Below are 144,179 nucleotides of genomic sequence, written 5' to 3' on the forward strand. Positions count from 1 at the left end.
CATGTTCTTTATGACTCTTTAAATAGCGGTACCAGCCTTTCGCAAACGCGATAGCAAAAAAGTGAAGACAGACGCTCAATAAATGCTGTATGCATGCATTTCGAATGAATCATCTTTGACATTATTTTATCGGAAGAATCATGGGGGATTTGAACCTCTTCAAGGGGAAACCAAACATTTTCTTTAGGAAGACAACGAAGGATTAAGTGGGGCTGTTGATTTGCACATCCTAATTTTTCTTAGTACTTACTGGCGGAGGAAAATCCCTGTGAATCCCTACAGTAAATAGTCACCTTCGGACGGACGGAGCAGGTAAACTACAATTCCCAGAGTGCTCGGGGGGCGGGACCGGCGGCTGCGCAGAGGCGCGTACGCGGGAGGTCATGTGACTTCAGCATGGCGGTGTTTGCGGATTTGGATGTGCGGGCGGGTTCCGACCTGAAGGCTCTGCGCGGGGTAGTGGAGAACGCCGCTCACCGTGAGTCTCCCGGGTTTCCCAGACCGCGGGGCATTCCCAGTCTACTGCCCACCTCCCCCAGACCAACAGGCCACGCTTGGTAGGGAGCCGGCAGGGCCGGGCCTCGTTCAGGTCTCCTGGGGTCTCTGGGAGGTCCCTGGAAACTGATGCCCGCTGGTGATCCCAGGCCCATGGAACACGAAGGGACTGGAGGGAGTGTCACCCAGTTAAGCTCCTTCTTTTCTGCAGGTCTGGAAAAGTGAGGCCTAGAGCGAGCAAGAGATTTGCATAGGGCCCCACAGCTGATGGTTGGTCGAAGCTAGGGCTAGACTCCAAGTGTAGTCTCCCATGCTAGTGCTTTTAACACCACCCCTCCTTGCCTCTCACGACTGTGTCTGAGCAAATGCGGGAATCGAAGTCACAGACGGGGTGCTTTGGGGGTTCAGAGAAGGGGGAGAACATAGGAGTGCTTGTGTTTGGATACTGTTTTTTTGGAAGAGGGGAGATAGCTAGAGAAGGGGGCATACTAGGCGGGGGGCAGTATGGCCAAAATGTGAGAGTATTACTCCTATTTGAATCGAAGACAGGCGAAGGCCGTAAGAGATGAAACCCCCGTTTTAATTACTGGGGCTAAGCATGGCTTCTGTCTTCTTAGACTGTAAAGTGAGGGACTTAAAGAAGTTAGAAGAAGGAGATTCCTATAGTAAGACCCTTCCCTCAGAGAGAGTTCTCAGCTTGTTGTGAGAACTGATACTGATACTTATCAGAAGTGGTGCAGATAAATTCACTCCTTGGCAAAGTGAATCACACTGTTTCTTCATGCCCTCCTTTACAAAGCATCCATAAAGCTTTTCCCTTTCTTTGCAACCACAATCTAGTATTGTCCATCTGGGACCTACTTTCCTCATCGGTAGAAAGAGGGATTATGCATGATGATCTGGGCCCTTTAACCCATATTCTTTGATGGTTCTTTTCCTGAGTGTAACTCATCACAAGTGTTACTTGCTCAGTGAAGCTTTTCCTGATGCAATCCATTACTGAATACACCATGAGCTTCTTTAGAGAGGGGCCATGTCTTATTCTTCAATATACTTCCTGTGCACAACATGATTATTCAGCAGCACTGGTCCATAGCAGGTTCTCAGTTAATGCTTATGGAATAAACAGGCTGAATACCTTTTTAGAGATACAGAAGAGTTAAAATTGTTTAGCAAGTTGCTGGAATGTAAAATATATTTGATAGATATATGGTAAAGTATGGACATTGTTAGCCAATCTTTATTTCTTTATAATTATGTGGAATTCATGACAGAAAGTCTCCCTGCCTTATAAGTCAAAGGCAAAGGACTGTCATTTCGTGAGTGGAAAATTTCAGTATAGAAGGCAGACCCCCTGTTTTTGGATTGTGACGTGATAAGAAACCAGTGTTAAGCTTCAGAGATATGCTATCTAAATAATAATTACGCCAAAGACTACTTGGGGAAGTATTTCCAAGGTACCAGATGAGTCGGAAAAGTTTCGTGGAGAAACAGAATCTAGTTGAGATAGGGACATTGTTTGGTGGCCAAAAATAGAAAGGATACCCAATGGGTTATAACAAGAAAGGTTAGAGTAGACTTTGGAGTGGGTAGAGAAGAATAGTTAAGAAGTGGAGCAGGTTGATTTGACTGACTAGATGAAAGTGAAGGCCAAAGTACAGGCAAATTTCTCCTCCCCTCTGTTTTTTGCTTTTAAAGGTCATTTTCTCTGGGAGGCTTTTTCAGCATAGAGAGTCTTTAGTGTCTTGCTAATCACATTGGTCAAACAAAGCCATATCTGTTCTAAAGTACCTCAAATGTATTATCTCATTTAATTCTTATGAAAGTTGTATGAGGTAAGTCCTGCTATCACAATTTGACAGATGAAGAACTGAAAGTTGGAGCTGGGTTATTCTAAGTGCTGGCACTTGGATTTGAAACCAGACAGTCTGAGGCCAGAGTCTATACATCATCAGCCTCCTAGTCTTGACATCTAGAAACAGGATGGGCCTGTATGTACAAGAAGGAGATGTTATATTTAACAAGACTGTTTAATTTTTTTTTTCAGTTGGCTATTCAGTTGTTGCCATCAATCATGTTGTTGACTTTAAGGAAAAGAAACAGGTAAAATACAATTTCTGAACTTAATAAACAAGTATTTATAATTGCTTGTGCTTATATTGGTAATATGGAAGCTACAAATGAACATATTTCTTAAATGCAGTCTGTGTGCAGTATTCTCTTGTATGTTAACAGTTGCAAGTTGATACTTACTATACAAATGATAAAGACTTTTGTGAAGAACCACATGGTGTAAGGGTACCTAAAGTTGATTCAGAGTTAAATAAGTCACTTGGAGTAACATTTTAAAAGTATATCGTTGACTGGACTGTAATCACAATATTTAATCCTTTTTATTTTATTGTAGGAAATTGAAAAACCAGTAGCTGTTTCCGAACTCTTCACAACTTTGCCAATAGTACAGGTAGGTGTTCTAGTGTGTATGAAGCATAATACTTATTCATTTACTTCAGACATACCCAGTTCTGTGTGCTGTTCTCTGACCTGGACTGCCCCTTCCTTTGCCTAGCAGTCTTTCACCAGGCCTCAGCTCTTCCATGAAAGATTTTCTTACTGTCTCTGGTACATCTTTGATGACCTTCTCCCCTGATATCCCTCAACTTTCAGATTATCTCTGTTGTAGTTTAATGTACATACGTGTGCTTCTCTAGATATATGTACATACCTTGACGACAATGACTAGTTGTTTTTATTTTTTCTGTTTTTTTTTTTAATCTTCAGTGTCCCTTATAGCTGATACTTTTTAATGAATACTTTGTGATAATAAAGAGGAAAATCAATCAGTTGTATTTTGTGCCTTTTTTTTTTTTTTGATGGTCCATTTTTTGCTTATAGGGAAAATCAAGACCAATTAAAATTTTGACTAGACTGACTATTATTGTTACGGATCCATCTCACTGCAACGTTTTGGTAAGTTCATTATTTTTCCTTCTCTCTTCTTGACACTGTAAGTTGTATTGATAAATGTTGAGCAGTGTAGCTTTTCATTTCACCCCATTCTGACATCCTCCTCACCCCATCCCATGACACTGCCTGCTCTCCCTATCCTCAGATTTCTCTTAGTTCTACTCATGGCACATGTATCGCGATACCATGATCAAAGAATCCTTTGCAAGTCCTGTTCCTTCACCTCACATGTACCAGGCATAAGGCTGAGGGTTGGGGATAATGCTATGAATATTACATATACTCAGTCCTTAAACTTATAAAGCTAACAGTTTAATTGACAAGGCAAGCACTGAACAAATGATAATTACAAATATGAGTAATATTTAGAGGGAAGGGGTGGTAAATAAAAGATGCTCTGGGAGTGTGTAACAGGGTGGCCATCCTGGGGAAGTTGATATTCAAGCCAAGGCCTGAAGAATCATTGTTTCATAGTTGGCGTTGGGTAGGGAGTGTTCTCACGGACAGGAGGGATTGTGGAAAGGTCCTAAAACCAGAGGAACATGGTTTGTTCTGGGACATAAAACAAAGCCAGTTGGGCTGGCCTCGTGAACTGGCTAACCTGAGATGAGGTTAGAAAGGAAATTTGTGTGCGGATTCCAAGAGTTGTGGGAACCCCTGAAGGTTTTAACCAAGGAAGTAAAATTATGAGGTTTGCATTATAGAAAATGGATCAGAGGGATTTAAGGAGGGGATTTGAGAGGCATCCAGTGGGGAGGATTGATGGGATTTGGTGTTTGATTGGATATAAGTGTTAAGTGAGCACCCAGATAGGTAGACAATGGTACTATTTCCTGAGATAGGGCCCACAGAGCAGCAGTTTTGGGGACATTGCGTTTGGGACATGATGAGTAATTGTGAGAGTTCCTATGGAGCCTTCAAATGGGCGGTTGGAAATAAAGGCATAGCCCTTAGAAGAGTGATCCCAATTAAAGACACTGATTTGGAAGTGGTCACCCTATAGAGAGTAATTGAAATCGTGGAAGTGGATGAAACTCCTTGGTCAAAATGTGATGTAAGAAGAGTCGGGGACAGAGTCTTAAGGAACCTAGCATTTACTGGTGGAGTAGAGGAAGATGAGCTAGGATTGAAGATGAGGAGGGACTGCTGAGAAGTGGGAGAGAAACCAAGAAAGTGAGAAGGGAAAGGGAGGGAAAGTTAAGCAGCACCGAATGTGCTTGATTATATTAAGGAGGAAAAGGCTAAAAAATGTCTGTTGGACGGGGAAGTCATTGGTGGCCTTAGCAAAAAAATGCAAATAGTGTGTGTTCCTGACTTCGCCTGAGAAATTTGATTCTGTAGGAGGAGAGAGAGAATAGGGTGGTTGGTGAAGAAGAACCTGCTGTATAGTGATTTTGGTGGGCAAGACTTGAATATGTATGCCTGCTTATGGTGAGGACCCAGAAGGGGGAAGAGGAAAGTGAGATCCTTGAGAAGGTGAGCAGATATGCTTTTGGAGTATAAGTGGCTATTTTATCTTTCAGTAGAATGGATGTCTTTGTCATAGAACAGGAGTAATTAAAGAAATCTTGGAAAGACTTCACTATGAGCTAATCAGTGTCCCCTCGAGGCTGCTGAAAGAAAACCAATTTTTATACAGCTGCAAGGCAGTGTTCTGGTTCTCTGGGCCCAGATAGATACAAATGAGGCTGACTTTTGGTAGGTTGTAAAGATTTTCATTTTTCTTTTTATCATGAACATCCTGGTGGCCCTCTTTTGTCCCCTTCCCAAGTGAGAGTGGGCAGGGGGAGGGCATAGAATCCTGGATCTTGGCTTTTTCTAAGACCTGAAGCCTGCCCTGACAACAAAAGTCTGCCCAGCAGGCCCACTTCCCTACCTAAGCACAGCACCTGCTGCTTCTCTTAAATCTTCCACTTTCCTCCTCTAACTTTTATTACACTTGTTCTTTTCACAACTAAGAGGTTTATTATAGAAAACGCCAACCAGATAAGAAGAAATATCACACATCATCCAGTCGTTCAGAGGTTTTACATATTTTCCAGTCTTTTCACATACTTACACATACAACATAAGTTTGAGATTGTCTTTTTTTTTAAAACAATAATTCTTTATTTACCTTTATTGACCTTTAAGTGCATTCCTGTTCTGTCCTAGGACTCTCAGTTATTTCTTACACATCTAGCATTTTAATTTGTATTTATTATCATTGTGAACCTAATTGCATCACACTAAATTATGTATAGTTCATAGAACATGTCACATTTAATCATGTGTATTTTTGTCTCACAATAAAATGGTGGCTTTCATTGAGGGCAAACATATGCCTTAAATGATTTTGAGTCCCCAGTGCCCAACATGTAGTTGTTTTATTGTAGAATATAGCATATATACATAGAAGTGATAACTTTCCAAGTGCAGTTTAACAAGTAGAGAGCAAATTTCAAAGAATGTTATAGGTTACAGTTCTACTGTTTTTGTTATTTCCTTATTGTGAAATATAACATATATACAAAAAAGGTAGTATCTTTCAAAGTATGATTTAACAAGTGGTTATACAAGCAATTTCCAAAAATATTATGAGCTACTGTATCATGGCTTCAATTATTTCCTTATTGTGAAATATAGCATTTTTGTGTCTCAAATACAGAGAAAGCTTAACAAATATAAGAGGGAAGAAGGATGGTTGGTGGGGTGGGTGTTGGTATCTAAAGGTCTTTTCTGCCAACATACAAAGCAAAGGAAAAATGTTAGTAGCAGATTAGAAGTGTTCTGTGATTGAAATATTTATGTAGCTAGATCATTAGGCAGAATTGCACTTTATATTTTCAGAAGCTATGTAATAACACCCTTATTTTTATATTATTAGAGAGCAACTTCTTCAAGAGTCCGGCTATATGATATTGTTGCAGTTTTTCCAAAGACAGAAAAACTTTTTCATGTAAGTAACATGAAATTCTGAAATTTCACAGGGATATATTAAGGTGGCATGTGCTTTTTTATTCCTTTTGCTAGACATTTGATGGGCTCAGATTAAAGGAGCCCGTTAAGTTTTTTCCTAGTATTTCGTTGTCTATTTTTATTTATTTATTTATTTTAGAATTCTCTTAGATAAATGTTGGTTCATCTCTTTCTAGTTCCAAAGTCACTTCTATTTCTTTCCTTCTTAACTGGGAGGGAAAGAAGGGCTAAGTTTCTACTATGGCATAAAAGCTCCCACCTCTGCTTCACCTTTCTCCTTTCAGTGCTCTGGGCTGTAGCCTGCATGCCAGCATGGTCATGTCACCCTTTAATCTTCCAGAAATTCCTCAAAATCAACCATCTGTTGATACCATCTCCTCTCCCATCTGAGAGCCTTTATGAATTTAATTCCTTTTATACTTTTTAAATTGCCATTTCAGTGACTTCTCAGGAGGGAAGGGAGTGTAACATGTACACTCAGTTTATCAACTTGAGACAGAGCTCCCTGGGCACTTTAAATGATTACAGTAAGGGAAAAAAAATCAACTGTAATGCAGTTTTTCAGGAATATGTTTTGCTGTATAAAATGAGGTATAGCCACTTTTAAACACTTCTGAAAGTTCTTTGTCTAGGTTTAAAAAATACATATCCATTTGCCAAAAGGATATTGCAGAAGAGAAATGTAGTGGTCTTTGATTGTTTTAATTTTATGACCCAGCTCATTTTTTAAACAAAATCTGTTCTACAATTGTAGGAAGTTTCCCCAAGTTCTTCCAGTAGATGGAGCAATTGAGTAAGGAGGCTGATGTGTGATAAATTTAGTTTTGAAAGCATACTGTCAACTCTCAATTGTTTATATTAATGGGGAAAACAGCACAAATTATCCATGAATGCCTACCTTTTCATGGTGACTTCCTTTATAAAATACTCAGTTATAGTAGTTTTCGAGATTTCTATTTCAGAAAAAGATATGAATAGAAGCTATTGTTACTTAATCATCAGAGCCCTCTGGAATTTTAAAAATCAGGCGTATTTCAGCTCTCACAATTGTAGATTCTGATTCAGTATGTTTGGGTTTCAGTCTAGATATCTGGTTTTTCAAATTCTACGGGAGAATCTAACTCAGTGCTGAAACTGTTGATGAATATTATAAGAAGGACCATAGGCAATTAAAAATTTGTTAAATAGCAGACACTGCCATCATCTCCAGCAGCCTGGTATAGAGTGAGGGTAGTGGGGAGAGGGGAGGGGAACCGATAATAAAATAAAATAAAATTTGTTAACAATTTAATTTTGTCACTCAGTTATGATATAGACTGAAAATTGGTAATGTACTAGATTTTTTTATAGTACATTGATTTTTTGATTAATTTTGCAGAGCACACAATTTGCATTTCATAGCCCTTTACTGATGATAGCAAAAGAAACCAACCAAAAGTAACATTTTGCCTGAAAGTTGTATATTTATGTAATCTTCCAAAGACTTTTGCATATTTATTTATATAATCCTTACAATAGTCCTTTGGGATAATTGTGACAGATGTTTATTATTTATGTATGTGTATGCATATATGTATCATGTACATAAACAGATATACGTACATACATATATGCATATGTATATGCATATTTTTATGACTCACCTCAGAGACCTGAGTTTGTTTTAGAATATTGTATCCTAATAGGAATATCCATTAAAATTCTGGAAAATCGGCTTATAAACCAAATGAATAAAATCACTTATAGAATGCAAACTGTTAAGCAACAGACTGCTTACATTTGACATGAATCCAAACCATGATATACTTACAAAAGCTTTATGTTTAAAAGAGATGTATTGTTTGGGTTTTTGGTTTTGTTTTGTTTTGTTTATTTCTATAGAGAACAAGGAGAGCTTTAACTTCAACCGAGTCTTAAAAAAATGGATAAGGTTTGGACAGATAAGAGGAAGGACATGTTCTGGTTTTTAAAAACTGTTTTCATGTAACTTTTTTAGTGTATCTATATAGTTAATTCCAAACAAATAACTTTGTAGTGTTCTCCCCTCTTCCAGAATGTTTCTGACTACTCTATCCTCCATTATCAAGTATGTGTTCAGTGAATTCAAACTTCTGGATAGTCTGAGAAAAACAAGTAATAAGATAAATGCATAAAACTACTATGCAAAATTATAATGTATTCTGAAACCCAAAGGTCCTAGCTCTACTATATGCTGGCAGAGATAGAGCAAATCATTTAACCTGAGTCCCAATTTTCTCTTCTATCAAATTGAGCCTGTGTCACCAATATGTGTATGTTTATTTTCATATAAAGTATTTGTCTAATCCATTATATCAGAGTGATTTATAAAATAATACACACAAGACAAAACAGGGATTTTTAAAAGAGTGAGTTAAAAAGTGGAACTAGATATCCGTAACCAAAAGAATGAAAGAGGATCCCTGTCTCACACCCTGTAGAAAAATTAATTCAGAATGTATCAAATACCTCAGTATAAGAACCAGTACCATAAAACTCCTGGAAGAAAATGTAGGGAAACGTCTCTAAGACCTAGTGATAGGTAGTAGTTTCTTAGACTTTACACCCAAAGCATTACAACAAAAGAAAAAATAGATAAATGGGAACGCCTCAAAATTGAATACTTCAGTGCCTCAAAGGATTTTGTCAAAAGGGTGGAAAGGCAACCAAAACAATGGGAGAAAATATTTGGAAGCCACTTATCTGATAAGGGTTTAATATCCAGAATATGTAAAGAAATCCTACAACTCAACAATAAAAAGACAAACAGCCCAATTTAAAAATAGGCAAAAGATGTGAGTAGATGTTTTTCCAAAGAGAAGTACAGATGCCTAAAAAGCACATGAAAAGATGCTCAGCTTCACTAGCTTTTAGGGACATGCAAATCAAAACCACAATGAGATATCTCACACCCACTGGAATGGCCACTATTTAACAAACAGGAAACTATAAGTGTTGGAGAGGATGTGGAGAAATTGGAACACTTACTCACTGCCAGTGGGAATGTAAAATGGTGCAGCCACTGTGGAGGATGGTTTGTCAGTTCCTCAGGAAGCTAAGCATAGAGTTGCCTTAGATCCTGCTACTCGGGATATACTCAGAAGATCTGAAAGCAGGGACAAGAGCAGATATAAGATGGAAACAACCTAGGTGTCCATTAGTAGATGAATGGATAAACAAAATATGGTATATACATACGATTGAATATTATTCAGTGGTAGGAAAGAATGAAGTCCTGAAACATGTAACAACATGGATGAACCTTGAGGACATTATGTTAAGTGAAATAAGTCAGACACAAAAGGACAAATATTGTATGATCTCATTGATATGAACTAATTATATAATATGTAAACTCATAGACATATAATAGGTTACCAGGATATAGAATGAGGCTAAAGAATGGGGAGTTGCTTAATACATGCAGAATGTTTGACTAGGTTGAACTTACACATTTGGAAATGGACAGAGGTGACAGCACATGACTGTGAGAATAATTAACAGTGCTGAATGGAGTGTGAATATGGTGGAAAGGGGAAGTTTAGAATCATGTATGTCACCAGAAGGAAAGTTGGAAGTTAAAGCATGGGAATGTATAATACAGTGAACCTAGTGGTGGACAATGTCTGTGATTAACTGGACAAATATTAAAAAGTTTTTTCATGAACTAGATCAAATGTGTGACACTGTCACAAGGAGTTAATTATAGAGGGGTATATGGGAAAAAATTGTACCTATTTCAAACTATGTACTATAGTTAACAGTCATATTTTAATACTCTTTCATCAACAGTGACAAATGTGCTACACCAATACTATGGGTTAAAAAGGGGGGCGGCGGGAATAACAGGTATGGGAGGATTTGGGTTTTCTTTTTTGTTTTTATTTCTCTTCTGGAGTAACGAAAATGTTCTAATTGTATTCACAACCCTGTGATGATACTGTGAGCCTGTGATTGTATACTTCAGGTGTTTTGTATGGTGTGTGAATATATCTCAATAAAACTATATTGAAAAAAAAAAGTAAATGGAGATAGAAGTTCTGCTGTTTTCTTCCGGCTCCGGAAGTCCATGCCTTACCCTTTGAAGAGCACTGCTTTAGAGTTTACTACCAATACCTCAGACTCTTAAAGAAAGGGAGTTTCTTTAAAAGCAGTGTTTTTCAAGTGGGTCTGTCTCCACCTGCTTCAGAATTCCCTGAGGTATTTGTTAAAATGCAGGTTTCCAGGCCCTAATTACTAAATGAGTATTACTGGTGGTAGAGCCTGGTAAATCTCCATTTTTAACAAATTCTTCAGGGGAGTTTGTACACACCTAAGGTGAGAGCCATTGTTTATTGGCAACTGTCCTTTCCCTAAGCAAGACTGACTCTCCCTTGCATAATATTTATCTTAAAATACCAAGATGTGTTAATCACACCCACAAAGATGTTTCCAGGGAGTTGTAAGCCACTCCCCCCCACCCCCCTTCTGATCATAAATGCAGAGGGGTGTGTGTGTGTGTGTGTGTGTGTGTGTGTGTGTGTGTGTGTGTGCATTTTTCTGGGAACACATCTTCCTTAAGTCTTCCTAGGAGAACCTCACCAAAAACAGATTAAGGACATATGATATAAATTTATATGCAACCTTCCAATTTTCAGAGAAAACCACAAGAAGATTCTTAACAATAAAACAATATTGGACCTAATTTAATTTTTTTTCCAGTGATTTGGAGAGTATTTCTGTTAATACTGGCTCTTGTTTGATAGTTATCAATTGAACTTTTGATTAATAGAATGCTAAATAAAAATGAACTCAGTTTGTGACATTTAAGTTTTGAGGTGCCAGAAGGAGTCAAGTGGAACTGTCCTTTGTAACTCAAAGTTTATTATAATGCCTGTTCTCAGATCAACACACAGCGCATTTTTTAATTTGTCACTTTTATATAGGAGAGGGACAAAAGGAGCAATACATAAGTAAAAAGTAGCCTAATTTAGCTTTTTTTTTTTTTTTTTTTTTTTTGACTTTTATAAAAGGGAGTTTATTTGGTTACACAGGTACAGTCTTAAGGCCATGAAGTGTCCAAGGTAACGCATCAGCAGTCAGGTACCTTCACTGGAGGATGGCCAGTGGTGTCTGAAAAACCTCTGTTAGCTGGGAAGGCACGTGGCTGGCATCTGCTCCAGATTTCTGGTTTCAAAATGGCTTTCTCCCAGGACATTCCTCTCTAGGCTGCAGTTCCTCAAAAATATCACTCTCAGTTGCTCCTGGGGTGTTTGTCCTCTCTTAGCTTTTCCAGAGCGAAAGTCTGCTTTCAATGGCTGTCTTCAAACTGTCTCTCATTTGCAGCTCCTCTTCTCAGCTCCTGTGCATTCTTTTTTTTTTTTTTTCCTTAATTCAGTTTTATTGAAATACATTCACACATCATACAATCATCCATGATATGCAATCCACTGTCCACAGTATGATAACATAGTTATGCGTTCATCACCACAATCTATCTCTGAACATTTTCCTTACATCAGAAAGAACCAGAACAAGAATAAAAAATAAAAGTGAAAAAAAAAACACCCAAATCATCCCCCCATCCCACCCCATTTGTCCTTTAGTTTTAATCCCCATTCCTCCACTCATCCATACACTAGATAAAGGGGGTGTGATCCACAAGGTCTTCAAAATCACACTGTCACCCCTTGTAATCTACATTATTATATAATTGTCTTCAGGAGTCCAGGCTGCTGGGTTGGAGTTTGGTAGTGTCAGGTATTTACTTCTAGCTATTCCAATACATTAAAGCCTAAGAGGTGTTATCTATATAGTGCATAAGAATGTCCACCAGAGTGACCTCTCGACTCCATTTGGAATCTCTCAGCCACTGAAACCATTTTGTCTCATTTTGCATCCCCCTTTTGGTCAAGAAGATACTCTCAGTCCTACGATGCCGGGTCTACATTCATCCCCGGGAGTCATACTCTGCGTTGCCAGGGAGATTTACACCCCTGGGAGTTGGGTCCCACATAGTGGGGAGGGCAGCGAGTTCACCTGTCGAGATGGCTCAGTTAGAGAGAGAGAGGGCCACATCTGAGCAACAAAGAGGTACTCAGGGGGAGACTCTTAGGCACCATTACATACAACTTTAGACTCTCCTTTGTGGTAATGAGCTTCATAAGGGCAAGGTCCCATGCTCAAGGGCTCAGCACATCAAACCACCAGTCCCAATGTTTGTGACAACATACGCTAGGGGATCAGCATCTCAAAGTTTAGAGATAGGCCTTACACTTCAGGGATAGAGTTAACTGCTGTAAGAGCTTACAATCTAGGTACTATTACAATTATTGTGTCCACGTTAGGCTATGTTCTAAGATTCAATTCTGAGTTTACACATTGTAGTTAGTCCATATTGGTGAGGCATCATTGCTCTCACCATGTTTTCTCCAACACTTTTACTCCTATATATATATTTTCCTACAATTTTATAGACTTATATTCACATACCATACATTTATCCACAGTGTACAATCAGTTGTTCATGGTATCATCATAAAGTTGTATATTTATCACTACAATCAGCATTTGAACATACTGATTACTACAAGAAAAATTGTTTTTCTTTTTTTTTGTTTTTTTTTTTTTAGCAATAAGAAAAAAATGATAAAAAGAAAAATAACATGTCATACAATACAATATACTACTAAGGACAGCAAATAACACCACTACCAAGAATCCCATATTGCTCCCCTATATCCCTTTCTCATATACATTTAGCAATGGCATATTGCCTTTGTTACATTTAATGGAGGTATATTACAATGTTACTGTTGACCATAGACTCCAGTTTGCTTTGATTATGTTTTTTCCTGAATACCATCCCTTTTTCAAATTTCTACATGGTTGACATTCATTTGCTTTCCCACATGCAAAAACATTTTTATATTTGTATATTTAGTAACAGTCATTGGCCACTCCAGTTTTTGCCACGGTATACAGTCCCAGTCTTTATCATCTATCGTTACCTCTGGTGTCATACATTCTCCTATCCCACCTCTTTCAGCTTTACTCACAGACATCTTTGTTCAGTGTACTTACAATACCATGCTACCATCACACAGCATTATGCTATCTATTTCTGGATCTATGCGATCAATCCTAAACATTCTGTAGTCCTTCAGCATCAAATGGCTGATCTCTGCCCTCTTTGTATCTCCTGGTCACCTGTTTGTCAGCTTTTAACTCCCAAAGTTTGTTCATTAATATCTGTTCATATTAGTGAGACCATACAGAATCTGTCCTTTTGTTTCTGGCTAACTTCACTCAACATAATGTCCTCAAGGTTCAGCCACATTATTACATGATCCATGTCTTTGTTCTGTCTTACAGCTGCATAATATTCCATCATGTGTATATACCACAGTTATTATTTAAAAAAAGTTATTTAGCTTTATTCTGAAGATGAATGTTGAACAGACTTTAAAAAAAGTAATCAGCTTTTATTTAATGAAAACTAAATTATGTTCATGGTAATAAATTCAAACAGTACAGAAGGGTAGGGTATGCATTGAAAAGTATGCCTTCTTCCCACCTAAAACTTCCTCTTTTCTCTCCAGAGGCAACCACTGCTAACAGTTCTTGTGTGTATCTTTCCAGAAATATGGTTTACCTAGTCCTTCTTTCCTTCCCCCTTCCCTTACTCCCTCCTTCCTTTCTATCGCATGCCATGCTCCTTGCACCTAATAATATAATTTGAAGATTGTTCCATAGGTTACTTAGAAATCTACCTCATTTCCTTTAAGAAATAAGCATATTTCATTGTATAAAGGGACCATAATTTATGTAAAATTGAGGATGTTTAATTTCATCTAGTGTTTTGCAGTTTGTGTTATAGTGACTGTTTGCCCTAATAATCTTGAGCATTTGGGGCTGGGTATAGAATATCTTTCTAGGGTCTTTCTAAACACAGGCCTATAAGTGAAATTGCTGGGCCAAATGCTGTATGCATTTAAAGTTTTGATAGCCCTTGCCAGAGTGCTTTTTAAGACCCGGTACTGATTTAAAGACCCTGTGAGGGCCTGCTTACTCATTCCTGTGTCAGGAGTGTATTAGTGAGCTTTTTGATCTTTGCCTGTCTGATAGTTTAAAAATGAAGAACAGAAGCTGAGCTTGTTTTCGCTACTATTCCGAGCTTTTCTTCATCCATTCTTATCAAACATTTAACAATTACTGTAGAATTAGACAGCAGAGGCAGTTGGGATGGGGCAGATTCTTCATGAGCCAAGTGTTTTTGCCAAAGCAGCATTACTGCCCAGGCTTATTGAGTTACTGTGACTGTCTTAAAGCCAGACAGCTCTGACTAACTACTTGCTTTCTAAAGCCCTGGGGTGGTGGGCTGGGAGTGACCAAAATGGGGATTCTGAAGGAAAAGGGCAACGTGTGACATTCCTGCCACTGCTAAGACTGGAGCCAGTCCTGCAAGGCATTATTACCCCTTCACCCTTATTCCCTCCTCTGTTTTTACTTCTGTCCATGCCACTGGTCCAGGTTTGCTAGCCTGTACAGGCCAGCATTGTCAGTAAGGTTAATTTTAATGCAGTACAAAACAGCCAGTTCTTCTTATGATTGTAAATCAAACGATGGCAAAATCAGAGCCAGATTTGCATCTTTTAGCAGTGTTATCTGGCTTGCACTCACACTGCTAACCTTTCCCCAGCTTTACTTTTCTTCCCTGGTTTTCCATTTGCGCTGATATTCTTATCTGTATTTTTTTGTTAGCATTTTCAAATCTCTTTTGGAAGTAAATGCAGAATTTTGATTGACAAGTAGTAGCAAAATTTAGAACAAAGGAAAGGGAAATTTAAAATTGAAAAAAAGCATTCAGTATCATTTAATTTGTGACAACTCTACTTTGACCATTTATATAAACTGTTTCCATTAGTATTTGAACAAAGTGCCCTTGACAATGCCATGTTAATGTTTCTTCAACTACTCAGTAGACTGATAGGAGCCACAGGCCTGGGACAGTTCCTGGCGCAAAGGTGCTTGATAAATAACTTGTGGAATAAATGTATTATGCATACATTTCTTTTGGTTTATTTTTTCTTGGATTTCAAACAGTTTCCTCTTTCTGGCTCAATCTTAAGTAACAGTTCAGAAACCATGCCTCACTTGGTAGCCCATCCTTATGTAGCAGAACATCCGAATTAGAGGGTCTTGATACCCTGCCTGTTGAGAAGGTCTGTGGACATAGCGCTCTGCTTCAGCTGGCTTTCAGTTAAACCATTCAAACCAAACTTGTCGGAACAGCTAAATGGTTAACTTTGTAAAGGGTCAGCCATATTTCAACCCAGAACTAGCATAACATCTATGAAATGAACCATTTCTATTTATGTTTCTTTACTTCAGATTTGGCCCTATTTCGCAATCATACAGTTGCCAGTTTTCCTTCTGGCTTTACCTATTTTTTTTTTCTTCTCGATAGGTTGCTTGCACACATTTAGATGTGGATTTGGTCTGCATAACTGTAACAGAGAAACTACCATTTTACTTCAAAAGGCCCCCTATTAATGTGGTAAGTGTTACACTTTCCATTCTGCACTTGAATCTGTAGACACTTGCATTAACAAATTGGAAAAGGGGCAGAAGAGTTGATTAGTGTTCCTAGAGGGAAAAACAAAAGCTAGATAGTAGGAGGCAGTTTTAGAAAAGAGGCTTTTATTTTCTTAAAGTTGATTATTTGGAGAAAGAAAACTTTAAGTTAAAAAGATCCAGTAAATTTTAAAGGTGTTTTTGAAAAACCCGGGAAACTAAAATTTATGGAATATTTTTCTTGAGAGGGTAGCTAACAGTGATGGATACTTAAAACCTGAACATTGGATTGGAATGAGCAGTTAAGAAAGAAAGGGAAGGAAAAAAATATAGAGGGTTCTTAAGTCACCAGCGAGCTGAGAAAGGCATAGAAATCACCTAGGAGCATCCACGTAAAATTAAACTTTGCATTGAGTTATGCTGGTTCAGATAGAAACGCAGGGTTACTTCTAGAGTAACCTTAGAGAGTGACCATGTGTGCCGGGAACTTTTTCTTCTTCTCTCTGCTGCGTAGTTTTCTCTTATCCTTCATCTTCCATTTGTTGTACCTTCTTAGAAGTCTCAATCTCCTCCTGCTTCCTCATAATGGTGATAGTCATATCAATAACTATTTTGGTAGCTGTAAGGTCAGCACAGTTGTTAACTGTTTGTATCACCAGCCAGATCCTTGGAAGACTTAGGATGCTATTCCGTCTTCCTTTATCAAAAACTACTATCAAAAGAGAAAAGGGATTCTAACCAATGCAGTCCAAATTACATTCTCAGTCTTGTAAAAATTGGAAAATTAAAAATCTATACATTGTTTCAAAGTAGGTAACTCCCCCATTCTTTTAGAATCAAAACTTCTTCCATTTTGTTTCTTTGTCTTTGCTGCTAAAAAATTGGTTTGATGTTGAAAACTGGGGCAGACAGTGAAAGGGGAGAAAATTGATCTACATGGTGTAATTCAAATGATTCAAAAAGATTTTTAAAAATTGAGTCCATGGTAGAAAAGTTTAAGTTCACTTATGTTCTACTTCCAAAAATGTGTTACTGAAACAATGCTTGAAAAGTACCACAGATGTTAAGGTAGTATATTTAAAGAAAAAAAAAATATGAAACAGCTCTTTTCTGGTAAATATTGCAAGTACTAATGAATATATAACAATATTAGTTATACTCAAATCACTGTTTCCCACATTCTTGCCAGTACTCATAAATAAATAATCACTAAAAAATAAACAACAACAAAACCCAACCCAAATCATCACATTTCAGAATTTGAGATCTATGTTGAACAACAGCTTATTTATCAAATATGGGAAATTGAAGGCTAACAACGAAAAGCCATTCAGCTCTTCAGTCTCAGGACTGGAACATTTGTCATTGATTTCCTGTCAGATTTCTAATGTGCTTCAGATACCTATGCTTAAAGCCACAAACTAATACAATACCCAAGAAATGACAGTCTTGTTGGCCTCATGTATTGTTTCTCTCCAGAGGCAGCGATCTCTGTAAATGGCACCCCCTGGAGTTAAGCAGTGCAGCTACTCTGCAAATTGCTGTTAAACTTAGAACCTTTTTACCATTCTCTTCAGCTTAATGAAATAGGAAGGCCATTTTCTAGACAGCTTTGCCTGAATAAACCCACATTTGCTACTGTGTTCTTGATTGGGTAGAACTAGTAGCATATGATGTTAAGGACAAGTCCACAGAATAGGCAACAATGCACAACACATTATTCATGTCCCACGGCAATGGTAATATTTCCAGTGACTGTTTGGTGAGGACTTTCAGTTGGGTTTCTTATGAAGGTGTCTTACTGTTCAAACCATGTTGTGAGTTTCTGAAGAACACCATGTCATAGTCCTTTTTTGATTACCCCAATACCTTGCCTATTATGTGTCCTCCCTAAAAATTGTTAATTGAGTGAATGCGTCTTTCTTCACATATCATGATACAGCTTGGGGAGCCTGGCCAAACTCGGCTTACGGTTAGTCGCTTGCTGGTTGTCAGTGTTTGTCAGGAGGCATATGCAGTGAGGAAAGTAGGGCTCTCAGGCGGTATGATGAGGGGAACGGCACCTGAGACTAGCACTAGGACATCCCACCCCCTCAGTTCCATCTGTAAGTTCAGGAAAGATGCTGTTGTTTGATGGATATTTTTGGCTTAATTCCCTCGTTTTTCAAGTTAAGAATTCTGAAAAGGAAAAATTTGACAAGTGAGAGGGGTATGCAATATTTAGCATAATGTCTGCTTTTTTTTTCCTGGTGCGAACGTTTTACATATGTTGTTTAATAAAAACTAGGTGTTGAATGGGGGTAAGGCTGCACAAGAATATTTTTAGTCTTCGTCTAGTGTAGAAATAGGCTGTGGTGTGAATTGGTCAGGAAACATAAAAGTCCCTGTTCATTTATTCACCTGATATTCATTTAAGAGAGAAAGCTGGAAACATACAATTAAAGGTGTCCAGGGTAAGTAATAGTTGTTTTATAAGTATATGTGTGTTATTTGTTACATAACATCTAGTCTAAATATGAACCTCTAAGTTTAAAGTATGGAAATACAGTCACTGTGCTTGAAGTACAAAACATGTAGTGAATGTGAGTAACGGTTCACTTTTAATTCTTGGTCCTTGCAAGCTCCCTTGGCCTTGAGGATAAACTTGCCTTTGTTCATGAGAAGTTAATAGGTTAGCTTTACAAGGATCGCTTCATTGGGAAGCAATCAAGTATTTATATGAGAAAACAGCACAGAGAATTTTTTCCCTTCTCTTTTGTTGTGGTGAAAAGCAGGAGCATTAGGGTAGGTAATTCCGTATTCTTTATAGGCCAGAAGCCATGTGAGAATTTTTGCCTCAGAAGGTTGGAGGTATGAAGGAGGATCCAGGAGCTAGAACATATCCTATCACTTCAATTATATAATCTACAGCTCTCATCTCTTTTGTCATCTTCACCACATGCTTAGGACACCATAATTTTGATTACCTAATTCCCTCTACAATCTCCTACAAACCTCCTCTGGAGTCTAGGTAACTTGCATGGAAATCACAGCTTTATCATGTGATACATGTGTTTTTAAAAAGTTGGATGCACCCCCTCTTCTTAGATAATCAAATGATTTCTAATTATTTAGCACTTTGCTATTTAGTACTTTCACACCTGCTATAGTTCAGCAGCTTTAGGTGGTAGATGTTAATTACCTCTTTTATGCAGGTAAGGGAATTGAAACTCAATGTTTCTTTCAAAGGTTTGATTTGGGATTTGGATTCAAGCCCTCTGATTCCAAATCTACCATCATTTCCCACACTGAGAAATGCTATTTAAAGTTACTTTATGGCAGCATTCTTTGTTGAATACAGAATAATTTCACATTTTAAAACATGAGCTTTATGAATTCAGTTTTGAGAATAATTTTCTTAAAGTGGCATCCATATATTACCTTCCCTTTGTTTTTTTTTTTTCGATTGTTGTTGCCATTTAACAGTGACCCCAAATTTACTGAGTTATTTTCAGTGATCATATATGTTTTACACTTGGAAGTTTTCCACTCAGCACTTTCTTTAACCCTTAATCTATTTCTGTCTTCATGGCCCAATTATTCCCCACTGACAGATGTCCAAGTAAATAGTTTCTGAAGCAGTGAGTTAGTTCCAGGAATCATGCCATATATCCTTGCACTGGGTGTGAGTGCTCTGTAAACTTTATTTTTTGTCACATATATTGTGAACCTAAATGTAAGTACTCTGTCAATCCAGTGCTTGCACCGGTGCCAGCACACTTGCCAATATCAAAAATTTCTGCATGGTAAAACACACCAGGAACAAAGTTAAAAGACTAATGACAAAACTGGGGGAAATATCTTCACTCATATAGACAAAAAGCTGATCTCCTTAATATATAAAGAGCTCCTAGAAATCAATGTTCAAAGAAAGACAATCTAAAAAAAGGATTACGAGTATGAAAAGTGCATTTCAGAGGAAAGAAAATACAACTATCTTTTAAACATATGAAAAGATGCTTAAATTCAGTGTAATAAGAGAAATCTACATTAAAATCACCTGATTCGCAAAAACTCAGAAGTTTGATGATAACATTCTGTTCTAAGGCTGTGGGAAAGCAGGCATTCTCATACATTGCTTGTAAGACTGTGTTCTAGTTTGCTAATGCTGCCAGAATGCAAAACACCAGAAATGGATTGCCTTCTATAAAAGGGGGTTTATTTGGTTACACAGTTACAGTCTTAAGGCCATAAAGTGTCCAAGGTAACACATCAACAATCGGGTGCCTTCACTGGAAGATGGCCAGTGGCGTCCGGAAAACCTCTGTTAGCTGGGAAGGCATGTGGCCAGCGTCTGCTCCAAGTTCTGGTTTCAAAATGGCTTTCTCCCAGGATATTCCCCTCTAGGCTTCAGCTCCTCAAAAAGGTCACTCTTAGTTGCTCTTAGAGTGTTTGTCCTCTCTTAGCTTCTCTGGAGCAAAAATCTGCTTTCAAAGGCCATCTCCAAAATGTCTCTGTAAGCGGAAGCTCCTCTCTCAGTTCCAGTGCGTTCTTCAAAGTGTCCCTTGTGGCTGTAGCTTCTCTTCAAGATGTCACTCTCAGCTGCACTGAGTTCCTTCTGTTTGTCAGCTCATTTATGTGGCTCCAATGATTTAATTTAGACCTACCCTAAATGGGTGGGGTAACACCTCCATGGAAATTACCCAATCAGAGTCATCACCCACTGTTGGGTGGGACACATCTCCGCGGAAACACTCAAAGAATTACAATCTAATCAACACTGGTACCTCTGCCCACACGAGATTACATCAAAGATAGTGGCGTTTTGGGGGACATAATACATTCAAAACGACACAGACTGTAAGTTGAACAAATCCTTTGGAGGGTATTTTGGTAACAACTATCAAAGTTACAAGTGCATTTACCCTCTGATCCAGCAATCCTGTAGATATGCTGAAACAACCCAAAGTCTATCAGTAGGAGCCTGGTTAAATACATGGTACACCTGTAAAATGGAATACTCTGCAGCACTAAAACAGTCTGAGCGAGTTACGAGCTGACATGAAAAAACCTTCATGTTAGTTAGAACGAGAGTGTAGTAGACTATCTTTTAGGTAAGAAAGAGAAAAATAATACATATTCACATTTGCTTGTATTTGTATGAAGAAACTAGAAGATGCAAGAAATTAAAGATGATTATGGGAGGTGGGGGGGCAGATGGGGGCAGGGATACAAGTAAGACTTCATTGCTTTTTATGTTGCTTTGTGTGGATCATGTGAACAAATTACATGTTCAAAAAAGATACACCAAATGGGTATCATCCTTTTGAATTCAATAAAGAATCATTTTTTATGAAATTAATAGGAAATCCATTTATTGTTCCAATAATCAACTCTCCATTTGCTTCCTCTCTTTCTTTCTTTAAATCATTGCTTAGTTCTTGGAATTTTATTACCATGTCTCTTGATTCAAGTATCACACACCTGCTGTTGGTTTGTAACACTTTTATAACTGTTATTTCTCATTAGTAAAAAAAAAAAAAATCTGATTATGGGCCCATTTCAGAGCCTTTGGTCAGAGATTCAAACAAAAGCCAATCAGGCAGGCAGTGTCACTACTTATGAAGAGTCTATTAATGAACAATCATTTGATAAGCTTAAAGCAGTTTGCATTAAAATGGTCTTAGAGGCAGTAGTCTAGGTAATGAGTCTATATTTTATCCATCTAAAAATGTAAAATAAGGTATTATGAAAGAAATGTTCACAACCTTCAGCAGCACGTTATCTTTAATTTCTGTGTCCCAGTTTTCTTAGCAATTTTAAAGTGAACTTGATGAATGTACCACAGATCAAAATCATAACTTTTTTCTTAAGAAATAATTAAAATGATAAAATTTAAGGAGAGGGAAGGTTGGGGAATAGAAGAAAGGAAATCTGTGTTCACAATGCGAAGGGAGAGAGGACCTTCCAGCGACACTTGAATTAAATCAAAGTAGACTGCCAGTTCTAGAAGGCGGCAAGTTTTTCCATTCCTTCTAAAGGCTTACGAGTAGACCTCCAGTAATCACAGCTGGTCCTATCCCAGCTTGTCCTCCTCTGGGTAATAGAAATTCTTTTGCCAGGCAGACACTTGGACCATAATACCTGGTTCAATCAAAAGACCACTGCAACCTGAGTTACTTTTGCAGTACGAGTCTGATTATCACCTCCATGCTACAATCCTGCAGATGTTTCCCATTGCTATTACAATTAATCCTTGCTACCACCTCCTCTTGGACACTCCCCTCCATCTCTCTTCTCTAGCCTCTGGCCTTCTCTGTGTGCTACGCTCACCCCCTCGAACCACAGAGCCTTTCCAGAAGCTCTTCTCTCCATCTGAAAGTGCTCCTTCCCCTACCAATTCTTGCCTCACCCATCCCCCCAAACTTCTCCTTGATAGCATTTATCACAGTTGCAGTTTTCTATTTTTGTATGATTATGTTGGTCTCTCCCACTGAACTATAACCTCTTAGAAGGGAGGAACCATGTCACCTTCTGCTTACTATTCCGCCACATAGTGGGGCTTAAGACGGACCTGTTGTGAATGGGTGAACATATTGAGCCATTCATCAGGGAAGCTGAATAGTGGAGTAATCAGGGCCCACCCACCTGATTTTAATCCCGTTTCCACCTCTTCCAGAGTATGTTTTCTTAACCTGTGATGCCTACTTTGAAGAGTGCCTTAAATAAGAAAGAAACTTCTTTTTCTCCTTATAGGAGAATGCCAAGTTTTGTATTGTGAGCTGCGCAAAGTTGTCAAAGGCCCAGGCTTTTTCCATGTTTTTTGCTGGGCAGCCATGAGACTGGTTAAAAATCAGTGGCTCTACTTACAATTGTGCCTAAGAGTCTCCCCCTGAGTGCTTCTTTGTTGCTCAGATGTGGCCCTCTCTCTGTAGCTAAGTCACCTTGGCAGGTGATCTCACTGCCCTCCTCCCTACATGGGACCTGACTCCCAGGGGTGTAAATCTCCCTGGCAATGTGGGATATGACTCCCAGGGATGAATCTGGACCCGGCATCTTGGGATTGAGAACATCTTCTTGACTAAAAGGGGGATGTGAAATGAAACGAAATAAAGCTTCAGTGGCTGAGAGATTTCAAATGGAGTTGAGAGGTCACTCTGGTGGACATCCTTACGCACTATATAGATAAGACTTTTTAGGTTTTAATATATTGGAATAGCTAGAATTAAAACCTGAAACTACCAAACTCCGACCCAGTAGCCTTGACTCTTGAAGACAACTGTATAACAATGTAGATTACAAGGGGTGACGGCGTGATTGTGAAAACCTTGTGAATCACACTCCCTTTATCCTGTGTATGGATGGATGAGTAGATAAATGGGGACAAAAACTAAATGAAAAATAGAGTGGGATGGAGGGATGATTTGGGTGTTCTTTTTTATTATTATGTTTTATTCTTATTCTGATTCCTTCTGGTATAAGGAAAATGTTCAAAAATAGATTGGGATGATGAATGCACAACTAACTATATGATGGTACTGTGAACAGCTGATTGTACACCGTGGATGATTGTATGGTATGTGAATACATCTCAATAAAACTCAATTAAAAAAAAAAATCAGTGGCTCTATTACTAGAGAAAAAGAGGAGAACAGGCATCAGAGGCAATTAGCAGTCTCAGCCACAGTGTACCTGCCACATGGTCTCACTCACTCAATGGTGGCTGTTCTTGTTCCTTCATTCAACATGTGTAGGTAATATATGACTTACCTGAGAAGCCTTCCACAGCCTGATTCTTTGGACTTTTTTCAACTCTTCATTTGTTTGTTTCTCTTCATTCTTGGATCAAATTTCTTGAGTTACTATGCTTGCAGACATTTTAGACTAAGTGCAGAGAACAAGTCTCCATTTCCCTTTTGATAGTTCATGGCATAATAGCCCCTCTGCCATCCCACTGGGACTTTGCTCTCCTTAGCCTGTTCATAATTCCTGTTTATGTAAAGTCTGCTTCTCCACAGCTAAGATAAACTCCATTGATCAAATAGAGCCATGAATCTGTTTTCTTCTTGTGAATGGTGTCATTCGGGCATGAATCTGCCTTTTTTAAAGACTGTACCTTAACATGCAGGAGGTGGGTGGGTGGGACGGGGGTGAGCAGGGGAAATGTCAGTGAAAATAAAGTAGGACAGTGTGTGTTTATATTTGACAGTTTATTTTCTTTATTTCCTGTGAAGGCAATTGACCGAGGCTTGTGCTTTGAACTTGTCTATAGCCCAGCCATCAAAGACTCCACAATGAGAAGATACACAATTTCCAATGCCCTCAATTTGATGCAAGTTTGCAAAGGAAAGGTATGGTTCTGTAATTTCAGGATGATTTTCAGATTGAGCAGTTTATTATTATTAATACACTGTAATTTTCAAGCTTACTTTTCCTTAAAACAGAAAGTTCTCAAAGCACAGGAACAAATTCTCCATGTTGATAAGCTCTGCAAATTTTAAGGGAAAGAAAAATATTGAGGGAGGAATATTGTAAAGAGGAGAAAAGATGTGTTGCAAACCTTTCATCTTTCAATAAGGAATTTGCAGTTTACCTCCTGTGAAAAGAATAGTAAAAATTGTCTGTTGGCAGTGAGTTGAATTAAAGTAATAGGACTTTGTTGAGTAGTTTTTTAAACTAATTCATCTTTTCTAAGGTTTGTTGGGAAAGGCTATTCTAATTTCTTATTACAGGCTGCCCTTCAGTTTGATATGTGGTCTTTCATTCTTTGACTCTAATTGTTTGCCTTCTCTTTAAAATAGGTTGGTATTTGAACCTTAAATGTTAAAATGTGATTGCTGATTATTTGTATTAGAAGACTCTTGAATGTTTTTTCATATTATCAAAGGTTAATATTGATCGTTTTCTATTTTGTAGAATGTAATTATATCTAGTGCTGCAGAAAGGGTAAGTCTGACATTAAGTATTTATTTTTGCTTTTTACATTATAAAGTTTTGAAAAATTTTAAGGGCAGAAATTAAAATAGCAATGCAATAAATGTTTTTGCTTGTTTTCATTTTTACCTATACGTTTGCTCCTTGTAATTACCAAAGAGTAAAATCTATCCCTGTTCCTTTGGGGTTTCAACTTTTGTTTATGTAAGTAGTATTCATTTTACACTGTTTCAGAATGCTTTTTGGGGTCCTTTTATATTTTCAAAAAACTTAAGAAACCCATCAAAATTATAATGATTTAAATTTATGCAGTTCACTTCCTTATTTTTGGGTACTTAAGTATCCTGTCATTTTACTGCAAATGAAGTCACTGAAATGTTATGAATAACTTCTCTCATATCTATTTTTTGTTCCTTTTATTTTAGCCTTTAGAAATAAGAGGACCATATGACGTGGCAAACTTGTATCCTTTTCTGAGTTAAGGAGTTGAAATTTTCTTTTTAGTAAATTTGGAGTTTGAAGAGGTATTACAGTTTAACAAAATTTGTTTTCAACATTGTTCTGCAAGTTCACTGATTAATAGTTTCAAAACAGTTGCATCAGATATTAGAGAGCTTTATCCTTTTGTTTTGTTTTGATTATGGATGAAATAGAAAAAGGGGAAGAAGAGCTCTATCTTATGAAAGATTAGTTAAATGAGTCTCAGATGCATGTTGTTCTAAGAACTGCTATAGAAGTAAAGTCTCTCTCAAAATGTGGTCACATTGTGACCAGTGGGGTAGCATTTTCACTTATGTTTCTATTAGTCTCATGTCTTCGGTTGAGTCTGGGTTGAAATCTTTAATGACTCCATCAGAGGGTTGCTGTTTGGGCTGTCTGAAAGTGATGCCAAGGCTGCAGTATCCACCAACTGTAGAGCAGCACTTCTCCACGGGGGTAAGCAATGCCTTCCAATAATAACACCAGATGATCATGTTAGAAGCAAGTCATTTTTTATCATACAATTGAGCCATAGCTTCCTTTAATGTCCTGTCCTGCAGGGGTCCTTCTGGGTCATCTTTTCTCAGCTTCTTTTAACCATATCCCTTAATACTTTTTCACCATTTTAGGCTTTTGAGTTCTGGTTTGTGGAATGAATATAATTTGTATCACAGAAACAAGTACTGATTGTGTTCTTTCAAGCTATTTCATGTGTGCCCCTGCCCAAATTTTGATAGGCTTCTAATCTCCCTCCTCTCCAGAGGGGTATGCTTTCTCTATTGAAAATCACTGTCTTTGATAACTGAAATTGTTGAAAATATACATTAAGCCATTTATGGCAGGGGGAGCAGGGGGACAGTAAATATGTTTTTAAAAACACAGCTAACAACTCAGACTAACTTTTTGCACTTATTATAATTCATTGCTATTCTTTTATCATTTTTTTCTATTTGTATGTTCAAGGATGTGCAGGTTGTACATTTTACTCACATTTCATTTACATGTATCTACGTCTTCACCTTAATTCCACTATGGGAACCTGCTGAATAAAAATTGAACTATATGATTTTGATAATGCCAAGACTTTGGAAAATGAAAATGAAATTTTATGAAAGCAGAAAAACTTACCAATTTAATCTGCTGTTTTATTTCCATTCTCTTTGTAATTTTTATGACTATTGGTAAGAAGCGATTAGTTGATATCACCCACATGTATTTTAAACTTCAGATTCGGTTGCTGCATATAGACTATGTTATTTGGGACATGAATTGCTAGGTTTATCAGGGCTTGTGTGTTGTGTCTGGATTTTCATGATATAATTTCCATTTGGGAGAACTGCTTACTGTATTGACTTACCATAAATTAGATGATTTTCCTTTTATTTCAACATTTTTAGTTTGATGTTGCATTATATAGCCTAGACCCCATCAAATAAGCTCTGGGAATGACTCAAGTTAATTGAGATCTTTATCAAGAGTTTTTTGAAATTGGGGAATGGTGGGTTCATACTTTGGTAGTTCTGCCATTATTTTTATCTATTTTAAATTAATATAAGGAATCATCAGTATTTTGGAGAACATTTGGTATATTCCAAAGTAGAGTAAAACAAGTTTGGGAAAAGAAAAAAAAAAATGTAGTAGGGAAAAATATAAAGTTCTGCATTTGACTTAAAAAAGTCAACACAGGATATATGAAGTCAGGCTTTTAGAGAAGCCAAACTTGAAAAAATACTTACAGTTTTAGGTGGTATGCCCAGGACAGTCCTACTTTATGCCTGTTGTCCCTGCAAAATTATTAACACTTCTGTTCACTCAAAAACTGTCCCAGTTTAAATGCTAAATTATACAGTTACCTTGATTTTAGTTGACATTGGAATCAGTATGAGAAAGTATTAGCAATTCAGTCTTAGGTTACATTAGAAGAAATAAAGAATTCTGAGGCAAGGGGATTCAAGGTCTCATTTTTATACTCTGTCCTGATGAAGTCCCAATTGTATCACTGACTGCTACATAAGTGCACAGTGGCACTACCAGAAGATGGTTGATAGTTTCTTAAAGGGTCTGAAAACCTTATCATGAAAGCAATACAGGAATGGATACACGGAAAAAGAAGACTTGGGACACATAGTAATTGCTTTCAACATTGGAAGATTTGCCATATGCAGTCATAATTGAATGGGTTCTGTAGGGTTCCAGAAACCAGTGATTAGTGATTCTAAGGAGGTTTTAGGGGAAGAGGCAGAGGAAAGAGGTTCCAGATCAGAGACTCTGGCCTATGATTGATAAGGTCAGTGTCCTCAATCAGCCACTGGACCAAGATGGACCTATTGAGGACAGCTGTGTAGACTCCACATGAACAAAGTAGTGTATGCTTAAATAATTCCCTAAGAGGTAATAGCTGTAGATTTTCCTGGGCAGGATGATTAGGTGAAATACTATGTGAAATTACTTTGTAAAATAAAGCCCTACACAATTATAAACTTCTTGCTATTACCAAAAATAAGTGTTTTTAAAAAATACTTATTTATACTAAAAGAGTTTTACTTTATCTGATAATTATAAAAGTCATGGTTTTTCAGTTTATACTCTGTCATCTTAGATTAAGAAGTAAATGTTCATGTGATTAAAATAGGAGAACTTTTCTCAAATGGAACTAAATTAGTTTTGAACTGACACTTTTTGGTTTGTTAAAAAACTGGTTTTCACAATTTAGTTTCACAATTTAATTTTTCTGTTTTTTAGTCATTCAACTGATTTTTAGACTTTCTGACGAGTCATTATGATATGAATAAATGAAATAAATGCAATATTTGTCATTTACTGAAATGGAAATCATTGGCAATTTCCATTTATTTTGAAGTTCTCTGATTATGCTGGCATTTTAGTGACCTTAATAGCAGTTTTGCCCCTTTTATAAATTAAAGTGCTTTTAAATAACTGGAAAAGATTCAGGACAGTTGGTAAGTTGATCCTGATAAATGAGAAGGTAATGCTTAACTCTTTATAATTGACTTTACTTTTATTACTTGAAATAAATAATTCTTAACTAAATTCCTGTTCATCAAGTTCTTTGGATTCTACCACCTTCGTAGAAATTTATTAAATTTCTCCCCTTCTCCCTAGTCCCTTCCTATTTCCTAAGAACACAGTTTGAACCTGTCTTCCTGGTGCTTATGGCCCTTCACAATGCTTCCAGCCTCATTTCCCCTGAATTTTTTCACACTCTTTTCACACCAGCCATGTTGTCCCCTGTACATACTAGGTTCTTTTTACCTCTCTCATCATGCTCTTGCAAAGGAATATTTTCTTTCCCTTTTTTTCCTTCATTACTATTCCTGGTGTCACCCTTCTTATGATACTTCCTTGATTCATCCAGGCAAGGGCCTGGGTGTGGGGTCCTCCGATCCTGTGGTAGTTGCCCTTTATGCACTTACCCCAGAGTGTTGTAGAAGGAAGTTAGGCATCTTTATTCCCTCTGTATGACCCAGTGTCTGGTCCATTAGTGGGTTTTAGAGTTGGCTAGATTTAAATTGAACTCTGCTGCTAACATGACCTAAGCATCTAAATAATTCCCATTTTTCTTTATCCCTTGTCACCAGTGGATAAGGGATCAATAAATGTGTGAGTTTGAATTTAATCATTCACTAAGTATTTATTGAATACCTGTTGCATGCCAAGCATTGCTAAGTGTTGGCAATACAGTACAATTGATTCTTCAGAGGTAGATGAGAATACCTGGTGAAAGAGACAGATATGGTACATGCTGTGAGATGATGTAAGCACACACACCACCATGGGAGCAATAAATTGACTCTAGTACTTGTTCTCTTGATTCATCTGCCTTTCTGTCATACATAAAACATCTGCTGCAACGAACTGTGTGACTTGGGTTCTGGGTTATTAGAGATTACCTTGCCCTGCAGGCTTTTGCACTTTTTGTTTTGTTTTGTTTTTAAGTTTTTTGTTAGACAAGTTGTAGGTTTGTAGCAAAGTCATGCATAAAATAGAGTTCCCATATACCACCCTATTATTAACATCTTGCAATAGTGTAGATTTGTTGTACCTGATGAAACATTTTTTAACCTTTTTTTTTTTAAATCATACATGAAATACAGAGTTCCCATATACACCCTGTTATTAACATTTTGCATTAGTGTGGGACATTTGTTCCAGCTTATGAAAGAACATTTTTATATTTCTACTATTAATTATAGTCCATTGTTTACAATAGGATTTACTGTTTGTGTTGTTTGTGTTTGTGCTGTCACTGAAATACATATTTGAATGTGGAAATTTTAGTTTGTATATATGTTACTAGAATAAAAATTAAAAAAAAAACAACATGGGTGTACAACACATTATGTTCACAATGTTGCACTACCATCACCACCAACCATTACCAAAATTTTCCATCATCCCAGATAGAAACTGTATAATTTAAGCATTAACTCTATATTCCCTGCCCCCACTCTGGTTCCTGGTAACCTATAGTCTAGTTTCTGAATCTGTGAATTTTCTTATTCTAATTATTTCATATCAATGAGGTCATATGATATTTGTTCTTTTGTTTCTGACTTATTTCAGTCACCATGATGTCTTCAAAGTTTATTCAGGTTGTCACATGTATAAGAACTTCATTCCTTTTTACGGCTGGATAATATTCCATTTTGTGTATATACCAAATTTTGCTTTTCCATTACTCAGTTGATAGGCACTTGGTTGCTTCCATCTTTTGGCAGTTGTGAATAATGCCACTGAAATCAGTGTGCAAATATCTGTTCAAGTCCCTGCTTTCAGTTGTTTTGGGTATATACCTAGAAGTAGAATTGCTGAGTCATATGGTAATTCTTTTTTTTTTTTTTTTAATTTTTTTTAATTTTGAAATAAATTCAAAGTTATAGGAACAGTTGCAAAAACAATACTAACCCCATACACAGAATTCCATCATACCCTGACCCCTCTCCCCCAGTAGCCCAATCCACCAACTTTAACATGCTGTCACATTGCTATTTCTTTCCCTCCCTTCCTCCTTCCCTATCTATCATCCATCATCTATTGCTCTGTCTTCTGAACATATGAGAGCTAGCCTCTCACACCCTTAAACAAATACTGTACATAAACACTTCCTATGAATAAGAACATGCAATCCCATTAAGCACAGCTAAGAAGTACAAGCGATTCAACAATGATACAAAGCTTACATTCTATATTTCCTTTTCCTTATGTCTCAACTGTGACCCTTTGAGCCTCCTGTCCTCCGTCCTCCAATCCCATCCAGGTTCATCCGTGGCATTCAATTGTCATCTATTTAGACTGTCTTTTTTTTTTTTTTTTTTCAATTGTGGAAACATATATACAGCCTAAATCTTCCCATTCCACCCCCTCCCTAGCCTTCCATTAGTGGGATTAATCACATTTAGAATGTTGTAGTGCTCTTTCCCACCATCCATTACTAGAAATTTCCCTTCACCTCAAACAGCAACCCTATACTCATTTCTTAACTCCCCATTGCCCCTTCCCCCATTTCTCTTAACCCATACTCTACTTTTCATCTCTATGGTTGTATTCTCTAATAATTTCTTTGTGTTTACTGTGGGGCTTAAAATTAACCTCTTAAATCCATACCAATCTTGTTTTTCTTTGATACCACCTTCATTTCAATAGGACACATAAACTATGTTCCTATACTCCTCCATTCCCCCACCTTTATATAGTTGTCTAAAATTACATATTTTACATTGAGTTCAAAACCAGTGATTTGTCATTAGAGTTTGTGTATTTTATATCATGTAGGAAGTAAATAGTGGAGTTACAGTTCAAAAATTATTGACTTCTATTTGTAGTGCATTGTGTTTGGAGAATGTGCTTTGAGTATATTCAATTTTTTTTTTTTTAATTTCTTGAGGCTTGTTTTATATCCCGGCTTATGGTCCCTTCTGGAGAAAGATCCGTGATCACTAGAGAAAAATGAGTGTCCTGGTGATTTGGGATGTAAGGTACTATATATGTCTGTTAAAATTCTCTATATCTCTTTCTCCTTTCTTTGTTTCTCTGTTGGTAGGGCTTCCTTTAGAATCTGAAGTAGGGCAGGTCTTTTATTGGCAAAGTCTCTCAGCATTTGTTTGTCTGTGAAAATTTTAAGCTCTCCCTCAAATTTGAAGGAGAGTTTTGCTGGATAAAGTATTCTTGGTTGGAAATTTTTCTCTCTCAGAATTTTAAATACCTCATGCCACTGCCTTCTCGCCTCCATGGTGGCCGCTGAGTAGTCATTACTTAGTCTTACGTTGTTTCCTTTGTATGTGGTGAATTGCTTTTCTCTTGCTGCTTTCAGAACTTGCTCCTTCTCTTCAGTATTTGAGAGTCTGATCAGAATATGTCTTGGAGTGGGTTTATTTGGATTTATTCTATTTGGAGTTCGCTGGGCATTTATGCTTTGTGTATTTATATTGTGTAGAAGGTTGGGGAAATTTTCCCCAACAATTTCATCTATCGTATCCCTGAGATCCATTTCGATTTTTTCGATTTTTTTCTCCATTCTTTCTTTTGTTCTTTCATTTTCTGTTCTGTGGACTTCTAGGACACTGAGACGTTGTTCAACTTCCTCTAATCTTGTATTGTGAATATCCAGAGTCTTTTTAATTTGGCCAACAGTTTCTTTTATTTCCCTAAGATCTTCTATTTTTTTATTTACTCTTGCAATGTCTTCTTTATGCTCTTCTAGGGTCTTCTTTATGTAGCTTGTATCCTGGGCCATGGTCTTCTTGATGTCCTTTAAATCCTTTGCCATGTTTTCGTTTCTCGATTGTAGTTCTTTGATTAATTCTGCCAAGTACTGAGTCTCTTCCGATATCTTGATTTCTGTGTTTGGAGTTGGATTCTCCACATTATCTGGTTTTATCATATGCATTAAGACTTTCTGTTGTTTTTGGCCTCTTGGCATTTGTTTTGCTTGATAGGGTTCTTTCAAGTTGTAAAAAAAAAGGATATCGATCTAATTTTTCAGAAACACAGTTTGGTGACGTACACTTTTTCTAACTAACCAGCAGATGGTGTCTGTGAGTCACCTGTACCACTCAAGTCAGTTCTCAACCTTGTTCCCGCGGTGTGTGGGGAAATGATTCTTGTGGGGTTCAGTTGGAGAACTCAGTTTGGGTGTGTTGCTGGAGCCGTCCGCCCTGAATGTAGGGCATGTGTACGGGTGGCCAGGGAGGAAGGGCAGCTTTAATATTCAAATCCCTCCAGTTCCCGGAGATTCAAGGCCGCCACAGAGTCTTAAGCCTTCATTTCCGTTCAGCCCCAGACCCTCTCTCTCTCTGTCCCACAAACCACCGGACTTGGCGTAGTGTCCCTGGGTTCTCCGAGCAGGTCCCCCCTCTAGCCATGATCCTCCAGGAGCTCAGCTGAGGGAATGCCTTGCTACGTCACCAATGCATGCCGTCCCTCAAGGGAAGCCCCGGGCCATCGGGCCGTGCAGCAGCTCTCTCAGCCTGAAGCAAAAATGGCCGAACGGGGCATCTCAATCCGCCCCCCCCCATACAGTTCCTCCTTCCCAGCTCTGGGACAACTGGCTGGGCTCTGGGCTGTGGGCACGGCCCCAGGCAGGAGTTCATCCAGCCCTCTGGGGAGCCAGCTGCGAGCCGCAGGGTTGCTTTCAGCTTCCGGCTCTCCCCTCCGTTCCCCTGGCCCCGAGGGTATCTGCAGCGGACTATCCTCCAGGCCAGACACCGAGAGGCTGGCCCAGCCCCTTCTTGCTGTGTTTTACTGCATGGTTCCCACTCCCGCAACTGCAGCCGCTCCTAGGTTTTTCCCCCCTTTTTTTTTCTTTTAAAAGAGCCAGTCGGTCTCCAAATACCAAGCCCTGACTTTCCCACAACACCGCGCGGCTGCGGGTCTTCCAGCCAGCTTACTCACTCTTTTCAGAATGCAGACTCCTGGTTTCACCAAGTATATGGCCCCTGTGATACTAGCAGAACTCATCCATCTGGCACATCGCTGTAACTGGTATTCTGGATCACTTTCTGGTTTTTATCTAGTGTTTTTCACAGAGGTGTTTTTTTGCCCTGTCTCACCTAGCCGCCATCTTAGTTTCTCCCATATGGTAATTGTAAACTTAATTTTCTGAGGAACCGCTAAACTGTCTTCCATAGCAACTGCACATTTTATATTCTCACCAACAACGAATGAGTGTTCCTATTTCTCTGCATCCTCTCCAACACTTGTAATTTTTCATTTTTTTTTTAAAATAGCAGCCATTCTATTGGATATCTCATTGTGGTTTTGATTTGCATTTCCCTAATGGCTAACAATTCTGAGCATCTTTCCTGTGCTTTTTGACCAGTTATGTATCTTCTTTGGAGAAATGTTTATTCAAGTCTTTTGCCCGTTTTTAAATTGGGTTATTTGTCTTTTTGTTGTTGAGTTGTAATGTAACATTGCTTTATATTTTCTGGATCTTAAACCATTGTCAGATATGTGATTTCCAAATATTTTCTCCCATTGTGTAGCTTGTTGTTTTACTTTCATGACAAAAGCTGTGATATGCAAAAGTTTTTAAAGTTTGATGAGGTTCCATGTATCTATTTTTTCTTTTGTTGTATGTGCTTTGGGTGTAAAATCTAAGAAACCTTGCCTAAAACAGCGTCCTATATGCTTCCCTACATTTTCTTCTAGAAGTTTTATAGATCTGGTTCTTATATTTAGATCTATGAACCTTTTTGAGTTTGTTTTTATATATGGTGTGAGGGAAGGGTTCATCTTCATTCTTTCACATTTGGACATCCATTTGCTGAAGAAATTATTCTTTCCCAATTGAGTAGATTTGGTACCCTTGTCAAAATCAGTTGGCCATAAATGTGAGGGTAGATTTCTGAACTCTCAATTCAATTCCATTGGTCTTTATGTATGTCCTTGTGCCAATACCATGCTTTTTTTTTTTTATTACTTTGGCTCTGTAATCAGTTTTAAGATCAGGAAGTATAAGTCCTCCAACTTCATTCTTCTTTTTCAAGGTGACTTTGGCTATTCGTAGACCTTATCTTTCCAAATAAAATTTGTTGATAGATTGCCTTTTCCATTTCTACAAAGAAGGCTTTTGGAATCTTGATTAGGATTGCACTAAATTTGTAAATCATTTAGGGTAGAATTGACATCTTAATATTTGGGCTTCCAATCCATGAATTTGGAATGTCCTTCCTTTTATTTAGGTCTTTGATTTCTTTAAGCAATGTTTTGTAGTTTTCTATGTACAAGTCCTTTACATCCTTGGTTAGATTTACTTCTAGATATTTGATTCTTTTAGTTGCAATTGTCAATGGAATTTTTTTCTTGATATTCTCTTCAGATTGTTCATTCCACTCTGTTGTTAACGCTTTGTACCAGTGTCATACCTTAGAAGTATATCATGTCAACCCTTATTTATATTTTTGGTGCTAATCTGTGGATACATGCCTTTGAACAACCACTTTCGATCATGTTTGTCTTCAGTGTGGCGCTGATACTTATAATCCCATTAAAGAACAGTCCTCACCCCTGTCTATTCCCATAGTTTTAAGTTCACCATAATTATCATGTCTATACATATTAGGTTATTGTCATTTTCCCTTCACTAGATTCTGTATCTCTCTAGGTCCCCTATGTTGACCATTATAAGACTGTTATTTTACATTGTTCAGGGAATTCACATTAGTGGTAACATACAATATCTCTCCTTTTGTGTCTGGCTTATTTCACTCAGCATTATGTTCTCAGGGTTCATTCATGTTGCCATATGTTTCAGGACCTCGTTCCTTCTTACTGCTGCATAGTATTCCATTCTGTGTATATACCACATTTTGTTTATCCACTCATCTGTTGAAGGACACTTGGATTGTTTCCAACTCTTGGCAATTGTGAACAATGCTGCTGTGAATATCAGTGTGCAAATGTCTGTTTGTGTCACTGCTTTTAGATCTTCTGGATATTAACAGAGAACTAGAATTGCTAGATCATAGGGTAACCCCGATATCTAGTTTTCTGAGGAACTGCCAAACTGTCTTCCATAGCAGTTGTACCATTATTCATTCCCATCAGCAATGAATAAGAGTTGCAGTTTCTCCATATCCTCTCCAGAATTTCTGGTTTCCTGTTTGTTTAATTGCAGTCATTCTTGTTGGTGTGAGATGACATCTCATTGTGGTTTTGATTTGCATTTCCCTAATAGCTAGTGAAGATGAACATTTTTTTCATGTGTATGTTAGTCATTTGTATTTCCTTTTTGGAAAAATGTCTTTCATATCATTTGCCCATTTTATAAATGGGCTGTTTCTACTATTGCTGTTGAGTTGTAGGATTTCTTTATATGTGCAGGGTATCAGTCTCTTATCAGATACATGGTTTCCAAATATTTTCTTCCATTGCGTTTGCTGCCTCTTCACCTTTTTGAAAAATATCTTTGAGGTACAGACACTTCTGATTTTGAGGAGTTCCTATTTATCTGTTTTTTCTATCATTGCTTATGCTTTAGGTGTAAGGTCTAAGAAGCTACCTCCTATTACTAGGTCCCAGACAAAAGGGAATGTGATCCACATGGCTTTCCCAATCACATTGTCCCCCCTCATAAGCTACATTGTTATACAATTGTCTTCAAGATTCAAGGGTTCTGGGTTGTAGTTTGATAGTTTCAGGTATTTACTGCTAGCTATTCCAAGTCATTAGAACCTAAAAACAGTTATCTGTATTGTGCGTAAGAGTGCCCACCAGAGTGACCTCTCGGCTTCTTTTGGAATCTCTCAGCCACTGAAACTTATTTCATTTCATTTCACATCCCCCTCTTGGTCAAGAAGATGTTCTCCATCCCATGACGCCGGGTCTAGATTCCTTCCCGGGAGTCATATTCCACGTTGCCAGGGAGATTTACACCCCCGGGTATCAGATCCCATGTAGTGGGGAGGGCAGTGATTTCACCTGCTAAGTTGGTTTAGCTAGAGAGAGAGGGCCCTTCCAAATAAATTTGATAACTAGATTTTCCAAGTCTGCAAAGTAGATTGTTGGAATTTCGATTGGAATTGCATTGAATCTGTAGATCATTTTGGGTAGAATTGACATCTTAACTACATTTAGCCTTCCTATCCATGAACACTGACTATCTTTTCACCTCTCTAGGTTCCCTTTGATTTCTTTTAATGAAGTTTGTAATTTTCTTTGTAGAGGTCTTTTATCTCCTTGGTTAAGTTTATTCCTAGGTACTTGATTTTTTTAGTTGCTATTGTGAATGAAATTTTTTTCTTGCATGTTTCTTCATTTAGGTCATTTCTAGTGTATAGGAACATTACTGACTCTAATTTTGTATCCTACCACTTTGCTGAATTTGTTTATTAGTTCAAGTAGCTGTGTCGTCAATTTCTCAGGATTTTCCAAATATATAATCATATCATCTGCAAATAATGACAGTTTTACTTCCTTTCCTATTTGGATGTCTTTTATTTCTTTGTCTTGCTGGATTGCTCTGGCAAGAACTTGTAGCACAATACTGAATAATAGTGGTGACAGCAGGCATCTTTGTATCATTCCCGATCTTAGGGGGAATGCGTTCAGCCTCTCTCCATTGAGTACTATGCTGGCTTTGGGTTTTTCATATATGCCCTTTATCATATTTAGGAAGTTTCCTTCAATTCCTACCTTTGAAAGTGCTTTTATCAAAAAAGGATGCTGAATTTTGATGAATGCTTTTTCAGCATCTATTGAGATGATCATTTGATTTTTCCCTTTCAGTTTGTTAATGTGTTGTATTACATTGATTGATTTTCTTATACTGAATCACCCTTGCATGCCTGGAATGAACCCCACTTGGTAGTTGTGTATGATTCTTTTAATGTGTCTTTGGATTCAGTTTGCAAGTATTTTATTGAGTATTTTTGCATCTATATTCATTAGGGAGATTGGCCTGTAGTTTTCCTTTCTTGTAGTATCTTTATCTGGTTTTGGTATTAGAGTGATGCTAATTTCATAAAATGAATTAAGTAGTGTTCCTTTTTCTTCAATTTTTTGAAAGAGTTTGAGCAGGAATGGTGTCAGTTCTTTTTGGAAAGTTTGGTTAAATTTCCCTGTGAAGCCATCTGGCCTGGACTTTTATTTGTAGGAAGCTTTTTGTTGACTGATCAGATCTCTTTACTTGTGATTGGTTTGTTGAGGTCTTCTGTTTCTTCTTGGTCAGTCTAGGCTCTTCATGTGTTTCCAGGAAATTACCCATTTCCTCTGGATTGTCTAGTTTGTTGGCGTACAGTTGTTCATAGTATCTTCTTATGATTTTTTAAATTTCTTCAGGGTCCACAGTAATGTCCTCCCTCTCATTTCTGATTTTGTTTATTTGGGTCATCTCTCTTTTTTACTTTGTCAGTCTAGCTAAAGGGTTTGTCAATCTTGTTGATCTTCCCAAAGAACCAACTTTTGGTTTTATTAATGTTCTCTCTGTTGTTCTTTTGTTTTCCATGTCATTCTTTTACATTAAGTATGATGTTAGCTGTGGGTTTTTCATATATGCCCTTCATCATGTTGAAGAAGTTTCCATCTATTGTTAGTTTTCTAAGTGTTTTATCAGGAACAGGTGCTGGATTTTGGTATAACTGTCTACCCCAACTCTTTTTTGGTTACTATTGGCATGTTGTATGTTTTTTCAGCCTTTCACTTTCAACCTACTTGTGTGTTTACATCTAATGTGAATCTCTTGTAAGCAGCATATAGTTGGATCATGCTTTTTTATCCATTCTGCCAACTCTGTGTCATTTGATTGGGGAGTTGAACCATTAACGTTCAGTGTAATTACTTCAGCCATTTTATCCTTTGGTTTTTGTATGTCCTATCTTATTTTTGTCTCTCCTTTTACCCTTATACTTACCTTTACTGATAATCTTCATTTCTTCACACTACTTCAAGCCACTCTCCCCTGTCTTTTCCTTTCGGCCTGCAATAGTCCTTAGTATTTCTTGTAGGGTAGATCTCCTGTTGACAGACTTTCTCAGTTTTGGGTTATCTGTGAATATTTTAAACTCCCCTTCATTTTATTTATTTATTTATTTATTTATTTATTTATTTATTTATTGTGGGTTTTGTTGTTGTTGTTGTTGTTTTTCCTCTTCGTTTTTGAAGGACAGTTTTTCTGGATTAAGAATTCTTGGCTGGCAGTTTTCTCTTTTAGTACCTTAAATATATCATTCCACTGCCTTTTCACCTTCATGGTTTCTGATGAGAAATCACTTAGTCTTATTGTGGATCCTTTGTATGTGACAAATCACTTTTCTCTTGCTGCTTTCAGAATTCTCTCTTTATCTTTGGCATTTGACATTCTGATTAGTATGTGTCTTGGGCTAGGTCTGTTAGAGTGTATTCTGTTTGGAGTATGTTGGGCTTCTTGGACATGCGTATTTATATCTTACATAAGAGTTGGGATATTTTCAGCCCTTATTTCCTCAGATATTCTTTCTGCCCCCCTTTCCTTCTCTTTTCCTTCTTGGATACCCATGACATGTATGTTTCTGTGCTCCATGCTGTCATTCAAATCACTGAGACACTGCTTAATTTTTTTCTGTTCTTTTCTCTATTTGTTCTTCTGTCTGTAATATTTCAGTTGTCCTGTCTTGTTCACTGTTTCTTTCTTCTTCCTGTTCAAATATGCTGTTTTATGCCTCTAGTGTATTTTTAATTTCTTCTATTGTGCCTTCTATCCCCATAATTTTCTGTTTCTTTTTTTACTTTCAAATTCTTCTTTGTGCACATATATTGTCTTCTTAATATCCCTTTTCTCTTTAGCCATGTTTTCCTTTATCTCCTTAAATTGATGGAGGAGATTTGTTTGAGCATCTTTGATCAGTTTTTTCAAATTCTCTGTCTCCTCTGAAGTTTTAATTTGTTTCTTTGACTAGGCATATCTTGACTGAGCAATACCTTCCTGTTTCTTAGTGTGGCTTGTAATTTTTTGCTGATGTCTGGGCATGTAGTTACCTTGATGAGTTTACTCTGATGGTCAGTTTTCCTCTTTTGTCTCTAGTTTTATTGTTGATTGGCTTTGTGTTAAGGCTCTTTCTTGGACACTTAGTCTGCCTTATTCTGTAACTTTAGAATAGCCTGTGTTTAAGTGATCAGATTTTTTTTTGGCTCTTACATCTGATTCTTGCCCTGGATATGCAGTACAGTATTTAAGATTGCAATTTTTTGTTTAATTGTTTCACCTCCAAGAGAAAGCTTCCTTTGTTCTGTTCCTTCTTTGGGAATCTTGGTCTGTTCTGTTTGTTTTTGTTTTACCCCTGTATTTCTTCACTCTCTTTTCATTGTCTCTAGCTGCTTTTGCCTGGAGGACAAATTTTGGGAGGAGGATCACCCTGGAGAGGACTTTTCTAAGTATTTCCCATCCAAAACATGGTCAAGGACCTACGAAGGGCACTCAGACTAGCCTTAGAGTTTCTTGGGGAGGGGATCAGGAAAAGTACCAGAAGTCTCTCTGATGTCTCCCCAAATCTGTACTTTCCTGGGCTGCCCAGCAAATGCAGCCATTCAGCTAATCATCCCCCATAGCCCTCAGGAAGTGCTGCTGCACCTTTAAATCTCTACCATCCACCGGGGGTGAGGTTGAAATTATGGCTGCCACTGTCTTTGTCTTGGGTGGGTTGAAAGACTAGCTCAGATCTGGGACCTAGCTGTCTGAATTCGCTAATCAAAAGCCATGAGCAGTGATCCACCGTGCCTACCCCTGTTCTTGAGAAAGAAGATTTTTATGCCCCTTTCTGTCCCCAACAAGCTAGCCAGGGAAGGAACCCCAAGGCAGCCCTCCACAAGAGTGGGGGATGCATATTAGCAGCTACCACGTGGAGAAAGCAACTTACTTTTCTTTGCCATAGTTCATCAGCCTCTTTGTCCTGTTCTTCCCTGGATGCTGTACAGTGTTCTTCTGCCTCTGGAGCCCAGAACAGTTGTTTGAGACAATTCTTGCCTGTTTAGTTACTGTTTGGTGGAAGGACTGAGTCCTGGAGCTCCCTATTCCACCATCTCCCCAGAAGTTCACCTGTATATATTTTTCATATGTTTTCTTTGTGATTATCATGAAGTTAAAATTTAACATCCTAATTATATAATGATCATTTTTTATTTGATACCAACTTAACGTCAATAATGTACACTATTCCTGTACCCCTCCAGCCCACTTTTTTTTGTTTTTTTGTTTTTTACAAATTACACCTTTGTACATTGTATGTCCAGAACTATGGATTTATCATTACTTTTCATCAGCACCAGTAGAAATTAAGAAGTGGATTTATATTTCAAAAAATATAATTCAGTAGTACTGACATTTATAATGACCCAAATGGTTACCTTTACTGGAGGTCTTAGTTTTTTATGCCACTTTTGATCTTTTTGCTGCTTTCCTTTCAGTCTGAAGAATGCCCTTTAGCATTGCTTGTAGGACACCTCTAGTAGTAATGAACTCCCTCAGCTTTTGTTTACCTGGGAATGTCTTAATCTCTCCCTCATTTTTGAAGAAAAGTTTCTCCAGATATAAAATTCCCAGTTAGCAATTGTTTTCTTTGAGCATTTTAAGTATATTAGCCTACTTCCTCCTTGCCTCCGTGGTTTCTTTTTTTTTTTCCCCAACAATAATAATTAATTTAATATCTTTAAAACTAGAATGATTCCGTGAAAATAGAAATCAGTATATCCTGTTGGATACTACATTCTTAGAAACTAGTACAATGGCTGGTACATAGGAGCTTCTCATATATTAAATGAATTAATAAAATATAAGAAAAATAGGCAAAGGAAAACCATACACACACACACAAAATGGCAAAGAAGCATTTTGGAACTTAAATCTAAAGACACAAAACAAACAACTCTCATGCAATGTATAACACTGGCAAAGCTTAGCAAGTATAAACTGGTTCAACTTGTTTTGAGTGTGATTTTAACAATTCTCTTAAAATTTTAAGCATCAATAATCTTGCGCCAGCAGTTCCACTGCTAGGAATTTAACTTATAGAAATAATTGTATTCATTTGAAGAAATGATTTCACGGCACCACTGTTTAGAGAAGGAAGCAACTGAAGCAATACAAATGTCCATTAGTTGAGAATTAATTATACAAATTATGGACATCTACATAATACAGCAGTATAAAAGGCTTCAAGAAGAATGTCTAACTACTAAAAAGGAAATCCATGTGTGGAAGGCAAATAATAGGACTCTTCTAGAAACGATAAAGGACAGCAAGCGTGGGCTGGAAGTTGGGGGAAAATAAAGGAAGAATGCATACCAGAAAGGCAGACTGACGGCTGTTCATCACCCACTGGAGATGCTTTTTGACTATTCTTCCCACCTCCCACTTCATTTTCTAGTTTGAGTCCACTGCATATCAGGGAAGCCTCCAGTGGACTTTTACAGTAAGGGTGGTCCAGCAACTTAGAACTAAGAATGTTCTGCTTGAGAGATCCATCCTCCTCCATCTGGTATGAGCTTTCATTTTGAACAGTCTCTTCAGTCACAGGCCTGTCTACACTTCCCACAGAATTATCTGCCCCAGACACTGACAGTTTACTTCTTTCATCACTGACAGTACTTGTCTGATTTTGCTGACCCAGAGTCAAAATTTCCTTTCATTTTCCAAGAGGAACATTTTACTATAATGATGTTCTGGAAAGGGGATGTCATGAATCAGCTCTGTACACTCCACTTAGGAGAGGAACATAGTGACTTGGTCCCATGTGGTACTGCCATGCTGTTGGTCAGGGAATGCTTCACCTAAACTAAGCTCCTTGCCCAAGAAAGGACTTCCTGTAGGGTGACCATCAGGCATATGACAGTTCTTTCCCTTCACCACAGCCTTACTGTCCATATCTGGGAAGGACAATTAATGCTGACAAGAAGGGTCTTTAGGTTCTGGGGATGGGAATGGGCTGCAACTACCACCCTCACAGTTCTGCCTAAGGGTCTCTTCATGGTCTCCAGTGACCTTCTGCACCCAGCTTCTCTGGGCTTTTTTTAGCTTGCAAACTTTGCCTTTTTTTCTGAAGTGCTGGGATCTGAGAATTCTGTACTGAAATCTAATCATAGATAATTTCTCATACATCATAAGAGGAGATACTTATTCTTCTATGTTGGTTAAGTTGGAACGTTTTGGGAATGAGGTGTCCCCCATTTCTGTGGTACTCCAGTGCTTGGTAGCAGCCATAACAAAAGCACTTTCTTTTATGGTTGTTCAAGGTGACCACAGACATGCTGCTCCCACCTGGACTTGAGCTCTCCCCATTGAACTTCAGGGGAAAGTCAGAGGCTTGCAGTTTTGTCCTAGTCTGTGGCCACTGACCTGACCTAAAACACTATTTGCTGGTAAGACAGCAACTGCCCTCAACAGACTTTCCTCTCCAAAGTATTCATGGTCAGAATTCTTTGCTATTGATAGCACCTTTTCTGCTTGGAGCTTCACAAGAGTTCTTGAGGAGGAAATGAAGTGTTTACTGTCCTTTCTTTTCACTTTAGAGGGCAAAGTACTAACATTTTGAGCAGCGACGTTGGATTTGGTCTTAGCAAAAAGGGATTCATCCTGGGTCCATGTTTTCTGGATTTGAAGGGCCTTCTTTCTGCATTGGAAATACCTCAACAGCCTGCTTCAAGTAATTGGTGTTCCCAGCTTAGCTTTCAAAATGCACAAATATTGATGAAAGTAGAACTTCTTAAAGCCTCCAAACCCAGTATTCCATTTCTCAGAAAAGGCTAAGTGGATTCCTTTCCTCCATAGATTTTCCTGTTTTTTTGTTTTGTTTTTGTTTTTGTTTTCATTTTTCTGATGCATAATGGGATCTGGATTTAGCTGAGCCAGGTAGTCCAGGTTATCATCATCAATAATGAGACAAATGGATGTAATGTGCCTCCTGAAATGGCACCGCATCACTTCTGTGGTATTCTTGTAGAAAATGTACAATATACATTCCCCCTACTGGCACCTGCCCTGCCGCGGGTCAAGCCACTGCAGCAGCTTGGACTCTGGCCCTGCCCTCGCCAGCTCTAGGGGAAGCCGGTCACTGAGCAGGTGTCCAGCCTGCTCACCCAGCCCAGGGCCACCAAGCTTCCTTTCTAGCCGATGCTGCGATGTACCTCCATGGTTCTGAAGAGGAATTAGAACTTATCAAATTGTGACTCTTTTGTACATATGTTTTTCTCTTGCAGCTTCAAGTTTATCTTGTTTGGTGTTCAGTGGTCTACCTCGGTGTGCATATTCACATTTTTTCCAAATTTGGGAAGTTTTCTGTCATTCCTTTCAGTATCCCTTCTACTCCTTACTCCTCTTCCCCCTGGGACTCCCATAATATATTGGTATGCTTGAGGGTGGCCCTGAGGTCTCTTAGGCTATTTTCACTTTTTCTCATTTTTTTTTTCTTTCTGCTCTTCTGCCTGACTCATTTCAATAGTCTCGTCTGTGAGTTCACTGATTCTTTCTTCTGCCATCTCCAGTGTGCTGGTGAAACCCTCCTGGTTAATTTTTCATTTCAGTTATTGTGGTCTTCAACTCCAGTAGTTCTTCTTGGTTCCTTTTTAAAATTTCTATTTATTGGGATCCTCATATTGTTCAATTATTGTTTACCTGATATCCTTTAGTTCTTTCTCTGTATTTTCCTTCATCTCCTTGAGCGTATTGAAGATCACTTTTTAAAAGTCTTGGTCCACAAAGTCTGGTCTACTTTGTTGATGTTTTCTGGATTTTTATCCTCTTCCTTTGGATGGGCAATCATTTCCTGTTTGTTTGTTTGTTTGTTTTGTAATCTTTTGTGCAGGCTGTAGACTTTAGTATTTTTAAATGGCAACTTTTGAACTTTTGAGATTTAGTCCCTGAGTTAACCTGTTTCTTGAGTTTTATCTAGCTAATGATATATCATATATTTTCTTAAGTGCCAGGAGCTAACAAAACCAAACAAACCAATGCAAAAAACACCTTTCACAGCCTGCAGATTGCTTTGCTTTGTATGGTGCTCTCCTTCAGAGTTTGCCCATCCTATCAAGAAGGTCAGTCCAATGTGAAAGCAAGTACAGGGTCCTCCATGTCTTTTCTGGACCTATGTCTTGTTCTGGGCTTGTGCTTGCTAGTGGCTAATTCCTGTTTACAGGAATTAGGATGCCCATTCTCTTCCCCAGGAAACAGACCTTCTCTCTCTCTGGGGTGTTCCCACTCAGTCTTTCTTACACTGCTTTAACTCATTCAAGCTGCTCTTGGCTGGAGGCAAATTCTGGGAGTTGGGATGTGCCGGAGTGGAGTTTCTCAAGTCAGTCTTTCCCAGCCAGAACAAGGCCAGGGACCCACAAAGGGATCTCTGGCTAACTCCAGACTGACTTGGGTGAGGAGTAAGGGAAAGGCCAGGAAGGGTGCCAGGAGCTTCTACTATGGCTCTTTGAAGCTGTGTTTTCTTGATACAGCAGTTGCCCAGTAAGTGCAGCCCTTGAACTGTTTTCCATGGTTTTGAGGGAGTGTACCGTCTTTAAGTCTCCTCTGCTGCTTTTGCCCACGGCGGGCTGGAATAGTGGCCACTCTCAGATCCAGTCCCCCAGTGATCTGAAGTAGCTAATCAAAAACAGTGATCAGCAGTTGGAAAGCACACCCCTCAATCTTGGGGAACTAGATCTTTATGTCCTACGGTGGCACCAGCTTGCTGCACCGGGTAGGGTTTGAGTACATCACTGCTGCCACCCACTAAACTGGGAGATGGGTAACAGAAGCTGCTGTGTGGAAAGTGCAATTCACTGGTATTTACCATGATTTACCAGCCTCTTCCGCCCACTCTTCTCTGGATGCTGCACAGTGTTCTACTAAGATTCTAGACTTTCAAAATAGTTGATTTAGGCAGGTCCTGCTGGATTAATATTCTGGACCTTCCTACTACACCATCTTCACACAATCCTCCCTGCCCTGCAGTTTTATCCTTCAGTAATCCTTAGAAATAAATTAGATGGTAATAATATACTGATTTTGGTGTATGTTAGAAAAAATATTAATGACAGTAAATGGTATCACCACCCACAGCATTTGATCATGATTTTATCATTTACTGGTGCTGTAAGAAAGTAATATGGTGATACTTTAACCACCTGTTTTTAAATCACATCTTAACTTCAAGCACTGTGGTTTCCCTGTTTGTTTTATAGAAACTAGAAAAACTGCCTTTGGAATTATTTCCACAGTGAAGAAACCTCGGCTGTCAGAAGGGGATGATGATTCTCTTCCAGCTTGCAAGAAAGCCAAGTGTGAAGGCTGAAAAGAATCCCCTAGTCTCCTCCATTGGCACTCCCATCGGCCCTTCTGTAGTTCATCAGCCACAGCAAAAATAAAACCTCTGTATGATTTATTATGCATTTTACTATTTCCATTTGGAGCTATCAGTCAATACGGGCATGACTTGTTTTATTGCACTTAGATTTATTGTGCTTCACAGATACTGCATACTGCATTTTTTTGCAAATTGAAGATGTGTGGTAACCTGCGTCAAACAAGTCTTTTTGGCACCATTTTTCCAAGAGCGTGTGCTCACTTCTTGTCTCTGTATCATGTTTTAGTTAAGGTGTGTACATTTTTTTAGGCATAATACTATTGCAAAATTAATAGATGACAGTATCAGGTAAATAAAACTTTTATATGCACTGGGAAACCAAAAAATTCATGTGCATTGCTTATTGCAATATTTGCTTCATTGTGTTGGTCTGGAACCAGATGTGTAGTATCTCCAAGGTATGCCTGTAGTCTATAAAAATTATTTTTTATTTAAACCATTAAAATAACATGAAAACCAGGTGAAGCATCAAAAAAAAAAGGCTACTAGCTTAATGAATTTAGATACACTTTAGAGAAAAATAGAGTGGTTCCATTTATCCTTTGTGTAAATAAGTAAAGGCAGTTACAGTTGAATAAAGAAATAATTGCAGTTATAATTGAATAAGAAAACATTTTAATATTTCATATTATACATATTTTTAAATGTCTTGTTCCTTTAAAAACTGACACTTTTCTACTTTACTTGATATAGATGGTGTGCCAGTTTGGATAAATTATGTCCCCCCAAAAGCCATATTCTTTAATGTAGTCTTTTGGGGGCAGACTTAATCTTTTTGATAAGGGTGTGACCTCTTGATTGAATGTTTCCATGGAGATGTGGCCCCGCCCATTCAGCATGGGTCTTGATTAGTTTACTGGAGTCCATTAAAAGAGCTGGCCCAGACCGAGATGCTGATGCTTTGAGATGCTAGCCCAGAGTTTGCTCCAGAGAAACTAAGAGAGGACAAACACCCCTAGAGCAGCTGAGAGAGACTTTTGGAGAGATGCTTGGGAGCTGATAGAGATGTTGAGAGATGCTTGAAGACATCTGGAGATGCTAGCCTGGAGTTTGCCCCAGAGAAGCTAAGAGAGACCAAGAGACATTTTGGAGAATGCCATTTTGAGGCACAACTTGGGAGCAAAGAACCAGCTGATGCCAGCCATGTGCCTTCCCTGCTGACAGAGGTGTTCCGATGCCATTGGCCTTCCTTCACTGACGGTGTCCTCTTGTTGATGCCTTAGTTTGGATGCTTCTATGGCCTTGGAACTGTAACTTTGTAACTGAATAAATCTCCTTTATAAAAGCCGATCTATTTCTTTTATTTTGCATAACAGCATCATTAGCAAAAGAACAGATAGCTTAGTATTTTTTTATTCTTACTACTCAAGAAGTGGTTATTTTGAAGACTATTAAAACTTTTTTAAGGAGGTGACTTTTAGTTGATCTGTGCTCTTTCTAAGCTTGTACCTTGCTTTGCTGTTTCTTCCCTCCATGATATCCTTTAAATAGGATTCCTCCATTTTAGTTTGAAACCCTTAAAACTAATGTTTATTTTCCTAATAACTGTATTAAAAATTTCAAAGCATTTGACTCAACCAGCCTTAGAAATAACTTAAAAAAAAAAAAAAAAAAGCAAGATCATCAGGTTATGTAGAAGTAGCCTTTTTTGCAAATATCTGCACTTGGCTATATTGACATAAAGCTCCCAAAATATAGTAGAGTGGAGCAAGAGCTATAACTGAATAAGAAAACGTTTTAAATGAGAAAAAGAACACTGTTCTGAGAATCAGAAAAAAAGGATTTAAAAAGAGAAAGCAAGCTTTACACTATAATCTCAGTTATGAATGCAGATGCCTAAAGAAAATCCATTAAAACCATAATACGTCATGACCAAGTGAGATGTATTCTAGGAGTGTAAGGATATTTCAGTTCTTTTTTCATTTTATGTATATTTTTTTAATTAGAGAAGTTACAGGTTTACAGAAAAAAAAACATGCATAAAATACAGAGTTCCCATATACCACCCTATTATTGACATCTTGCATTAGTGGGGTACACTTGTAACACTTAATGAAAGAACATTTTTATAATTGAACTATTAACTATAGTCCATTATTTACAGTAGGATTCACTTGTGTTGTACAGTCCTATGTTTGTTTTAATTTTTATTGTAGTAATATTTATAAGCTAGAATTTCCCCTTTTAACCACATACAAATATATGTTTCAGTGCTGTTAATTACTTTCACAGTGTTGTGCTATCATCAGCACCATCCAATACCAAAACTTTTCCATCATCCCAAATAGAAACTCTGTATAATTTAACCATTAAGCCCCATTCCCAACCTCCACACTGGCTCATGGTAACCTGTTTTCTAGATGCTGACTGTGCCAGTTTGAATGTATTGTGTCCCCCAAACGCCATTATCTTTGATGTAATCTTGTGTGGGCAGATGTTATCAGTGTTGATTAGATTGTAATTCTTTGAGTGTTTCTTTGGAATGTGCCCCACCCTTCTGTGGGTGATGACTCTGATTGGATAATTTCCATTGAGGTGTTGCTCCACCCATTCAGGGTGGGTCTGAGTTGATCAGTGGAGCCATATACATGAGCTGACATAACAGAAGGAACTCAGTGCAGCTGTGAGTGATGATTTGAAGAGGAGCTACAGCCAAGAGGGACACTTTGAAGAAAGCACAGGAGCTGCAGATGAGAGACAGTTTGAAGACGGCCATTGAAAGCAGACTCTTGCTCCAGAGAAACTGAGAGAGGATAAATATCCCAAGTGCAACTAAGAGTGACACTTTTGAGGAACTGCAGCCTAGAGAGGAACGTCCTGGGAGAAAGCCATTTTGAAACCAGAACTTTGGAGCAGACACCAGCCACGTGCCTTCCCAGCTAACAGAGGTTTTCTGGACACCATTGGCCATCCTCCAGTGAAGGTACCCAATTGCTGATGTGTTACCTTGGACACTTTATGGCCTTAAGACTGTGACTGTGTAACCAAATAATCCCCCTTTATAAAAGCCAATCCATCTCTGGTGTTTTGAGTTCCGGCAGCATTAACAAACTAGAACACTGACTCTATGAGTTTGCTTTTTCTAATTATTTCATATCAGTATATTTGTCCTTTTGTGCCTGGCTTATTTCACTCAACATGATGTCTTCAGGGTTGTTGCATGTATCAGAACTTCATTCCTTTTTACAGCTGAATGATACTCCATTGTGTGTATATACCACATTTTATTTATTCATTCATCAGTTGGTGCACACTTGAGTTGCTTCCATCTTTTGGCAATTGTGAATAATTCTGCTGTGAACATCAGTGTATGCAAATACCTGTTCAAGCCCCTGCTTTCAGTTCTTTGGGATATATATCTAGTAGCAGAATTGCCAGATCATATGGTAATTCTAAACTTTCTGAGGACTGTCAAACTGTCTTCCACAGTGGCTGCACCATTTTACATTCTCACCAACAATGTATGAGTGTTCCTACTTCTCTGCATCCTTTCCAACACTTGTAATTTTTCATTTTTTTCATAGTGGCCTTTGGGAGTGAAATAGTATCTCATTGTGGTTTTGATTTTCATTTCCCTAATTGCTAGTGATGTTGAGCATCTTTTCATGTGCCTTTTGGCCATTTGTATATCTTTGGAGAAATGTCTATTCAAATCTTTTGCCCATTTAAAAATTGAGTTGATTGTCCTTTTATTGTTGAGTTGTAGGAATTCTTTATATATTCTGGATCTTAAACCCTTATTGGTTATGTGGGTTCCTATATTTTCTCCCTTCGAGTAGGCGGTTGTTTTACTTTCATAATAAAGTCCTTTGATGTGCTAAAGTTTTAAATTTTGATGAGGTCCCATATATATCTATTTTTTCTTTTGTTGTTTGTGCTTTGGGTATAAAAATCTTAGAAACCTAAGAAACTTGTCTAACACAAGTTCCTGGAAATGCTTCTGTACATTTTCTTCTAGGAGTTTTATAGTTCTGTTTCTTATATTTAGGTCTATTGTCTATTTTGAGTTGATTTTTGTATATGGTGTGAGGTTGGAGTCCAAGATGAATGTTGTTTTCATGCCTGCTAACACATCCATTCTGCAGCCCAGGATCAAGGAGTCTCAGACTTTCAGGTCTTACTATTTAAGAAATACATTTTGTAATGTTATAACTGCCATAGATAGTGATTCCTCTGATGGATCTGGGCAAAGTCAATTGAAAACCTGGAGAGGATTCACCATTCCAGATGCCATTAAGAACATTAAGAATATTCATGGGAGGAAGTCAAAATATCAATATTAACAGGATTTTGGAAGAAGTTGATTCCAACCCTCATGGTTGACTTTGAGGGATTCAAGACTTCAAGGGGGAAGTACTGCAGATGTGGCAGAAATAGCAAGAGAACTAAAATTAGAAGTGGAGTCTGAAGGTGTGGCTGAATTGCTGCAATCTCATGATAAAACGTTAACAGACGAGGAATTCTTATGGATGAGCAAAGAAAGTAGTTTCTTGAGATAGAATCTAATCCTGGTGAAGATGCTGTGAACATTGTTGAAATAACAACAAAGGATTTAGAATATTACATAAACTTAGTTGATATAGCATTGGCAAGGTTTGAGAGGATTGACTCCAATTTTGAAAGAAGTTCTGTGGGTAAAGTGCTATCAAACAACATTGCATGCCAAAGAGAAATCTTTCATGAAACAATCAATGCAGAAAACTTCATTGTTGTCTTATTTTAAGAAATTTGCCGCAGCCACCCAAACTTTCAGCAACAACCACCCTTATCAGTCAGCAGCCATCCACACCAAGGCAAGGCCCTCCAGCAACAAAATGATTATTACTCACTGGAGGCTCAAATGGTGGTTAGCATTTCTTAACCATAGAGTATTTTAAAATTAAGGTATATGCATTTTTTATTTTTTTTGGACATAATGCTATTGCACATTTAACAGACTACAATATAGTATGAACATACTTTAATATGCACTGGAAAACCAAAAAATTAGTGTGACTCACTTTATTGCAGTGGTCTTGAACTAAACTTGCAATATCTCCAAGGTGTGCCTGTATAAGAAGGAGGTAAAATTATTTTCATGTGTGACTGTCTTTTTGGGTTACCCAAGAGAAACAACTGAAGAAAAACTGGACATGCGGGTGTTTCTTAATTTATCCACATTTGCAGGGTATGTGTTTGTAGTCATGCTTGCTCTCTATGAATATATGCTTACTGGTCACCAGTGAATGGGAGCAGGCAGGTTTATTTCTAATGTTTACTTTTGTTGTAGCATGAGCCACTATTGATTTAGTTGCTACAAGATGACAGTACCTATAATATATGTTTGATGAGGTGGCCAGTTATAAAAATAAATATACAAGTCAATAGTTTTCCTTTAATTAACAATAACCTGCTATAAAACATAATTTTAAAAAATGATCCTATTCACAAAGACATCAATTACAGAAATGTTTAGGACTTCTGTGAAGAAAATTCTTAATGAAAACAATAAGAGAAATTAAAGGAGACTGAATACATGGAGAGAGGCATTATGTTTTCTTAGAAGAGGAGACAAATTGTAAATCCACTTCTCCCAAAATTAATCTCTGAATTTAACAAAATCCAAATCAAAATGCCTGCAGATATTTTTGTTTGCTTGTTTATATGTTTGGGTTTTTTTGAATTTAGTAAAATTAAAGTCCATTTGAAAGAACAAATATGAGAGTAGCTAAGAAATTTTAGGAAAGTATAATGAGAGGGACTTGTACTGTTGAATATTAGGGTATAACAAACTTTAATCATTAAACTGTATTGGTGCAGAAATTCAGAAAGATCAGTAAAACAAAGTAGGGAGTCCAGGACCAGGCTCCAGTTAGAAGAAGAAATGGTGAGTTATTCAGTAAGTGGTGTTGGGACAGCTGGTTACCTATTTGGAAGAGGAAGTAAGGCATGCCAGTAGTGCATAGGCAGAAGACAAACTACCTGCGTTAAAATCCTCATTATAGTTCTTTCTAGTGAATTATTTAACCACTCTGTGCCTCACTTCATCTGTTCTCCCTGCCTATGGGGATATGGTAAGAGTTAAGTAGCATAATATTTGTAGGAGGCTTAGAGCAGGGCCTGACATAGAATGGTGGTACCTACTAAGTATCAGCTTTTGTATTATTTGGGAAAAAAGTCGAGTTCCTGTTTCACACCCAATACACATCCACAGCGAATTCAGGTGGATTAAAGATTTAATTATTTTAAAAACTTGTGAAATCCTAGATGAAATGTAGATAAATATTTGTAATATAATCTTGTGTTGGGAGGGACCTTTCTAAGCATGATCATCAAAGTCAGGAAATATTTTTAAAAAATTGATTAGTTTGTCTCTATCAAAATGTTCTGTTGGCACGCCCCCTCCCTCAACTGAAGTGAGGGCTGGTCAGTGGTGAAGTACTTATCAACCAGGTTGGGCCCAGAGCTATGGGGTGTCGGTGGAGTGGAGTCGGGAAGGAGCCGGACCCCCCGGAGGAACCCGGCCTCGCGGGTCCCGCAGGCTCGGAATGCCCCGCTTCGGGCGGCGTAGAGAAAGCAGTGGAGGCCACGCAGGTGGTCACCTGGGGACACCGCGAACCCTGTACCGCGTGAGCGGTGGTGGTAGCCCAGCCTTGCAGCCTCCTGCCTTGCAGGATTGTGCTGTCTCCAGTTGGAGAAGGGGTCGAGGGCATCCTGAATTCCCAACCCCCTTCCGAGCCTTACTGAGAGGTGATTTCCTAAGCAGCTGGGAACCTGAGGCTGTGAAAGGAGCTGCAATTTAAAATCCAGAAGCAGAACTTGAAGGTTTAACCATTGCCCCATTTCATAGAATGTTTCATGCATTTGTGGATCAAAAGTTGAGGCTTTTTTTAATTTTAAAAAGATATCAATGATCTGATGCAAGGATAAGTATTCACTCGAGGAAGATGCATGGACTTGTCATTTGATTGGACTATTGGTCATTTCTGAGCATTTCTTCAACCCCAGTTTCCATTTAAATATTCAAGTGTCAAAGAATATTGAGTCCGGAATTGTATAATGATGTCTTTTGTTTGAGAACTTCAAATTTCATAGATACTTTACAGTTGGATTCCAGTTACATTCTCCAGTCAAAGTGATTTATGTCATTCAGTCCTTTGATAAAGTTAATTTTGAAGTTTTATATTTACAAATTGTCAAAAGATGGGAGGAAAAAAAAATGGCGATGCAGAATCTTTCTGGGTGGAGCTGGAAGATGATGGAAGAAGTAGGCTTTCTATTTGAACAAGTGCAAAATGTGCTGCAGTCCCCAAAACAAAAGATCAAAGATGAGCTTGACACAAATAAAGAATATATCCAAGCAATGATTTTGGTGAATGAAGCAACTATAAATAACAGATCAACACTGATAAAGGATGGTAGACCTGTGACCCAGAATGAGCAGGAAAGCAAATCAAATGCATTGCCCTCTACATCATTTAAGACTTCTTTCCGGAGACTACATTTCTAACAAAATGCACATCTTCAGCTGACAGCAAGAAATGTTGAGACTTGTCCCCTGTCAAGTAATAAAATAACCACTGACTATAAATATAAAAGACTACAGAGACAAATACCTACTGGCATTTATGAATGCATTCTGCTGTGCAAGTATAATCAATAAATGTGTCAGAGCTGAGTTGTCCAGCATGGTCCTTAAATGAGGCCACAGGTGTTCAAAACTGAGAAGGGATGGGGTGGGGGTGGAGGAATACTGCCTAGACAGACATTATTTGCAGATGTTTAGGAAAATTACTAAGCAGAGCTAACACTGAAAAACCTGATGCTTTTGATGAAAATGGGAAAGAGAATACGTGAAGATACATGATCAGATTGTGAAGTTGAAGTATCCCATTACAAGTGCTGAGGCTAAGTTTAATAGTGATTTAAAAGAGTCTATTATGAAAATGAAGTATGACAACATTTCAAAAATTCATCATCATTCAGTCATTAGAAGTCGTCAAACCAAGACAACATTTTTCAATGCATTGGGAAGAGAATGGATTTGCTTCCTTGTAGTCTGTCACCTCAGAAGATGTTAATAGATTTGAACCAACTCTAGTACATCTGAACTCTAAAGCAAGGGAAGCAAAAAAGGACTGAAACTCAGATCAAGATGAAAATGCTGGAGAACATCTGCTGATCAAATCAGATGTGATAGATATAACAAAATGTGGACAACAAACTCCACCACAGGATAGGTGTAACCAGTCTCCACAGTGAATAATCAGAGTAGTAGAAAGGAGTTTAAGGTTCAAATACAACAGTCCCAAGAGGAAAGAGTTCCAGTAGGTCAAAACCAGCAGGTCTTTAGTGGTGAAGAGTTGCTAAGTGAAACAAGAATAGTTCATCTCGTTCTCTGAAGAAGTTCAATAAAGGGAATGCATTTTTTTTACATGCCACAAGACAGTGCAATGTGGGCCACTTTCTTAATCATAGCAGTTGCCCAAATCTCTTGGTACTGAATATTTTTGTAGAAACACATGACAGGAATTTTCCACTGGTGGCATTCTTTTCCAACAGGTACGTTGAAGAAAGAACAGCATTAACATGGAATTATTGTTATGAGGTCGGAAGAATGCCTGAGAAAGAAATCCTCTGCCAATGTGGGGTTAATAATTGTAGGAAAAATATTATAAATATATAACTAATGCCCATTCATGACATTAGTTTATCAAGCTGACATTAGAGCCATTTTTAATTAGTTGTTTCAACTCCTGTATCTCATTTGAAGTTAAGTTTGTTCCTTTGACTGGGCAAATCTTCATTTTTTTTCTAGTGTAATTTGTAATTTTTTGTTGTCTAGACATCTGGTTTCCTTGATTACTGCAATCAGATTTCCCATACCAGATGTACCTGGGTCTCGGGAAGAGGGTGTAATCAGTATCAGGTTTCCCTGGGGATGAGACCCAGCAGGTTGTCAGTCTTTCCTGTGAGGCCTCTAGACACTGTGCTTTTCCTGTCCTTCCCAGCAGGTGCCGCTTGTCAGCCCACAGCTCCCCACTGGTGTAGAGGTGTGTTGCCTTTAATTCTCAGTAGACCCTGTCCCTGCCCAGAGGCTGAGAGTGTCAAAGCCAAGCTTAAGCTCTTTCTGTTTGTTTGTTTTTTCCCCAGGCCCTAGATCTGAGTTCTCTGAGGGAGGACAGCCACTTGAACTGGGCCCTGCCTCCCCCTTTCCTTAGGGAACATAAGCCCTTTAAGGATTTCTCTCCTATGCTTGACTTCTTTCTTCGATTTAGGACTATCTTAACCCCACCCTTGCCTGGGTCAGCACTGACAACTGAGAATGCCTGAGGCTTTCTCTAATGAGCTACTTAGAACAAGAGGAAAAAAAAAGGAAAAAAGAAAGAAATCTCCTTTTTAGAGCCAATCCCCAGGCCCCTGGTTACCAGTCAAGAACTAGAGTTGGTGCCTGTTTCTATGTGCCCCTTTTCTTGGAGCATGGCCTTTGTCCAGTATTCTAAGCTCAGCCAATTCCAAAAGCCTATGTTTTTATGTACTTACGTATTTTTTTCCATCAGTCCCACCTCCTCTCTGCTGGAAGAAACCTCTGGGTTCCTTTCCTGCTTGCTCCGGGTTTATCTGTGCTCATAGCTTGTATTCAGTAGTCCAATTCATTAATTAAAACTGCAGTTGGAGCTTGGTTGAACTACCTTCCCTTCCTCCTAGTACACTGCTTCTTTTGTCCATAGGGAAGTCTTCCAACTCAGCCTGCCATGCCTGTGGGGGAGGGGCGTAAGCTCTACAGTTTGGGGAGCTTTACTTACAGTTCTTATGCTGCAATCTCAGCCATTCCATCCATTCCAGACTGGTGTACAATGTTTGTCAGGTCACAGATATCCCCCAACAGTTGTTCCAGACTGTTTGCTCATTGTTCCTGGTTATATGTTAGTTGTTCCAGAGGACTAACTAAATTCTACTCTTCCTTATGCCCCTATGAAGGGTTTTAAAGACAAGAGTGACTTGATCAGATTTGCATTTTGGAAAAATCACTCTAGCTGCAACTTGAAGACAGACTGGAGGGAAGTAAACCAGGGGCAGGAGTCCAGTGAGGGCTGTTTGTGTAATCCAGGTAGAAGCCATGGTGGTCTGAACTAGCGGAGAGGTACACAGGATGGTGGAAAGTGGACAGTTTAAAGAGCTATTTTGTTAGTGTACTTGGTAAGAGGACCTGGTGGTTGATTGAAAGGGAGAGGTGAGGGGAAGAGAAGGATTCTCCACTGGCCACAGGGACATGCCCCTCATTGGGAGACAGAACCCAAGACAAGAGACAGTTTGTGGGCAAAGGGCTGTCTCAGGTGGGAAGACATGGAGCTTATACAAAGTGACCACCTCTGTCATGCAGACTCGGAATTTTTTTTTAATGCAATTTTGAAATATATTCACACACCGTATAATCCTTCCAAAGAATACAATCAGTGGCTCACAGTATCAGTATATAGTTGTACATTCACCACCACAATCGATTTTAGAACATTTTAATTACTCCAAAAAATAAAATAAAATAAAATGGAAAGAAATAAAAAAGAACACGCAAAACATCCCATACCCCTTACCCCCCCCCATTATTTATTTATTTATTTGTCTTTATTTTATTACTCATCTACCCATACTGGAAAAAAGTAGTGCCAGTCACAAAGTTTTCATAATCAAATGTTCACCCCATAAAAGCTACATAGTTACACAATCATCATCAGGAATCAAGGCTACTGGATTACAGTTCAACAGTTTCAGGTATTTCCTTATATCTATTCTAATACGCTCGAAACTAAAAAGGAATATCTATATAATGCATGTGAATAACCTCCAAAATGACCTCTTAAATCTATTTGAACTCTCTTAACCCTATTTGAACTCTCTTAACCACTGAAATTTATTTTGTTTCATTTCTTTTCCACCTTTTGGTTAAAAAGACATCCTCAATCCTGTGATGCCAGGGCCAGGCTCATCCCTGGGAATAATGTCCCACATTGCCAGGGAGACTTACACCGCTAGTGTTCTGGTTCGCTAATGCTGCCATTATGCAAAATACCAGAAATGGATTGACTTTTATAAAGAGCGTTTATTTGGTTACAAATTTACAGTCTGAAGGCCATGGAAATATCCAAATTAAGGCATTAACACGAGTGTACCTTCACCGAAGGAAGGCCAATGGGGTCTGAAAAACCTCTGTTTAGCTGGGAAGGCACGTGGCTGGTGCCTGCTGATCCCAAGTTGTGTTCCAGCTCCTCTTTCAGCTCCTGTGCGTTCTTCAAAGTGTTGCTCTTGGGGTGTTTTGTCCTCTTTTAGCTTCTCCAGAGCAAAGTGTCAGCAAAAGTCTGCTTTCAGTGGCCATCTCCAAAATGTTTCTCTTGCCTGTAGCACCAAGCTCCTTCTGTCTGAGCTCTGATAGGGCTCCAGTGATTTAATTAAGGCCCATGCTGAATGGGTAGGGCCACACCTCCATGGAAATAATCCAATCAGAGTTATCACCTACAGTTGGGTGGGTCACATCTCCATGGAAGCAACACAATCCAAAGGTTCCGACCTAATCAAGACTAAATATGTCTGCCCCGACAAGATTGCATCAAAGAACATGGATTTTGGGGGACATAATACATCCAAACCGGCACACCTGGGAATCATGTTCCATCTAGGGGGGAGGGTAGTGAGTTTATTTGCAGAGTTGGCTTAGAGAGAGAGGCCACATCTGAGCATCAAAGGAGGTTCTCTGGAGTTGACTCTTAGGCATAATTACAAGTAGGCTTAGCTTCTCCTTTGCAGGAATAAGTTTCATAAGGGCAAGCTCCAAGATTGAGGGTTTGGCTTATTAATGCTGAAGAGAATATCCAGAGTTCCCCAGGAGGGGAAGTTTAATATTTCCACGTTTTTACCTAGTCCCTCAAGGGGACTTTGCAAATACTTTTTTATTTTCTTTCCCAAATACTCCAGAATGTATGGGGGAAGTACATTAACCTGTACAGAATAACAGAATCTCATTCCCTACTCTAGGTTCCATTTAATTATGTTGTTTAAATAAACTGACCATACAGGTTAAATTAGACAGTGTGCTACAGAAAATTTAAATTTTGTATTGAATAAGCATCTCTTCCTTTGGTCTCACACAGAAGTTTTAAAATAGAGTCAGTATCATCCTTTATCCTGTATTCTGATTTACCCTAGTCATAACTAAGTCAGTTTCATTCATATCTCTAACTGAAGTCTGATATCTTTTTCAGCTTCTTTAGCAGTTGCTGTGTGGGGCAATGCTGACAATCAGAGCTGCAGAACTCTGTCACTGGGTCTCAGGTGTTACTCTTAGCAATCGTGAATAATGCTGCTATAAACGTCTGTGTGCAAATATCTGTTCGTGTTCCTGCTTTCAGTTCCTCTGTGTATATACCTAGTAATGGGATTGCTGGATTAGATGGCAATTCTATACTTAGCTTCCTGAAGAAGCTCTAAACTGTCTTCCATAGCAGTTGCACCATTCTACATTCCCACCACTAGTGAATAAGTGTACCTCTTTCTCTACATCCTCTGCAGCTCCTGTGATTGTCTGGGGTTTTTGATAATGACCTTTCTAATAGGTGTGAGATGATATCTTATTGTGATTTTGATTTGCATTTCCCTAATAGCTGGTGAGGTTGAGCATCTTTTCATATGTTTTTGAGCCATTTGTATTTCCTCTTTGGAAAAGTGTCTGTCCATGTCTTTTGCCCATTTTTAAATGGGTTGTTTGTCTTTTTGTTGTTGAGTTGTAGGATCTCTATATATTCTGAATATTAAACCCTTATTTGATATTTGGTTTCCAAATATTGTCTCCCATTGCATAGGCTGCCTTTTACTTTACTGACAAAGAAAGTCCTTTGATGTGGAAAAGTTTGAATTTTGAGGAGATCCCATTTATCTATTTCTTCTATCATTGCTTGCCCTTTGGGTGTAAGGTCTAGGAAACCACCTCCTATCACAAGAGTTTTAAGATATTTCCCTACATTTTCTTCTAAAAGTTTTATGGTCTTAGCACTAATGTTTAGGTCTTTGATCCATTTTGAATTAATTTTATATAAGGTGTGAGTAGTGGTCCTCTTTCATTCTTTTGGATATGAATATCCGGTTCTCAAATCACTGTTTGTTGAAGAGGCTGCTCTGTCCTAGTTGGGAAACTTGAAATTTTTGCCTGATGTGTTTTTCCTTTCCATTAGCAGAGATAACTGAGAATTGGCCTTATTCTAACGGGATTTATTCTCATGTCTCATGTTTTCTACTAATGTAAAAATTTACATGTGCCAACATGGGAGGTTTTTTTTAATCCCTCACTCCTGTCTTTCCTTTCCTGTTTACCTCATGTGGGAGGGAAACTTGAAGAAGACATCATAAGAACTTGGTCACATAATATAGCCAAGTTAGGCCATGGGAGACATCAGTACTAGAAGAGAAATGTTGCCTGTATTGTGGTGTGTTACTCTGAAGAAATTGAAGGACACTGAGCCTTAGATCTGACAAGCTAGAGCCAGGACCCTGCAGGGAGAGCAGAGGGGTGGCCAAAGGGGACTGGGAGGGAGGGAGATGATGGAGAGAATGAAATTTTCCATGGCTGGGGGGTGTGGTCTCTAGGAATTGACAGGAGACTAGATGGAAAAGGTATAAAATTATTTCAAACCATCCTCACAACTCCATATGTATCCATGACCCGCTGACAGACTTTCTTTCTGGTTATGGACTGTATCTATTTAACCTTCCCAAATGTGGGAGGCATATCTAAGACGTTGTGTATATGATCCTATTTGGAGTGAGTTTGGTGGGTGTACTGGTGCTGGGAATTCTGTGCTGCATGTTGGCCTTCATTTGCCTCATAGATTTCCTCAATTATCAAACTTTCCCAATCACCTTGCCCTTTCCTATGGTCTCCCTGCTGCCTGGCACACTCTGCTTGAATAGCTCTCACTTATCCTTCAGCCTTATCCTAAAGGTCACATCTCAGAGGTTTTAGTAGAAAACCCCTTCCCCATCAAGCTATGTGCCTCCATATCTTATTCTGATAGAAATCTGGATTTTTCCCTTTATCATACTTACTACAGATTATTATCAAATATTTATTTCCATAATTATTTGTTTAATACTCATCTATTCCAGGAGGCAGGGGCAGGCTGTTTTCTCACCACCTGCCTCAGCATCTGGCCTGCACCTGGCAACAAAACAGTTCCCCTTTGGAGGGTGAAAATCACTGACCAGGTGTGAGAGGCCTTTGACACTGCCAGCCGTGTCCATGCTAGTTGTTAAACCCCTGATTGATTGGTCTTGCCCTGGTGGGAATCTCAAGGAGCACTTGATTACTGTGCAGTAATCATCCCACCCACCAGGGGTCTCTTTCTCCACATCATTGGGACTGAAAGGACTTGAACTCCTTTGTTTCTTTACGGTTCTCACAGCCTTCCTGCTTAGAGTGGTGGCAGCGTGCCACAGCGTCCTCAGCCCCTGGTTGCTTCTTAGAAAAAGCAGCACCTCAGGCCCCACCCGAGACTGACTGGATCCGGAGCTACATTTCAACAAGATCTCCAGGTGAGATGTGTACACATTAAAGTTTCAGAACTGCATTCTAAGGACATTTTCTAGCCTAAAATTTTGGAAGACAATGAAAAACACCTGCCTAAATGACCTTTTTTTCTCACATGGTCCTTTCCCACCATACTTACAGAAGAACTTACAGATTTAGACTTTGTTTTTATTATGAATACAAAGTGTACGTACAACACAATATACATTTACACATTTACAGTTTGCATTTACTTTCACCTTTGCCTGAGCAAATTCAATTCTGTATGACCTAGTTGCCCGCTCCTTCCACTGCCCTGCGCTTACACTCAAGACATTCTCTTCACTTGGTACAGTGTGTGACTTGATTTAAAAAAAAAAAAAAAATGCCAGTCCCAGGGGTAAAATGGCTGGCTTTACTGCCCTTCTCAAGGAATCACTTCCGTTCTACTTTGTTTCCTTTCTGTCACTACATGCCTTCCATTTCGTCCATTCAAACTCAGGATTAAAAATTCAGGAGAAAGGAGGACTGCAATGATCACCTTCATCTTTTGCAAACACCTTGAAATATCTTCCATGACTAAGTTGATGCATAAGTAGGCACTTAGAGCATTGCTCATTAATTTGGTTTAAGAACTGTATATGGGAAAGCTTCAGAAATGTTATATACACTTAAGCTTTGCCCACCAAATGGATGACCATAAAGGATTTGATCAGTGGCATCAATGTAAATAAATAAATAAATGAATAAATTACAAATAGAGTATAACTAAACTTACGGAAATTAAAAATACTCAGAATCCTGTGCTTTCTCAAAGCTTCATTAGGCCCAGATTTATAACAGGTTGATAAACTGAAGCTGGATTGTATAGCTAGTTGTTCTTGTTTTGGGTTGTGCCTTCAAATGCCAGTGTACAGAAGTTGGTGAAAGAATCTGTCATTTCTCTTAGAATGTAGTTATGCGAGAGGTTTTGTAGGAGTTTTCTTTGAGGCTGTCGAATATTGCTTTGGTTCCATTCTGCCAGTGTAGTACTAAATCCATTGGGGTCTTCCCAGCCTGATCAAAACAGAGAGGACATTTGACTTCCAGGTAAAAGGCATCTCTAAATTCACATTCTCTTTCTCTGTATGTTTAATGGGATAATGCAAAGGTATATGTTATAGAGGTGTATGCTTTCTACTCTGTGTGATTTGCAGTTTATATTCAAACCAGCCTTTCACTGTTTCTCAAGGGGATGCTTTTGGCATTTGAGAGTTAGCATTGTCCCACCTGTGGAGCTATTCTAAATATTGGTAAAATCCCTGGTTCCTGGACACTAAATTGCATCAGCACCCCACAAGTCATTTGAAATCCAAAAAATGCCTCAGTCCATCTCCAATGCCCCATGAAAGGGGCATGGAGAGGTGTTGGTGTTCCTCTTTGTTGATAACCAGTTCCTATCAATTTGGAAAATGATTCTTTGATTGATAGGAACTGATGATAAATGAGCTGCTTCAACACCTTGGCTTAAGGGCTCAGCTATTGCTCAGATTTCTCACAACTTCTCAGAATTTACATGGGGCTCTCCCAGAAAATTTCTTTTTCTTACAGTTGATATCAATGGCATGTGAGCAAATAACTTCTCAAGACCAGATTTTTACTTCTCTTATTCATATGTCTCAGAATATTTACAAAAATTAAAACCATGTCAGCTCTCAATTCTTGTCTTTTGATTCAAAGAGTCCTAAATAATTCCCACTTCTATTCATTCAGAAGTATTTCCATCTCTTTAACTCTGAGGTTGCAAGCTGGCAGCTTGGAGATATAAATCAGTCTGTTTTCTTTGGCCCCAAAAAAGCTTAGATTTTTTGTTGTTGTTGTCTTGTGTTTTTTTTTCTTTTTTTAAGTTAGAATTGACAATATTTGGAAATCAAGAGATTTTCCAACAGGTTTTGTGACCTCTATGAAAAAATCAGAAGAGTTGGCAACATGGTAGCCATAGTTCCGCATAATAATAATGGACTTGGTTGGGGAAGGGACACCATCTTTAATAGGGTTATATGCATATATTAACCCAGAAGCCACCCATTTAACTTATTTATGTGATCTGCCTGGGCCCTGTGGGCATTTGAGTTAGTGGCCCTGTAACCTTCATTTGGGAACTTCCCTACCTCTGTCTTGTTTTTCTTGAGGAACACTCATCAGTAGACATGAAGAAAGAGATTTGGACAGGGATAGAATAATGTATTGTGTATTGTTTCCAGTCCCCTTCCAGATGGCATCCAAAATTTGACCTTTTTTTTGGAAACATCAATCCACTGAGTCAATGGAATTAGTAGTTCCAGGACCCTTTTTTGGGGTGGGGTGGGGGTTCAAGTTGACAATTCAGAGCCCTGAGTCCTATTTATATAGTTTGGGTTATTCTTCCATATATCCCTTGCACTCTCTCTATTAAAATTCGTCTCCTGATATTCTGCCCACTTGCATTCTCCCCGATTCTATATTCTATTTATTTCTGCTCTTAGTGTCTCAGTGCCTGAAAAACATAAATCTTCCTATTTTCTGCAGCTTTGGAGATTTCATTGAGTCTACTCTTTTTCAGATATATATATATATTAGATAAGTCCAGTCTTATATTAAGCATGATGGAACCCTGCTCTTAACACTCTCCTACCCACTAATAGTCTCCAATTATCATCATTCTTTGTTCCTGTCACCAAGCCAGCATTGTGGTAATGATAAAATATTCCTCTCAGTCTCATAGAAACACAAATAAGGGAAAAAAATTATTCACATTATTAGGATGACTTTTTTCCCCCTTCTTTGGAAAGTGATTCTCCAAAACTTCTTTCAATGATTTCTTCCATAATTTACACCTATTCCTCCAGGTGGCATTTTTAAGCTTATATTAGATGATGTTTGGCTGGGATTTGGATCCCTGAGGAAAAGTTGGTTATATTCTCTGCTTAGAGGTGAAATGAAATTAATAAATATTTGTTTAGGGACATAAAGCATTTTTGAGGCCTGAAGAAAGGAAATTATTTTGAGGGATGTGCAGATAAACCACAGTGGAAAATGGATACAAATTGTCTCCAAAATATAGGAAACAGCAAGTGACCCCTGGAAGAAAGTGGTCATGTTTCCTATTGTTGTAAGGAAGGGAGGACCATTCTGAATTACTCAGATTGGATATTGATGAATTTGAACTGCTTGGCCCTGGCTGCACTGACCACTCTAGAGTTTTAGACCATTTTAGGAAAGGTGGGAGTCTATATTCCTACTACCCTAGGCTGTGCTCAGCCAGGGATGGCCAAGGCAGATTGGAGTTTCCTGGCACAGGTGTTTGTGAAGGTAGACAGTTTTGGCTATCCTTTATTTTCAAGACCAACTTTTAAAAGAATTTTAGGCACTGACAGCAGTCACTAAGGTGTCCTCCATCTCTGACCAGGTGATCTGAATTCTTGCCAAGATTAACAGTGTCAGTGTCATTGTGGAGAGTTGACAGAGGCATTTAAAGCATCACAAGTCCCCTTCCAAAATACTACCATTATGGGAATATTTTCAAGTATTGAAGAAACACGTCTGTCAGTAAGTCAGAAAATAATGCACCTGGTTTCGAGTACTTACACAATTCTTGATGTTGAGGTCGGCGCCATACATAATCAGGAGTCTGATCATTTTATAACGATTCAGCCTCACGGCATCGTGCATAGGAGTATCTCCTTCCTGCGGAAGCAGAGTAAACAGGCGAGGAGTGAGTCTGAAGCCAGGAAGTGAGCCCCTTGATCCCACTAATAATCCCAGTAATCACTTGGGGAGTGATTCCAAGTAAATAAGGAATGGAGCTTCAGGAGGCCAAACCTGGCCCGGCTACTCACTCGGTCTTTGGCATTGAGGTCGGCCTCACAGGCGATGAGATGCTCCGCGCACTCGTAGTGGCCGGTCCTCACGGCCACGTGCAGTGCTGTGCTCAGCAACTGGAAAATTGTGAACGGGGCTGGTTATCTGGGAGCCAGGACAGAGATTGTCCCAGACCCCGAGGCAGGTGCAAGAGGGAGAAGTGGCCGCTGTGGAGCCTGCACCGGCACCTGCCTTCCAGCTTCCAGCCGATTTTGCAAGGAGGAGGCTGGCTGCGAGACTCAGGACGATTGGGAGGAGGCATACCTTGTCTCGGGCGCTGATTTTTGCTCCTTTGTTCAGCAACAATTTTAAGACATCCAGGTTCCCTCCACGGCTTGCCCAGTGGATGGCTGTGGATTCAAGCTATATGGGGAAAGTAAAATGATGTGACTTAATGTAAGTGAGAAACCGGTCAGGGAAATTAGTACTTGGTTTCAAAGGCCCAGGAGAACCCAGGGCTTGCCACAATCCCTGTGATAGCACTGGCTTGTCCTGGACTAGATTGTCAGTTGTAACCATTGTAGTTGAAGGCTCTTGTCGAATGTTTTAGCTAAACTCTGTTTAGCTAAATATACACAATATACTCAATATACACAATATGTATATTGTGTATACACAATATACACAATATGTATATCTAAACTCAATATACACAATATGTATATTGGTGTGCATGTCTGTGTATGTGTGTGTGTGTGTATCATTAGGAGGCTTTTTAATAAATCTACTAATAAAGAAAAGAATAATAACTATCATTTATCAAGAATTTAGTTGTGCCAGCATGTTGCTACACACTCTAGCTGTATTGATCCTCCCAACAACATTATAAGGTAGGTGTTACTGTGCTCATTTTATGGCTCAGAAAAGCAAGGCTCAAAAAGTTCACGTTACTTGTCCGAAGACACACAGCCAATAAGGGGCAGAATCTATATGCAAACCCACATCTGCCCAGAATTTTTAACAATTTTTGCCAAATATATTCAAAAGTTCTGGACAAATGTATTTAAAAATTCTAGCAGAATAAACATAATCTCTTCCAGAAGACTTTAATTGGGATCAGACACATCATCCTGGGTCCCTGATGTTGTTTCCCATCTCTTGTTTGTTCTGTGCTGTCATTTATGCTAACAAAACCTCTGTACCTCAATTGTCATCACTTGTGGTCACTGCCTACCTGTGTTTATTCATGAAATTGCCTCATTATTGCTCTACTTGGTATAACCCTAGTGTTCCAGATCTCACACCTATGAATTTTAGTATCCTTCCATGCAAGCTTTATTTTTTATTTTTGTTTTTTTATTATTTTTTTCAATGTGTTTATCTTTTGACTTTGATTCTGGCCAAATGCTTTGGACTTTTGTAACATCCCTTTTTCACTTTGCTATAAAGTCAAGTTAGGCTTCATTTAAATAAATGAAGCATTTTCCCAGCCCAATCTTCAGTTCATAAAATATGCTGTATACTGGTCTTTGTAGAAATCACAGTGGTTGAATTATTGAAGTCTGACTAGCAGCTACTTCCCATAGATGCAATTCATTTAGTATGCAGTCTAACCCCAAATCTCATGGATGGCAGTGGGCATCTATCATACAAAGTGTGCAGCTAGAGAATTCTGATATGCTGCTGGCAGCCAAGGGGCCACAAACAGGCTGCCGTGTGTAATGGAAGGTCAGGGGTGTATTGAAAGACATGCTGAATGTATTACTTCTCAGTAAAGCTACTGACTTGATAATGACCCAACTCTCCGATGAGGATATTGAATTCTGTTCAACAGCTTTCACTTCCTTCCTTTCCCTGGAACACGCCTCTCCTTTTCAGTATGTATGGAAAATACTTGCCACATGACCTAGTCCCATCTCCCAACTTTCCTTTGTATGGAGAAATGAACTTTTACCTAGTTCTTTCAGATCAATTTTCAATCCCATCAGCCCTGTTTTTCATTGTCAGTTTTCTCCAGCTTCATATAGTCTACTTATTTTGGCTTATTTCCAAGCAAAGAAATATACTTACCATATCACGGAATTCTATCTGGGCTCCAGCTTCCATTAACTTCTCCACAATTGCCAAATGTCCTTCCATGCATGCTCTATGAAGAGCTGTCCGTTTATACTGTCAGAATAGAGATGAGAAAAGAGATAGCAATGCATATAAAAAGATGCATAAGTCCTTTCCTTTCTAACTAAGAGGCATGAGACTGGGGATGCTGGCGACCTAGCTGATAGACACTTGAGTGCTTATTTCTGAATTAGAAGTGTCAAATTTACTATAACTGCAGAACAATTAGACAAAATATCTTGCAACTGAGATTTGAGCTTCTTGCAATATACATTTCTAAGTGCACAGAGGTCTACAATGAGGGATGTAAACTTAAAGGTACAAAACTACCTAAATACTGACATTTCCCTTTCTTGTATTTTACACCTTCATTGTTTGTGTAGGATTTGTCATGCAGATCAGACAGTTTTATTCCATCTGGGACTAGGTAGGTTGAATATCAAAAGTATTCAATTCATTCTTAAGAGGATGGAAGATTCATTTTTATAAAGTTCAACTCAGAAATGATCCCCCATTTCAGTTACTGGGGGACAGAATGCAATAGGGATTAGTATTTCTGATAAATTATCTTCAAATGAGTGATTTAACAGCCTATTAGAGCTGGAATAATTTTAGGCATTATTTCTCTCCAACTAATCTCTGCTTACAGATAAGGAAACTGAGGCTCAGAGTGCAATTAGCTGCTAAAGATCAAATAGCCAAGTAGTGACAGAGCTGGGAGTTGAACTCCAGTCTCCAGATTACCAAGTCTGTTGCTGATGTGTTTTGGTCTAAGCAAAGATGATGCTAAGAATATATTCCTCCAAAGATAACTTGTTGGTCTTGCCCTATTTAAAGTTTATCTGAGAAGAAGGACTGAAAAGTCAGCCAGAAGTGTGTAAGAGTACATAAAATCCCAATGAAATCCATAACACTAATCCAGATTTTTCTTTTTTTTTAACCACAACAGTCTCCTATTTTGCTGCTGGCATATGTGGCAGCAGCTGGGAAAACTGTTTCAGGTGTAATGATTTTGGCATCCTATTAGCAAGGCTGCAGTAAACCATTAGAAACATAATTAATGAGCTGGATTTTTCAGTGTATAAATCTTACCTCATCACAGACATCTGGATTGTTCTTGTCTGACAAGAATTTTTCTACTACTGGCAGTTTATTCTCCAAAGCAGCCTTCAGAAACCTAGTCACATCCACAGGTTCTGTCTAAAGTAAAAAAAAATACAAATAAAAATAGTGTGAGAGTTACCATGATCTTACCAACATTCAGTCGAGCTCTCTGCAGATGTGCATATCCATGTAGCACCACACAAGATGTGTAATATTACAAAACCAAACGCCCTTACAATGATTTCAGGTTCAGGTTCCTTCTCAACTGGAACTTTAGTTTTCCTGTATTTTTTCCTTTTCTTCAGTTGAATGATTATTTCAAGGTCTTCTAAATTTTCAAGCTTTGATCTTTGTTCTAGTTTTTTCTTCTTGAGCTAAAAAAGAAATTCATATTTCAAAATATAGTGAGTTCTGACAAGCATTCTGATTGTGTCTAAAAATCTGAAGGGTCTGAAATAAGTATTTGAACACTTCAAGCAGAAAGAATTTTTTTTTTAAATTTAAAATAAACCTTTGATTTTGATTTAGTGATTTCTTATCAAAGTATTTGAGGGTCTAATTTTTCAGTTAATTGTCTTCATCTCTTCCTTTCCTTGTAGAATTAGCCCTTGACTACTTGAAGGCACAATCTAATCTCTATTTATTTCTAATTATTGTCATAAATAAGTCCCAGATTTCTGTAGAATTTGTTTTGTCACACTAAAAATTTAAAGTGTTTCTTGTTTTGTTTTTTTTTTAACCCCAAAGAATCCAATAATAAGCATAAAGCTCTGAAATATCAATACCAATCTCTTTCAAGTGGCTCACTAAGCAGGGCCTGTGAAACAGACTGTCCTTGGATTGCAGCAAACTAGTGCATATTTTATCGTGGTGAGTAAGTAAGGAACACTCACCAGCAACACCAATTCTGTCCAAACAGTCAGTGGACACCGTCAAAGCAACAACCTGAGGATTCCAGGGACCGCAAATCATGACATTAAGAAAAAGATGTCTCCCTTTGCTGGGATTAACCAGTGTGTGACATTGGAAATTCACTAGACACATTTCTCTTTCCAAGTCTTCCTTTCAACAGGATATATTCATAGCACATTAAATCACTGATTCAGAATGCAGAGGTGATAGTCTTGTCAAGTAATTAGTTCCCACAACCTGTCCCATATAAGTTGCCTCTTTATGGGTTAGAATTTGCTAGAAAAGGCTTTGGAATGGTTGTGTTTATTTTGATTCTCTCTTCTCTCTTCCCTCCCTGGCATCTCCACCCCCCTGCCCCAACTACAGTCTCCCACTATTGAATTCCACAGGAAGGTTCTTACCTCTGCCTCTCTCTGTTTCTCACTTTCCCACTGTCGCTCCCCCAGGCTCAAAGGGTGGGCTGGAAGTGTTTTCAAGTCCTCTTGCTTCTCTAAAGTAACAGCAGCTTCATACTGTCCATCTCTGAAATCATCAGGAAGGAACTCCCCTGTCTCTTCGTTGCCGTTCTTCTTCCCTGTGACCTAAGAGGAAAGAAGATGGTAAGGTCGGAAGCAGCGGAGACTGTCCTAGGTCATTCTCCACAGAGGATGCTGCCAGGGGCCCTTGGCCCTCCCTCCGTCCCTGGTGGGCACACTCTCAGACTTCAGGCTGCAACAAGTGGCTGCAGATAGTCCAGGATTGCCTTCAGGTGCTCGTCCTCCTCTCTTGCTTAAATAAAGGCTTAGGCTAGATTGACACATTTAAATTCATTTTTAATTTGCTTTATCTCATTTCTCCTAGGAAAATCACAGACCCCCTCTGATTTTTAAAAATCCTTCCATTTTAGGTGTTTTGATGACTATTGGTATTGGGTTGTAAAGTTTTCAGATATATCTCTTGAAATAGAACTTTTCCCCTAAATCATTTTAATAACTGCATGTGATTCTGCACTTTAATGAAACCAAAAGAAAAGATAAGAAATAGAAAATATACAGATAATTTATTACTGGCAGCTCCATTTTTCCAATTTCACTTATTCCATCACATAAACCAACCATTTTCCATATATGACATTTTCAGAGTACCTGTGCATTATGCCTAAAAAGAAAAGGGCATTTTAATTTTCAAATAAAAACCAAGCCTGAATTTGTTTTCATTGTTTAGAAATAATTATGTCTTACATACCAGCTCCTCTACTTTCAGCACCATCATCTTGGCCCGAAGTGGGTCTGTATGTTTTTCTCCTGTGGAATCAATGTCCTAAGTCAGCCCTGCTGAGCCCCTGCACCCCGGTTAGCTTATATAGCTTGGGCTGGGTGAGATAATCTTCCAACCTGGGAACCCAAGTAACACCCCTGCCCTCACCAGTAGCCAACTCAGAGGCAGGTGAATTTTCATTCCAGACTCAGTGTCTGGGAAGCCAAAGAGGGAGGGGATGACAAGCTAACCCCACTGAATATGTGAATCAGGAAGAAATGTGAGAGGGCCATTCCTTTGGCGGTGACCACACCGCTCAGCAATGTGAGTCATCCTATTTATCGGGAAGCCAGGGGACAGCTGTCTGTTGATATTGCACCATATCGCTGCTCTTTTTCCTTCTTTGTCAGCTTTCATATGACTAACCTATCAAGAAAATGTAAATGCCCTGCCTATCACATGCCCAGTAATATCTTTCCGATAACCAGACTTATCAGCACTTCACTTGGGGGAGGTGTTGCTTCAGGACATCCTATTCCTGTTGCAAACAGCCTCACAGTAAAGGAACCGGGTCCCATTGGCACTTTGTCTATATCTGTTTGGAATTCTCTGGAGTGATGTCTGAGACTAAAAAGGCCCCATGACATGCCACCTTACCATCATTATAAGAAATTGAAAGTATCCAGTAATGCACTTTTATTTTATGATGTCATTAGCCACAATTAGCACATGACAGCTTTCTGTGTTCTAAAACAGCATGCTAACTGAGGCATTTTTTCCTCAAAATGGATCCAAGTGGTCCACAGATAGAGTATATTAGATCAGTTATTAGTAGAGGCATGACCTTGCTTAGGTCATTAAGCCAAAGTTCTCAAATGCTGTGGATAAAAGAATCACCTGGGGACCTTGTAAAAAATGCAGATCTCTGGGCCCCACTCCAGGGGATTCTGAGTAGATTTATGGTAAATCTTAGGAATCTATTTTTTTTCACAACACCCAAAGATTCTCCAGCATCAAAGTTTGAGACGCATTGCCAGAGGGGTAAGAAGCTTTGCTTTGGGAAAGGATGAAAAAGGCCTCTGTTGCTGGTTTCTCATCTCTGAGGTGTTAAATTGTGTAAATATGTTTGTCTTGGTTTACAGTTCAAAGAGGAACTGGGTTAGTATCTTCAAAGCCATTTAAAATTTGTTTTTCTAAAAAAGAAAGGAAGAAGTGAGGGAAGGGGGTTAATAAAGGAGAGCATTAAGTAGGCCTTTTTTGAGCTGTTTCTGTGTCTTTCACCCCCCCAAACCCATCCAAATAAATTATTCAACAAACGTGGCTGCTGTCCTCTAGCAGACACACCCCCCTCCTCCTTGAACTGGTCAGCCAGTGGTTGGCTTTTCTGGAACTTTCAGAATTAGACAGCGATCCCCCAAACCAAAACACTAACAAAGAGAGACCCTCCCAATAACTCCTATACCAAACATTCTGGTCTCTTCAACTTCTGTCCTTCAAGGGGTTTGCATAAAGGAAATCTCCTGGTCTTCTCTTTGAGGTGAACATAGCCTTACTATTTTATTTGGAGAGGAGTGTCCATGTAAGTTTTTCCTACCATTTCTTAAGCCTTCTGTTCCAGACCTAACCCAAACCAAGGGGAATGTTAGGAGAGATCACTAAGGAGGGACTGGGTAGTTTGAGGGTCTTGAATATGGAATCTCAGAGCTGCCGGTTTCACAAAATCCAGCAAGACCATTGCGCCCATCTTACAGACAGGATGCCAAGACACAGAAATATTAAGTAATTCAGACACACAGCTAGGCTGAAGAGTTTAGATTCCATCCAATAGAAACAGAGAATAATTGAGCCCAGAGCAGATTTCTTGGGACAGTTTCTCACTGGGCCCACTGAGGGCCCAGTGAAAACTGATAAAAAGGATCTGCAGTATTCAAAATGCCACCAGAAATGCAAGTGAAGGTAGGTAGGATGGCTCACTGAGGTGTTCCTTCTTCTAGTCATTTAATTAACCCTTCAAACCTGGCTAATTCTGTAAGAGAAGATCCATGGAACATGACTACCAGGAAGTCCTAAAGATTCCGTGTCGTAGGGATGACACTTGAGGAAGGTTTGATGCAATGGGCAGAACTTAAAGAAAGGAGCAAGCTGGACCAATCCTAGAGTGTGTTGAGGGCCGGCAAAATCACTGCTGACTCTCCACTCACCTTTTACCATGTTGATCCAGATTTTTATTATGTAACACGAGGGCGTTTCTTTCTGAAGAGATTCGAGATACATTTAGCTCCCTAACAATGCAAATTTTGTCCCTAAGACAAAATTGTATTTTCAAATCATTCATATTCATCAAAATTGGGAACAAAACTTCTCAACCTGAGGAGAGTTCTCTATCATTGGCTTTTAAGGGCTTCCTTCTCATAGAAGTTCACTGAGTGGTTTAGGTTCTGAAATTTGTATGTTCACCTTTATCATTGTCTCAGGCTGGGCAGGACCTTTCCAAACCAAGATGAATTTAAGCATCAAAGCTCCTGCTTGGTTCTCCAATCATTTAGCAACCCAGTTTCAACAATCTGTCACCAGAATGATGTCCCCTCAGGAAGCTTTTACCCCGACCCACCCCCCAGATTTTTGCATTTCGATGGATGAAATGACAAATGACCAGAATTATAATCCTGTTAATAGCCAGAGAAAGTGAGAGGCAGAGAATCAGGGCCTAAGGCACTTAACTGCTGTCACTGAAGGATTGAAAGACATACTCAATCCCCACCTGGGTTGACTTGCCACAGCCCAGCTCCAGGAGCAGTGTCGTCTTCCCTCAGAAAGCATGAAACTTAAGACATTGCACTTCTAGCAAGCCTTTTTATTTCTCTTATTATATTTTCTTAACTATATAAGTAATATATAAACATGATATTGTTAATATTAAAATAACAGAGAATGTTGTTTGATTGGCATCTTACTGAATGTTGAATTTATTTTTTTAATAAATAATAATAAATAATGTTGATTTTTTTACTTAAGTCTTGGAGATTCTCTTCTGTCAGCACAAACAAATCTACCTCACTGTTTTCAAGAATTGGAAGGCTTTCCATGTATGGACATACTATAGCTTATTTCACCAACTTTCCTATTTATGGACATTTAGATTGTTTTTCAAAATGGTCATTTTTATCTGCTACAATCAAAGGCATTTTATAGCACATGAAGTTTGATTGTTATTAACGCTCCTTGTCCTTGGAATACTCACCTAGATGCTAAAAGGAAGGGTTCCAAGGACTGTAACCAAGTTCTGACTCAGAAGACTCCCGTTCCACTCATGCTTGCTCATTTTGCCATCCCTCTTAACAGCCTCCCCGGTCCCAGCTGCTGCTCTCCTTCCTTGGATCTGAGAAGTGGCTGACAGCCTGACCAGGAAGCCAAGTGTTCTTAAGGCCAAGCCAGGCTCAGTTACACACTCTAAAATGCCAAAGGAGGACACAAAACGAGGCAAGCAAGGTTCAAGGTTGCCTTTCCCTTACCAACCGGAATCACTTGTATTTGAAAAGCCTAAAGTACTGGGGACATTTGGAGGAGGATTGTGGCATCTGTCTTCATCTCCTCTCAAAGGACAGAGACAAGACTAGAGTTCTCTTCACCCAGGGCTTTGGATATAAAGTGGATGTCAACTCCCCTAAGCCGATTGGACTGCTCACACTCAGATGGTTCCTTTTCCCAGCTATTGGCGCCTCCCAGCGTTAGAGGTAGGTGAAGGTTGTAAGTTTCCCCTGCCACACCCTTCAGCAGGTAGCTTGCTGCAGTAGGTAATCTCAGCCCAAATACTGCCACCCATGCCTGTCAGCCAAGAGGCACACACAGCCATAGGGACTGTTCTGTAAACTCCATGAAGCCCAGCCTCTGTACCTTAGGCTCATCTTGCATAACAGGTTCAATTGAGGCAAATGAAATCACATTCTAACAGCAGATTTCAGCTAATTTTCTAATCTGATCAGACTACAGAACCCTCCATTCGGGGCTTAAACACAAGATCTGACCAAGTCCTAGCATTATAGACCTAGAAGGACCCCAAAGGGCATAAACTGCTGTGGCCTGTTAGGATTCTTACACTCTTTTCTAGCCAAACCCCATATCTTGAATCCTCCTTTCAATGGAAAATAATTTGTAACATTCCTTATACTAATTAACAAATAATCCTCTAGCATTTATCAGCAGTAAAGATAGCTGAAGTGCTTATGGCAGCCTCCTCTGGGGTATGAGATTAGAGTATGGAGTAGAATCTTTCAAATGCTAACTAATCACCAGGAGAGTAATCTCCCAGTTAGTGCACCTCAGATGCAAACTAGCATTTCCTAGGGGAGTGGTTCTCAAGTATGCACCTTAGAATCACCCGTGAAGCCTTTAAAAAAATGCTGACACCCAGGCCTCAACTCAAGTGAATTAAATCTGGATCTCTGCACTAGGGTTTTTGTTTTTGTTTTTGTTTTTTAACCCCCTAGCTGAGTCTCATTTCCATCCAGCATTGAGACTAACTATCCTTATTATAGTCTCAGAAGGCTCTGCCTTACAAAGACTATGGGAATGATATGTATACCTATCCACGTGTGTATATTTGACTCATTCAACAAATATTTATTTAGCCCTACTACGTGTCAGACATTTTTCTAGAACTGGAATATAAGAATGCCCAAATAAACAAACATCCCTGTCCTTGTATAAATACTGAAGGATTTGCAGAAAGCTACAACTTCCACCCAGCCAAGAAGGGTCGGGAAAGGCAGCATCTGTGCAGCTGTGACCTGAGAAGGGCCTAGGCTCCGGAGTCGGGGAACGTCACTGCAATCTGGGCTCTGTCCTGTGTCCCCTTAGAATCCTCAAGTTATACGAGGAGAGCTTTGAACAAAGTGATTTCTAGTGCCCTAAAGTTTTATTGCAGTCTCAAAATCACTGAATCAAAAAGTAGAAATAAACATTCATGACTGCAGCATCACGTGTGGACAGCAGTGTTGATTCTCCAAAGCCTCTAAAATAGGAAATGGTCCATAAAGCGTCCACTGGCCCTCTGTATTTCAACCATTTTAAAGACGTGCTCCCTTTTGATAAATGCAAAAAGATAAACTTGGGGCCCAAATCCAGTTAAAGCAATGGTAATTTTGAACATAGTTTTCCAAACTTCCAATATCCTAATAGATTTTGATAAGGCCTCCTCCCTCCTCCTGCACCCTATGAGAACCCTTGTCCAAGCTCTTACCTTTGCTAAAGGTCAGTGAAAAAGGTAGAGATGAAGGACCAGGAAGGGATGTCAGTGATTTTATATTAAGATTCTCATTTCCCCTAACAATGGTCTCAATTTTAGGCCTCTTACACTAGTTTCCATTGTCTCGGTAAGGCAGAGCCTTTAACAATCAACATTTGAGATGGTGATATGGATGATTGTTTAAAACTGACAACCATTTGGGAAGAATTAGGTGGGGAGTGGAATCAGTTTGTGAATGCATAATGATTTCCTCCCTCCTAAACGTTCTGAAAAGCCAAATTTACTTCTTGAGGTGAAGTTTCACTGAATGGACAGTGGGATAATGGAAAGTTTGCATTGAAGCAGTTTTTTAAAAAGAAGTCTGATTGTCATAGTAACACTTGGAAAGATTTTGATGCAACTTTGGAATTGCTTCACATCCAATTACATAGGCCATCCACTTGGGATGAGAGATAAGTACTCCTGTGACTGCAAACATAGAAAGAAAATGCATTTAACCTTTTTAGCTGATTTTTTCAAAGCAAGGGAGAATTATTTTTTTAAACGCAATTTCTGACTTCAAGAAAGTACTGTTGGAAAAAAAAATGTTCTTGGTGTAGTTTGGGTTTTCCTAATAAAAAAGAAAATGCTGCAAGGTATCTTAAATGTACATTCTTTGGGAATCAGAGAAACTTAGGGCCAGTAGAAACACAAAGCAGTCATTTCATCCATCCCCTGGTCATTAGGAAGAGCCAGGGTCAGGCAGTCAGGATCCTCTTATTTTAAAGACTAAAACCTCCCTTTGTAAACATCCTGATGCTTAAAGTCTCACTGGAATATAGTTCGTTATGGCTTACCTAAATCTTGGCGGTTTTGTCTGTTTATCTCATTCTAAATTCTGGAAAAATCATCACCATCAAAAATATTTATTGAGCACTTGTTACAATAAATTTCGCTAGATCAATGGATGACAAGCTAAAAGGTGAAGTTCCTGCTGTTAAAATTTTATAGGAACTGCCTCCCTCTGCTGGCTCAAAACTCCTCTTATAACTCTTGTTAAGCTCTTCAGAACATGGACTTTTGGAACCTAGAAAGAATTTTAATATTGTCTGGTCCAGTTCCCTCATTACACACATGGAGCACATGACACCTGAAGAGGTTAAGCGGCTTTTCCAAGTCACATGTAGAGCACAATTGGAATTCAGGTCTCGTGACTTCCAGGGCAGTGCTCTACCCCCAGACTAAAAATATCTCAGTGATTTCTTCACAAAGCTATTCTAGGTGATATCTGCTGCTCCATTCCCTTCAAAGCAAATGTCCACACATGTTTCCTGTTGACTGTCTCCTCCTATACATAGGTTTATAGCTCTGTCATTTTTAAAGGCTCCCCCACCTCCCTGGAGAAATGGCTGATTCCAGGTCTTGGACAAGGAAGATAAAGATGAGCTTCAAATATCTCATCTCAGAAAGCACAGAAGTGCTCATCAACTACTGGGGCTTGCCCAAAGGAGCAGCTTAAAGAGGCTCCTGCTGTCCAAATTTGGGATGTGTTTAGCACCAAAAAGAATAATGATGAATGAATTGAATGAAACAAAAAAATCTATCAAGTCCATACCAGGGTATACCACCCAGGGTATAGGTTTTAAATGAATATGCATGTAAATATACATACATTGAAATACATTCAATATATATAAATATAATATGTCAAATACAGGTACATATTAAAAATATAACTTATTCATTTAACAAATATTTATGGAGCCTGTTCCTGTGGACAACTTGACATTTTGCACTTCCTAAAGCGGTGCAACAAGAAGTATACACTGTCACCTGGGTAATATTCTTGCCAAAAATATTTAACCTGAATCCAATTGTGCAGCCACATTCAGACAAACCCTAATGGGGGCATTCAGCAAGACAACTGGCTTGAACTCTTCCAAAAAGTCAATTGTTCGACAGTTATGCAAGGGTGCTTCAGCATAAGGAAATCAATTATTGTAATAAACCACATTAACAGAGTGAAGGGATAAAAAACACATGATCATCTCGATTGAAACAGTCATGGTATTTGACAAAATTATGCATCCCATCTTGATAAAAACACTTAGAAAACTAGGAGTAGTAGAAATGTTCCTCAATATGATAAAGGGTGTATCTGTAATACCCACTGCTAAGATCATCCTTAAAGGTGAGAGATTGAAAGATTTCCCTCTAAGATCAGGAATAAGAAAAGGACGCCCACTGTCACCACTATTGTTCAGCATTGTACTGGAATTTCTAACCAGGGCAATTAGGCAAAGAAAAGAAATAATATTGATCCAAATTGGGAAAAATAAAAAAAAAAAAAAAAAAAAAAGTCAATGGCTTGAAAAACAAACCAACAAAAAGTGGGGGGATTGTTCTGGATTAAAACAAACTGAAGAGACAAAAATCAACTGAAATACATGAATCTTGTTGGTTCCTGTAATTTTAAAAGCTAGATCCATAAAATTTATTTTGGGGACAATTGGTGAAATTTGAATATGGACTGTATTTTAGACAATATCATTGACTTCATAGTTTTTTTAAAGTGTGATAGTCATTTTGTGGTAATTGTAGGAGAATGTCCTTTAAGTATTTAGGAGTGAGGTGTCATGATAACTACTATTGAATAGTTCAGGAAAAAAAGTAGCAAAACAACTGGGTGGTTGAAGGTAATTCATTTCAGTACTGATGTATTTTAGTGTGAATTTAAAAATAATTCACATCACATCTATGTTTTCCCTTACATTCTTACAGGCAGGCGAAAATAAAAATAAAATTAAAATGTTTAAATGTGTGAAGGCTGGAAACAGTGGCAAGAAAGACACATCTCAGAAAGTCTGAAAATAGACATGTACACAGCCTCACCCTCCTATGGGCAATATCCTTTTATGCTGTAGCTACATTCATTGTTCAGCACTATAGATTGTTTTAAGTACTATATATGTGGTGAGGTCATTAACCACAATTTGTTTTCTTCAAACTTTTCTTTTTTTTTGAAATAAAATGTGCTGCTTTAAAGCTTTTCTTCATACTTAGGATTATTTCTATAGGATGCATATCTGAATTAGCAGTTACAGGATATTATAGGATATGCATATTCACAAGCTTGAGACCCTGTTTGCAAATTGCTATTAAAACATTTTGCCATCTACCTAAAAAAAAAAAAAAAGAGAGAGAGAAAGACAAAGCAAATGTAAACTATTAACCATTGGTGAATCTAGGTGAAGACTAAACAGCTGCTCATTGTACTATTGTTTGAATTTTTCATTAGGTTTCAAAATTTAAAAATAAATAAAACCTTTACTTGAATAAGAACCTTAGAACAGAATCTCCACGAGGGAAGGAATGTTTGCTTGTTTGTTTCCCTCATGTACCACAGGCACTTAGAGGAGTCTGTGGCCCACAGTAGGCACTCAGTAAACATGCTGAATGAAAAACACACACAAAAGAAAGTCAGAAGGAGGGGGGTGGAAGCCAGGGGGTGAGCCAGCAGGTCTGCCCAGCACCACGCCCTGACTGTCAGCATTTTGAGAGGCTCCCCTAGAGCCACAGGAATGCTACAGAATAAGGCATATGTGGGCAGGGCTCTCCCAGCTGTATCCGTTTTTTGTGCTGCCAGCTGGGCAGAAAGCTGGGGAAAGAAGAGTCACTCAGCCAGAACAGCCTACCCATGACCTGCCTTTTCACCACCCACCACGATCAAATTGGAAATGGCATGGAGATGTTTCTGATAAGAGAATGAAAATGTAAGCACCTGTCAGCATGCCCTGGTCATCCACCCCATGTATTCAGGGGGAAGCTTGTTCATTTGTTAAACCTCAAGGATTATGAGATCCTTTAGACCCCACTTATATTGTGATGCAAATGGTGAAATTGAAAGTCTTACAATAAGTCAAAAGCTGACTTATTTCTTCATTTTAGCTCCTTTAGTACCACCAAAATAGCATGAGTTTTCTAAGATTTTCTAAGATTCTACCAGTTGATGACTTATTACCTCATTTCCAAATTCTGGGGTCAAGGAAACATATATATTAAGAAATGACTAAAATATGAATAAAGCAAAAATGCCTGGGACTTTCATGGAGGGGGTGGGCACCACGGTGATGGCTGGGAACCCCCGAATACCCCAGGCAGCAGCTCAGCTGGAGGCCAAAGGTTTCTTTCTTTCCTCCTCTTTTCTCTCTTTTCTTTCTTCTCTCCCTCCCTTCCTTTCAATTAAAAAGAAACACTGCGATCTAAACTAAAGGCTTGTGAAGCTCAGGCAGACCCCAGCCTTGCTCTCAGGATTGGGGGCTGGTTGGCACTCCCCTGCCTCCTGCTAAGTGGAACTGTGGCCCTTTCAATAGTGACTGGTTGAGAAAGAGGCTCAGACCCTTTTAAATAGAAAAATTTCCCAGGCATGTCATGTCTCTCCTGTGCAGACCTGCAAAGGAGGTGACTTAACCTCTCCCTTACGAGGAGCCTGGCAGAGGTTTCTAAACAGAATTCACGTAAGAAAGGGAAGAGCTTGTTTGGGAAAACATACTCTTCTGCTGCCAACACAAGCACATCTTTTAGGGAGGAGGGAAGCCGTAACCCCTCCAAGATCTTTGCTCTCCTTCTGAGCTGAGGATCTCAGGTTTCACAAAGGAATTTATAGTGCAGACTGACGCCTCTCGGGTTGGAATCCACTCAGGACTAGGAGGAGCCCGTGAAGAGGGACAGGCACCCTTCTTCCTCCTTTGCGCAGGCAGGGGATTGTTTACAAGGGGATGAAAACGTCCTCTCACTGAAAAGGAATGTTTGGCAAGGAAATGACCTCTGAAGGCACAACCAAATTGCTCCTTGGGGAGTCAGCGTGGGTTAGTAACAGATCAGACCCTCTAACCAGCACCAATCACACTGGGCAGGGGAGGGGGAGGGGGCTGTGATCCCGGAGCTTTGTGATAATGCAACTCCAGCCTTCAAACAACAGCTGAGCTCTTTTTTAGGTAAATTATGTATTGCAAAGAAGGAAAAGGGAAAAATAATGATAATAATTGTCAGAAACCATATAAAAAAATAAGAGGAATGTTCGATGTGTTCATGTCAGCGTTTCCTGACTGTGCCACTGAGCTCAAGGCTTGTTCTTTCAAAACCATCTTTAGGGGGTACTGAGATGGTATGGGGTGAGCTGCCCTGGTTGCTAACACCTACAGTTGGATGAGGCAGAGACGGGGTGTCCTTCCTTATTTGGTGGCTCTGGAAGCCACACGCCCTCCCCCACCTCTCTTCACCTAAGAACCTGGTAGCTGTGCAGCAGACGCCCCCACCCTTGGCATTTCCTTATCTAGGAGTCTTCACTGTGGAATTCCAAGGCCCACCCCTAGTCCCCCCACCCCCCACCCCTGGATGCGCTTCTGTCCATGGCCTGCCACTTGACTCCTCTTGTGATGACAAGCGGATAACAGAGCTCACGCGCCTTCTCCTTTCCCTGTGCACCAACGAAACCCCAGCTCTGAAAAGGAAATGGACCATGAACCAAGAGAGAGGAATTTTTATTTTTATATAGACATTGTTAAAAGTCTGCAATAAACCTAGAATTCTGGAAAGTGCTTTCCCATGTTGCTCCAGTTAATCCCCTCAAGCACCTGGGATTTTTGCAAATGAGGAAATTAGTGTGTGGTTAAATTTGCAAGGTTACACAGTTAGTGGGGTGGGGGTTGGGGTGGGGGATCGAATTCAAATCCAAACATGACTCCAAGTCCGAGACCTTTCTTACTGTGAAGCCACCTCTGTGGACTAGGTGAATCCCATCAAAACTCAGCATGACTGGTGGTAATCACTGTTAAGACGCTTTATCAAGTTTTGACACTCATTAACTTCGAAATGAGTATTCTTTCTTTAAGGTACGGTATCAAAAGATGCACTTCTGTCATTCATCACCATCACCATGGTTATAGCCAAAGTGCTCCTGCAATTTACAAAGACCCTACATCTGAGAAACATGAAGAAAGCAGGGAAAGTATTTGCTGAACATACAAGTATATGAATGGGTAGAAAATACGAAAGTGGCAGGAATATCTCCAAATCAATAATTATGAATGAGTTCAATGCCTCTTTCAAAAGGCAGATACTCTTATATAGGGTGAAACAATAAAAGCCCCACTATATGCTGTTTATGAGAGACACACTTATACCAGAATGACACTGAAAGGTTGCAAATACAGGGATGAACAAAGATACTAAATGCTACCAAAATATGCAAAAGGAGCAACATTAGTATCAGGAAAAAAAATCAAAGCAAAAAGCATTAAATGGGAGAGAAACAGATAAAAGACACAAGCCAGTTTTATTAATTATTAATGTTTATGCAACAAACAACATAGCCTCAAAATATCTAAAGACCAAATCTGTGTACTCCGGCATGCTAAGAAGGAGTAAACAGTAAAAAGTTGTAATGTTTTGGCCCGACAGGTACTCACTGTCTCTTCGAATGGATACTTTGTCTGCAGTGTATTTAAAGCTCAAAGTTCCAGATTGGAAAGAGTCAAAGTATCTCAAGGAGAGGTTATTTACACTGAGTGAGTATTTTTACGTCAGGGAAGTATTATAACAAATAGACCGTGAAAATCACACCACATCCTAAGGAGAAATAAAAAGCCACAGAAAGTTCTTGGAGAGTATCTTCAGGAAATCCTCAAGTGCTCACGGTTCTTGCCAGTTAGGGTAATGTGTTCATAAATTTCTCCTTACAAACTCATTCCAGCTTCAGAAAATGACAAATCAATCAAACTTTAGAGGATTGATAGCTAAACTCTTCCAGGACTGTGGGCACAGAGCCAGGAAAGGAATTTATGCCAAAAGATTAAACCCCTTCCTGCCAGAATGGAAATAAGACAGCAAGAAAACAGAAAGAAAACCAATTGCTTCATTTCAACTCACATCTACCAGGTTTTAAGTCAGGGGAGTGAGGATGCAAGTTAGAGCTTCTGAGAGTTGAGATGAAATTCGTAGCAAAGGGCAGGAACTAATACACTCACTTCTCAAACATACCTTATCTTCTCCAGTAGAGCTTGATCTAGTTGAGGGAAGGGGCAAGGAAGAGGAAGGTTGTCTGTGGTCTGGGTTTCTAAATGAAGTCTTTTGAGGGGACATAATTGAGTTGATAGTAAAGCTAAACTTAGAACTATTAAGTGTTAATTTAGAATTTGCTTATTATGATGAGCGCAAATTATACACAATGAATTGGTCAAAAGTGCTGGGTAAATATTTTTCTGAGAGAAGAGAGTTTTTCCTTTCTGCTCCTGTGTCAATGTTGGAAAGAACACCGTATCTACAAGAGAATAAACACTCACGATTGTGGAGGAGAAAAGAATTTATTCACAATCTTGCAAGAATGGGTGCACAACCAAACACGTGACAGGCAGCGGAACAATAGAAAACAGCAATACTTATATCCTAAGCCTAACACGCAAGTCCGTCCCGTTTCTCCATTGGCTGGGTACTCCAGAGGGTACAGCCTATCCGAGAGAGCCTATCCGAGAGAGCTAGTGCCAACTCGAGGCTTACATCAGGGGCACTCTCCTTCGTTTTAACCGCGGAGCCCATGTGAGCCAGTCTTGTCCAGTTTCCGTTTTCCCTACTCCATGTTGCCTTTATGTGAAAGCTAAACTTAACCCTTTCTTACAGTCAAGTACATTAACTGGTGGTCCCGGTACTCAGGGGGTGGGGGGTTGATGTAGTTGAGCCCTCTAGTCCCTTATGTTTTATATCCAAACCAATTAAATAACCCCAAATTCTCTGTGGGAACATGGAATGGAGACACTACTAGGTCATCAACCAGAAGGATTTTGGGTGTCAATGAGTTGAATTTTTATAATTATATAATATATATGATATATTTATAATATAATTGCATACAATATAGTGTGTTATAAATATAATTATATATTTTTAATTTTTTTCCTGTTGCAAACTCTTGAGAGCTGTGTGGTCACAGTGCCTTTGGCTCTCTTTCCATCTCTCCCTTCTGTTCTTTGCATTCTCTTTTCTCTTTCTCCTCTCTTTGGTCCCTCTGTCTCTGTTTGCCTCTGCCTCATACCCTGTGTGTCTGTTGTCTCTGCGTGTCTCTCCATGAGGCTCAGTGCATTCCTCTCAGTCTGTTGCTGGCTTTCTGCTCTTCTCCCTCCCTCCGTCTCCCTTCCTTCCTCACTCCTCCTTTTGCTCTGTCTGTGGCTGCAGCCTCCGCTACTGTGATGCATTTTCTATTGATGGAGTGAGCAGCGAGGATACCCAAATATGGTAACGGGTTTCAGTCAGGGTTGAGATCATGGTAGCTGAGGCAATGCTTGCATCCCACACAGTACTCAGGAAACTCAGGACTGTCACCAACACTAGAACACATTATATCCAGACACCTAAGGTCAGGAGCAGGCAGAGTGATTCAGCTAGACCCCAAATTATAAAAGGCAGCAAAGGCTCTCTGTTGGCAGCTGCCACTTGTTATAATGCACTGTAAATTTTCCATCCTACAGCAATTTACATTCATGTTTCTGCTATGATCACTTAGCTGTGCCCTTACTGGAGGGGAAACCATCTTCTTAGCATCATTTAGGGAGCTAGAGTAAAGCTAATGGATAAGGAAAACTTAGATACAAGAATGGAACTATTGAAAGATCTTTTCTTTAAACCCATTCCTCCTTTTTAAGGAATGCTCAAAGAAATTGCCATATCAGAGATCTGAAATGTCAAGAATTCCTCACATTTCTTCTTGTGACTAAATCCAAGAACCTTCTAGAATTCTGCAATTGCTTGCTCCGTGGAGCTCAGGATGCAGGATAATTTTGTTTGTCTGAGATTTAATCCATTGGATAAGAGCAATCTTTGAGCAAAAGGCTGGCTAAAAACCTTTCAGCCAACCTATGGGAAAATAACTTTTTGTTAAAGAGCTTTGCTTAATCAAGCATTCCTGCATGGCATTTCGGGTAATTCATTTTTACTGAATCCTTTTAGGTTAGGATAGCAGAGAGGGTTTAAATTCTTAAATTCAGGGATCGTGAAGTTGATTAGAAAAGGCTACATGAAAAGGCTATGAAGGGTGTGAAAATTTTCCACCAAGGACAAATTCTACACATTGTAATGGGACTTTTCTCTCATCTCAACCTAGTTATTACCATCTATTGAGCACTTACTACATGCCAAGTCCTGGGAGAAGTGTTTACGTAGCTCATTTAAATCTCACAGTAACCGTTTAACAGAGATAGCATTATTTTCCCCATTTTACAGATGAAGAAACTGAGCCTGATGGGTAAAAACACCTTGTTCAAAATCACATCACTAAGAAGGAAGAGATCAGGGATCTGAACACAGTTCTGCTGACCTTACAGTCCATGCTTTTAACTGCCTTCCTCGTGACCTGACTTACTACCTCAGTCCAGAAACAGAGAGAAAGTTGGCTGTGAGTTCCAGTGGCAACAAATGTCCAGGACGGGTAGCCTGCTCACCCTCCCCTAGAACTGCAACATAAATCTCGGGATGTTTGTGGAGACCGCTGTAGTAATATCTATTTAGATTTGTCTATCCATACACCATTTGCAAAGACCCATATTATTTCAGCTGGTCCTTTATAGAACTCTATTAATGATGTATGTGAGAGTTGTATGAATTAGGGATTGATGTTCCCAGTTTAACAGAAAAGAGATTAACTTGCTCAAGGTCATATAACCCATAACTAGCAGAGCCAGGACATGGACTTAAGGTCTTTTGACTCCTTGTCCAGTGCTCTTTTAGGTGGTTCTCCTGAGCCAAATCCATTGGCCTGATATTTTGTTTTGAAAAATAGTTTCAGGATAGATCAAGACTCTACAAGAAAAAGTGCCACAATCGATTAGCCATGTCTGCATGGACACCAGAATTAGAAGTGGCAGCGAGTTTGCCAGAATTACATCATTGTGATCTGTTTCGTGCAACCCTTTAATTTTGTAGAAAAGGAAACAGAGATCTAGAGAAATCCTGAGACTTCCCCAGGGTCTTTCAGCAAGTTAGTGGTAATGTCAGAGCAAAACAACATTTTGAGTTACTGTCCAGATCTCTTGCCATCTTACGAGATTTGGGCTTTTCCATGCTCATACTCACCTCAACTCAGTCCCAGAATCCTTTATACATACATGAGGGAGGGAAAGTATGATGCAAATTTCACCAGAGCTGTTTCCAGAAATGACAGAGAAGCTAGGATTGGTGAAAGATTTTGCTGCCCATCAGATTGCTCAGCCCTCTCACCAAACAGACCTAGCCCTGCCCTGCCTCCTTCCTAGACCCTCACCATTGCCGATACCCACTCCCACCCCGGCCCAGGCTAATCCTCCTTGCCTTTAAGAAGGAGTCATATCCTACCCTCTCTCTCCACAAATCTGTAAACAATCCAAGGTCAGTCGGAGATGCTGTTTAGTTCATTCATGTAGCCTTCCTGACCCTGATCTTACTCAACATAGATGCTCCACAGATCCTTATGGAATTGAATTGATGCTATCTGAACTGGAACTGAAGTGAATGAATTGGATTAAATTGAACTGATTGAACTGAATGTCCCTGGACCAAAGTAAGTAATGAATTAGGCCTGGGGATCAATTTATTACACAGTGAAGAACTGAAATAAATCAGGAATAGAGCCAGAATCCATGACAAGGAAAATACAGAGCATCTCCCTATCCCACATTCCCAATGTCCTCCCCCAAATCACTGATAAGTTAATAATAATAAACATTATTAGTTAACTTACACCTGTAACCAGATGTTGATTGGTTTTTCTTCTTGCCTTAGATTTGGTGCCTAGGTAGATGTGCCTATGGCTAAAAAACACACTCCAAGAGTGTAACAGAGAAGTTAAGATTTAAGGACTGATTATTATTACTGAAGCGTTATATAGATACACCTTTTTACTTTCTGGTATATTAGAGCAGACAGAGGGAAATATCTGAAATCTCTGAACTGTAATCTAGCTGCCTTGATCTCTGATAATGATTGTATAGCCTTTATCTTGTGCCCTTGTGATTGTAAAAACCTTGTGATTAACCTTCACTTGAACCCATTTATCCAGTTTTTTGACTTTAAAGTCTTAATATCACTAAAGACAGCCCCTAATGTTTATTAATGAAGGGTCTTGAGTCAGCCCAGAACTAACCCACCCCAAGCCCAAAATTACTTTGATAACCAAAGCTGGATCTAACCAAAATGGGCCTGCCTGACATGTGCAGTAACTTAGACTTTAACCAAGTCACCTATACCTCATTATAACACTAAAAATCATGCCCTTCATCATATTAAGGCCATTATTTTCTTACATACATTCTGTGACTAAGCATGTAATCAATCTGTTCATGCTCAATAATTAGATCACCTCTAATTACATCATCTGGGACCACTGTGCTCATATCCTAAAACCTGCCCATCTTTTGATACTATAAGACTATCAGAATTATTGCAGTTCGAGGAGATAGATTTTGGACCGATAGGCCATCTCTTCTCTTGCTTCGCACTTAGCAATAAAACTCTTTCTCTCTTTGAAACCTCGGTGTCTCAGGAATTGGTCATTTGAGCACATTGGACAGAAGAATCCACTGCTTTGGTCTGATAACAAGAGTAGGGGCCAAAACCTTACAATAAGGAAGAGATGGCAGGACTAGCTGTGTGAAAGCCCCATTACCCACGTCCCCTCCCCGCCATAATAGCTCCTAAGTCTGTGTCAGTAACTTCAAGTCCATTGGATCTGCATGCCTCCTTTTAATAACAAATATTGTGCAATGCCAGTTTACCATCATGAAATGTAATATAAAATAATGTATGTTATATGTATACACATATATGTATATATGTAATGTATATACACATAGTTTCCCTAAAATACCAATATAATGCCATGACTTTAATTTTAGAAATAATATAAATAAAAGGGAGGTAATTTATACTAAAGTAATATGTGCTTTAGTAAATATTTTCTGGGATACAACAACACAGAAGACATAACAAACTAGTCAGATGCTCAGGCCTACTTATACAGAATAAATTTGCATTGAATAAAAGTAAGCCAATATAAAGTTGAATATTGTTGACACTTTGTCTTTACATTTAACATATTGAAATAAGGGGTAAATAAGTAAATTGTTTTTATATATAGGCTTATTGTCAGTGGAACAGGTAAAATGCATAGTGATATGTTGGTGACTTAAACAGCACAACTGACATTGCCATTAGTGATGTGATTGTCCAAAAATGATGAATAGTTCTTGACAAAATTCCAAAAGAAACAAGTACAATATAATCTTCCTTTTATTTACATGGTAGTTATGTTTGTAGAAAATTCAGTGTATATTAAAGCCATACGAAAATACTTTATGTTTTAATATAAAGTGGAATCAGGTTTCAGGCTCAGATCATCACAAAGTGTCTGGCAGGGCAGTGGGAAGACGTGCAGGATGGGAAAGAGTTCTGTGTATGAAATTTGCATTGTAGGGAGTCTAGAATCCCTAACCCCACGCATTAAGTGTCGGTAGGGTCTCCTAATCATTGTGATAACCAATAAATAGCTCCACATATTTTCAATGTGCCCCAGGAGGTGGTATTACTCTTATGGAAGACCACTACTCTATAAAAATGGCTGGGGAGAGGAATGGAAGTCTAAGAGAGTATCACCTGCTGTAGCTACTACCTGATTTCCCTGGCTGGGAGTTAGGAGGATGCTTGCCACCCAAGCCAAGGAAGGAGGGGGTTGCCAAGAAAATTGAATAGCAAGATGAGTCTTCCTAAATGAAAAGAATATTGGCTTCTCCTCCCACTATTTGGGTATCCACAGCAGACTTGCTCTCCTGCTTCTACATCAAAGAGAATTGGAGAGCCTGAGGGGGTGGAGAGAGACAGTCTGCCACTTGGAGCAGCTGCACGTCCACCACTTAGCATGGCAATGAGGCTTCAGTTCCCCATGGAGCAGACACAGTGTATTGCAAGGAGCTGGGCTTGAGCCATCTGGCTTTTATCTCACCTGATGGCTTGTCTACCAGGTGAGTATATCCAGCAACAGGAGGATATGGCATAAACTGCCCTTGGTGGGAGCCAGGGCAGTGGAAGAGTGGGGAGCAAACTAGGGGAACTGGAGCCAGATCTTCTCGCCAGTTGTATAATCGCATGAACATCTGTCATACTGAAAACATGGACAGTTATCAGCATGAACCAGACAACTAGCAATGTGAGAAGGATAAAACCTCAGTCAGTTAAGTAAGGACATGTTTTGCCTTTCTCTTTCTCTCTTCCCCCAACACAGTGAAGGAACTAGAAGAATGAAGGACAAGTGTTAGAGCTTTGAATCATACGTGACGCTGAAGTTTTACACTGTACCAGACTAAACTTTACAAGCTAAAAGTGAAGAGAACATTACAGAATATGCCCAAGATGTTAAAACATAAAAAATGATGACTAAGGTGTATAATTGGGAGCTTTGGGCAGCTATTGAAAGAAATCAAAGCATTTCATGTTTCTGCTCCAACAAGTTAAGGCTCCTCAATAACCTATTTACATACCTGACTTTGTCCCACATAAGGTTTAAAGTAGCTCAGAAGAAGCCATTTAATGAAATGGAAAATAAAACCTAGGATGAGGAAAAAACATAAACTGAACACAATGGTGATCAAAAAACAAAAGAGAAAGTCAAATCAAAGATGCACAGGACTGCCAGTCCAACACTGGCATTAGGGGAAAGCTACCAGTTTCATTCTGATCTTCCTAGAAGTCAAAGCAGAAAGAGGAACATGATCCAGGGATAATATATTAACTTCCAGAATAAAAAGGATCTGAAAGGTACACAGTGTGATCGATTGTAATCTGTATCAGGGTTCTCCAGAGAAACAGAACCAAAGGGTGTGTGCGTGTGTGTGTGTGTGTGTGTGTGTGTGTGTGTGTGTGTGTGTGTGTAGAGAGAGAGAGAGAGATGTTTATTTTAAGGAGTTGGCTCACAGGATTGTGAGGGCAGGCTGAATTCTGTAGGTCAGGGAAATTCTAGTAAGAGTGATGTTGAATTCTTGAATCTTAAATCTCTTAGGGTAAGCCGACAGGCTGGAAATTCCGATAAGAGTTGGTGTTGTGTCTTGTGTCCAAAATCTGTAGGGGACAGTGACTATCACTGTTCAATGCTCTGTCCTCCATTGCTTTAATGGATTAGATATGCCTTCCTATTAATAGTATACCTTGGATTAATAATACTGATGATTAAAATTTGTTGAACCCTACTATGTACTGAGTATGATGCCAGTACTTCTAGTTACTGTTCCCATTTTATAAATGGGGACCCTGAGCTCATGGAGATTAAGTAACCAGATGACAACCACCCAGCTAGCAAAATGGCAGAGCCAGAATTTGCTGCTTCCTAAGCCCACACTCCTCACAAAACCCAACTCTATGGTGCTGTTATGAGAAATGAGAAAATGCAGACAGTACCTGAGTGTTTATGATTTGGAGTGCTCTGGTTGAGTGGTGAGCTAACTGGAGCCACCTTATAGTTTTGAAAAGGCAGCAGTGGTTAACACTTGTCAGTTGCACAAATACAAAGTGTTTGAAAACCCCACCTGGTAGGCAGTAGTATCCATTTTGTGCTTTTCATGGCACAAAATGAGAGCCTACACCCATCTCACCATTTCCAGGACAGGAATTTAAGGACTGGATTTTTTTATTTTTTTTTAAAGAAATCATAAGATTGGTTTTTTGTTTGTTTGCTTTTTTAAAGATTCATAGTGGTTTTACAGTGAGACTTTGGTTTTACAACTTAAGGCAAGATCTGGCTTCCTTGATTCTGGAGTTGGTTGACTTTGAGTTCTGAGATGCCTTTTTTTTTTTTTCCAGTACTAAAGAAGCAGTTGAAGTATGGTAGAAAACTGGATTGAGTTCGGAATCTGAAGACCTGGGTTCAAGTTCTGCCCACTAAAATTGGCTGTATTATCTACAATTTTTCTCATCTCCATTTCCTCATCGATAAAATTCCGATAATAAATCCCACCGTTCAGGGCAAAGATGAGAATAGAAATGTAAAAGAAATCTCCATAAACCCTAAATTGAAATTAAAATATACAATATTACTTTTCTGGGTTGAATTCAAAAGGAGAAGAAATAGTTGAAAGAACACTAGGTTAGGATAAAAAGATCACAGTAGCTTAGATAGTCTGGGTCTCAGTAAATGGCCTAATCCTCTGACTGACTTATTACTGGCTTAGATAAATCATACATTCTTTTAACATCATTTTTCTTAGCTCTTAAATGAAGTTAGAGTAGACATTATCAAATGCCCCTTTTTATCCCTAAATATGTTGATATTTGACTGTTGGTTTGCTTCAACTTTTTTTCATGTTTGTGTAGGACTATAAATCAGAATTAACAATCTTTTTGCCTGGATTTCTATTTTGATGAAATGTGAAATGTAAAGATTCCTAACCCTTGGCAGTTTTAATTAGCATACATAAAATCTCTCACAGTGACTTCTGGAAGTTTTTATCCATCAACAGATTTGGATAGAGGCATCTGAGTGCTGAGCTTTAGATCTGCAACATGGAATATCTTTTCACTGATTTCCAGTTGCAGCTTCAGCTCTTGAAAAACTGCCTTTTACTCATGGCTACTCGTAGAAGACTGAAAAACAAGGCCACAGTATTTTGCAGCTCTTCCCTTCAAGAGGTGGGGTCTATAATCATCCCTCAAGTCCGGGCAGCACTTGTGACTTACTCTGATTATTAGAATGTAGCAGAGATGACAACATGTGAGATCTGGAGCCCAGGCCTCAAGAGTCCTTGTAGCTTCCGCCTTCACCCTCTTGGGATGTAGTCCCGACACTGCCATGAACAGAAGCTGGTCCAGCCTGTTGAATGAGAAGCCTGTGGAGAGGAACCAGGGTGCCTCGGCCAACAGCCAGCAATGACTGCCAGACACGTGCGGGAAGCCATCTTGGACCTAAGCTAGATGTGGGCAAAGTGTGGACCGTGGGCCAAACCTGGACTGCTGCCTATTTTCAAATGACCTGCAGACTAGGAAAGGTTTTTACAACGTTAATGTTTGGGAAAAAACAAAAGAAGGATAATATTTTATGATGTGAAAATTACATGAATTTCAAATTTCAGGGTCCACAAATAAATTTGTGTCAGAACACAGCTACATCCATTCGTTTACGTATCTTCTGTGATTGCTTTTGTGCTGTAATGGTGACAGAGTCATTGCAACGTGACATCTAACTGTCAAAACCTAAAATTTTTAATATCTGGCCCTTTAGATGGAAAGCCTGCTGACCCCTGTCCTAAGCCAGGCCCTCTCCAGCTGAGTCCCCTGCAGAAGTGAGCAGAGGAACTGGTCCAGCCGAGCCACAGAGTCAAGAAAAGAAAAGATCCTTGTTTTGTTTTAAACCACTAAGTTTGAGGGTAGCTTGTTATGTAGCCATCAATAACCAAAATACTCATTTACCTGACTTCCAGCTAAGTGAAAAACAATGTTTAGTATTGAGCCAAAGTAAAACATAACTGTTAAACAAAACAAAACAAAACAAAACAAAAAAAAAAACACTTAAAACATTGAGAATCTGAGCCAAAATTCTCAAACCTGTTTTTCATGTGCAAAGCCACAATTTTTCATGTAATTTTTGTTAAGTACTGTTTAGAGAAAAAATGATTAGCAGAACCAAAACTCTGTGCTTAATTGTGTTAAATGCCCCTGGTTTACACTGGATTTCATTCTAAACCCCTATTTTCAGAATTGCATACTATCTGACTACTAGCCTAAGATTTTGACAAGAGCTCTTGCAAACAGCTTCCACAAGCTCACTGCTTCCTTTGCATACTCATCACTGGTAATAGAATTGAACTGCTCCGAGATGAACCAGGGAAGAAGTGTATTGCGTCAGTTTGTTTTCTGAGTGCCGCACTGTTGATGGACTTCCTGTGTGGGAGACATATAGTTCTAGCCTAACCACAGAAACAGGTGCTTTCTAGCACCTAACAATGAAAATGGGGGCCCTTGGGGTCTGGGGAAGCCTGGCCTGAATCTTCCCACTTCACTTGGAGCTCCTGCCTTAACCACAGCAGCCACATTTCCACAGCCATGTCTACATGCTGGGGTAGCAGGAAAATCACCAAATTAAGAATTAAAAGACCCGAGTTTTCATCCTGTGCCACCTTAGGAACCTTCCTTCTACAAACTGGGGCTATAATAATCCCTAACATGTCATTCATTCAGATACTGAATGCCAACAATGTGCCAAGTATTGTTCTAGGATCTACAGATGTAGCAGTGAACAAAACAAGTCCTTGTCCTTACGGAGCTCCGCGTGGAAGGAAATAAACAATTAACAGATAAACAAGTAAATATGTAGAACACACACTGATAACTGCCATGAAGGAAAACAAAACAGGGTGAGAAGCTGCTATGTGGTACCGTGTGGTCAGGAAAGGCTTCACTGATAAGGTGATGGCCAAGCAGGGGACCGAAGGAAGAGGGAGCCATGTGGCTATCTTGAGGAAGTGCTTTCCAGGCAGAGAAAACAGCGTATGGAATGTCCCTGAAGCAGAAGTTTGGCATGTTTGGGGAATAGCAAGGAGACAGTATGACTGCAAAGTAGTGAAGGTCAGATCATAAAGGACTTTGTAGATCACTGATAGGACTTTGGATTGTTCTGAGTGCAATGAGGAACCACTGGAGAGCTTGAGCATAGGAGTGACAATTTTTGACTAAAGTTTTAAAAGGATCTTCTGGCTACTATGTTGAGAATAGATAGCAAGAGGGCAAGAGTGGGAGCAGGGAGATGAATTAGAAGGCTATTGCAATTATAGGTGAGAATTCATTGAAAGCAAGTAGAAAAGATGGGCAGATGAGGGATATGTTCTGATGGAAAAGTGTTGGGGTATGAGAAAAAGGTAAGAATCAAACATGACACCGGTCTTTTTCCCTGAGCAATGGCGGGGGGGGGGCGGGGAGGAAAGATGGAGCTTCCATGTACTGTAATGGGGAAGACTCTGGGATAAACGTGTTTTGGGGGAGAAGGAATCAGGGGTTTATTTTTGCATGTGTCCATTAAACATCTAGGAAGATATGTTGAGGAGAAATTTTAGATATAGGAGTTTGGAGTTCAGAAGACCAATCCAGAATGTAGATACATTTAAGAGTTATCAGTCCAGACATGCTATTTAAAGCCATAAAATTGGCCAAGTCATTGGCTGGTCACCATTCTGGGCAACTGGGCCTCAATACTGCTGGAGACACTCTGAAGAGCTATATAGATTATATCTCATGTTTATCTGCCTAAGACACAGTATAGAGAAGTATCCACTAGCTCTCATCCCTCACTGATCAAGGGTTGCTCTGTGGGGTATTAATTCCCTCAGACTTCCAGATTTATATATGCACTAGAAGGTTTGAGTAGGTTCCCTCCAGCATCACTCACAATAGTAGCAAAGAAGCCCCTGGTGTAGTGTTCTCAGGTTATACTTGCAGGTTGCTGCAATGACAGCTGGAGTAAAGAGGTGGGCCAAAAGGATGTGAGACAGAGAACAAGAGTTGGCAACATAATCCACCCTTTACACTGCTAGGATCCGTCTGTGCCCTATATCAAATTCAGTCCATCAGAGAGCCTTCAAAGTTGCGACCAGTCTCAAGCCCTATAAGGTACTCAATACAGGAAGATTAATAGAACAAGCTAGTCTCTGCTACTGCAGCTGCTCCTAGGCTATAATTGATAGTTATCATCTTCCTCTTCTACTTCCATTCTACATTTCTCTCATTCTTGGCTACTTTCAGTAGACAGAAGCTGCATGCCTGGTGGGGTGTCCCATACCTTCGTCTCTGAAGAATTGAAACCCTTAGTTGCTTTATCGTTTCTGGGTCATGGTTCCTGCAGTTGCCAATTTATGGTATCAGTGGGCATGGAGGCACCAAGAAACATCCCAGAGAATCCTCTGCTTCTAAATGTACTCTTTCCTGCTTTGATTATATAATAGTAACCCTAGCTTCTCATGATAATCAGGAAAGGAGTTATTTGGTAATTCCTTTATCTGCTTTCCAGAAGGCCCACTGGCTTAAGAAGCCAAAAATCACAAGATACGAATCATTGTTTCAGGTTCAGTGGAACTCTTACTAAATCCCTGGTGGAAAAGTCCCTCTCCTACTACCCATGAAGAAAGATATCTAATCCAACTCAAATAAAGATTGCAGGACTAGGAAGCACAAAGGGTCCTTGGAAATTATACTGAGAGAGATAAATTCTACTTCCACCCCCTTAGTTCCCAGAAGCATGTATTCTAGCGATTGGAGAGACAACACCGTAAATAAGCTATTGGTTCATTGCATATACTAGATCTCAGAGAACAGTACCCCAATTCTGCAGGGTTATTTCCTGAAATGATGCCATAGCTGAATCTTTAATAGTCTATGGGATTTGATATATAGTAGGACCAATGAGTTCCATGCACTCAAGTCACCTCCCCTTCACTGTAAAATAGGTTCTTTGATCTGAGACAATGTTATGTTGGACACTCATGTCAATAAATCAGGCATTCTGTGAGACCTTGGAGGTGGTAAAGGAAGAGGCGCCTCAGGCAGGGAAGGCAAACCCATACCCAAAGGCGGTAGGCATCAGTTCTGGTAAGGATGAAACATTACTCCCTCCAAGGTGGAAGGGGTTCAATATAATCGTGTCTAGTAATCACGTAATCAATAATCATTGCCACCAAGTGGTCGCTGGTTTCCATGAGGCCATATGAAGTGCCAGTTTCAATCTCTATGGCTTTCAGGATGGACATTCAAGAGTAGCAGTAGCTAGAAATGCCTTAATGAAAAGACTCTCATGATATTGGGCCCATTTATAGCCCCCATCCTTGCCACAATGGCCACTCATAGCCTGTTTCCTGAGTTCTAGGATAGCTAAGGGAAGAGGCTGGTTTATGCCCATGGGACAAGTTATGTTGCCTCCCTGTTCAGTGCTTCCTCTTCAATTATACAAACATGTTGCTCCTAACTCCACAGGGCCCTTTTCCAAACTTTCTTTTCTCTGACCTTTCAATCTCTCACCTTCCAGGATCTTGACCGACCAGCCAAGCCATTTTCCACTTCCCTGGAGCTAGAATATATCTCTACCTCATGCTGTTTCTAACATTATACAAAGTGAATGACCAAGAGCACTGCTGGAAGTCCTGTGGACTGCGAGGATTTTCCTTCAGCATCATCCTTTAGGGCTACCTCTGAGTGGTTTGAAATATGACAGCTGCACATATGCAGCTAGCACCCATCCATGAACCAGGCTACAGTTTTTCTCTCCTCTGATAGTTGGTTGTAGGATACTCCCTACGAGGCTGTAAGCAAGAGTTGAGGACCAGGTATTGGTGCAATATAGTTAGGTGACAAGAAGGTCTGTGTCATCTGTTTATGTAAACTTACTTGTACCTTTTGGATCTGCTTGGATCCAAGTCAGAATGTACTCTTCCCATCATTTGATGGATTGCTTGACCTCATGACTTGTTGGTTCTGATATACCCAGCTCATGATGGGCTCTTTAGATGATTAATTTTGTATCCCATGCTCTATGGGTTGAATTGTGTCCCCCAAAAAGATATGTTGAAGTTTTAATCCCCAGTACCTCAGAATGTGACCTTATTTGGAAATAGGGTCATTTCAGATGGAATTAGACAAGATGAGGTCATACCAGAATAATACAATGTGACTGGTGTCCTTATAAGAAGAGGAAATTTGAATACAGACAGCGAGGAGAATGCCCTTTGATGACTGAGGCAAAGAACACCACGGTTGACCAGCAGGCCACTAGCAGAAGCCAGGAGAGAAACGGGGAACATAGTCTCCCCTCCAGGTTTCAGGGGGAGCGTGGCCCATGCCAGTGCCATGATTTCAGACTTCTATCCTCCAGAACTGTGATACAATAAATTTCTATTGTTTGTGGTACTTTGCTATGGCAGCTGCAGGAAACTAAGACACATGCTCAGGTGTTCAACCTCTACTAGGGCCCAGTAGCACACCAGATGCTGCTTTTCAAATGATAATCTGTTCTCTGCATAGATGACATGGCCTTGTTCCAGAACCCCATGATTTGTGCTGCACCTCTCCTATTGGGAGTTGGCAGAGACTCCACATAGCATTTATAGCTACCATACTTATCTCTAGAATGACTAAAATGAGTCATATGGCCCAAATGGCAGGACACTTGTTTTGCAGCTTGAACTTGCTGTCGATTCTCTTACTCCATGCCCCACTCAAAAGTGGCAGCTTTCTGAGTCACTGAAATAAATGTGTTGGATAAGTATTCCCAGGTGTGGTATGTTCTACCTCCAGACTCCAAAGACCCACTTAGTACTGTGTCTGTTCTTAGAGGTAGGGTATGCAAAGCAAAACAACCTGTTCTTTACCTCAGAGGGCTTGTGCAGCATGACCCAGACCACTGGACCCTAAACACTTGAACAATATAGAGAGTATCTGAATCTTCACTGGGTTTTGCTTCCTCCTTCTGGCAAGCAAATATTTTACTACAGTATCCAAACTACTTGCTACTTCCTACTTATCAAGTTCAATCAATAGTGGACCAGAGTGATGTTCTGTGGAATGTCAAGATGCCCAAGACCCCTTCGGACTATATTGTGAGAGAGAACAGGAGAGCCTGGGACATAATCATTTTTCAAGACAGTGAATGTGTACTGCTCTACAGCAAACTATTTTTGATTCTCTTTGTTGACAATGGTTGAGAAAAATGTATGTGCCAGATTAATAGGTGTCTGAAATGTGCCAGAGTTTGTGTGGATTGGTTCTGTTAAAGAAACCCCATCCAACACAGCACTGAGATTGGTGCTACAATTTGGTTGACGGTTGTTCACCATCATACACCACTATCCACCTAGTTTTTGAAGGGGCCAAACAATGACTTGGATGGAGAATAATATATCTGCATCCTTTATGTTGCTGATGGTTTTACTAATCATTGTAATTCTTCCTATAATGAGATACTGCTTCTGATTTTTTCTCTTGGTCTACAGTAAGAGGCTTTCATTTGGACATTTCTATCTAATGGCTCTTACTCCACAGGTCAGGGAACCAACATAAGGGTTCTGTCAGTTGCTAAGTACATCTGTCTCAGTTTTGCACTTGAGGACTGGAGAAATCAGCACAGGGCACCAACTGGGAGACAGAATTGGGCCAAGATTCCATTTATCACTGGGCCAAGAGTCCCCACACTAATAGCATGGCTGTGATGGCTTTTTCCAGGTTTCTAATATCAGTGTTGGCTCACTCTATCTAACAGCCCTTGGAGGCTCTGATTATTCCCATTTCCCAGTGTACAGCTACTCCAATAAAGGGTTTCTGGGGGAAGAATTGGGTAAATATTAATCACAAATATATCTATTGTGGTGTTGTAGGGTCTTCCTCCAGGGGAGCCAGTCTCCCCTTTGATCAAAAGACTCTGGGTCCAAGAAATGTCTTAAATTTGGATACTGGAGAGGAATTGTGGTTTTGCAATACCATACCTGATCTCAGTTCACCAGATTTTGATTTTTTTTTCAGGATATATAGATCAAATAACACCTTAATCAGCTCCCTATCTGTCTCACACCTAGGATCCCATAGTCTATTTACCATTGCTCCTACTCCCCATCAGTCAAGGCCTCTCAGTTGCCATTTTGTCCTTGCCTCTCATTCTGTAATTACATCTATGTTACCTCTGTGAAGTGCTGCTATTTTGGAATTCTATCAATCCCATTGATTCTAGAGAGTGTTCCATAGCAACATCCTCTACTGACCTTGGGTTCCCCCAAAGTTCAAAGGCAGACAAGAGTTTGAGTGTGGGTCATTTACTTTTGGGAATTTATCCCAAAGAACAAGAGTGACCACCTGGGTACACTGAAACAGAAAATCAGGGAAAGGGACATCATTGAGCTTGTTACCACTGTGAGCAAATGGGGCTCAAACCCACTCTGGAGGTCAAGAAAAGTCTACTGATATAAGCTGCAATCAGCTCCTACCCTGTGGAGCCTCCTGCTTCTAGGAGTTTCTGGATACTTGACCAAATAAATCAGACATGTAATATCAACATATAGTGGTTTTGAACTTGTTTTGTCTTTCCCTTCAATCCACAACCCACTATAACTGCTGCAGCATATAAAACTTAACATAGTACAAAGGCCATGAAGAGCCCTCAGTAAATGGCAGCTGCTTCAAAACCCTCCTTTCCAGCCAGGTAAGAACATTACATTTTGATTATTTACCATTTCCATTACTTTCAGTTGTTAAAACTTTAAAACTCCCATCCCATGTTCAGTTCAAAGCTCTCCTCCGTCCAAGCCTGTCGCCCAGCACAGTCAGCTCTGGTGGTCCAGGTTGCCTGCAATGGGATGGGGTGCAAGGGAGAATCATCTACCTTTTCACTTCCTTCTTTCCTGTACTTACTTCTCTGGTATTGGGATCAGGAGCGGGGAGAAGAAAGACACCACAAGACAACTTTTCAGAATGTGGCTGCTCTAACAATGTTCTCCTCTGGATTTGTGCTCCTTGTCTGTGGATTGGGCAAGTGGTGAACGCAAGGAACTTCACTGGCCAGGTATTCAGCCTCAAGCAGGCTCGCCCAGGTATTTGTACTCCTTTGCAAAAATCTATTTCCTCCTCCAGCAGGGAGCCTCATAACATTCTCTGATACAACACCTTAATGCCCTTCACTGTGTGGTAGCGCCTCCTCTCCCTCCGCTTGCCCAATCTCATCTATTTGGGGGGGACTTTGAGCACAAGAGTGATAAATTTTCTATTTAAAGAAATGAGAACTTGAAGGTTATGTTCTTATCCCTCTCTGTCTCCTCACCTGTCTTAGTTTACAGGCCTCCATGACAGATACCACTCAGTGGGTATTGGCTAGAACAACTGGAATTTGTTGGCTGATGGTTATAGAGGCTAGGAGGCTTGCTTCCTCCAGGGGCAGGTAGCGTTCTGGTTGGCTGGCAGTCCTTGGGGTTCCCTGGCTTTCCCATCCCATGGCGATGTCCTCTCCTTTCACTTCCAGCCGACTTCCAACTTCCTACTCCTTCTGGTGGCTTTCTCTCTTAAAAGTCCTCCAGTAATAGGTTAAGGTGCATCGTGATTCAGTTGGCCACATCTTAACTAAAAATAACATCTTCCAAAGGTCCTCTTTGCAATGGTTTCACACCCACAGGGATGGGATGAAGACTAAGAACAGTTTATTTCTGGGGTCTAACTCAATCTGTGACACCATCTCACTGACAACCTCTTCTGGGGGCTCAGATACCACTGGGGTAGATCAGCAAGTTAAGAGGCTAAACAGACATTCAACCAGGAGTGAAATGGCTGACTACCCACCGTATTTTACAGGACGTTTCTCTTGGGCCTAACTTCTTGGCTCTAGAGAGGGACTAGTTGGAGTTCCTCTCCCTGAGAGGGGTCAGCCTCTCTTTAAAAATGAAGAATTCCCCCAAAAGTAACCTCCTTCTGGAACCCATACACACTGATATCTCCCCTCCCCACAAGGCCCCAGGATGGCCTCTCTTGTAGCCAGTGGTGGTGGTGGCAGGTGAGAGAGGCTTGGAGATCTTATTAACTTCTTTTTAATATTGTGTTTTCTCTGCACCCTAAGCAAAGTCAGAAGCAGGAAGAAACCTCATTCAATACTTCACATCATACCATTACATACAGAATGAGTTGGTGGCCATGAAGAGACCCTGCTCTGTCCCTTAGGAATTGCATCAGAGATGGAGGCTCTTGCCCAAGGTAGTTAGAGAAATTCCTACCAACAGAGAGATGTAGAAATATATGTTTCCTACTGATGTCAAGGCAAGGGGCAGAGACACAGGCCTAAAATCACCTTTTCTGTTCTGTAAAATCAGATGAATTAATCTACATGATTTTCCCAGCTCAGAGATTTTAAGAGTTAAGATGATGGAATTTACTGATGTTGTATAAGTAAAAGAAACAAATAGTTTTTAGCTACTTGGAAATCTCCTTCATAATTTGTGACTAGAGATAAAATTCAAATTTATGACCTAAAATAATCTTTTCCTTTCTCCACAAATATTCCAAATTTACTCTTCGGCTTACTCCTAGATTCCATTGTGTATTAAAACAAATGTGTTTTCTTCTGATTAAATACAATCAAAATCAAGTAACTACTTCAATACTTCAATTAGGTAAGTAAACTCGAACCTAGTAAAGCATAGCAAAGTCGTAAACTAAAACTTGCAAAATATATTAAAAGACTGATGACAAATTAATAAGGAGCAAGGATATTTTTGTCTGGGACCATTAAAGGGATCTTAAAACTGAAAGGTGGGTTGTTGGAAGGGCACGTGGAGATTTCCTAGAACCTGAGGGCAGGCAGGGCAGCAGGCCCCACGGGGACTGACACTGGGAGCTGCAGAGCCACCAGGAAGCAGGGCAGCCTCTCCTGCCACCTACCAGGTACATGGTCTCTCGTCTCCGCTTCTCTCTCACTGATGAAGAGGTGTGGGCAGAGTTGGACAACTGGTGAAAAAGTCTGCTACAAAATGCAAACATCTCAGTGAGGCTTTTTCCCAATAAAACTGAATCTTGGGTTTTAGTTACTTATGGTTCTGGTTTTAATGTCTTTGCTGTTGTGGATGCCCAAGAAGCTTAAATCTGGATGAGGGGAGAATGGGAATCATGTGGAGGGGAGCAAAGGTAGAATTCATTCCAGGCCGCCTTTATGTTCCTCTTCAATAATCTAAAAATCGCAGGTCATGAGCTATTTGTCAGCAAGAGGACCGACATTCTTCTGAGAGTATCCACCCTGTGTGGCCCTTGTGAGGAGTTCCCCTCCCTCCTCTGAACATAAATTCGGCCCCGTTTCTTGTGAAATACTAATTCTAGCCTTATTGTACTGAGGGGGGTGTCTATCCCCTCCTTGTTCTGGGTTATTGTGAAGCTTCCTGACATTGCCTGGCAATGATGGATGCTATTATTCCTGATTTCTCTCCCTTCCTGGGTGGGGAATAGGAGGGAAGTAAGAGTAGAGGTTCAGCCAACTCCTAACTATTAAACAGGATCAAAGGAATACAGGTGCTAAATGTAAATTCAAACAGCATCCTGTTGGAGTCCCAGGAAGTGGTCCCCTGAGAAATCATGGGGGGCATCAGCAGAGCATGGAACCTGGATGTTGGTAGCACTGCCTTCTCCCCGATTTCTGGAGAAACTGCTTGAGCTTCACTTTCCTGTATACTGGGAATCTGTACACAACCCAGAGCTGAATTTACATATTCATTGTGCTCATTTACGTACACCTTGTTTTATTTACACATTCATCCCCACCACCACCACCCCCACCTTAGACTGTGAGCCATTTAGTGGCAGAGGATGCTCCAAAACCACCACCAACCAAGAAATGTGATCCCCTCTCCTTACCACAAACCCTAGCGCAGAGATTTTTTGTGAAAAAAAAGGAGAGAATCTTTTTGTTTCCCTTGTAAATATTTAGCAGGCCCAGCGTATCCCCTAAGCTCTGCTAATGGGTGAGATGAGATAATATATGTTCTGGTTTGCTAATGCTGCCGGAATGCAAAATACCAGAAATGGATTAGCTTTTATAAAGGGGGTTTATTTGGTTACAAAGTTACAGTCTTAAGGCCATAGAGCATCCAAAGTAAGGCATCAACAATCGGGTACCTTCAATGAAGGATGGTCAATGGCATCCGGAAAACCCGTTAGCCTTGAAGGCATGTGGCTGGCGTGTGCTGGCTCCCAGGTTGCATTTCAAAATGGCATTCTCCAAAATGTCAATGTCAGCTTCCAACGGCTGTCTTCAAAATGTGTCTCTCAGCTGCAGCTCCTCTCTCAGCTCCTGTGCATTCTTCAAAGTGTCCCTCTTGGCTGTGTAGCAAGCTCACTCCCTCTGTACGAGCCCACACAGTGCTCCAGCAAATCAATCAAGGCCCACATTGAATGGGCGGGGCCACACGTCCATGGAAACCATCCAATCAGAGCTATCACCCATAGCTGGGTGGGTCACATCTCCATGGAAACACTCAATCAAAGAATTACAATCCAATCAACATCTGCCCCCACAAGACTGCATCAAAGAACATGGCGTTTGGGGAGACATAATACATCCAAACCAGCACAATATACAAAGGCAGCTCAGAGCCAGATTACCTTCCAGGCCTGAAGCTCTGGCTCCACTGGCACTTCTAACGCTTCTTGGAGTGAACAGTGTTACCATATCTAAGGAAGTTGGGGATGATCAACATGGAGGCTCTGGAAAAGGAGAGAGTGCAGGGAGAAAGCACCTTCAATGTGTCTCTAACACCTTCCCGCAGACATGACCTCCCTGTTCCTGGTTGTGCGGACAGATGATTCAGTTCTCAGAACCTGGTGCCATAAAATATTTGACTCATACCCACAATTCCCCTTGTTCTGATTTCATGTTCACTAAAAACTGATGAATTTTTGTTTGATTTACTATGTATTTATTAACAACCCACTGTTCTAAAAAGGATATAAAGGAGCTTATAAAAGTGTACATACTTCAATTTTTAAAAAATAACGTTTGGTATAAACTGATACAGTTGCGTTTTGTTTTTGCCTGCCTAATATCCATTTCCCCCTTATTCATCCACATTTTCTTTGGGGGAACTATCTACCTCTCAGGTGGGACTGGCACCCTCTCACTCCAGATTCTGAGAAAGGGTACATGCCCCACATCTGACCAAGCTGTGATTTCCATCCCTCTGATCTCAGTGGTTTGGTCAAGTCACCCAAGGAAACTCCATTTTTGGGGGTACTTATTTGAGTGTGGGGGGTGGGGAAAGAAGCCCTTTTCCACTGGCACTGACTGCTATCTGAAGGATGATATAAGCCTGCTGCTGCTAGGAGCCATCAGGTGGGAAGGCAGGAATCTGAGAATGGTGTCAACACAGAAGAAAGTAGAGCTGAGAGATGAAGAGAAAGACATTGAGTGCTGGTGAGATTTTTTGAATTCTCAGATAGAACCATGCCTGAAGTTAGGCCAATTTATGGATTTTTTTAATACACATAATAGTCCCTTCTCTCTCAATGAAGTTGAGTTTCTGGCCATTCTCAACTGAGAGTTGTGATTAAATCAGTATATGAGAAAAGTGTAGTGAGGGAAAAATGAGGGCAGAGAAGAAAAAATGAAACCAGTAGTAAGGTGAGCACACACATAGACAAATTGCTTGCCCTAAAGTTCAGTATACTTGCTAGCATTGGCTCACCAAGTCAACTCAAACTTTGTAGCCATCAACACAGAAGAAAACCTGGTCAGTCACATTAACTGGGGTGTCCAAAAGATTAAAACTAAGCAATATCAAAACTAGGAAGTGAATTTTTAAAATGAAAAACAGAGTTAGCTCTTAGGCTTCGTTAAGTATAAATAAAGTTTCTCCTGCATGAATGTTCAGTGGGACTTTTGAAGATTGTGTGGTTGCAGAAAACTATTGATTGTGTGACACTGTCCACACATTGGGGGCTGTCTATCCCCCTGGCTCCCAGCCCAGTCAATACAACAACCAAATACCTCTATAAATTACCAATATGCTCCCCAGTGGTTGGTCTCATCCCACAGAAGTCACTGTACAGATTCATGTGCTATCTTTGATGATGAGTTCCTGAATCCTCCTGACATTTTCTGTAAGTGTAACTGCTCTTCTCCCATTACCCAAGCTCACTCTTCAAATTTCTCTGACTTTTTCCTGTTCTTTGGCCCTTACATTTTGGCAGTGGCCAAATCCTATGGATTTTTTTTTTTAATGATAGCCTCTCATTCATTCATTCTTTTATTGCCACTATATCGTTCAAATCCCATTTACGTTTGCCTGGACCGTTGAAATAGTAAGGTCTTTCCTTGAATTTCTTTCTCCCTCCATTCTCCCCATCCCCATCCCTACCCAAATCTCTACCAGCGATTAGTCACTCCCTGCTTGGAAATCTTCTGTCCCCATTGATTCTAAATTTAGTCTAGCTGTCTAGTCATTTATTAAAGAGCCTACATGCCCTGGTCCCAGCCTTCCTTTTTATTTATTATTTTCATACTATTCTATGATATGAACACTATGTTAGAGCCCAGCTCATCTATTTTCTAGTTCCTTCTATGTAACCATACCTGGGCCTTTTCTCCTCTTTTTGGAATGCCCTCAAGTGCATTTGCCTGTTCTTCCAGTATATGTTTACTGAATGCCTGCTACGTGCCAGACAGAGTTCTAGGCACTGGGGAACAAGGTAGTGAACCAGGCAGATGATTTCAGTGCACCTGTGAAGCTTACAATCTAGTTGGGGAGGCAGACAAAAACCTGAGATACAAACAGATAAGATAAGCATACTATGGAAACATCCCTGCTAACTATCAGGTGCTGAACTAAGCCCAGGGGTACAGAGATGACAACGATATATAACTACATCCTCAGAAACCCCACAGCCCAGAGGTGAGGGGTCTGTCTTTCACCTGGCACTCCATGGTCATTCAGTCACAACAAATTTCTTTGTGTTCCTTCCATGGTTCAGATATGAATGTGCTGGGGATACAGTGGAAAAAAGACCAACTCCCTGCCCTTAAAGTTATATTTTAGTTGAGGAAATTAAAACTTTTTTGCTCACATATCCCTTAAAAGAATTTTGAAAGAAAAAAACCACTATGTACCCCTTGTGCATATCTAAAATTTGTCATCATAAGATTAAATCATCACAAAGTATGCAATTTCCGGCACATTGTAGACATTGGCATTTAAAAACACATATTATATCATTCTTTTTAATATACCAAATGGACTCTAAATGCCACAGTGCTTTGAGATCCATCAGTTAAAAATTTATGAACGTTTGTCTCTATTAGTTAGAAATTTTTACTTCATTCCTTTTTTTCCTTTAACTTGTATTTCCAGTCCATTTCTTCCATAGAATTTCATTCTAATATTATATACTTTTACATTGGAAAGTCTTTTATTGATTCTTATTATTTGAACAAATATATTTTTGTGAATTGAAATTAAATTTTTGTACTTATGACTATAAAGATCTTAGTGTTAAAATTTTCATCTGAATTAAGTTGACAATGGATATTAGCATGTGACTGATCAAAATGACATAACTTTATTACAAATTTTAAGACATACTTGTTAAACCTAAGAAATAAAAAATTGTATTGCGTAATCTTCTCTTCATGTGATACACAGGACCAAGTTACTTTCAGTTAGTTTATATATTTATGGATGAATATTACTTATTGTTAGAATGAGATAGGATTCAACATCTATTCTATTTCTCATTTTTGGTTTTATAAATGTATCATTAAGAAACCTAGTTCACATAAACAAGTAGATAGGAATGGAGGAATTTTGTTTTTGCAATGCCTCCCAATTATTTGAACTCCTTCTAATCTTTTGCTATCCCAAACTGTGAATAACCTCTCACGTGTCATTTCTCACGTGTATCTACCCATAGGATAAATTTCAAGACATGGAATTGCCTAATCATGGTTTGAATTTTTTCAACATAGGCAAACTTAACCCTAGCACTGTTGAGTAGAAATTTGGAATGTAAATGCTGACTAAGAATTCTAATCTAACAAGCTATTCAAGAAAGCAATACGTATCCCACCTATAGACCTTTGCTCCACACTTCCATATGCTTGCTAAAGTGGGAAAACTTTAACCCCAAGAAAATGACGAGCAATTTCCAAGCCCAGCCTCTGCTGGCTGAATTCTTGTCAGGTTGTTCACTTAACTACTTGGCTACAAAGGAGATTTCTTTAAGTAATTCGTTACATTTTCCCAAGTGCTTCTATATATATGCATTACCTATTTTGCTCTGTAACAACTAAAAAACCCTGTCAGGTTAGCCAGAGAAAGCAATATTATCTCCATTGTAAAGCTAAGGAAGCAGAGGAGGAGGGTCCAAAAGAAGTTACAACTTGTCCAAAGTCACCCAGCAAGTTAGAGGAAGTCTGGACTTAAATCCAGGTCAGCAAACCAATATGTGCTCTTTCCACTAGTCTATATTGTTCTTTCTCTCCAGTTCTCAAAAATAAGTGAACTGTTCTTGAACCTATTGGTCCAAGAAGACATCTCACAGTCAATGACTGTCTTACTCTATGAAACTTGTCCTGTTGCTCCATAGATGTTGAAGATGAACAGAAGGAATCGCTCAGACATAAAATAACATCTTTAAACAAGGGAGTTCCAGGTAGGGTGATATTTCCCAAGCCTTATTTGTCTCTCATGCCAAAGTGTGAACAGGGGAGTGAGATGGCAGAACATTTGGTGCCACTACCCAGGAACAATCAGAGGTGAATGAAGAGTGGGGAAGGCTTTTTCAGATGGTGTGCACCAAAATGCTATGAACTGTTCGAAACCAATCCCATGAATTCAACTCAGGGTGGCACCCAATAGAACAGAGAACTCCAGCGCTGCATACAGAGAAACCCTTCTGGAGACACCAGGCAACAGGCATTAGACTGGATGAGGGCAAACTTCAGCTCATATGCAGTCAACAAGAAATTTTACTCAAGGTATGAACTTTGAGCCTTAGTAGATAGAGAAACCAAGAATTCTTTGAAGTTAGTATTTCCAATATTGATAAAAAGTGTCTGTTTTATTATCATGAATGATCCCCAAATCCCCCTGAAGTAACACAGTAAAGGCTCATTTCTCACTAGTGCCACAACTGGATAGTGGTTATATGGAGAAGGGGAGGGGACTTTGCTCCGGGCGCATCCACCTGTATTCCCTTGGCCAGCGTTCAAACAGAGGTTCCCATTGCTTGAGGCTGGGTAATGAGTTTTCTTCTGTGCTCAGGAGACAAAAAAAAAAAAAAAATAGAATTTGGGTGAACACATGGTAGGATCTCTGCTCCATCAATCCAAACTGGCTCAGAATTTAAATTGTAAGGGACACAGAAGAAGCTAGCAAATATATGATAACTGGGACAGTGAAAGAAAAGCTCTGAACAAGACATTCACCTATAGACAATTCTTCAGTGAGAAGGATGTGGAAATCAGTACTGAACTATACTGGTATTTATTTATGGCTTGTGGGACATAGACATGTGTTAAGGTTAACTGTGCTACAAACTGTACATAATTTTCATTTCATAGTCAGGAATAATCATTCTCATTTGGTCTTTTTTGCTGCCTTTGTAAAGTCATGGGTTAAAGGGATCTATTGGGTATATTGGGTATTGCAATGTGAAGTGTCTGGGCTTGGAGAGTCTTACTGACAATTGTGGTCAAGATTTTGGTTCAGGGGTACAGAGCAGGAAGGGAGCCCCCTCATGCAGGGCCAGCCTGACCAGGTTTTTTCCTGGCTGGTGTGCTATGCATTTCACTTATCTCCTGGAAAAAACCAGTGAGTGAGTGAGTGAGTGTGGACGCTGGGGTCCCTGGCAGAGCTTTTTTTTTGAAACCACATACCATGACAAATCTCAGGGAAGCTAAAAAACAAACAAACATAACCAAGGCAGCCCAGCTATTTTTAAATGAGCTGGAGCTTCATTACTGCAAACCCAAATTCCTGTGAGCCTGGCAACCTCCCTACTCTAAAATCAGCATCCCTCTGTCAGCCCTAATGTTTAAAAACACAGCTAATCTCTATTCTCTGAATTATAAGCTTTCTCTAACTTTTTCAGAAATGTGCATGTCTATGAGGGAGGGTCTATGAGGGTGGGTTTATGAGAGCTTATCTGTGTTCAACTATGTGTTTAGTTTACTGTATGTATTTATATTACTCTGTGTGTGTCTGTGTGAAATCTGGAGCAGAACAGAGAAAGGCAACTCAAGTGGATCCATGTTTTACGTAACATTATATAAAACTCTAGTTAAATGGCTGTAAAGAAATGGGAATCCACAAGTAACTGACAGTAGGATGGTTTAAAGCTTCCCAGAAGAATGGGGACTGAATGCTTAATTGGTACAGAGTGTCTGTTTGGGCTAATGGAAAAGTGTAATAGATGGTGGTGATGGTAGCACAACAACGTGAATCATCGTGAATATAATTAACACCACAGAATAATACATTTGAATGTGGTTGAAAGGGGAAATTTCAGATTGTATGTATGTTACAAGAATAAAATTTTTAAAAATCCATAGGACCATACGACACAGTGAACCCTAATATAAACTATGGACTAGTGTTAGTAGTACAATTATAATATTATCGTTTCATCAATTGCAACTAAGGGACCACACTAATGCAACATGTTAATAATAGGGAAAACTGTATGTGTGAGGGGGAACTCTGTATATCCTGCAGGATTTTCCTGTAAACCTGCAACTTCACTAATAATTTTAAAAGCTTCCCAAAAGACCTAACTCTTGCTGGCTCTGTAATCACAAGCACCTGCAAAGCTCTGTTTCGCGTGGGGAGAGAACAGGGCACACCTGCCAGCCAGCAACTGCCTGTGAGACGGAAAGGCAGTGGTTCAACCCTGAGCAGAAGAGTGCCTGCCCTTTTCCTGTGTTCTGCTGTCACGTTCAGGTGCACTGGGCGTGGATATGCCTGTCAGGCTGTGCTGAATCCGAAAGCACTGTTCCAGGTCTTATTATCTGCACTCTAGTCCCCCCCAAAAATTGCTGTTCCCTGTGTGTGCCCAGGAAGACTCCATCCCTGGAGTTTGCTCTCTCCAGTGTGCAAGGCCACCTGCCAATCTGCGCTGACTTAGCCCAGCTCTCAGCCTGCCCACCCCCCAGACCTGCCTGGCCTGTTCCTATGCAGACACCTGCAACGAATCATCAGTATTTCCCAAGAGGTAGAAGGAGGAAACTGGAGACTCAATAAGTCAGTAAATAAAAACAGACTTTTGTAAGCCATTCTCAACTTGATGCATTTGCATTTCCCTCACTGGGTGGGTTTTCCAGGGGCTTTTGAGCTTGGGGCAAGGAGAATAGAAAGTCAGCTGTCAATTGGCTTCTACAATGTTTTCTCAATAAACTTTCTGAACAGAAGTTTTAGTCAAGATTTTTGTTTAACCCAGAAGTAGAGGTATGCTGCATTTATGGCAATGATACCTTTTTGTGGGTTTTCTGTCTTTCATTTGCAGGGTTTTTCTCAGAGACCCAAATGGGGAAAGAGAAAATGTAAGGTGTTCCTCAGTGGGCTTGCGGCAATCTGGAAGGAATAAGGTTTGTCTAGTAGAAAGAGGAATGTCTTAATGGCTGTGATTTGTGTATTGTGATTGGATGCACATTTTTATTCAACCTTATAACTAGAAAAGTCACATGACCACAGTGTGTCCTGCAGCTAAGGAACTCCTATTATAATGTAGAAGCAGGGGCTTGGAATGCCTGCAGGTTGCATGAGCAATTTCCCCTTGCAGCTGGAGGACCCCATGTGAGCATCAATTCCTGTGGGATGATGCTGAGATAATTCCTTCCCTACCATTTGTGGTTGCTAAGAGCAGGTGATCTCACAAACTCTTTTAGCAACTTTTACTGCTGGGAATCATTCTCTTGGGGACCTTAGACACTGGCAAAATAAGTGCTTGTACTCACTCTTTTTATTTTCTGACAACATTGACTAAAAACCTTTGCTTACAAAAGGAGAGATTTTTTCCCAAGCAAATGCAACTGATGGAATATATTCCCTGAGTGTGGCTTTGAAGGTGTTAAAGTAATAATAATAATTGCTTTCATTTTCGTTCACTTTACAGGTTCCACAGTTCTGTCGTGAGTTCCATTTCCTTTGGTACTTGCAGTGACCACAATTTTGAAGTAGGCAGGGCTGACCTTGACCAGCATTCCTTTCAGAAGCTCAGTGGGACAAAATGACTAGCTGATATCACAAGGTAAGTGGTCGGCAAGAATTGCAACACACATATTCTGACAAATAAGTTAGCAGGCATTCTATTCTACCATTCTGCTAAACTTCAAAAATAATCTTGTAAATGGTCAAGCATGCTCAAGCCCCTGAAAAACACACAGGCTGATGAAAGGGATCTATTTTGGTGATGCAAGTGAATATTGGGCTGCTGGTTTTGAGCAAAAGTCGCTGATGCAAATAAGCATGATATATTCATATATTCATCCATTTGAAAGAAAATCTGATGGTGGGAATTGTTCCCAACAGAGCAGATTCCAGGATGTGCCTGTATCTGTACAAATGCATCTCATTCTCTGCAACCTCCATGGCTGTAGGAACACCACCGATTCCTTGAGCAGGAAGCTGGGACAGAATCTTAGAAATAATGTTATTCAACCCTATTCTGCAGGTTCAGAGAGGAGTGCCTTGCCCACAGTCACTCTGTTAGTAGGGATCAGAAACAGGACAGCCTTCAGATTCCACAGTCAGTTCAGAGTGATCCCTCTGAGACCCTAGAAGATTCCATGTCACTGAAGCACTATTAAATTATGCTCAGTGCAGGAGTCAAGCATATGAGTGCAGTAAGGTCTTTTAGCAGGATTCAGAGCAACAAAGACTTCAATCAAAGGCCTCTGGCTTGCTTCGGGTTGTTCTGAAGGTGGGTTTCTTCAGAGTGAGAGCTCACCAGAAATCAAGTTCCACTGGAAATCAGCTTTTCCCTAGGGCCTCAGCATCTGAGTGTGAAGCCTGGGTTGGCGGGTGCTTGGCGTGGTGTGATCACTGAGACAGGGGCTGGCTCTATGCTCCCTATGCTTTCTAGAAGTCTTAACAGACCTGCCAGGGCCTAGTGTCACTATCAGAACACCAGGCTACAGCAGTCCTGACCAGTGTAGCAAGGAACTAAGGTGTTTTTCACCATTTCTCAGAAGGCTTTCCAGATAGTCCATTGGAAGGTTTATCCTCAAACCTCGTTCTAAGACCAAACCGTTTATATTTATGCCCACAGTTTTGCCAAGGGGTCCCAGAGCCATTTTCAGTGGTTTTCTAAAGGAATCACACAGGCTCAAGACTTGCACTGTACCTCTGAAGGAATGGCCTGAGACCCAGGTCAATAAGAAACTTTCGCTTACATCTCTGTACCAAGAACTTAGATGACATTGTGTTAGGGGGACTGCTCCCATGGTGTAGCACAGGCTGTGGTTGCTGCCCAGATCTACCCTTCAGGACCAAGATACACAGCCTCCCACCTGCTGGGGGGGTTGCCTGCTGTTGCCCCGTAGCTGAGATCCTCTCCAGGAATTGCCTTTTTGAAAGACTGCTGCTCCCTTCCCTGGAAACAGCCTGCATCTGATGACAGGTCAATGTGGGAGCACAAGCAGTACGCACCTTGCTCATTTCATCTTTGAAAGGGCATCCCAGCTCTAGAGTTCCCTGTGGGACTGGCTGAGATCTCTGATGCAACTGCATAACTGTAACTGTAACTTCTCTCTCTGCCCAGTCCTACACCCCTCACTCCTTTATAGGTGTCATTCCCAAGACCATTCCCTAATAAGGCCCCTGCATGTAAATCTTTGTCTCAAAATATTTTCCCAGGGAACTTGACAACACACACACACACTCAAACACACCCCTTTGCCTTCTTTGGGCATAGAATTTTGTCTCTTGTTATCAGATGGAAACTGCTCCATCAACTTCTTCATAGCAAAATGCCTAGAGGGCTTCTTCTAGCAACATAAGAAGACAGCCAAAGAAATCTGTTAGTTTCCTACGGCTGCTTTAACAAATTACCATAAACCTAGTGGCTTGAAAAAAAAAACAAAACACATTTATTCTCTGATATTTGGGAAGGTCAGAAGTCCAAAGTCAGTTTCAATGGCTGGAATCAAGGTGTCGGCTGGGACATGCTCCCTCCAGAGGCTGAAGGAACAATTCATTTCCTTGCCATTGCCAGCTTCTAGAGCTGCGTTCCTTGTATTTCTTGGCTAGTGGACCTTCCTTCTTCTTCAGAGTCAACAGGGTAGCATACTGCTTCAGTGATCACATTGCCGTCTTCTGTGTCAAGTCTCCTTCTGCCTCCCTCTCATAAGGACACTTGTGATTGCTTTCAGAGCCCACCTGGATAATCCAGGATAATCTCTCTATCTCAAGGTCCTTAATTTAATCACATCTGCAGTGACTCTTTTGCCACATAAGACAATATTCACAGGTCTCAGGATGTAAATATCTTTGGGGTGGGGGGCAAGATGGCAGGGTGGTAAGGTGTGGAATTTAGTTTCTCCTCTAGGGAAGCTGGTATATAGCCAGGAACTGGCTGAAACAGCTGTTTGAGGACTTCTGTGACCAGACACACACTATACACCAGTCTGGAATGGGTAGAATGGCTGAGATTGCAACAAAGAACTAAATGGAAATGTCCTTATATAGACTGTGGTGGTGAATGCATAACTAAGTGATTATACTAGGAACCAGTGATTGTTTAATTAGGAAGGATTGTATGGTGTATGAATAAAACTGTTTAAAAAATAAACAAAGGGATGTAAGTACTGGAGAAAATGTGGAGAGAAGGATGTACCTATTCACTGTTGGTGGAGAAGTAGAATGGTGCAGCCCATCTGGAGGGCAGTGTGGTGGTTTCACAGAAAGCTACCCATGGGGTTGCCAGACGGTCCTGCAACCCTGTTACTGGGTATATACTTGGAAGAACTGAGAGCAGAGACATGAATGGACATTTGCATACCAGTATTTATGGTGGCAGTATTCATGATTTGCAATGGGTGGAGGTGGCCTAAGGGTACATCAACTGATGAATAGAATGGTGAACTGTGGTAGAAGCATACAATGGAATATTGAGTGGCTGCAAGAAGGAATGAAGTTGTGAGGCATGAAACTAGGCTAATGGACCTTGAGGACAGTATGTGGAGTGAAACAAGCAGAAATGAAAAGACAAACATTATAATATCTCACTAATATGGACTAACTGTAATGTACAGACTCTGAGAATTGAATCTGAGAGCATAGGTTATCAGGGGAAGGCTTATTATAAAGGTTCCTAGATTGTAAGCTCTTACAGCAGTCACATCTATTCCTGAGTTGTAATAGTTATTTCTAAATTCTGAGATGCTGAGCTCTTTGTGTATAACCCTGGTTGGTCCCTGGAAATTTGGGTATCTGTGTGACACCTGAAACTCAGAGCCAGAGTATGGCAGCTATGAATGTCAGCATTACCCCATAGAGCAAATCTTAAAGAAGCTGAAAAAGAGATCAGACTTTAATTAGAGATATGAACGAAATGGGCTTGGTTCATCAGACTAAGGTAAATCAGACTAAAGCATAAAGGATAATATTGACTGTATTTTAAAACTTCAATTTCTGTGTGAGACCAAAGGAAGAGATGTTTATTTGGTGCAAAATCCTATATTTCCTATAGCACTTATATAATTTAACTTGTATGGTCAGTTTATTCAAACACCATAATTACATGGAATGTTGAATAGGGAATGAGATCTGGTTGGTTTGTATAGGTTAGTGTGAAGTCCCAATAGATCCCAGAGTAATTTGGGCAAAGAAGAAAATGTATTTGCAAATCCCCCTTGAGGAACTGGGGAAAAATGGAAATGTTAAAATTCCCCACCTGGGGAATTCCTGATATTCTCACAAGCATTGGGGACTACCAATTTAGAAGGCCAAGCCCTTAATCTTGGGTCTTGCTCTGATGAAGCTTGTTACTGCAAAGAAGAGGCTAAGCCTACTTATAATTTTGCCTCAGGGTCTCCCCCAAAGAACCTCGTTTGTTGCTCAGATGTGGCCTCTGTCTCTAAGCTAACTCAGCAGGTGAACTCACTGCCCTCTCCACTACGTGGGGCATGACTCCCAGGGATATAAATTTCCCTGGCATTGTGAACATGACTCCTGGGCATGAGCCTGGACCTGGCACTGTGGGACTGAGAAAGACTTCTTAATCAAAAGGGGGGAAGAGAAATAAACAAAATAAAGTTTCAGTGGCTGAGAGATTTCAAATGTAGTCAAGAGGCCATTCTGGAGGTTTCTCTTATGCATTATATAGATATCCCTTTTTAGTTTTTAGTGTATTAGAACAGCTAGAAGGAAATACTTGGAACTGTTGAACTGCAATCAAGTAGCCTTGATTCTTGAAGATGATTGTATAACTATATAGCTTATATAGTGTGACCATGTGATTGTGAAAACCTTGTGACTGACACTCCCTTTATCCAGTGTATGGACAGCTGAGTAGAAAAATAGGGACAAAAAGTGAATGAATAAAAGGGGGATATGAGGTATGGGATGTTTTGGGTGTTCTGTTTTACTTTTATTTTTCTTCCTATTTTTATCTTTTTTTTTTTTGAGTAATGAAAACGTTCAAAAATTGATTGTGGTGATGAATGCACAACTATATGATGATAATGTGAACAATTGATTGTAAACTTTGGATGATTGTATGGTATGTGAATATATCTCAATAAAATTGCATAAAAAATAAGCCCATGATGGCAAGCAGTTCTGAGGAAAAGAAAAAAAAAAAAAATATATATATATATATATATGTATATATATGTATGTATCTTTGGGGGTCATTATCCAGCCTACCACAGAATCATACATCAAGCTCTGGGGGATGTATATTCTGATTCCCATCCACAGTTTGTCTTTACCCCAAAATGTGGTAGCTCCTAGATCTCTCTTCCTTTTTGCCATCTACTTAACTGTCCCAAGAAGCCTGGTCTCAGCTGGAATACCTACTTCTTGATTCAGCCTTTATTTCAAAACATTAATAATTCCTGCATCTTACCTGCTACTGCCACAGCTCATTCTCTCTGTCTCATCTCTGTTTCTTGTTTTCTATTCCCCCCACCCTCACCCTCCACTTCCAACCAAATGCCGTCACTGCAGTCATCCTGGCGGCTGTATTGTCTGCTGGAATAGCATTCTGTAGCATGCTCTGTCACCTTGGGGAAGAGAGAGAGGAATAGAATGGTGGTTTAAACCTCATTGGCAGAAAGAGTCACATTCTATTTGGAGTGAGAGCTGAAAATATATCTCCTATTTGTGCAACACCATGCCACTTCCTGTGTTCCTTCTGTAAAGCATCCTCTGTCAGTAGTAACTTGGGATGAACTGCATGATCCTTTGAATGGGAATGTGAGTGGCTGATCTTCACTCACTCATTGATGGGTAATAAGACTGATCTCACATTCCGTTGGTTCCAAGAAACCCTCGCAATCTCATTTCTTCCCCTGTCCCAATGCTTTTAGCATATTGTTTCTCCTTCTCTACGGGTGGTATAGCTTGACCTATATATTTGTCTCCCCCCCTAGACTACTAGCTCCTTTTTTATCTTTCTATCCCAATCTACCAATTATCTGGGGCCAGCCTGGGAAAACCTGGCCCCTGCAGAAGATCCCTTGCTCCTGAAGTCTGTGAACTTGCGTAGGGTCCCAGCTGCCCTGGCTGTCTCACAGGCACAAAGACAGGCACCAACACCAAAGGACATTTTGGGATCAAATGCAACTTGTGACTGCCATCTGTAAGCATGACAGCCAAGCATGTGATCCTGGGGAAAGCCCTTCACAGGAGTCTTTCCCAGTGTCATTTATTATTAGCCCAGTTGAAAAACTGCAGCTCTTTTTCCAGGGGCAGGAATCAAACAATAATCAAAAAGAATAAGGAATAATTGTTACCTTTCACCCTTTAGTACATGGACTCCTGGAAATTAGACACTGCAACTCTCTGACAACTAGCTCTCCCATGCCTGGCCCACAGAATGTGCACAAATGTATCGAATTGTATTGAAGGCGATTCAGAGGGAAAAGACTTGAGTTTTGGTTACAAATCTTTTATAAATGTTTCTGTATTTTAATTTTTTAAATTAAGAAACATTTCAGACATATAGAAAGGTGCAAAAAATAAAACAGACAATGAAAATGTCCACCATCCAGATTAAACAGCTGTTAACATCTTCCCATATTTATCTTGGACCACTTAACAAAAGAAAGACAAAAAGATACAGCTCCTGGGCCTCCACTCCCATCCCTTTCCCTTCTTCCCTCCACAGAGGTACCACTGCCTGAAGTAGGTGTGTGTTATTCCTTTGCATGATTCTGTACTTTTATAAAATATGTGTTTACTCCAAACCACATTTGCTATTGCTTTATGTGCATTAGAATTTACATAAATGCTATCATATTGTATATATTATTCTGCTTTTCTTAACAGTGTATTTTAGAGACTTATTCATGCTGTATGGATACAACGTAGACGTGTTTCATTTCTTTTAACTGCATACCACAGTTTATCCATTTCCTTTCTGCTTTTTTTTGTTGTTGCAATGAACATGCTTGTGCATGTATCTTTGTGCAAATATATAGTTTCTTTTGAAGTGGAATTGCTAAGTAGTAGGGAATGCACTTCTTCAGTTTACTCAGTATTGACAAATGGCCCTCCCAAGTGGTTATGCCAATTCACACGCCCACAGACTATAAATTACCATTTTCCTGCGTCCTAACCATTACTTGTGAGGCTTTAAAATTTTTCCAGTCTGATAGGCTGAAAATGGCATTTTATTGTTTTAATTTACGTTTACCTGATTACCTGTGAGCTTAAGCATTTTTTATATGTTTACTAACCCATTTTGATTTTGTGTGTGTATTTGTGAAAAGTTGGTTCTAAACCTTAGCCCCTTTGAAAAAACTAGTTTTTATCCTTTTCTTATAAATTTGTAACTGTTCTGTGTTTGTTCTGGAGTTATTATTTGAGTTGCAAATATCTTCTAAACTGTACCTTGCCTTTTTATCTTGTTTATGTTATCTTCTGCTATAAATAACTTTTTAGTTCTAACATAGTCAAATTCATAAATATTTTAAGTTTTGTAAGTTTTTGTCCTTTATTTAATAAATCTGTTCCTAACCCTATATCCAAGATATTCTCCCATATTGTTTTCTAAATTTCTTAAGTTTTGCTATTCACATTTAAATCTTTGTCCATCTGGAATTTATTTTTGCTTATATGGTAAAGAAGGGATCTAATTTTATCTTTTTTACAAAAAGAAAGCTAATTGTTTTAGCACCTCCTAAGGATAGTCCAGCCTTCTCCCAGTGTTTGAAATGCCATTTCTGTTAAATACAAGTTATCACATGTGAAGGTTAATTCTATGTGTCACCTTTGCCAGGTTACAGTGTCCAGTTGTTTGGTAAAACACTGGTCTAGTTGTTACTCTGCAGGTATTTTTAAGTGAGTTAGTTCTTAAGTTCCCTATACCATTCAGTTGGTCAATTTGTCTATCCTTGCACCAATAATGGAATTTTTAGCTAAATAGCAAGTCTTAATAGCTGGTAGGGTGATTCCCTTCACCCTTTGGCTTCAAATTTGTTAGGGCTTTCATTATTCCTAACTCCGCCAGTATTTTAGGATCAGCTAGTCAATTCCTATGAAAATCACTTTTAGGATTGATATAGGAAATGCACCTAAATAGATTAATTTGTAAAGATTTTTGCCATTTGAACAATATTGAGTCTTCCCAACCATAAACAGAGAATCTCACTCTATTAAGGTCTTCTATGTATATCTCATTTAATAGATTTATAATTTTCACTGTAAAGATTTTGCACATCTTTTATTATGAGGCATTTACAGTATTTTCTGCAACTGTAAATAGTATGTTTTTTAAAAAAATTATATTTTCTAGCTATTTGTTGCAGGTGTTCAGAAACTATCTCTAAAAATCAGTTTTAAATTAAGCAACTTGTTGAATTTCCTTATTTCTCCTAATAGGTGGCTATTACTTCTCTTGGATTTTTTAAAATAGATAATCATAGCACCCATAAATAACCAGAATTTTATTTTTTGTTTTGGGTCTGTATTCATTTTATTTCTGTACCAGTGTTGAATAGGGTCTTTTGATGGTTGACATCCTTGCCTTGTTCCTGACCTCCAGTGGAATTATTTTTAGAAATTCACCACCATGTATAACTTTTAGTGCAGATTTCTGGTTATCTACGTTTAGTAGGTTAAGGAAATTTCCTTTTATTTCTAATATACTAAGAGATTTTGGTCACCAATGGGCATTGAATTTTTTCAAATACAGTTTCTGCATTTTTTTTTTTAGGTGATCATATGTTTTTTTCCTTCTTTATTATGTTAGTGTAATAAATTACACCAATAGTTTTTCTGGTATTAAACTTGCACTTCTTGACTAACCCAACTTGATCATATTGTATTATTTTTAGACACTGCTAGATTCAGTTTGGAATTTTTAGCTAAATAGCAAGTCTTAATAGCTGGTATTTGATTTCAAAATTTACGTCTGTGTTCATAAAAGAAATTAGCCTACAGTTTTCCTTTCATGTGTTGTTGTTTTCCAATTCTTGTTATTAAGGTTATATTAATCTCATAAATGAGTTGGAAAGCTTTCTCTCCTGTTCTATTTTCTGAAACAGACTGCAGAAAATAGGAATTAATTTTTTCTTGAAAGTTTGGAAAAACTCACCTGTAAAACTGTCTAAGGTATCAACTAATTTTGTGGGTAGATTTTTAATTACTGATTAAATATTTAAAAGACCATAAGTCTATTCAGCTTTTCAATTTCTTTTTGAGTTATACTTTCTGAAAATGTTTTCATTTCATCTGAATTTTCAATGTTATTAACATAAAGTTAGATGTAGTAGTCTCATGACCATGTAAATTGATACTGTATCTATCCTACTTCTTCATTTTCTTTCCCATTATTGTTCATTTGTACCTTCTTTCTTTTTCTCCTGATCTTTTGCCTTTGTTGTCCTCTCAGTGGTTTTATTGTTTCTATTTCATTAACAGGTATTTATTTTTTTCCTTTGTCTTTATGAGTTTATCCTGTTGTTTTGTTTAACTTCATGAATTAGATTTGTAGCGCATTAATTTTCAAACTTTTTCTTTTATGAGTGTGTATGCATATTTGAATTTTCTTTCTAAGTACTGCTTTAGCTACATGTCACAATTTTGATTTGTAATTTCTTATTTTCATTCAAGTGTAGATATTTTTAAATCTCCATTATGATTTGTACCTTGACCCATTAATTATATAGAAGTGTTTTTAAATCTCTAAAATATATATCCTTTTTTGTAGTTATATTTTTGTAATTTATTTCCAGTTTAATAGCATTTTGAAAGGGAATGTGGTCTGTATGATATTGATTCATTTGTTATTTTTAGAGACTTGCTTTGTGGTCAAGTATGTGGTCATTCTAAAAGAAGTTCAATGTGTATTCTCTAATTGTTAGGTGCAGGAAATGTTATGTTCATGCTATTAAAAGTATTGTTTAAATCTTTTATGTGTTTCCTAATTATTTTGTTTACATGAGCTATTTAATGTTGAGTCTTGTGTTACAATATCCCACTGTGATTATGGATTTCTTGGTTTTACTTTGAGTTTCTGTTCACTTGTGGTTCTCATATTTTGAGACTATATTCTTAAAAGTCTATATTCTCAGAATTTGTATATTTTTCTGATGAACGGTTTCTGGCCTATGGGTATGAAATCCTTCCTTTGTTTCTACCTCGTCTTCCTCTTAGAACTAAATTGGGTGAAGGAGAACTCTGCCATCGTGGCTTATACCCCATTTATACTGCTCTTGGATTGAGGTTTCTCACCCCATATTTGAAAAGTAGATTTTGCCAACTTTGAGTTTTGCAGTCACAAGGTACTCTTCATATGTCCATTGTGCATGTTCTCACTCCATGTCCACAGCTTTGGGGAGCATTTTCCCTTGCCATTTCTCAAATTTGCTAAAGTTGGAGATTTAACTTTGTCATTCCTCCTGTTGCTTTGGATTCTTTCCAGGAAATACCAATTTGTGCTGCCATCTTCAGACTGGAAATTTGACATAATGAAGCTTAAAGTGGATCAATGTCTTTGTCCTCCTCCTCAACAATATATTAGCACATAGTAATTCTTATCTGCCCTTCTTGTACTACTTGCTCCTGTCTAGTATTTTAGCTGCACATTGTTTATATAATTCCAAAGCTAATTATTTATTAATTATTTTATGATCAATGCTTGTTGAGATTTGCCTGTATATTTACCATGCTCTCTGCTCATCTTTGCTTCTTGCTTCCCATGTCTTCTCCCAGAGAAGTAGCTCTTTTGGAATTCTTTCAGCAGAGGCTATGAATAGTAAACTATTTCAATCTTTGATTGCCTGATGATATCTTTATTTTGCTCACACTCTTGAATTTTAGTTTAGCTAGGAATGGAATTCTAGGGTGACAGTTATTTTCCCTCAGCACTTTGAAGTCTTGTCTCATTTGTTATTGGTTTCTATTGTTGCTATTAAGAATTCATCTAGAAGTTTAGTGTTTCCTAACTTTTTTGATTTCACATACTTATAAGCAAAACCAACTTTGAGTCCACACCTCCAGAATGTGTATATATTTATTTATAAATTTTACATGTATTAATGTGCCAATATATTATGCATATAACATATATAGACTGGGAACATAGAAAACTATGTATATGAAACAAGAATTTTTGAGTCCACACCTCCAGAATGTGTATATATTTATTTATAAATTTTACATGTATTAATGTGCCAATATATTATGCATATAACATATATAGACTGGGAACATAGAAAACTATGTATATGAAACAAGAATTTTAAAATTAGGTTAATTTTATTCAATATAATATAAAAAGTACTTTTCTTTTACTAAATTGTTAATAATATAATTATGCTTCATTGGTTTTAGAATATCCTGACTTGACACTTTATTTAACATTGCTTTAATATAAAGCAATAGGGGATTCCGGTTTTGAGTATAGCTTATTTTGATACTTGGTTTCAAAGGCTATAAAGCTAACTACAACAATAACAATGACAAAAATAGATAAATCACAAAGATACAAGAATACAAATGAGATAACAGTAGCTGTGCTAAACCATTTATTCATTTTTTTTAACCCCATATAGCAGTTACACAAAAGTTTTCATCTAAATTCATTTAGTACATTTCTGTTTCTCCTGATGTCAATCAATTGTTCTTAAAACTATTTTGGAATCTGTTGCATTTTTACATATTTAACAAATGTGTTCAACCCACTAAAACTCTTCATTTGACAGAATTGTAAACTAATAATTTCTGTTCCCAAGTTTTTGCTTTTAGGGATTTGTTCTGTTTTGTAAGTGTGCAGAATGAGATGTTTTCCTTTCACAGGTGGCAACTTACATTGTTTTGGTGACAAAAAATCCATAATTGTAGATGATGGCTTGACATCCCTAACAGCTGGAACCTCTTATGTTAGCCCTCTATATCACTTTAGGCAAACCACGTCCATTTTCTGCACCATGTTTTCCACATTTGTGAAACAAGAGGGCTGGTGGATGAGCTCTGAATGCCCTGCCCGCCCTCAGGTGCTGCTATTCCTAATCCACATGGGTGGAGCTGAGCAGAAAATTCAGGCCGTTGGATAGATCCAGTTGCCAGAAGCATTGTACATCTACATACAACACAGCCATGAAGAAATGAGAATGCTCTCTATGTGCTGATATGGATAGATTTCCAAACATTATTTTTTCAAAAGAGCAAAGCAGACAATAATATATAGAATGGGACCCTTTTGTATAAATTTTTAAAAAATGAATAGATAGCTAGTATGATAGCTGCTAATATAAACAATTTTGGGGTGAAGCGAATTAGTGGTTAACGGTTGTTATCTGTGGGAAGAGAGACAAGGGACCAAAAGCTTTCTTTCATTCTCATTCATCTTTCTTTTGCACCTCGTTGAAGTCCTTGAATAGGGTAATCTAGCACATATTATATATATTTCAAATATCAACAGGAGTTTTCTGAATCAGGAGACTGTAAACCATTATTTTTTTGGTTTGTTTTCTTCTTTATACGTTTCTGTTTAAAAACGTTTAAAGAAAAAATGTAGAAAAATAAGGATCTTGTAGTGTACCTAATATGACAGGAATTCACAGGCAGAGAGACAATCAATTAATTAAAAGGAGAAGCTTTCTGGAGAAAGTGGCACTGGGCCTCATTCTTGAAGGATAAGTGGACTTTCATCCATTGATAGAGAAGAAGGAGTTAATTTCACACCCCTCCCCTCTTTCCCTGGTGCAACATGGAAGATGGATGGTTAGGAATGAAGAGTCTATACAACCAGGATACTCAGGAAGTCTGTCTGCCTGGAAATAAATGTTTCATTCAATGCAGTAAACAATATAGTAGTGATTAATCCAGTTAATATAGAAGCCAGATCAATATAGAAATGGTTAAGCCATGTTAAGGGAGAAGATCCAAGTTAAACGAAAGAACTTCCAAATGCACAAAGTTGTCCTACAATGTTAATCAGCCCAGCACAGGAGTGTATACACACCTGGGAGAAATTCAAGCAGAAGCTGAAGAGTGCCTAACTAGGTAGGTAGTTGGATTAGACTAATTCAAGTCTTCCTGTGAAGTCCAGCCCAGGTGTACAGAAGAAGGCTTTGGTAGGGGACAGAAGTAACAGAGTTGTACATGACAGCATCAATCTGGTGACACAAAATCACCCCCCAGAGATTTGCTGAATATAAAAACAAATTCTACTTGCTTAGAGCTCTGGAGGATGGTAGAACTTGGAGAAGGATTCCACAAATGCTGAATTGAAGAGACAAATATCAGATAGGAAACTTTCATCCCAAACTGGTCAGTCTTCTCCTTTCCCCCTCACTTGGTCCTGCATTGGCATTCTCCAGAGGCAGCAGCTCAGGTCCCTCCCACCAGGGACACAGACTGTAGAGGAATTCACAGCAGTGAGTTTCAACCCCTTGCATATCCAGGCACAGAGACCCAAGTCCACAGAAACACTAGCAGCTGAGGAGAGCTGCATACAAAAGGGCCCTCAGGTGGGGGTGGGGGTGGAGAAACTGCAGCAGAATGGAGGCCAAGTGCTGCACAGACTCCAGCCAGTTACTGTCAGCAGGAGTCTAAATGCAAAATGGACTTTTCTGGAGTGACCCACTGTTCTAGATTTACCTCATCTGGCTCTCCAGAGTGGGATACCCTAATGAGGAAGAAACTAGAAGCAGAAAAACCTCAAGAGAAAAAAAAATTACAACTAAAGGGGCTTAAACTGAACTGCTGAAAGACTGGGGGATCCCCAAATTGAAAAGTATAAGGAAAATGGTGCACTGAGTGAGGGAAAGGATTTAAGCAAATCATAGGAGATGGGGAGAAAATTCTCCACAAAAACAAGCAGAACAGATCAAGATTCCCAGAGAAGCAACAGGGCAAAGGAATCTTTCTCTTGGAGGTGAAAAAATTATACAAAAAGTGCAATCTTAAAAAGTGTACTGCATATACAGTGCAAGAATCAGATGAAGAAGAGGTAAGAAAATCTGATCAGTTAAACTTGGGATTTTCTAAAGGTCTAGTATAAGTTGCACCATGCATTAAAGAAGAGTCTTAACACAAAGCCAATAAGCAATAAAACCCTGGACAAGAGGGAGAAGCTGGCCTTCAGAGTTAACTCATCAAGATAATCAGATATCAGCAAAAAATTACAAACCATACTAAGAAACAGGAAGATATGGCTTAGTCAAGAGAACAAATGAAAAATTCAAAAGAGACACAGAATTTGGAACAGCCAATCAAAGATATTCAAAAAGATTTCCTAAATCAAGTCAAGGAGAGGAGGGAAAATATGCATAGAGATTTAAAGAATATTGAGAAGACAGTTGTTCTAGTTTGCTAATGCTGCAGAATGCAAAACACCAGAGATGGATAGGCTTTTATAAAACGGGGGTTTATTTCACTACACAGTTACAGTCTTAAGGCCACAAAGCGTCCAAGGTAACACCTCAGCAATTGGGTACCTTCACCGGAGGATGGCCAATGGCGTCCGGAAAACCTCTGCTAGCTAGGAAGGCAGCTGGCACCTGCTCCAAAGCTCTGGCCTCAAAACGGCTTTCTCCCAGGATGTTCCTCTCCAGCAAGCTTGCTCCTCTTCAAAACATCACTCACAGCTGCACTCCATTTCCTCTCTTTGAGTCAGCTCATTTATATAGCTCCACTGATCAAGGCCCACCCTGAATGGGCGGGGCCATGCCTCCATGGGAACATCTCATCAGAATCATTACCCACAGCTGGGTGGGGCACATTCCAAGCAAATCTAACCAGCACCAAACGTCTGCCCCACAAAACTACAAAGACAATGGCATTTGGGGGACACAATACATTCAAACCAGCACATTCCACCCCCTGGGCCCCAAAATGACATTATCTTTCCAAATACAAAATACATTCATTCCATCACAATATCACAAAAACTTAACTCATTTCAGCAACAAAAGTTAAGTACAAGATCCCATCAAAATCAATTATAGGCATGGCCAGTCCTAAGGCATAATTTTTCTTTAGCTGTGGATCTGTGAACTTGTAGAACAAGTTATGTGCTCCCAATATACAAAGGAGAGACATTCATAGGATAAACATTTCCATTGCCACAAGGAGAAACAGTAAGGACAACAGGGTTAACAGGAGGAAAACAGTTCCTAAAACCCGCAGGACAAACTCCATTAGATTCCAAAGTCTGAGAGTCATTTACAGAACAATGTTGCATCCTTGGGGCTTGAGAGAGCGGGAGCCTAACCCTTCCCAAGTGCTTTTGTGGCAGCCCTTTTCTCTCCAAATGCTTGGGTGAGTGCTCCAACACTTCCACACACTGGGGAGACCACCTTCTCGGCCCCACCCTCCTCAAACATCAGGGCAACTCCTGGATTCCCTTCCATCTCCAGGGCACACGCTCAACCCCTTCAGAACAGTGTGGTGGCAGCCAGGCTCTCCCCAATTCCCTGGGAATGTGCTTCGCCCTCTTTGGGACCTCAGATGGCAAAACTCTTCCAGAACATCGAGGCGGAAAGCCCGCCCTCGACCTCCAGGGCAAACTCACCCTTTCCATGCATGTGGGCTGCTCCGCTCTCCCAGCCCAAGACCTCTTGACTCCTGACCTCAACCTCCATGGCTCTGTCTTTGAAGAGATTTTTCCTTTAATTTTTTCCTTGTCTGTCTCCTCCAGTCCAGACCGGCAATGGCTCTGTCTATAAAGATCTCACAAAAATTCTGTTGGCTTTGCATGAAGCACACAGGGCTCAAAGCCATTAGACAATAGGACTTTCCACAAATCCTTTCTGGATAACTCCTTTTTCAATCTTGGCTGGTACTGAAATGGCGGCAGGTTTCCATGTTTGGTTATATTCTCACACTGGGCTATAGCTTCTGGGATTCCACCCCCTGGAAGCCTGTAATTTTCCAAGCCATCAGCTTCTGGTTTCTTTGAACCCAAGAGTTCAGTTCTAAGTTTATCTCTTTCCACTCGCATTTTACTATAAGCTGCAAGGAGAAGCCAGGGTACCTTCTCCACATGTAGTCTGGAGATCTCCTCAGCTAAGTATTCCAGGTTGTCACTTTCAAATTCTTCCTTCCACCTGACACCAGGACTCAATTTTGCCAAATTCTGTGCCACTTTAAAACAAGGATTGCCTTTCTTCCAGTTTGCAACAACACATTCATCATTTCTGCTCAAGTCCTCATCAGAAGTATCTTTAGACTCCATATTTCCATAAACAGTCTCTTTAAAGCAGTTTTGGCCTTTTCTATCAAGCTCTTCACAATTCTTCTAGAATCTTCCCCTTATCCTTTTGAAAAGCCGTTCCAACATGTTTGGTATTTGCAAACTCAGCAGCAAAAGCACCCCACTTCTCTGGTACCAAAATCTGTCCTAGTTTGCTAATGCTGGAGAATGCAAAACACCAGAGATGGATAGGCTTTTATAAAATGGGGGTTTATTTCGCTACACAGTTACAGTCTTAAGGCCACAAAGCGTCCAAGGTAACACCTCAGCAATCAGGTACCTTCACCGGAGGACGGCCAATGGCATCCGGAAAACCTCTGTTAGCTAGGAAGGCAGCTGGCATCTGCTCCAAAGCTCTGGCCTCAAAACGGCTTTCTCCCAGGACGTTCCTCTCCAGCAAGCTTGCTCCTCTTCAAAACATCACTCACAGCTGCACTCCGTTTCCTCTCTTTGAGTCAGCTCATTTATATAGCTCCACTGATCAAGGCCCACCCTGAATGGGCGGGGCCATGCCTCCATGGGAACATCTCATCAGAATCATTACCCACAGCTGGGTGGGGCACATTCCAAGCAAATCCAACCATCACCAAAACGTCTCCTCACAAGACCACAAAGATAATGGCATTTGGGGGACACAATACATTCAAACCAGCACAACAGTGTATAAGCATAAAAAAGAATTTGAAAGTTTAAAAGAAAACATAACAGAAATTATGGGGATGAAAGGCAAATAGAGAATAATAATACACTAGAGGCATACAACAGCAGATTTGAACAGGCAGAATAAGGAATCAGTGAACTAGATGTCAGGACATTTGAAATCATACAGTCAGAAGAACAGATAGTGAAAAGAATAGAAAAAATTGAGCGGTGTCTCACAGATTTGAGTGACAGCATGAAGCAAACAAACATACATGTTATGGGTATCCCAGAAGGAGAAGAGAAGGGAAAAGGGACAGAAAGAATATTTTAGGTAATAATGGCTGAAAAATTCCCAACGCTTAGGAAAAACATAAATATTCATGTCCAAGAAGTACAACACACTCTAAACAGAATAAATCTTAACAGATGATTCTAAGACACAGGTTAATTAGAATGTCAAATGCCAAAGATAAAGAGAGATTTCCAAAAGTAGCAAGAGAAAAGTGATTCATCACATACAGGAGATCCTCAATAAGTCCAAGGGCCAATTTCTCATCAGAAACTAGGGAAGTAAGAAGGTAGTGGTATGATATATTTAAGGTAATGAAAGAGAAAAACTGCCAACCAAGAATTCTTTATCCAGCAAAACTGTCCTTCAGAAATGAGGGAGAATTTAAAATATTCACAGATAACCAGACACTAAGAGAGTTTGTCAGCAAAAGGCCTGCCATACAAGAATTACTAAAGGGAGTTCTTCAAGTTGAAAGAAAAAGACAAGAAAGAGTGACTTGGAGTAGTGTGAAGAAATGAAGACTCAGAGAATATGTATGCTATTGAAGCTAAGTTGGTATGTTTTCAAATTAGTAGGTTTTAGATATAGGTTGTGCAATATAACCCCCCAGGGTAACCACCAAGAAAGTATTTTAAGGATGGTGGAATGGTGAGATGTGGGTTTTAGTTACTCCTCTGGGACAGCTGGTAGATAGCCAGGAACTGTGTGGAACAGAGACCGCAGAGGAATCTGAGTTTGGACACACATCATGCAACACTCACGAGCATGTGGAACAGCTGAGATCAGCAAAATCTGTAAGTTCTTGTGGCCAGGGGGCCTGCACCCCTCCCTGCCAGGCACAATCCTGATGGAGGAGGGGCCATTGGTGCTGGGAACCAGGAGGGAGAACTGCTGCAGTTGCAGAACTGATTAACAAACTCAGGCTGCTGAATAAAAACTCCAACTATAGATAAACTGAAACCAGACACCGGAGAATCTGGGAGCAGTCAGCCTGGCTGAGAGGAGATAGGGCTAGGAAAAACAGCAAAAACAAAAACAAAAATAAAAACAGAGACTTTGGGAGTTGTGGGTGAACATAATATGGAGAAGGGCTGGGCTCAAACAGAATCAGAAACATATGCAAACCCAGGGGGCCAGGGCCCTTCTCTGAAAAGCTGGTTTTTCTGGTTTCTTGATTGTTTCTCAATTGTTCTCCAACCCCTTGTCTTTTTGCATTTCAGTAGCCCATCAGAACTGCAAGAACTGAATTAAAGTTCCTTTTTTTAAAATAGTCTATACTGGGTCCTTCTTTTTCTTTTTTCTTTTTTTATCTTTCTCTCTTTTTTGAAAAAAATAACTATTCTAAGTAGCCCATTACAGAAAGCCTCAAAGACTTGCAATTTGGGCTCAGGCAAGAGCAGAGCTAAGATAGCTCTGAGAGACAAAGCATTAAGTCTAGTGTGTGTGTGTGGGGGGGCGGAATTCGCTAAAGACCATAACATCCCCAAGAAAAGGGAGGCATGACCCAGCTCCAGTGGCAGCCCTCCTTTGGGGAACTTAGACCCCAGGCACTGAAATTCAGAAACCAGCTTCAGTCAGCCACACCCCCAACAGGGTCAGGGTCACCGGGACAACTAAAGGCTCCATACCTCCTCACAGTGGTGGAGGAGCTGTGGGCTGGCAAGCGCCACCTGCTGGACAGCATAGGAAAAGCACAAAGTCTAAAGGACTCACAGGAGGGTCTCAATCTCAAGGAAACTCCATACCCTCCTCCTGAGACCTGGGCCTCTCTGGACGGGGAAAACCTGACGGGTTGACCATATCTGAGGACACCCCCACACAGAAAAGCTACATAGAGGGAGGGCAAGAAACAGAAAAACAAGATGTGAAAAACTCCAGTCAACTAAATAGAACCTAAGTTGAGGCCTAGAGTAAGCTGAACTGAACACCAAAGGTTAGAGAACAAAGCCAACCAACAAGAAAACCATAGATAAAAGAGTGAAAATGAGCTTCCGAATAAACTAATCAAGAAAGTCAGATGCCTAGACAGCTTAAGATAAGAGCCATACTAGGAAACATGAAAATATGGACAAGCCAAAGGAACAAACTAATAGTTCAACTGAGATACAGGAGTTGAGGGAACTAATGCTAAATCAATTCAATGAACTGAAGGAAGAACTAATTAAAGATGTTCAAACAAATCTCCTAAATCAATTCAAAAATCAAGTCAATGAACTGAGGGAAGATATAGCAAAAGAGATGAAGGATATGGAAGACACTGGATGACCATAAAGAAGTTATAAACTTGATAAAACAAATGGCAGAACTTATGGGAATGAAGGGCATAATGGAGGAGATGAAGAAGACCATGGAGGGATACAACAGTAGATTTGAACAGGCAGAAGAAAGGATCAGTGAACTGGAAGACCAGACATTTGAATTCATACACACACACACACACACACACACACACACATACACACACAAACAGATGGTGAAAAGAATGGAAAAATAAGAGCAGGGTCTTAGGAAGCTGAGTGACAACATGAAGTGCATGAATATATGTGTTATGGGTGTCCCAGAGGGAGAAGAGAGGGGAAAAGGGGAAGAAAGAATAATAGAAGAAATATCCACTGAAAATTTCCCAACTCTTATGAAGGACAGAAAATTAGAGATTCAAGAAGTACAGCATACTCCAAACAGAATAGATCCCAATAAACCTACTCCAAGACACTTACTGATCAGATTGTCCAATGTCAAAGGCAAAGAGAGAATTCTGAAAGCAGCAAGAGAAAAGCAATCCATCACATACAAGGGAAGCTCAATAAGACTATGTACAGATTTGTCCACAGAAACCATAGAGGTGAGAAGACAGTAGTACGATATATTTAAGATACTGAAAGAGAAGAACTATCAACCAAGAATTCTATATCTGGCAACACTGTCCTTCAAAAATGAGGGAGAGATTAAAATATTTTCAGACAAACAGACACTGAGAGAGTTTGTGAATATGAGACCAGCACTACAAGAAATACTAAAGGGAGTGCTACAGGCTAATAGGAAAAGACAGGAAAGAGAGTTTTGGAGAAGAATATAGAAATGAAGATTATCAGGAAGGGTAAAGGAGAGAGAGGGAAAAAAATAAGACATGATATATAAAATCCAAAAGACAAAATGGTAGAAGAAAGTACTGCCCTTACAGTAATAACACTAAATACTAAATGTTAATGGATTAAACTCCCCAATAAAAAGAAACAGACTGGCAGAATGGATTACAAAACAGGACCCATCTATATGCTGTCCACAAGAAACTCACTTTAGATACAAAGACAAATATAGGCTGAAAGTGAAAGGTTAGAAAAAGATATTTCATGCAAACAGCAACCAGAAAAAAGTGGGAGTAGCTATATCGGTATCAGACAAATTAGACTTCAAACTAAAACAATTAAAAGAGACAAAAAAGGACACTATGTATTAATAAAAAGGGTCAATTCATCAAGAAAACATAGCAATCATAAATATTTATGCACCAAGCCAGAGTGCCCCAAAATTCATGAGGCAAACACTGAGAACACTGAAGAAGTAAATACCTCTACAATAATAATTGGAGACTTCAATACACTGCTCTCATCAATGGACAGAACATCTAGACAGAGGATCAATCAGGAATTGGAGATGTTGAATTGTAGGATAAATGAACTAGATTCGACAGACATTTATAGAACACCCCACAACAACAGGATACAAGTTTTTCTCAAGTGCTCATGGAACATTCTATAGGATAGACTATATGTTGCATCACAAAGCAACTCTCAAAAAATTTGAAAATATTGATATTATAAAAAACACTTTCTTGGATCATAACAGAATGAAGTTGGAAATAAATAACAGGCAGAATATTGTAAAATTCACAAATATATGGAGACTAAACAACACATTCTTAGAAAACCAATGGGTAAAGGAAGAAATTACAAGAGAAATTAGTAAATACTTCAAGGCAAATGACAATGAAAACACAACATATCAAAAGTTATGGGATACAGCAAAGGTAGTGCTGAGAGGGAAATTTATTGCCCTAAACACCTATATTGAAAGAGAAGAGGGAGCAAAAATTGAGGAATTAACTGTTCACTTGGCAGAACTGGAGAAAGAACAGCAAACTAACCCCAAAGCAATCAGAAGGAAAGAAATAACATAGAGCAGAAATAAATGAAACTGAAAACAGGAGAACAATAGAGAAAATCAACAAAATCAGAAGTTGATTCTTTGAGAAAATCAACAAAATTGATGGACCCCCAGCTAGGCTAAGAAAAAGAAAAAAAAAAAGCAGATGCAAATAAACACAATCAGAAATAGGAAAGGAAACATAACCACTGACCCTGCAGAAATAAAGGAGATAATGAGACGATACTATGAGCAACTATATGCTAATAAACTGGACAACTTACATGAAATGGTTAACTTCCTAGAAAAACATAAACAACTAACATTGACCCAGGAAGAAATAGATGACCTCAAACAAACCAATCACAAGTAAAGAGATTGAGTCAGTCATCAAAAAGCTCCCAAAAAAGAAACGTCCAGGACAGGTGGATTCACCTGTGAATTCTAATTTTAAGCATTCAAGAAAGAATTAATACCAATCTTGCTCAAACTCTTCAAAAAAACTGAAGGGGAGGGAAAGCTACCCAACTCATTCTGTGAAGCCAACATCACCCTAATGCCAAAATCAGACAAAGATACTACAAAAAAAAAAAAAAAATTATAGACCAATCTCTTTAATGAATATAGGTGCAAAAATCCTCAACAAAACACTTGCAAATCGAATCCAGCAGCACATTAAAAGAATTATACACCACGGCCGGGTGGGGTTTATTCCAGGTGTGCAAGGCTGGTTCAACACAAGAAAATCAATTAATGTAATACATCACATCAATAAATCAAAGCAGAAGAACCACATGATCATCTCAATTGATGCAGAAAAGGCATTTGAGAAAATTCAACATCCTTTCTTGATGAAAACATTTCAAAGGATAGGAATAGAAGGGAATTTCCTCAATATGATAAAGGCAGTATATGAAAAACCCACAGCTAACATTGTATTCAATGGGGAGAAACCGAAAGCTTTCCCTCTAAGATCAGGAACAAGACAGGGATGCCCACTGTCGCCATTGTTATTAAATATTGTGCTGGAAGTTCTAGCTAGAGCAATTAGGCAAGAAAAAGAAATAAAAGGCACCCGAATTGGAGAGGAAGAAGTAAAACTATCACTATTTGCAGATGACATGATTCTATATGTAGAAAATCCAGAAAAAACTACAGCAAAGCTATTAGAACTAATCAATGAATACAGCAAAGTGGCAGACTACAAGATCAACATGCAAAAATCTGTAGTGTCCTTATACACAAGTAATGTGCAACAAGAGGAAGAAATCAAGAAAAAAATTCCATTTACAATAGCAACCAAAAGAATCAAGTATTTAGGAATAAACTTAATGAAGGCCACAAAAGACCTATACAAAGAAAACTACAAGAAACTGCTAAAAGAAATCAAACAGGACCTAAAAAAATGGAAGAACAAACCATGTTCCTGGATTGGAAGAACAAATATAATTAAGATGTCAACTCTACCTAAACTGATTTATAGATTCAATGCAATACCAATTAAAATCCCAACAACTTTCTTTGTAGAAATAGAAAAACCAATAACCAAATTTATTTGGAAGGGCAAGGTGCCTGTATAGCCAAAAATATCTTGAGAAAAAGGAACAAAGTGGAGGGTCTCACACTACCTGACTTGGAAGTATATTACAAAGCTACAGTGCTCAAAACAGCATGGTGCTGGCATAAAGATAGATATACCAACCAGTGGAATCGAATTGAGTGTTCAGAAATAGATTCTAGCATCTACAGACGATTGATCTTTGATAAGGCAGTCAAGCCAAAGCAACTGGGACAGAGCAGCCTCTTCAGTAAATGGTATTTGGAGAAATGGATATCCATTTCCAAAAGAATGAAAGAGGACCCCTATATCACACCTTATACAAAAATTAACTCAAAATGGATCAAAGACCTAAACATTAGTGCTGAGCATACGACTCTTAAAAGAAAATGTAGAAAATATGGTGAGAGGGATGTACCTATCTACTGTTGATAAGCAAGTAGAATGGTGTAGCCTTTCTGAAGGTCAGTGTGGTGGTTCCACAAAAAGTTAAGTATGTGGGGACCATAAAGTCCTGCAACCTCATTATGGGGTATGTCATTTGAAGATCTGAGAGCAGAGACATGAATGGACATTTGCAAACTGGTGTTCATGGAAGCAGCAATCATGATTTGCAATGGGTGGAGGTGACCTAAGGGTACATAGACTGAGGAACAGAACGGTGAACTGTGGCGTATGCACAAAATGGAACATTGAGCAACTACGAGAAGGAGTGAAGCTGTGAGACATATAATGAGGTGAATGGATCCTGTACACAGTATTTGAGTGAAGTATGCCAGAAATAAAAGCAAACACTATAATGCCTCACCAATATGGACTAACTACAATGTGTAAACTCAGAATTGAATCTTAGAACATAGCCTAATGTGGCCTTGATTATTGTAATGGTCCCTAGATGGTAAGCTCTTACAGCAGTCAACTCTATTCTTGAATTGTAATGTCTGTCTCTAAACTTTGAGATGCTAATCCCTTAGTGTATGACCTGATTGGTCTCTGGAACAATGCATATCTCTGAGACATCTGAAACTTGGAGCTAGAGCTCGACAGATATGAATGTCAGTATTAGTGCATACAGCAACTGTTAAAAGCTGAAAAAGAGCCCAGACTTCAATTAGCGATATGACTGAAGCAGATCTGATTAAGACTAGGGTAAACTCGGCCAAAGGGTAAAGGTCTAAACTGACTGTGTTTTAAAACTTCAACTTCCCTGTGAGACCAAGGGAAGAGATGTCTATTTGGTGCAGGATCTATATTTTCTAAACAGTATAACTCTACAGTCAGTTTGTTCAAACACCACGATTGCATGGAGCTTTGAATAGGAAGTGAGATATGGTGGGTTGGTATAGGTTAGAGTGAAATAGTAACACATCCCAAAGTAATTTGGGCAGAGAATAAAAAATATATTTACAGCCCCCCCCCCGCCCCCGAGGAGCTGGGGGAAGGTGCAGAAGTGTTGGACTTCCTCACCTGGACTGGTACTGATGTTGCCACAAACATTGGGACTGGTGGTTTGATGTGCCGAGCCCTCTATCATGGGACTTCCCTTGTGGGGCTCGTTGCTGCAAAGGAGACGCTAAACTTGCATATAATTGTGCCTAAGAGTCTCCCCCTGAGTACCTCTTTGTTGCTCAGATGTGGCCCTCTCTCTCTCTAACTGAGCCACCTCGGCAGGTGAACTCACTGCCCTACCCACTACGTGGGACCCAACTCCCCGGGGTGTAAATCTCCCTGGCAACACAGGATATGACTCCCAGGATGAATCTGGACCTGGCATCGTGGGATTGAAAATATCTTCTTGACCAAAAGGGGGATGCAAAATGAGACGAAATACTCAGTGGCTGAGAGATTTCAAATGGAGTCGAGAGGTCACTCTGGTGGACATTCTTATGCACTATGTAGATAACACCTCTTAGGTTTTAACATATTGGAATAGCTAGAAGTAAATACCTGAAACTACCAAACTCCAATCCAGTAGTCTGGACTCCTGAAGACGATTGTATAATAATGTAGATTACAAGAGGTGACAGTGTGATTGTGAAAGCCTTGTGGATCACACTCCCTTTGTCTAGTGTGTGGATGGATGGGTAGAAAAGTAGGGACAAAAACTAAATGACAAATAGAGTGGAATGGGGGGATGGTTTGGGTGTCCTTTTTTTACTTCTATTTTTTATTCTTATTCTGATTCTTTCTGATGTAAGGAAAATGTTCAGAAATACATTGTGGTGATGAGTGCATAACTATATGATCATACTGTGAACAGTTGATTGTATACCATGGATGATTGCATGGTATGTGAATATATTTCAATAAAACTGAATTAAAAAAAAATGTAGGGCAATTTATTAAAGATCTTGTGACAGGAGGTGGTTTCCTAGACCTTACACCCAAAGTGCGAGCAACCAAAGAACAAATAGACAAATGGGATATCCTCAAAATTAAACACTGTTGTACATCAAAGCACTTTGCCAGAAAAGTAAAAAGGCAGCCTACATAGTGGGAGACAATATTTGGAAACCACTTAACAGATAAGGGTTTAATAAACTGAATATATAAAGGGATCTTACAACTCAACAATAGAAAGACAACCCAATCAAAAAATGGGCAAAAGACATGGTCAGACACTTTTCTGAAGAGGAAATACAAATGGCTCAAATACATATGAAAAGATGCTCAACTTCACTGGCTATTAGGGAAATGCAAATCAAAACCATAATGAGATATCATCTCACACCTACCAGAATGGACATTATCCAAAAAACAGAAAATTACAAGTGCTGAAGAAGATGTGGAGAAAGAGGCACACTTACTCACTGTTGGTGGGAATGTAGAATGGTGCAACCACTCTGGAAGATAGTGTGGCAGTTCCTCAGGAAGCTAAGTACAGATTTGCCATATGACCCAGCTCTTCCATTACTAGGTAAATATGCAGAGGAACTGAAAGTTAAGACACGAACGGACATTTGTAAACCGATGTTTATTGCGGCATTATACACAATAGCCAAGAGATGGAAACAGCCCAAACGTCCATCAACAAACTGTGGATAAACAAACTGTGGTATATACACACGATGGAATATTATGCAGCTGTAAGCAAGAACAAAGACATGGAATATATAATAATGCGGATGAAACTTGAGGACATTATGTTGAGCGAAGTTAGCCAGAAACAAAAGGACAAATACTGTATGGTCTCACTAATATGAACTAACACTAATGAGCAAACTTTGAGAATTAAAAGCTGATAACACAGGCTACCAGGAGATAGAAAGAGGGTAGAGATCAGGCATTTGATGCTGAAGGACTACAGAATGTTCAACAGGATTGAGTGTATAGACCCAGAAATAGATAGCATAATACTCTGTGATGTTAGCACAATATTGTTACTACCCTGAACAAAGATGTGCATGAGTAAAGCTTAAAAAAGTGGGCTAGAAGCATGTATGTCACCTGAGGTAAAGATAGAAGATAAAGACTGGGACTGTTTAACTTAGCAAAAACTGGACTGGTCAATGATTGTGACTAAATGTACAAATATAAAACTGTTCTTGCATGTAGGAGAACAAATGGATGTCAACCACGTAGAGTGTTGGAAAGGGGATGATATTGGGGAAAAAATATAATCAAAGCAAACTGGAGTCTATGGTCAACAGTAACATTGTAATATGCTTCCATTAAATGTAACAAAGGCAATATATCAAAGCTAAATGAGTATGAGATGGGGATATGAGGGAGGGATATGGGATTCTTGGTAGTAGCATTGTTGTCTGACCCTACTATTGTATTGTATGATATTTTATTTTTCTTTTTATTATATTTTTAATCATTCATTTAAAAAAACCAAACTTTTTTCCTGTAGTAATCAATATGTTCAAATGCTGATTGTGGTGATAAATACACAATTGTATGATGATACTGTGAACAACTGATTGTATACTGTGGATAAATATATGGTATGTGAATATAGCTCTATAAAATTGTATGGAAAAATATAAACAGGGATAAAAGTGCTGGAGAAAACATGGAGAGAGAGATGTATGTATTTATTGTTGGTAAGGAGGCAGAATGGTATAGCCTTTCTGGAAGACAGTGGGGTGGTTCCACATGAAGCTAAGTATGTGGGTGCCATACGGTCCTGCAACCTCATTAGGGGCATTTATTTGGAGGATCTGAGAGCAGGGACATGAATGGACATTTGCACACTGATGTTTATGGAGGCAGTATGTGTGATTTGCAACAGGTGGAGGTGGCTTAAGGGTACATTGACTGAGGAACAGAATGGTGAACTGTGGTGTGTGCATACAAGGAAATATTGAGCTACTGCAAGAAGGAGTGAAGCTGTGAGACACGCAACGAGGGGAATGGACCTGTAGACAGTATTTTGAGTGAACTACACCAGGAACAAAGGCAAACACTATAATACCTCACCAATATGGACTAACTCAGAATTGAACCTTAGCGCACAGCTTATCAGGGGAATGCTTATTGTAACAGTCTCTAGATTGTAAGCTCTTACAGCAGTCACATCTATTCCTGAATTGTAATGGCTATCTCCAGATTCTGAGATCCTGATCCCTTTGTATATAACCTGACTGATCCCTGGAACTTTGGGTATTTGTGTGACACCTGAAACTGAGAGCTAGAACTCAGCAGATATGAATGTCAGTATTAGCACATACAGCAACTGTTAAAAAAAAGCTGAAAAAGAATCCAGACTTCAACTAGAGATATGAATGAAGCAGATGTGGTTAGGACTAGGGCAAATTGGGCCAAAGGGCAAAGGACAATAATGACTACATTTTAAACCCTCAAATTCCATGTAAGACCAAGGGAAGAGATGTTTAGCTGGTGCAAGATCCATATTTCCTGAACAATTTGACTCACACAGTTCATTCAAATACCATAATTACATGAAACTTTTAATAGGAAGTGAGACCTGATAGGTTTTCATAGGTTAGTGTGAAATAGCAACACATCCTAAAGTAATTTGGACAGAGAATAAAAATGAATAAAAATATATATGCAGGGCCTCCCTGAGGAGCTGGGTGAAAATGCAGAGGTATTGGGCTTCCTCACCTGGATTGTTGCTGATGTTCTCACAAACACTGAGGACTGGTGGTTTGATGTGCCAAGCCCTCTATCACAGGACTTGCCATTATGAAGCTTGTCACTGCAAAGGAGAGGCTAAATGTACTTATAATTGTGCCTAACAGTCTCCCCCTGAGTACCTCTTTGTTGCTCAGATGTGGCCCTCTCTCTCTAGTTAGGCCAACTCAGCGGGTGAACTATGTGGGATCTGACTCCCAGGGGTGTAAATCTTCCTGGCAATGCAGGATATGACTCCCGGGGATGAATCTGGACCTGACGTCGTGGGATTGAGAACATCTTCTTGACCAAAAGGGGGATGCGAAATGAAATGAAATAAAGTTTCAGTGGCTGAGAGATTCCAAATGGAATCAAGAGGTCACTCTGGTGGACATTCTTATGCACTATATAGATAACCCTTTTTAGGTTTTAATGCACTGGAATAGCTAGAAGTAAATACCTGAAACTATCAAACTGCAACCCAGTAGCCTTGACTCTTGAAGACGATTGCATAGCAATGCAGCTTACAAGAGGTGACAGTGTGATTTTGAAAGCCTTATGGATCATGCTCCCTTTATCCAGAGTATGAATGGATGAGTAGGAAAATGGGGACAAAAAACTAAATGAAAATTAGGGTGGGAGGGGGTGTGGTTTGGGTGTTCTTCTTTACTTTTATTTTTTATTCTTACTTTCACTTTTTCTGGTACAAGGAAAATGTTCAAAAAATAGATTGGGGTGATGAATGCAGAACTATATAATGGTACGGTTAATGATTGTATGCTTTTGGATGATTTTATGGTATGTGAATATATCTCAATAAAATTGAATTAAAAAAATACACAGAAACAGAAATGAGAAAGGGTTCACATACATTGCAAAAGATCAACTGTACAGAAAAGGAGTCTGCAATAAAGGAAAAGAGAGAAAAAAGATATGACATATAAAAACCAAAGGACAAAATTGCTGAAGTAAGTAGTGCCTTTACAGTAATAACGTTGAATATTAATGGTTAAAATCCCCAATCAAAAGACACAGATTGGCAGAATTGGTTTAAAAAGCATGGTTCAACTATATTCTCTTTACAAGAGACTTACCTTAGAGGCAAAGACACAATAGGTTGAAAGAAAGGTTGGAAAAAGGTAATCCATACAAATAGTAACAAGAAAGAGCTGGGATAGCTAAACGAATATTGGACAAAATAGACTATAAGTCAAAAGCTTTTATAAGAGACAAAGAAGGACCCTGTATCTTAATAAAAGGGTCAATCCATCAAGAATAAATAGCAATCATATATATTTATGTACCGAACCAAAGTATTCCAAAGTACATGAGGCAAATACTGGGAAAACTGAAGGGAGAAATAGACACTTCTAGAATAATAGTTGGAGACTTCAATATACCGCTCTTATCAATAGATAGACTATCTAGAAAGGAGATCAATAAGGAAACTGAGAATTTGAATACTATGACACATGAACTAGACCTAACAGATATATAGAACATTGTACCCCCAAACAGCAGGATATACATTCTTATCAAGTGCACATGGATCGTTCTCCAGCGTAGACCATATGTTGGGTCACAAAATAAGTCTCAATAAATTTTAAAAGATTGAAATCATCCAATGTACTTCCTCTGAACATAATGGAATGAAAATGGAAATCAATAACAGGTGGAGAACTGGAAAATCCAGAAATATATGGAAGTTAAATAACACACTCTTTAACAGTTAGTAGGTGAAAGAAGAAATTGCAAGGGAAATCAGTAAATATCCTGAGATGAACAAAAACGAGAACACAACATATCAAAACTTAAGGGAGCTGCAAATGCAGTCCTGAGGGGGAAATTTATAGCCCTACTTTACATTAAAGGGCTATACTTTACATACAGCCCTTTTTTTACATTAAAAAAAAAAAAAAGAACTAAAATCAAAGATCTAATTGCACACCTGGAAAGATTAGAAAAGCATAGCAAATGAATCCCAAAGCAAGCAGAAGGAAAGAAATATCAAAGATTAGAGCAGACATAAATGAAGTGAAAAATAAAGAAATAATAGAAAGCATTAATAAAACCAAAAGTTGGTGTTAGAAAATATCAATAAAATTGACAAACTCTTAGCTAGACTGACAATAAAAGAAGATGCAAATAAATAAAATCAGAAATGAGAGGGGACATTATTACCAACTCCACAGAAATGAAAAGGATCATAAGAGGATACTATGAACAACTGTATGCCAAAAAAATTAGAGAATCTAGATGAAATGGAAAAATTCCTAGAAACATAAAAGCAACCTATTTGGCCTCTAAAAGAAGAGCCCAGGACCAGATAGCTTCATGGGTGAATTCTACCAAATGTTCCAAGAAAAGTTAATACTAATCTTGCTCAAACTCTTCAAAAGAATTGTAGATGAGGGAACACTACCTTATTCTGTAAGACCAACATCACCCTAATTCCAAAGCCAGATAAAGATACTACAAGAAAAGAAAATTTCAGACCAATTTCTCAGTGAAATATAAATGCCAAAATCTTCAACAAAATACTTGCAAATTGAAGCTAACAGCACATTAAAAGAATTATACACCATGATCACAAGAGTTTTATCCCAGGTATGCAAAGGTGGTTCAACATAAGAAAATCAATTAACGGCTCACATCACATTAACAAAACAAAGGGAAAAAAACATCATCTCCATTGATGAAGGAAAGGCATTTGACAAAATCCAACATCCTTTCTTGAGGAAAGCACGTAGAGAAATAGGAATAAAAGGAATCTTCCTCACCATGATAAAGAGCATATACGAAATGGGTTGTATATGGGAAAAAATACACCTAATGTAAACTATGGACAACAGTTAGTAGTACTATTGCAATATTCTTTCATCAATTGTAACAAAGATAACTACTGTTAAAAAAAAAGTACAATTATTAAAAAGTGCTACAATCAATTGTAACAAATGTTCCACACCCATGCAAGGTATTGGTGGTGGGATTTTAGGTATAATTGTAAATTCTACAAATTCTCTAATAAAAAAAGAAAGAAGGTATTGTTCTCTACAAGTTTCAGAGGGAACATGGCCCTGCTGACACCTTGATTTCAGACTTCTAACCTCCAGAACTGTGAGATAATAAATTTCTGTTGTTTAAAAAAAAGAGAAAGTTGTAAACCACGCATTCTCACCGGGGGAGAAATGAATTCCCAAAGGGAATTTCCTTTCTAAAATCTGAACCAATGACAATAGAGGAACCCCAGCGTACAGAGAGATAAAATACTTCCTCTCACGCAGAGGCTGTGAGCCCCCAGAGCAGAGCTTTGCAGTCATATTGTCTTGGAGCCAAAAAGTCCAGGCCCAATACGTGCGGTCAAGAGTATGTGAATTTTGGCTCAAGATGAATAAACCTGACCCCAACAGCTGCCACCCACTCTGGAAATTTGTATGTTCAAAGAATGTGAGCACTTGAGACTATTTCTAGTTCCAGCTGCCTTGCGGTATTAATAAAGGTCTAATTGCTAAAACCACGTGGAGTGGACATAGTGTTCATTTTCCTGTCAGGCCCAAATCACCTCCAGACCCTGCCTATTGCAAGTGCATTTCATCATCGGGCAGGATTTTCTAAGCGTGGGCAACGGCCTCATTATGCTATTTGCATCATAACAGTGGAGCCAACGAGACAGGTTAGAATTCCTGTCAAAGAAATGTGGCACCAAGCTGGCTTCTAGCCCCATTTCTCAGGCAATGCGGTGTGGAGTAAGTCCAGCAAATCATCACACCTGAACATGAAGGAGCAATTTGTTCAGTGTTTTGACCAGGCCAGGATACTAAGGCATCTCCCAAGTCTCACCAGATAAATTAATATAGAGGATGCTGCCTTACTTATTGCTCTGAGATTCTCTCCATGGACAATTAGGCTTTTTCTGCAAATGCAGAGAGGTAAGGGCAGGGGGGCTTTAGCCACATTTCTCTGCTGGGAGAGACATGAGTAGGCTCAATTTTGTAGGAGACGGTTCTACTCTTCTTGCCCCACCCCACCCCACCCCACCCACAAAGAGTGGTTGCAGTCTCTCCTCCAAATCTAAATCTATTTTTTTACCCTATTACTTCATGGTACCCCAATATATATTCACAAAAGCTACTTTCAAGCTGCCCCATGCTAAAAACACCAATGACCACACATTTGTATTTTAATATATAGTTACAATTCCTTTTATGGGGAATTCCCCCTAAATTTATTCACTTTTAATTCATTTTTCTGGTTTGTGAGGGGAGTTTCCTGGCTAGGGTGTCATCATTTTCTTGGGTTTCCCATGGAGGCCTCAGGCTTTAGTGTATTAAATGTCTCTTGAAAGTTTTTCCATGCAAATATGACTAATGGGCCTGCTCCCAAGGGCTCATAGATCCCTGAGTTTTAAGAAATCCTGGACATTGACAAAATCTATGTCATGGTGATTAAGAGGCTGAACTTTGGAGACAGACTGCCTGGGTTTAAATACTGGTTCCACCATTTATACCTCATGGGACCTTGGGCAAGTATCTTAAACTGTCTGTGCCTTGGCTTTCTTATATGTAAATTGGGGAAATCCATAGTACTTTAGAGGGTAGTTGTGAAAATTAAGTAAGTTAAAATGCATAAAGTGCTTTTTATACTGTAGGTATTCAATAAATCCAGCCATTATTATCATCTCAACAGAAATAATGTGGTTAAATCAAGTAAAAACAGGGTCCTAGCAGCATCCTGTTGAACATGAGAATACAGCTCAATATCCTGTTCCAAGAGAGAGCGAATAAACAATTTTGGATTTGCACAGCTGTTTCCAGTGTAACCAGTGTACAAAGGTAATGAAATGGTTAAACAGAAAACTCAAAAACGGTTTTCTCTACTTGAGGGGATGTTCCCTAACACTCAATAGGAAGTCCAGCCTGAAAGAAGTTCTTTATCATCAAAGAGCAGTGGCCCACTGCAGTCAAAGGCAACTCAAAATGAGACAGACATCCCTGACTCAGAATGAGCACAGCAAAGACACATTTGTTTAAGTGGGCAGAAGGAATTTTACAGAGCATTATTTTAGAGTTTCAGCACTGCCCTACTCTGCAGTATCCAGTAGGAACAGTTAGAGCAGTTGGGGATGAAGAGCACACTTTAAACTCCAGCTTAGTGGGCTTGCTAGCAGAGACAACTGGTGCAGTTCACAAGTGAGGCCCAGCAACTGATTTAGAACCAGAGTAATGATAAGATGGCACAGACACTGGGTGGAGGAGACTTGCAGGGTTGGGAAATAAACCTTAACTGTGTTAAGACTCCAAAATTAGGGATTTTTTTTTCTTTTTTCCTGCTTTTTTTTCCTTTCTGTCTTTTTCTTTCTTTCTTTAAAAAAAATGATTTTGTTAAAAATTTTCCAAAATTTACACACACTCTATACCCATCAAGCAACAACTCTCCCCTTTTCTCCCCCCCCCCCGCCTCCCCCCCAGGACCCTGGGGATTTGTTTTGTCCTTTGTTTTTTCTTAAGAAAGCCGAACCCATACCCTGTCTTGTGTAATGCATTAACCACACTCATTTAAAAACTTTTAATTCCAGAATAAGTGATCAAAAATGAACTCCTGAACACACTGTAAAATATTAGTTGTTTTTCACATATGTCAGTTTAAGTTAATGGTTAGGAAAACCTAACACGAACCATCCCCATATATAACCATTATAACCACCTAATAAAATATTAGATATTGTCAATAATAATATTTGTAATGGATCCTTTTGTTGTGTTTATAAACTTTAATTTTTCTCAATTATAATATTTCTAATGAATGTTTTGTGTCGTGCTGATAAAGCCACAAGTTAAAGAAACCATCCAGGTACTTTGGCAAATGAATCTGAACAGAATGGATCCAACTGAAAGTTGCAGTCAATAGAAAAGACCAGGTACATATAAATATAAAAATTACATACCGAGTCACTCTTTTAACCAACGTTAATTACGTGTCTGTCTATTACGTGTATCATGTCCCTATTTGCTAAGCCTGTAAGGGCCTCCCAGCCTCAATGGGCTCATCCACTAGTGAGAGGGGCGGACTTGCGCCTTCGAATTCCGCGGGCTGGACGGCATTGCCACGTGGTCCGAGGGAGGGTGTAGTCAGCAGGGCCTGTGGAGGATCCGGGAACGCTCCGCAGAGTTGGGGTTCCCTAGCACATCAAGGCAGGACCTGTGAAACAGCCGGACAAGGATGCATTCTGGACCTTGCAATGGCTGGAGAGGTGATCGCCAGGCGATAGAGGAGGCGTGGCAGGTAGATGAGGTTGGAGGGAAAGTAAGGGTGGCCTGTATGCGATGCCGTGGGATTTCAACTTTTCTGTTTATTCCTTCATTTATTTATTGCCATGTTTGTTCTGACCTGTGCTATTGTTGCCCTTCTGTGCTCTGATGCAGATGCAATTTTATTCCGAGTAGAGTTTGTGGGATCATAAACCTCAGGGATCCTAAAAACTAATTTTCCCACCGTTCATACCAATGAAAATAAGCCCTGCCTTTGCTATATCGCAGCCACTTAGCCCTCTCTTCCCGGGCATTTCTGAGGTCCGCTGCAAGGGGCTTCTTGTGTGTATAATTAGGGAGACCAGCTCGCCCTGGTTTGCCCGGGACTTTCCTGGTGTTTGCTCTGAAAATCTCGCAGCCCAGGAAACCCCTCAGTCCTGGACAAACTGGGATGGGTGGTCATCTTAGTCTGTGTTTAGAAACATGTCTGGTCTGCTGGGGTTTACCTGGAAGTCTCCATGTAATGCATGAAACCACCAAGCCAGTGCCTCAGCCAAACACCCCCAGGGGCTCTGATCACTGCCAGCAGCTCTCGCTGCCCATCTTGGTCAGGCTGCAAGTGCAGCCACCATGCTTCAAGCTTTGAGAAAGAAACACAGCCCTCCCGTTTACTTCTGGTGCCAGGTATGAATTTTCCCCCATCCCCTCAATTTCCCACAGCCCAGCAGGGGTTTAATAAGACTTCGCTGGCTGGTTTATGGATAATGGAAGAAAAACTCATCCTTGGGAGTAACTTCCATTGCAGGCAGAGGCAGCCACCGGAAGAGGGCCAGAGCCAGTCCCAATGTTCCTGGTGTGGGGCCTGGCTCAGGCTCACACCCACCACCAGAAAGTTCAGGAGAGAAAGGACTTCTCTGTCCCTCCAGTCTTGGGTCTGCTTCTCAGAGAGGCAAAGACTACTGCTGTCATCCAGTATCTGTTTCCTCTGCTTCCATAGTAATAGCATCCCGATATATTTCGAGTGGCAAAAGAACTGGGAAAAAGACTTGCTCCACTCTTCACCCAGCTGTGGAACTTTAGGAACTTCACAAAGACAATTTAAAGAGAGGATCAGCTGGGAGGCCTCACCCC

General features: G+C 39.4%; 2 protein-coding genes and 2 pseudogenes across 3 annotated transcripts; 2 read left to right on the forward strand and 2 right to left on the reverse strand.

Annotated features, from left to right (window-relative positions):
* Positions 1-368: 368 nt before the first annotated feature.
* Positions 369-46,048, forward strand: RPP30 (ribonuclease P/MRP subunit p30). 2 transcript variants are annotated; one of them, XM_037804936.1, is made up of 11 exons: positions 369-478; positions 2,543-2,598; positions 2,903-2,959; positions 3,391-3,465; positions 6,329-6,400; positions 15,887-15,976; positions 24,207-24,323; positions 24,889-24,918; positions 25,332-25,369; positions 25,763-25,842; positions 45,541-46,048. In XM_037804936.1, the coding sequence occupies exons 1-11, from the start codon at positions 397-399 to the stop codon at positions 45,648-45,650; spliced, it is 807 nt and encodes a 268-aa protein (XP_037660864.1). In that variant the 5' UTR covers positions 369-396; the 3' UTR covers positions 45,651-46,048. The 2 variants fall into 2 exon arrangements, with proteins under 2 accessions (XP_037660864.1, XP_037660865.1); XM_037804937.1 differs by lacking the exon at positions 15,887-15,976.
* On the reverse strand, positions 41,553-43,156 carry LOC119510676 (annotated as a pseudogene).
* A 6,878-nt stretch (positions 46,049-52,926) lies between the features above and the next one.
* Positions 52,927-54,387, forward strand: LOC119509879 (annotated as a pseudogene).
* Positions 54,388-60,972: 6,585 nt separating this feature from the next.
* On the reverse strand, positions 60,973-69,537 carry ANKRD1 (ankyrin repeat domain 1). The gene is made up of 9 exons (XM_037804938.1): positions 69,430-69,537; positions 68,607-68,786; positions 67,530-67,667; positions 67,282-67,389; positions 66,145-66,243; positions 64,399-64,497; positions 64,113-64,211; positions 63,862-63,960; positions 60,973-61,311 (listed from the first exon to the last, which is right to left on the reverse strand). Exons 1-9 carry the CDS (start codon positions 69,454-69,456, stop codon positions 61,201-61,203), a joined length of 960 nt encoding a protein of 319 aa, XP_037660866.1. The 5' UTR covers positions 69,457-69,537; the 3' UTR covers positions 60,973-61,200.
* Between the last annotated feature and the right edge of the window lie 74,642 nt (positions 69,538-144,179).

Source organism: Choloepus didactylus, chromosome 15 (genome assembly GCF_015220235.1).
Source record: "Choloepus didactylus isolate mChoDid1 chromosome 15, mChoDid1.pri, whole genome shotgun sequence".
Taxonomy (NCBI): Eukaryota; Metazoa; Chordata; class Mammalia; order Pilosa; family Megalonychidae; genus Choloepus; species Choloepus didactylus.

What these genes read in the sequence shown, in the direction of transcription:
- RPP30 (XM_037804936.1), top strand. Translation starts at nt 397, where the DNA reads ATGGCGGTGTTTGCGGATTTGGATGTGCGGGCGGGTTCCGACCTGAAG. An exon ending in AGTGGAGAACGCCGCTCACC is followed by an intron (nt 479 to 2,542) that starts GTGAGTCTCCCG and finishes TTTTTTTTTCAG; the next exon opens with TTGGCTATTCAGTTGTTGCC. An exon ending in ACTTTAAGGAAAAGAAACAG is followed by an intron (nt 2,599 to 2,902) that starts GTAAAATACAAT and finishes ATTTTATTGTAG; the next exon opens with GAAATTGAAAAACCAGTAGC.
- ANKRD1 (XM_037804938.1), bottom strand. Translation starts at nt 69,456, where the DNA reads ATGATGGTGCTGAAAGTAGAGGAGCTG. An exon ending in AGAAACAGAGAGAGGCAGAG is followed by an intron (nt 67,668 to 68,606) that starts GTAAGAACCTTC and finishes TTTCTTTTTTAG; the next exon opens with CTCAAGAAGAAAAAACTAGA. An exon ending in AGATAGAATTCCGTGATATG is followed by an intron (nt 64,498 to 66,144) that starts GTAAGTATATTT and finishes TTCCCCATATAG; the next exon opens with CTTGAATCCACAGCCATCCA.